Here is a 144,179-nt window from a genome sequence, read left to right on the forward strand (position 1 = left end):
TTTTTTAATGTTTGAGCATAGCATAGGAGATCTAAGATATATACCAAGGATAAACATTTATTCCAGCAGAAAAGAAAATGTCTGCTGTAAATGTTCAATACTTTGTCCCAGCTGTGCTGCCCCAAACTCCATTACAGATGAAGGCAGGAAGCAATTTTCACTGCATTCCTGTAGTCTCTAATTACTGATCTGAAGAGAAGAACAGCATCTGATCTGAGTTTCAAAATCTGGTGACAAGCATAAAGGCCATTTGGGGAATGAAGGGATTGCATCCTGGGAAGATAATAAAATTACTTTTCCCTCTGGTGATCATAACAACAAAACATGCTGAATGGACAAATTTGGACAAATAAAGGCACGGGTTATCCCCAGTGAAAAATGGGACATCTTTTCAAGTTGCAGATAGCCCTGGAGGAGGAATAATTATACGTCTTATATAACTAAAATATTTCCTATATTTACGTGCACTTGAATTTCAGAATTCATACACAATTATAAATTCAACCTCAGTGCCAGTAACTGCAGTAAAATATGTATTGATGGAGTAATACCAAGTAGTTAATTCTGAGTTCCTAAGCTGTGATGCATCTCCAAGTAAGATGATGAGAAAGAGTAAGTTTTTCAGAGAAAGCTGAAAAGTAGCTAGTGAACTTATTTATAATTTTTCTAAGTTTCACATGCAATTGGACAAAACAAAAAAAACAAACCACCAGCCACTGCAGAACTATTTCTTTTATTTGTAGTCAAAGGTCAACATGACCTGCAAAAAACAAAACTGAATTTGTGTTAAGAACAAAGATATTCAGATTTTGGGGTATGAAGAAGGATTTGTCATTTAATAGTCCCGTTCAAAAAGCATTTTCTATTATTAATATTTTCAAAGTTTTAGTGCTACTTTTAATTTTTAAACTAAATCCTGTTTCAAACTGATTTTTGCTTTGCATTAGTTTGTTTTATTGGCATTACTACTTACGAAGAGTGGAAAAAACATACATTTACACTCTCTGAAGTAGGTGAGATCCCACTCCCATCTTCTTTGAAACAGGACATGATGATTGATTCAGCTTGTGTCCTTTAATTTTTGTTTATTTTCTGTCCTCAGAGACTCTCTTGCTGCTTCTCTTAATTTTCTTTTCTGTGTCTGGTATTTATTTATCTACAGGAATTAACAGGATGCAGATAGCCTTCAACAGGGCATCTGTTACAGCTGCACTGGGACAGCAGACAGGGGAGCTTCCCAGTCTGTCCTTCCTGGACCTCCCTTGTATTCTCTTCCAGGGCTGTTCACTTCATCCCTTCCCAGTTTTAACTCTCTAGAAAGAAATATTTTGTGATTATTCAAAGCAACCAATACATTAAATGAGTAAAATATTACTGAAATGCCTTTCAAGACCCCATTATTCAGCTTGACATCTAAATATGTACTACCAAATCAATTTTAAAATAACCTGTTATTAAAAGAAAAAATCCTGCTGTTGGACAAGAGAGGCTAATACAGTGCATTTTATTTTCTATGTGAATTACTTGTTCACTTTTTAAATACAGCCTTTTTTCCATACTAGCACAAAACAAAGGATTCCTCCTCAATGTCTGCATTCTTCCTCTGATTATTCTCCTCTGGTTATTATGAAGAGTTAGAGGAGAAGATATAATCAAACTTTCAACAGCTCTTCCTCTACTCCCAAGATTTTTTTTTCTGTTGTGAAAGGATTGGGGTTTATTTATTGACCTTTTCACATCCAAGCAATTAAGGCTCTGAGGCAGAAGTTATTCTTTAAGTTCCTTTAAAAGACATGTTTTGAAGTCTCTCTTTTCCAGTTTTCTCTCCCAGTAGACTTTGGTTTCCATATTTACCAGGCAAATTTACTTCTTGAATATCTCAGATGTTACTATATTCTAAGCTTTTCCAAACAGTTTCTTCTATTTAACTTTGTTTCTCACGTAAAGATTGGGTCTGAAGGTCCCAATGTCAAAAGGATACCTACATGCATGAAACAGCTGCTGTAGTTCTGCTTTTCAGATGTGCCTCAAGTAGTCACATGACTTCTGCTCAGCTGTGAAGAAAAAGTAGGAGACAGTCAAAGAGTTCTTCATTTCTATGTCATCCAAGAAAATGTGCCAGTCTTTTTCAGATTGCTGGATGAGTGTAGGCTGTTCCCAGAGATACTCTGTGGGAAAGAGTCACTTCAGTCTGTTGCTTTAGATTACCCTTCTCTATAACCTCTCTAGGGACTATATCCTTGGGAAGATTTTAAAACAGATGTGTAAACAATATTTTTGTGAATCAAGTCAACAAATATAACAATAAAAATCTCATATCTTAAAAAAAAAACAAAAACAAAAAAACAACCCATCAAAATTTTGAAACATTTTTGTCCTGCTTGTCGAGGAATTCTTTCAGTGCAGGTACCTTGGTGAACAGCTGCAGTGGGAGCTGCAGGTTGAGCTCTGGCTTATGGAAGCCCCAGGCAAGAGGCCATGAAGTGCATTTCCAGAACATAAGGCACAGGGATCTGTGGCCTAGCCAGGTGAGTGGGCATTCAGAGACACAGCAGAACCACAGCATTTCTCCCACTTAGACTGAGAGGGTATGCCAAGAGGTTCCTTTGTTCAGGGTCCCTCCTTGGAGGCTTTAGCTTGAGCTGTTATTTAGATATTATTTAAAGATTAAATAATTTTAAGGATTTGGACACCTGAGATTCCTGTGGAAAACCTGGGGTTGAGTTGTTAAGGAAATCTTGTCTGTGATAGAAGAAGGTAAGTTCCTCCACATAAGTTCCTTGAAATTATGTGTTTGCTCTTATCACAACACTAAAATGTCTTGTAAAACTGGTAAGATATGGGTGGGAGAGGAGAGGAGAGGAGAGGAGAGGAGAGGAGAGGAGAGGAGAGGAGAGGAGAGGAGAGGAGAGGAGAGGAGAGGAGAGAAGAGAAGAGAAGAGAAGAGAAGAGAAGAGAAGAGAAGAGAAGAGAAGAGAAGAGAAGAGAAGAGAAGAGAAGAGAAGAGAAGAGAAGAGAAGAGAAGAGAAGAGAAGAGAAGAGAAGAGAAGAGAAGAGAAGAGAAGAGAAGAGAAGAGAATAAAGGTATAATTTCATTCCCTTACTTTTGACATGCAAATTTATTTCATGAAGCAGGTAAAGCATGGACACAGTCTGAATGAATTAGTAGGAAAGAATTTGAGACTTGAATTGTATTTTCATCGGCCAGGAATGTTTTTCTAATTCTGTTTTAGAATGACAAGGCATGTCTGCCTAATCTCAGGTAGCTAATCCCAACCTTAAATGGCCATGAAGGATCACTATTTTTTTCCTGCGTGGAAAAAACATGAGGATAAAAAAGATGAAAAGAAAGATTATACTGACCATGCAGATAGCAAGTGTTCTGTATATTAACATTCTGTATATTAACCTGCTGCACCATCAAGGTCTTTGCTTTTACCCTAGCACAGACAGTATTATTTGAAGCTTCACTGCTGTGCAGGGGTACAATAATATTTCCACACCAGGATCCATAGCCACTGGCCCTAAAGAATGACCTTCCTTGTGGTGAAGTGCCTCACACAACACAGCGAAGCAGCTCCTGATTCCTTTCCACAGGGAACAGTAATATGTTTTATTATAACAGTAATATGTATCACCAAGCTCACTCTGCTGCTGTTTCTGCAGCTCCCTTCATGCTTTCAAACACCTTTACCTGGGAATTCTCATAGCTTCTTGGATTTACAAATAATTTGGTTTTTCCAAAAGCAAATCTGCAATAAACCAGAAATGAAAGTCCAGATGTTCCAGCACTTCCCATGCTCTTTCCTAGTCTCTGGGCCAACTTCCATGATGCAGATATGAGCATGAGAAATAAGACTGAAGAGTAGGAGCAATGTTCCTAAGCAGTACTGGCAGCCTGCATGGAGTTACGTTTTTGCATCTTTCAGAGGCTTTGCAGTTCATCTCAGTTACCTGAAGGCATTGCCATTTACATTTACCTCTCATTATTATTGTCAGACAGAAAGACTCCATGAGGAGTAAACTGACAAATATATGGCTGTCAGTTCATACAGCCTCTAAAATCAGAAATTTAGAGGAAACAATTGTCTGAAGGCACTTATTTGTTTACACAGAAGTAGCAGATGGGCGTGAACCACAAACACATATGATGCCCTGCCTCTTTTCTTTCATTAATTGACTGTGAAATCTGCAGCCAGGTGATTCAATACTCATTGCTTGTTCTCTGTGGTGATTTTAGCGTGCTGACAGTTCAACACAGATTATCTGCATTGCCATATCTCTCCTCCTTTGCCAGAAGCAGACAACTCTGAAGGGTTAAAGTGTCTCCACCCCCAACTGGATTGGCCTCATTCAAATGGGTATAGGATTCAAGGCATTGCATAGATATCCTCCAAGTGGGACCCCAAAGTATGTATTTCTGAAACATGACAGTGGGAATTTGTTTAAACTTGAATTACATCAATTTTATGATTGCATGTTCCAGTTTTTCAGTACCAAGATATCCCTACACTTAAAAAGCTTTCCCTGTTTTCAGCTCTGCTGCGTTGTAATCCCACTGGTTCCTGTTGTATCCAGAGTAGATAAGAGAGAAAGTGCTTTTCTTGCCTTTTTCTAGTTACTTTTTATGTACTTGTCCTTTGCAGGTCATGCTGGCCCACTTAATGCCTTCAATGTTTCCCCTAAGTTCATGTATTTTGACCATAGGCACTGATTTCTAGACTTATTTTTCCTGCTGTCTCACACCTTATCTTGAAATGCAGGATCTGAAACTGGCACTGAATCTGGCCTAATGTGGTGGCATAGAAGGATTACTTTAGAAGTGTCTCATACAATGTATCACTTTTTCAGCACTGAGATCCTTATGATTCAAACTCTGTCTATGGTCCTCTGACAGCTATAAGAATGATGCAGGAGGCAGGAGAGGTCACCAAACAGGGAGCCAAGAATACCACAGTAAGAGCAATATGCTCTTTTGACAGTGGGAGCACAGACAGGGTGTGATAAATGGATACAGGCTATGATGACAGTCCAGCAGGTATTTAAAAGCATTTTGCTGCCATCTAGTACTTTGTGTTAGTAGAAGCACTACTCTTTGGAAAAACACCGGGAAAAGAAAAGAATAACGTACAAAACAAAAGGTACCGACCCTAAGTGTGTGGCATCCAGTATGGGCTTCACATGTCAGAATGGAAGAACATATTCTGTGAGCCAGTGCTTCTCTGTGGGATACCTCTGTCCATAGGGGAATTAAATCCATAATCTCTCAGTATTTCTCTGAATGGCAATATGGCTCTCCTAACTTGCTCTAATGCTGTAAGCATAAGGAACAAACTGACTTCTTACTGCAGGATCTTTGAGATGTGCTGTTCATAGTGCATGTATCTTCCTGGTCCATGCACTTTTCTCAAGTCACTGGTTTAGAGTGCTTTCTGACAGTCTATCAAGCTCTGTTTCACAATGTATCTGTGAAATGTGTCAGTCAAAACATTGTCCCTAACACAATCCAAGGACTTGTTGGATGACATTTTCCCTGTACTCCTCCTTCACTGGAAATATATGCAAAAAAACCTCTCATTAACACATTGTGCAGTTCTCTGGCTTGTTCTACCAGCTGTAAAGAAAAATCCTCAGTTTAATCATCTCCTTTCCTCATTTGGGTAGGCAGGAGATATCACTCTGAAAAAGCCTTACTCTATTGAACCTCTATACCCAGAAATACGCATTTCCTTGTAAACTACAAAGGATATCTGTTTCTATCCATGGCAGGTACTCATAAATAATCCTTAACCTTATGCTAGTATGGCAACCATTTTTTTATTTTATCTCACCAAATTTCCTTCACACTATTTAAGTACTATTCAGCAGACCCATGAATTAGGTCCTGTCATGGTATAATTACCTGGACTTCCTGAAATGGACTGTTTCTGTCAAAGTTACTGTCTCTCAAATAGCACTGTTGAAATATCTTTGACACTTACATGGAACGGACAAGCATAAAAATCACTTTTAAGATCCTAAAAATCAATTTATGCATTTCAGCATCTAAATCTTCAGTAGAGAGAATTTGTATTCTTTTCTACATCTGCTTCCAAATAACAGAGGAAAAAATCCTTCACACATAGCTGAGGGACATGATGAAAAACCTTAGCAGTGCTGTAAACTGCACAGATGTCTTCCTTAAAAATTAGCATTTATGATACACATATATTACTTTACCACAGCAACTGCATATACATGTGGGAAGGACCCTAATGTCTATTGCCCTTTCAAGAATGGGTAGTTCTCTCTGTTGTTGTACTGTAGCTGCAGATCCAAAAAGAAATTTCAGGCAGTCTGCCAAATAAAAAAGTCCTTCATCCTGACATTTTTTTACAAAGTCTGTCCTCTTGACCTTGGTTACCCATATACAGCCCCAAGATAGACTGAGATGTACATAAGCGGATGCACAAATAAAAATATGAGTAAGACATGGGGTTTTGCCACCTTCTCTCATGAGGACTAAGCTGCAGTGTTTTGCAGCTGTGAAGAGTGAGGTAAATTCAGGGATTAACACACAATATATTTATTATTAGATGATACAAGAATTTTTTTATGCACTGAGATATTTTGACCTTCCAGATAACTTGCCTTCAGCACAGTAATATCAAATAAGGATGTTCAATTTAGTTTCACAATGTGATTCTGTTTCTGAAATCAGTTGTGCTTGGAAAGTCTCTGTAACCTGTCTGCAACTACAGACAACAGAATATAAAGGGATTGTTTAGTCTGCACTACCATGAGCCTTGGATTTATATTTTATATATAACTTAAATCCTCCAAAGTGCTTTGATTGCCTTTATTTTTAGTCCTCATTTGAAAGTTTAAACACTTGCTGCAGGGTTTTAAAACATCTGTTGTTTTTTAGCACAACAAATGAGGGATATTGGATGCTTGGTGTGAGAGAGTTATTGGATAAAAAGAGACATTAAAATTGACTGGCCTACAGATTAGAAGTGGGTTTGGAATTCAAGTGGCTCCCTGTATTTCACATAAGCTTTTAAACAAAGGAAGTACAACATTAGAGACACTGGAAAAGTGTTATTCAATACAAGTTTTGACTTGACAGAGAATATTTATCAAATCCCTCACTATTCAAAAATATGTTTTGGAAATCGTACATGAAGAAAAAATGTGATTTTGAAAGAAACAACTGGCTTTCTAGTTCCCTTTTTTTTCTTAGTATCTTGATGGTTGTTGTGCTTACTGTGTTATGAAATTCACTTTTATCTAAATACAGTGTTACAAACTTATATAAGCTAAACCTTTGTGTAGTATATGATGACTCATTACACTCTGGCATAAGAATATTTTTAGTACCTTTATGTTGCTTATTTTTCAGTTTAACTTAGAGAAGAACATTAAAGATAGATAGTATTTAATATAGATTTAACTCTCTTGTCATCATTAAATCTTTCTCTATTTGTACTGTAAGTGAAAGAATGTGGCACTGAACAAAAGCATGGGACTGTTGTATCTTCCATTACATGAGATTCTGTGTTGGCAGTTGCTAAAAGCCTGTGGGCTTCACTATGTGCAAAAGGATGATGTTGTTGGGTCTGACAGAGGGCACAGGGACAACTGCTCCCATGGACAGCACTCAGTTTCCATTAAATAATCTGCAGGAGGTTGCTGTGGGTGATGAATTGTGTCAGATCTAGCAAGAAATATTTCACTAAATAAATGAAGATGTGCCAGAGAAACTTCTGGTAAATACAAGCAAGAAGAGAATACAGCTAGTGTTTAAAAGTCTTAACCCATTTAAAGCAAAGTAAAGCCAGATGTTGGTGAAATATGTGCTACTTTATGCATAAAAATATGAAATTTGTGTTTCAGCCTAAAAAAATATGATGCATACTAGTACATTCTCAAAACAAAGCTAACAAGAAAACAATTCTACCTGATCTCATTAGAAAACATGCAACCTTTTTGCTGGAATTAAACTCAATGTGCTACTTTATTGGAGAAAATTGGAGAGAACTCTTTTAGTGTAGTGTAAGACTAGTGATGGTCAAAAACATTAGGATGTGGCTTTTACCTCAGTTTATTCCATCTTGCCTTTTCTGGTCTGTTTTGGACAAATCTCTACAGTCTGTGGAGCCTGTATTATTTTATTTTCCTATTTCATCACTTATATGGAAAATCTTTTGAAATCTCTAGGTGTATTGGAGAGGAGCTGATTCTGAAGTGGCTATTTAATAACATAAGCCTCTAACCTTAGTCTGAAGGGGTGAGATCTACTTACCCAGCTGCTCTGAAATAAGAGGTGGAAATAAACCAGAACTAGTATTAATGGTGGCACCAATACTGTGTAATGCTAAAAGCTGCACATATTTATTGTCAAAATTAATCACTTAACTATAGATATGAATGTCACGTGAACTACTAAGTGTAATAGATGCTAATCACAAATTGCACAGTAGGGTCTAGTTGCAGCAATACATAATTTGTGTTATATTATTGACAATACTGGGCTCGAGCCAGGTACCTTGAGAGAAATCAGGAGCAAGTAAATTCATAATGTGGATAATCCATTGATGATTAATGTAGAATTACCAGCATTTCATGACATGTAAGCATGCAGCAGTTTAATATTTTAGGACTCGACCTTTAAATGACAATTTCCTGCTTCTAGCTATCTGCTTCTAATATTTGGGCACTAGTAAATTTAAAGTTGCTGCTCAGCTGCTTCTTAGCCATATAAATGACTAAATTGCAAACTGTTAACATTTCTAAAGATTTTTCAAATATCTTCCAAGCACAATAAATCTTAAACTGAGTGAGACCCCCTCAAAGTCCTTTTCACTGAGCTCATTAGTGGGATTTGATCTTCTGTGTGTGCTTGAGTGGATGAGCAGATAGAGAATTTCCAATCTCAGAAACGTTTTCCTTGATACTCCCTTGATTGTAGAAGAATGGAAAGAGTGATGGAGAACTGTAAAAAAATATTGTGCCTTATTCAAGTGGTCTGGGAAAGAAAAAGTACTTTTCCTGATAATTCCTTTTGTGTGTTTACTAACCCCTCTCAGCCATGGAAGTGATCCTTTACCACCTGCCTCCTATACACTCAAGGAACCCAATGTATGTTTTGCAGGGAACCTGAGTTCCAACTCCCAAAGATTCCCTTAGTGATGCTGAAGTGTGCCAATGCTCTGATTTGAAGCATATTCTCCTATGGAATCTCTGAGCACACATGGGAATTCCAGCTTGATGGCGTGTTGAGACAGCATTTTCCATGTATGGTGAACTCAAGCTTCCTAAAACGACAGTGAAATAGTACCCTAGTGGTGCTTACAAGATTTTACCCTCCAGGAGTGCCAATGGAAAGAAAGCACAGAGACTGGATTCAAAAAAGGAAACGGCTTTTCAAGGTATGGCTTTGTTCCCAGGTGTATAGTTTTATGAAGGTCTTAAATGGATGAGAAGGTGTACCAGATCCCAAACACAAGTCCAGGGATGAAGTGTTTATGCACTGCGTGTGTTTTTCTTCAAAATCACAGGTGCTTAGAATTGAACTATGTAAGAAAAGAGTATACTTTTTCATATGTCATTTGCAAAGACCATCAGAAAAATCAAAGCTCTTGCAAAGACAACATTTTTATGAGATTCACAAGTAATTCTGAGAGCAAAATATCCCAGCAGATTGGACACTTATATGTATTATATATCATAATATATCTTATATACTATATATTATATGCATTATCATATATATGTAATATATATCTATATAAGTGCTTCATCCTTTTGTAATTCCATTTTGCAGAAATGTCAAAACTAAGGTTAACAAGAAAACCGCTTGTCTTCCTAAAATCGAGCTTTTACTTACACACTACAAAGAAGAATATGCATGAAGTATTATAATGAGAAAACCTTCTTTTCACTTTTATTTTGTCAGTATGGCATTTGTCAGAGACATAAGAGGATCTAGAAATATATAAAAATTCAGATAGTGCTTGGAGAAGACCAGTATAGAATAGAATAAAGTTTTGGGATTATATGTCTGTTGGAAAATCCTTAGATGAGTAAGTGTTTTTGTTTGAATCCAGAGAAGTTAAAATTTCCATGGTATTTTTAAAAGCTCAAACCAACCAACCAACCAACCAAAGAATTTGTATTTAATTATTTTTTTTAATTGGAGCAATTTATAAGACTCTATATTGTGTATTTGTTTATAGAAAAGGCTGAAGTTTCAGTCTTCACCATTTTACACCCTATTTGAATGGTCATACTTGCCCCTTTTATATTTCCTAACTTTTAGGTTTTATGTAAAAGTAAAGATTACATCCTGAAAGATTTGATCTGATTGTTTCCACACTTGGAGATACATTCCAGATGACAAATTTTATGACTGCATACTGTTGGTATTACTAGAGAAGTCTTGCTCTGTATAAAAGGATTGCTATAAATCATAATATATTTCAATTTTTCTATTCCAGAGAGTCCAAGAGTCTCAGGCCTCTTGTAATGTAAAAATCTATGCACTTTATATCATCATTTGAATTTCTCACAGGAGAGCTTATTTTGCTCATATTTTTATAGCATTCTCATTATAGATACAATTTCTCTTTTATATTTGGACAGTAGAACCTGGAAAAGCCAATTGTGAAGATTTTTCTGATTTGTCCACAAGTATTAAGTTTTCATACTTTTATGTTCTCACACTGCTTAACTATTGTTTTTTTCTTTCTTTCTTATTGTCGGATTATATGTTCTTGGTTTCTATCTGCTCTTTCCAGACTCACAGTAGAAATGGGTTCAGTGTGCTTTTTATAGTCAGCATGAGTCCAGGTGAAAAAGATTTGCTGTCTGTTTTTAAATAATTATATTATTTTGTATTATTTTTCCTGGAATCATTCTTCCAAGTCACTGTTTTTTGTCTTCTGATATACTTGAAAAAATTTTCTTCATATACTTTTTTTCTCTCTCTACATTAAATTGTGTTAGAAATCAATTCCTTCATTTATCTCCAACCTACAAATATCAGTTTTAATTTATTTTCAACTTGCTTATTTATTTTATATTGATTTTAGTATTTATTTTTCAATAAAAACTTCCCCTTTGTGTTAAAAGCAATTGCTATAGCTTCATATGCCCCATTAAATTACTTCATACTAACAACGTATATGAAAACCTTAAAACTGTTGGTTTGACCCTCAAGAGGAAAAGGGGATAGCAGATATAAAGCAAACCTCTATCCTCCTTCATTCCTTTCAAGAGCACCAAGGCAAGAGATTTCAAATAATGACTGCATTTGGTAAAAAAAGCAAGCCTTAATGATGTTCATTGCCTGTTAATTCAGTAATATAAAAAGTTTGAAACCATCAGCCTTCCTTTAAAAAGACTATTTTGCAAACAATCTAAATTGAAATACTGTAAGAAAACAAGGTAAGCATTTTTACTCCTGGGCCAGTTATCTCAGGGGGATGACGGGACGACCGCATCTGCCAGCAATTTACATTTCCCCACTCTCTGGGGTAAGATGTTGTCTTGGTTTCAGTTCAAAACAGGAAGGAAACATCAATTTAGTGTCGTGGTTTAGATTTGCTAATTTGAATAAACTAATTTCCTGTTGTGAGCTAGGATTAGGAGTAAAAACAAGGCAGGTCTAAAACTTAAAGGGCGTAAAGAAAGCTTTTTAACAACATAAAGTAATCATAAATCCAGAATAAAACCTTCAGACCACCCCTCCTCCCCTCTCCCAAACCCTCTTCTCCTTCTTAACAACAGTTATTAACTTTAAAAATAGTCTTTTTCAGTTCACTGTTCACTTTAGGGAGAGCAGTCTCTTTTTGTCAGGCCACAGGGACTTCTCCACAAGAATAAATAAAACCAGTTCTCTTGTGGCTTCACTTTCCATGAACTGCAGCTGCCCGGGAATCGGCAATCGTGAACTCCTCCCATCTTCACAGCCTTCCCAGACACTGCGCTTATGGGCCATGTTAAACTCGTGGGGTATTTACTTTTAAGAATAAACTGTTCAAAAGCAAAGGTTCTCTTCATCTCTCTTTCTCTCTCTTCATGCTTTGTCCCCAGGAACAGACATCCCCTTCTCCCCTTGGGGCAAAGGTGCTATTGCTCAATGATCTATCAAGTTGAACACTCCAACTCCCCCATGTCTTTCTCCATGGTTTTTAGGTGTATTTAGTGTAGTACAGTCCACCCCTATAGCTTACAAAAAGATTTTCAGCCCAAATTCATGGCGTGTCCTCATTCTCCTTCCATCTAGAACCTGACTCCTTCTTCACTGACTTTGGGGTATCCTCTCTTGTAGTGGAGACGAATCCCTCTGCAGATACCCCTGTGAGGCCCCCTTGGAATTTTCTCTGGGATAAGAAAAACTACTTAACTAGAAATGACTCATGCTAGAAAAAAATGTAAGCTCTTCCTCCTATCTTTTTAGAATATTATTGGTTAGGTTTGATTCTTTATAATTGGTTGTCCCAAACAAAGATAATGTAGTTGGTTAAAATGTGTTAACCCTGTTTTTTATTGGTTTACTTGTGATCCCCCCAAACCCTATAGAAGTACATGTATTGGCTCCCCATGTTCAGAGTTTGCTGCCGGACACACTTCATGGAGAAATAAAGCCTGTGGGAAAGTCTGAGCTGCTCTCCTGGTCTTTTCACGCTGGCTGGAAGAAAGGTCCCTGTAACAAACTATAAAGCTAAGTGCCTGAAGGGCCACTCTTACATACCTTGTAGCTTTTCCCTGCCCGAGAACAGCAGGGGATGGGGAGCCAAGAAAAACTTACACTCTTTGTTCTTTGTTCTTCATTGATTCCACCGGCTGAAATGCCTAAAATTTACTTTTTTTGAGAGGCTTGAAAGTCTGAAACTTCGTATTTTTGCAAAGTTTTCTTTCACACAAAAGCTGTGCCCTGTATGGCTTGTGATAACACAGAGCGGAGGAAGAGCCTCTTCATGAGCACATAGGCACATCGGGGTGAGACATTCGTTCCCACATATTTTGAGCATCCTGTAATATTCCCAAAAAAAGGTTTTTGCTAATTGACTAGCATCCATAATTGCTAGACAGAAATATAAAACAGCAAGTTAAGAAACAAGAGTGTAATAGGTCCCAAAATAAAATCTTGTCTCTTTCTCTTAAAGCATTTCAAAAAGTCACTACAGAAAATTAATCTTGGTCAGTGTTCTACATAGTAATTTGCTCTGCATATAACTGTGATGGAAAACCTCTGTGTAAGATTGGCTTTTCAAGGAGTTTCTTGATAAGATCACAAAAATCAACCAAGCTCAGTTATCCAAGTGGGCATCTTCAAAGAGGGCATGACCAGAGCAACTCTCAGAGGCTCAGCACAAGCATGAACTGATAAATATTTGGGGTTTTTTTTCAATATTTTTTTTTAATTTTGTCTTCATTTTTCCATAACAAAAATGAGCTTAATATATTACTAGGCTAAGCACATACCACTATAAAGCAGAAAAAAAAGACTGCTCATTTTATTTTTATTGAATAGATAATTTTTCATAACTTATTTTTAAGATCATGATGGTAGAGAAAGTAATATATTTTATTCTTCAAATAACAAAGACATTTTCATTAACACTGAATGTGAATTTCTAATGGAAAATGCATTTTTTTCTGCTCTCACTATCACATATTTATGTAAAGAATTGATTTAACCAGAAAGAAAAATCTTTTTTAGAAAAAAATTAAGCTGAGCAAAAAAAAAAAAAAAATCTAATTAACTAAATTACTGCAACAACTAAATGAATAATTTTCCTTGACTTCCTGGTTCTTGAAAGTCTTGCTACAATGTTCTATTAATTTTCTCAATTATTAATATTTTTAGTTAAAAAGCAGTGACTTTTAAAAATTGGTTTATTGCCGCACACTTTTTTTTTTTTTTTTTGGTAGCCAGCTATAAACCATTCTGGGTACTTACTAAATAATAAAAAAACCACAGTTATCCTAGCTGTAGTGAGTTCTTCCTGCTCTGCTCCATTTGGCAGAATAGAGTATCTCAGTGATAATATGTATTTAGTTGTAATGCAACATGGAAAACCCCAAAGTAAATAGCTGCAGTAATATATTACAGGGCAAAAAACTTTGAACTCAGACAAAGCAAATTTAACAGTCTAGGTGATGAAGTTTGAGTGTTACATTAAAAAAAGCTGTGTTTTTATCACTCTGATTTTTAAGTGTTTTTATTCAGTAATTCCAGCTTGGAAATTCTACTTCAGATCTACATGACATTTGCTGTTGGAATTACTCCAGAGAAGGGCCACAAAGATGCTCAGAGGGCTGGAGCACCTGTTCTATGGAGACAGGCTGAGAGATCTGGGGTTGCTCATCCTGGAGAAGAGAAGGCTGTGGGGGGCCCCTTCCAGTACCTAAAGGGGGATACAGAAGCACTGGAGAAAGACTTTTTACAAAGGCGTGCAGTAATGGGACAAGAGGGAATGACTTTCACTGAAAATTAGTAGGTTTAGATTAGATGTTTGGAGGAAATTTGGAAGAAATTCTTGATTATGAGGGTGGTGAGGTACTGAAACAGGTTGCCCAGAGATTCTGCCAATCCCCCATCCCTGGAAGTGTTCAAGGCCAGGTTGGATACAGCTCTGAGTAACCTGGTCTAGAGTAAAGTGTCCCTGGGGCAGGGGGGGCATCTGGAACTGTAAAACTATAGTTTCAGATAACTCTGAGACTTTCTGTTTAAATTTAAGTGCTATGTCTTCTGAAATGTTTACTTACATACTATAGGTCAGAATGATCAGCAACTTCCACTGTCACACAAATAGAAATCTATTCTTATAGCAACTAGTCTGATACGGAAGTGGTCTCCAGGTCATCACTGCACTTCATCCCCTTCTGCTCTATTTTTCTCTTGTCTGGCTACTCTTTTTTTTTTTTTTTCTTCTTTTTTTTTTTTTTTTCTGTAAGGATCTGTTTATTTGTGTGAGACCTTTTGGGACACTCAGAAGAAAAGAAAGCAGCCACAGCATCAATACAGTACTGCTGTCTCTGCAAAGGCCTTTTGCAAGGTCAAGAACCAATTTCTGAGCTTGTTCCTGATCTGACATTCATAGAGAAGAGTATTACTCTTTGACCAAAATAATCTCTCAGAGATTAAGCTCTTAGAGAGTAGAAAATAGGGAAGAAATAAAATCACAGTAGTTCATCTGCTCCTTTGTTAAAGCAACAGGAAGTATGATAATTCTAGGACCAACTTTGAAATGCATATTTGAATGGTCTCAACAAAAATCTGATTTTTAATGGAACATGTGTTTTATATGCAAAGAGACAGCTGGTCCAAACAGACATATCTTGGCAGAACCTATTTCTATGGCAGTGAGACACAAAATCAATGTGAATGGGAGCTCATTTTAAAGTGACTCAGCAACTTACAAATTTCACTTCCATCTAGATATATTTAATCTGTTCCTGTTGCAAGATGGATTGTTGAAATTTATATTTGTGAATTATTGCAATTAATTAATTCAATAGAAATGGACCCTAATAGCACTTTTATTCAGAAAAGACTCTGTTACACCTTAGCGGTCCCATTGACTTCATACTTCACTCTCAAAAAGAGTAGGTGTATTGAAGCTGATGTTTACAAATGCCTAATAGGAAATAAATGTGTCAGACAAATTGCATCCTCCTTCCTAGTTTGGTTAAATATATAGGCTGTGCATCACACACCCACCTACAATATTGTACTTGAGTTTGATTCCTTTGGGGGAAGTAAAATGAATTAATATTCTTGGAAAATGGGAATTATTAAGAAATCAGATGTTCTGAGATATTATTGCATAAAATAAGAAACAGAAAAGCAGGAGTTATATTCCTGCTCATGGTCTTAAAGAGTATTCTCATTAACAAGCTGAAATGTATGTAATTTTACATGGGATTGGTTCAAGTTCAAAGCAGTGGAGCTTGCTATGAAGTGTTAAGAAGTATTATAGAAAGACAATGATAAATCATTAATTTCGATTAGAGAAACAGTGCTTGCAAGGTAAAGCAGCATCTTTCCTATTTTCAGGGAGGAATAAGATACTTATCTGACATACTTTCCTTTTTCTAGCTCCAATAGGTAACCCTTGTTGCTTTTTTCTGTAAGTCTGACTGGATCTGACAGCTGTTTGTGTGTTACAGAGATCAGAAAAACACTATGATTTACATTACAAGGCTGAATTGCCGAGTGGTCTGGTATTTCATAATATTTTCCTTTCCTTGAAACTTACTGAAAGCCATTAATAAATTCTTTTTCCTTCATGTATGTGTTGCTTTTGTTGTTTTTAATTTGCCTTTCATTTGTATTCTTTCTGAAGGAAATAAAATTAGGTTAAAGTTAAAAGTTTACCTGTTTTGAAGGAATTTATTAAAGATTTTCTTTTCCATCATTAAATTATTCTTGCAGGAGGTTGTCACCTCTCTCTCTCTCTCTCTCTCTCTCTGGACACTTATTTAAGACTTGACTTACAAGATTACACCAGTAGAAAAAGAGAGAGAAAATTGACACTACTTAGCTTCCTAGGAGATGCATGCAGAAGACAAGGTGGAGGCTGAATCAACCAAATTGAAACTTTTTTTCAGTCTAAAAACTGATTAGAATGCAAAACTTAATGTCTGTATAGGCTTGAGGTATCTCAAAGGTCAACCATTTTCCACTGGTTACTTATTCATGTTCTGTTTCATAGTTTGGAGTCATCTGTCAGTGTGAAAAGCAGAGGTTCATCGACCCATTAGTTGAGCCTTTGTTATTCTTCAGGCTGTGATGAATGATTGTCCATGTAACTGCTGCTCTGTGTTCACTTCCATTTGCATCACTGTTCCTGGACATCTTTCTAGTATGTAGAAAGAATTTTCAGTGTTTAAAAAATGGGCTGGAAAAACAGAGCAAATTTTCCTACTTGTCATTTTTAACTTTGCTTTAATACTCAAATCAGAAAGCATTCAGAAGAGGCTAACACTCCTATTTTTGTACTAGTAAGGATTAAATTATGATAAAAGAATGTAGCATAACATTATTTATCCTACATTTACTTGACTGCCCAACATAGTTTACTGTGGAGAGCTTTGAGCTAGCTAACACAGCAAACACCTAATAAATTAGCTACACAGCAATATGCAGTTTTGCATGCCAGGTAGCAAAAACATGACATTTAAAATGACATTTTTGGCTCTTCAGTGTGTTTAAATGCATTTCAAACCTGACAGAGACAAAATGCTCCCCCTTTTGATGAACACTTCAAATATGTGAACTTTTGTCTGAGAGTGCAACTCCTGGGACAAGATAGGCAGAGATCAATGGCAGTATTGATTCAGCTTCTCCTTGCCTGCTGTGTCATCTTCAGGACAGTGTGGCACAGGCAGTGCACTAAAATAACTGTCAGGTGAAGTATGAAGATACTCCTTCATGGTGTCAACACAACAGAAGACAAATACAGTACAAAGAATTGGCAGCAGAAGTTACTGCATGGCACAGCGTTCCAGCATTTCATATTCTGCCCTATGTCCTTCCAGTTCTGATATAACTTCTCGTATTTTATCTTTACAACACCCTGCCACTCTAACATCAGTGTAAATCATTCACTTGCTCTTTCCATTAGACCCTTCTTCCTCCAAGGCATACAGCAGCAAACTAGTCTGTAAGCTCCTGGTAATCCCAAGCAGTCTGGGTATCTGCTCTTCAGACTCAAGCCATGCTGTTTCTGCTTGGAATTTTCCTGTATTCCCATCATTCACTCCAGTCTTTCAATTTTTTCTAGAGTGATGATTGATGAGTTACCCGAGGCCTGATTTTTATTTCAATGGCAGTTTTCTGCTGAAGGTCTCTTTGATTTGCCTCATCCTCTACCATCCTGTCCCTGTGGATTTATTTCTCACTGCACTCAATCTCTACCTCCAGCACATGAATGTGACTGAAAGATGTCCCAGATTTTCAGCTTTCTTCTGAAGCAGGAAAAAAGCTTAATATATTTCTACCATTTCATCTGTTTATTAAATAATACCAACTTGGTTAACAATTGCAGTAAGTTAATATCAAGATAGTTCATATCAATGTATATTGGCAAGTTTTTTTGGGACTTGCATTATGGAAATTTTTTCTCCACTTCTTTCCTATTAGTCCACTGACATCACTGGTGAACTGACTGCAGAGTTTCCAGAGAAGAATAGAAAATATTTCTGACTGAAACAGCAGAAGATCTGATGATCACTTATAGAGGAGTAAGTATTAAATTCCTTTCAAGTTCTTACAGAAAAAAAAAGAAGAAAAACAAGCCCCCAAACCAGGCTCAACTATCCTAATATTGTCAGCTAATGGCACTTTTTCCAATTTTATTTTATTCTATTCAGTTATTCATTGTATATTGGTTCAGAGAGGAGGATTTGACTGTTTGCCAAGAGCACTTTTCAGAAACCTTAGGTTTTCAGGAAACCTGACCAGTAGCAGTTGCAGAAAGTTTAGAGTTTGGCTAGGACGTGTGGTGCGCCTTAATAAAAAGAGTTAGCAAGACTTCAAATGGCTTTAGTGATTTTAATTTATACAGGAGTCTTTGTAAACAACTTTGATTGAAGTGTGACAGTTCATTGAATCTGTGGGTATGATGCAAGCAGAGTGTGAACAATCTTTGTTATGACTGCAGTTAAAATTACAAATTCCATGGTATTCAGGAAATTAAGATGGTTGTAGGACAAAATTCTGGAAATAAAAAAAACACAGCTCAATAAAGTCTTCTCTTAGTTACATATCCCACTGAACAGAATACTGAAAGAAATGAAAAAAAACCCAACCCTGTTTTAATTCATAAATTGGAAAAGTCACAGAAAATTTCATGTGTATAACTGCATACAATTTTAAGACTCACTGATAAGGTTCAAGCTGTCTTAAGTACAATTAAACACGTTTGAAAAAGCCTTCTTGAAATTAAATTAGTGGAAGAAATTGTATCCTTCTCCAAGGATTACTTTTGTGGAAGACAAAAAACCCCTTAGCGTGATTAGAAACAGCATAAAACTCTATTAGAGATGCAAGGTTTTTACCAAAATTGGCATCAAAAGGATTTGCACAAATACTGAAAATCTCTCAAACTATTTTTTTAATTGAAAAAAACCTGTTGGAGAATAAAGACAGCTGATCTATTTATAAATTGAACACTAGGAATGATTTCTATATACATGGGACTGATAATAAGTCTGGATACATTGTATTAATTAAGGTAAATTGATAGCACTACCAAAATAAAGGACCTTGGGAATACTCTGATTAATTTCAGCAAGATGGTGGAAATGTTCTGTTTGGCTTTCACTCAGGAAAATGATAAAAAGTAAGGTGGATTTCTAGTCCTCCAAAAGATAACATTAAGTAATCTTATATCTCAGTGCAATATAATGAAACCTGTATACCTAAACTATATCTGGACTTCAAATCAGAATATTCAGTTTAAAATATTTTGATGTAATTGATCCTCAATGCTTTCCAGTCTGAAAGGAAGTTCAGTCTTGCTGTGGCTGGGACAACTTTCTACGGAATTTTTTCTTTACAAACATCAAAAAAAAAGAACCATAATGTTCATTAAAATTTCTGCATGCTTTAAGCAACTATTCTGGTGATTGGCTACTTTTAGAACCATAATATTTTTTGAGGAAAAACAAAGAAAGGCAAAACCAAACTCCATACTTCCTTCTTGAAACTGCTGGTGTCCTCAGCAAACCTTACAGAAACAACGAGAGAGAAGCTATCAGTATTTGTTGGCCAACAATCTCATCTTCTTAATGTGTTTGTAGGAAAAAACGTTTTGCAGCAGTCTCATAGCATTTGAAACTAATTAAAGAAAGGATGAATTTTGGGTTTGGATTCTTATCTGAATGTACTAGAGCTGTAGCCTGAAAGGTATTCTGTTTATTAGGTAAAACTTGCACTATGATTAATTTTCTGTTAATGGTTTCAGTTCAAGTATTCTCAACTGAAAGATATCTCAGACCAAAAAAAAAAAAGTCTGCTATATTTAGAAGAAAAACTGTAAGCCGATAAATGTATCCAGAATATTTTATGTATCCATCTCATTTCATCTCAGATTGCAGTATCAGGGACTAATTTATCTGTTCAGAAAAATGCTCACGTTTCTTGGGAATGTAAATTGCTGTTTATTGACTTTGTGAAGGGAATTTCAACACCACACTGTAGATTCACAGTGTCTTAAACCAAAGGGATAGCTGAAATGCAGGGTTTGTCACACAAAAAAGTGGAGAGAGATATGTGCTTTTCTTAGCTTCATCAGTTTCCTTTAATTTCAAAAACATACTGCTGGTTTAGTTATAACATCTAATTACTCAATACAATACTATCTGAACTGTGGAGCTAAGCTTCAGTGATGTCGTGTCCTTCATGTCACCTGGAGTATTTCAGGAAGGGAAAGTATGATTTTTAGCACGCTATTTTGGATGCTTGTAAGAGCAGCTGAGATGTACTGATGCCATAGAGGCCCCATGAGATCCAAACCAAGACTGAATACCTTGGAAACTGTAAAGAGAATTTCCATCTGGAAACTCTTCTACAGATTTGAAGGACTTGGTTGGTAGATTTGGAAATTTACTGATGTCAGCTTCAAAGTGGCCAAAGTACACTGCATAACAGTCTCAAAGGATTAATGAGGTTTCTTTCTTTAAGAAGTTCATGACATACAGAAGAGAATACTGATCTGTCAGCAGGTGCTTGTGGGCTGCAGTCAGGTTTCTCCAAGGCAACTACATAGGATTATTATACAAACAAAAGTAAAGACAACGCTTTAGAAACCTTGATTTTCTTCTGGAGATGTAGAAGTTCAGATTGTTCAAAGTGATTGCTACTTTAAGTAAAAGTTTTCTTTTACTAGTTGGAGCTTGGCATATGGCATTGAAATAACCCATGGAGAATGAACCAACTGACGCTTCAGCAGAAGGAAGAGGAAATTAAATAAAGATAATCTGATAACAGTCTTTAGGTGCATGAAAAGTGATTGTTTGGTTTTCTAAGGTATCTTAATCACACCAAAAAAAGGAAGTTCATCCGAGGTTTAGAACTAATTATCTGGTGCTAGTGACTAAAGCACAGCTACAGTTGATGTGAGGAGAGTGTAGCATATCTCGCACTGAGAGTCTTTAAGAAGAAGCTTAAAAAATGCTTCTCAATATCTCCATACTTGGGTAAACCTGCCTTGGGCAGAATGATTGATTTGGTTGGCCTTGCAGTGAGTGATTTGATGGCAAGAAAGTCTTAAGTTTTTCTTGTTCAAATCTTATTTTTCATTTTGGAACCTCTGATTTCATGATCTTTGAGCTCTGTAACAATGTCTTAAGGTCCTTACAGACTTCTTCACATAAATTCTGTAGCTAACAGATTGCCGTTAGCATCCTGAATCAAAATTTTAAAAATCAATATTGTTTCTCCAGCTGGGAATTCAGTTCAGAAAATGCACAAAGAATACAAGAATGAAAGGGAGTAATCAGTACCATGATTCTATAGACCAGTTGGCTTGTCACATGGATTATTGCATGCAAAAGACATCTGTTTTATATCCACTTTAATTTGATTTGATACCCTGGAGTAAAGAAGCTCAAGTATACAAATGGATTAGAAAATACATTCTTTCACTTTAATTTTTCAATGTAATGACCAAAATGTCTGATAAGAACCATTGATTGACTGCCAGCTGTGATAAAATACCACAAATGCGGTTGTGTAGGCCAGTAATGTTAAAACTACTTTGTGACAGTTCTGATTTATTGAATCCAGCAATGAAGTCTCATGAGGAGCATACAAAGCACAAATCCCAGTTCAGATGACTCAATTTCAAGTCAAAGAAAACAAGAAATACAAAAATAAACCCAGATCTCATTCTTGGCTGTGAGGCTGTGGAATTGCTCTGTTTTTTTTTTTTTCTTCAACAAAAGTTGCAAAGCCACATGTCTTCTTCTGAGTGTTGTAATATATTTTTTGGTTATCATTTTTCATTCTGGTTCACAGAACCTGAGCACTGCATTTACAGCTATTAAAGGAGAATGTGTAGAGGGAAGCATGTCTCCTTGGAGTACCGGCTTCTTGTGGATTCTTTGTCTTGCTACTCAGGTCTATTGGACAGAAGAAATTTGTCTAACATCTATACCTTTCCTAAACAAAAAAAATATGTGTAAAAAAGCCCCAACAACAACAACAGCAAAACCACACCAAGCTGTGTTTCTGAAACACCACAGTTATAAAAGGAGACAATTGAATTAAAATTGTGTTCAGAATAGTAGCAGACATCAGGTATTTTGATATTATCCTGGAATGGAGTGGTAATTGTGGAGAAATAATGCAGAACATAGCATTGTGTGCTGGCAGCTATCATGGTGAAAAAATGCTCCAGAAAAGCACAAAGGCTTCCATAAACATTATTTTTTTATTTAATTGACTGTCACTGTATTTTCTAATAGGGTTTTGGTTTTGGTTGTTTGGTTTTGGTTGTTTGGTTGGTTGTGGGTTTTTTTTTCTTTTTGGTTCCCAAAATATGATGTGAAAAATACTTTTCTCCAATCAAAGACAGCATTATAGTTAACAAGAGTGAGAAAGGAACAAAAAAGCCCTGTAATACTAGAAACAAATCTCTGATGCAGGAATAAAAGTGTGAGATTATTTGAGACTATTTCAGTAGGTTAGATATTTTTTAATAATTTGGGCTATGTCTCATGGGGGAGAACTGGTTGAACAAGCCTTCAGATTTGTGCCTTGTGGTTATTATTAAGAACTCACAGAGAACAAGAAGACTGAGAAAAGATATAAATAACCAGAAAGATTTTATTTCTAAATAAAATCTTAGAATAATTACAGTTAGTCTGATGTTTATGCCTCAGAGTACCTTGTCATAATTTATAGATCCACTAATGGGAAATACATTTCCATGTATTGAAATGAGAGATTTACTTAATGTGGTGTTTTTCCAATCTTATAATCCTACAACAATCCTTGCAAGAGTAGGAGTTGAATGATACCCTATGTAACTAGCTGGTACATTTAGCCTGTTTTTTTTTTTTTTGTACTTGGAGAAGACATTTTGAACCTTGTGACATGTACGTGGAACAGCAGCATTGCCCTGCATCACCAGATGATGTTAAGCAGGAATGAATCCTCTTGTTATATACAAATTTTATTTTTTTTTTTCTTGTTAAGATAATGAATACTGGAATGGACAATTTGCCCATTAACAACAGAGGCATCTGAAACAGACTGGGAATATTCAAATGAATCTGAGCCATCAGACAGTCCTAATGTCAATATCTGATTGGTTTCTGCATCTGTCAGTGGCCAAAACATGACATATTCTTGGTAAGGCTTTACAAGGATCTTGAATGCATTTCTGATGTCTCTGGGTTGTACTTCAGACAGAGGTGTTGGTGATACTTAATGTCTCATCTACTTGTGATTTGTGGCATCTTTTGTAAATGATGTTAAGAAGATGGTAAAGTTCTGTGAAAAGGCCTAGAAGCATCTGCTTGCTCTTAGCAAGCTACAAGAGGGAACCTCTAATTATCCTGGCCCTATCTCCTTTAACTCTGCCATGTGAACACAAAATGTGTGTGCGTGTAGCAGGTAACGGAGGCTTGCAGGGACTTTCTGTTACACCTCAAACATACAAAAACTCTTTCGGTCTTCTCTGTGCCTAAAAGCACCAGGTCCTGTTTTTCCATGTAAATTTGCAGATTCTCAACTTCTAAATGAGTGTTGGGAAAAAAATTATGTAAGCATGAGTCTGAACTTACATGCAAGACCCAGAAAAGGCAATATTTTATTTTATGTCTCATTTCACTTGAAGAGTTAGTCTAAATGCTGTGCTGGCTGTTTTCTTTTCAATAATTGAAATATTACATAGAACATAAATAGAAAAGAAGTGCACATTTCTGGCCTAAATTAAAGTGCTCCATTCTGTGTGGTTGCCCCTTTCTTTTGTCTGTGTGATCCTTCTTTCTAATGCCTAATAATTCTATATAGGCAATTAATTAAAAAGTAGTAAGTATATGGTCCTATTTTGTGATGAATTAGAACTTCGGCTTATAGTGTGATTGGCAAATATGTGCAACAAAGAAAGCTGAAGATAATTAAAATTATCTATGAGAAACACATATTTTCTATCAGCAGATTATTTTTATTTTCTATACCTCTACAATTTAATGGTATTTATTTTCATCTTAAATAAATGTTTTGGAATACAGATCACTATGATGGGAGCATCAAATAGTAATTGGTAAAATGCAAATATTTTGGAACATGAGAATAGGCTATCTGAATATGAAAAAAACCCCTCATCTTGTACAAATTGGAACTATTGTGGAGCACTTGAATAGCATGAGAGAGATATCTCAGTGTAGTCTGGGCCTATCATAGGAGCCAGAGATTTTTTTAGAAAATTAGACAAAGCTTACTTTCAGTCTATAATCTTCTAGTTTCTATAGTTCCTTCCTTCCTTCCTTCCTTCCTTCCTTCCTTCCTTCCTTCCTTCCTTCCTTCCTTCCTTCCTTCCTTCCTTCCTTCCTTCCTTCCTTCCTTCCTTCCTTCCTTCCTTCCTTCCTTCCTTCCTTCCTTCCTTCCTTCCTTCCTTCCTTCCTTCCTTCCTTCCTTCCTTCCTTCCTTCCTTCCTTCCTTCCTTCCTTCCTCTAGCCTCAGTGGATCTTGTTTATACATACCAAATCTAAATCCAGCTGTTACCCTTGGAAGACTATCCAAGGTCATGATGAAAAAGCTGTTGATTACACACAAGTCATAAGCACAGTTATCTTCTACTACTCTTCCAAGGAATCTTTGATAACATAATTTAAAAAAACACCTTTTTATTAACTACTGCAAATAATTTGGCCGGAATTTTCTTCAGTTCTCTATCTGCCATTTCCTTCAATGATTAGCTCCAAAATATATTTTTTGCACCATTAAGACTTCATTATACTTAATGTAATGCTCTGATGAGGCTATGGCTCCTCCTTAAGCTGTGAAGTAACAAGGGCTTAACAAAACAGTTTGATTTTTAAAAATCTCTTTGTCTGTGTGCATGCAAGACAAGCACTGTCAACAGGGGCACTAGCACACCAACTCAGTCCTTTAATTTTCTTTATATCAAGCCTTCTAAAATATTGTTGTTCTTGTTTTCCTTTGGGTGTTTGAACCTGACTGAATAAATTGACAAGAAATCTCTGACATTTCTACAGCTTTTTAATTTTATACCAATATTTACTATTATTAATTGTTCTAATTATGGATCACATACTCAGCATGTTAAAAACTTACTTCACTTTGTCTCCCCTCAAAAACGTGTGCCACTGGTAGATGCTTTTCTACCATATTTTTTTGCTAGGGAAACATCACTTGGAAAAATTATGGGAAGTATAGAAGCATGTAATGTGGTACCTCTGCATGAGCAGCTCAGTCAGTGTTTGTAGGGCACTCAACAGAATGTGGAAAGCACTGCAGTTCATTATTTGCTGTGGAGAGAAAAAACACCTCTTCCAGCTGGCACAGAGAGCACAGAGCAAAAAAAGAATGGTTTTTTGCAAAGCCTCAGTAAGTGCTTTTCACCTGCACTGAGCCAAGCTTCACCTAGAGAAGTTAAAATACTGCCTGGAAAACTGCTGTCAGAGTGTGGAAATTAATCCGAACCCTGAGTACTCTGGCCAGTGCTGTTGTTTCTCTTCTGGCAGCTCACACTCTCCAGCTCTTAGACCTGGCTCCAATGTAAAGGCACAAGAAATCTCCCTACCTGCACAGCCCCTTCAGGTGAAGTAATACTCTGGTGACTGTCAAACAAAGACACACTTGAATTCTGCAGTGGGGACATAAATGTAGAAGAATTAACTGGACCAGGCATCATCTAAATGTTAAAGAACATTTGTTAAAGAGTGCTTTTTAACATTTGCTGTTAAAGAGTGCTTTTAATAATGAGAATTTATAACAAAATATCAGTGGAGAAAGAGACCCTTCAAAATTGTCTCAGAAGCTAAAATAACATGATTTTACTGCATCTTTTCCAAATGTAACTTAACACTACTCTGTGAAATCAGACACAGGTTTTTTATACTACTTGTATTAATGCACAAATGTCAAATCCTACTCAGAGTATGACTAGAAGAGATTGACGTGGAAAGCATGTCCCAGTCTGCTTCCATTATATTCACAGAGCTACAAAGCCATTTCAGTGACTAGAGCTCAGTGTAAGAACTTGGGATGTTTATCTAAGAAATTAGACAAGCTCAAAAAAATTTATGAATAATTTAAAACAAATTTTGAGCAAAACAAAGTATTTTCCTCAGAGATGCCATAAACTAAAATGTTTTCTCATAGAAACAGTTTTTGTGGTTTAAGAATTCTGTTCATATAAAAGTGGTGATTGTTCTTCCTTACTTCCACTAATAAGGATTTATCTAGAACTAACTAAAATTCAGGGTGTTTGTTTGTTTGTTTGTTTGTTTTAGAGAGTTTGGAACAGTTTTTTCCTTGCTTTTTCTGCCTGTGGCTTTGCCTGCCCTATATGACACCTCAGTAGGTGTGGACATGAGGAGGCTCTAGCAGCTCCTAACAAGAATGTCAGGTAACCTTGACCCATTGTATGTGAGGTCTTTGCTGCAGTGTCCCCTGGTTAGGGAGGGTCAATAACTCTTCAGCTGGTGCTAGGGAGTGACAGTCATGGACATAGGGGTGCAGACTGGTCCCTCAGTCCTCTGGTGAGGGAAAAGAGGGAAGGCAGTGATACTGAAGATCAACAATTGCTCTGTTGCGGAGCAAGTGCTGGCAATAAAGTTTTGGTTTCCTTAGCCATGGGAGCCTGTTTGAGCATATATATAAATATCTGAAGAGAGAGTTTCAAGAAGAGGGACCTAGAATCTTTTCAATGGTGCCAAATGACAGGACCAGAGGCAATGAGAACTATAAGAAAAGCAAGAAGTTCCTTCTGAACACATGGGAACATGTTTTCACTGTAAGGATGAGCGAGCACTGTCACAAGGAACCAGGAAAGGCTCTGCAGTCTCCATCCTTGGAGGTTTTTCAGCTTTTGGTTTCACTCAAATTGACAGGTGTAAAACTTCAAGAAAAGATGACAAGCTTTATGTTAGGCTATATTATTAGGTCTTGAAAATAATCTGGGGGATGGTAGGAAACACTTTAGAAGCAAGTCTTTAGAAACAGCATTCTGTACACTAGAAAGAAACTTTTTAATGGATAAAACATCTGGAAAATCTTTTAGAATATATTAACAAAATCAAACAAACAAGAACTTCCTTAGCAGAATTCAATGGGGCTCTATACAGAGATTTTCTTGTCCAGAAAGTTTTAACATTGAAATTATCTAGTATGATGATTTTGGAAGTGATATCTTCACATCAAAAGTATTTTTCAGTTGCTGAGTTTTATATATAGCTGTTTACTCCAAGGCAGATAAGTAAGTACATATGTTCTTAAAAAAAATACAATAACTTTTAAAAACCCACAAACTGTATTTCAGATTGTTCTCAAGACAACAAAGTCTACTGTCATATTTTCTCTCATTATTCTGTTTTATTTTGCCACTTAGAGAAGCCAGTTATCCTTTAATAAGGAAATGTGAAATGTGTAGCTTTGCAGAGCTGCAGTAAAGCTGAAATTCTTACTTGTACTCTGGAACCTCTGGAACTCAGAGAGACACATAAAATTATCCCCTTCAGTCCTACAGCTGCCAGTCACTATTTCAAACAGCGGTGAGGGGTGGTGGAAATTGTGCAGATGGATGACAAGCACTCGGAACAGTATTTGGAGAAGGGAGTCACAATTTAGGCTCTTGTGGACAACTAGGAAAAAAAAAAGGTCTGGAATTAACTGGCCTTTACTACCAATACAGCCCAAATCTAAAAGTAAGTAGAGTTATTAAAAGAGTGTTAGAGTGTTAAGCAGAGCTGAATAATGGTGGTGCAGTATGGTGGGAAGATATTCTTTACGTGGCATTAGAAGGCCTAATAAATGTGTCCAGTGTATGGATAACCCATCATTTAACTTCAAAAATATCTGAAAACTACATCTGAATGGTTTCATGTCTTCAAATGAAAATAGAGAGGAATCACTGGGGTGTGAGGGATGGCTGTGCAATTTCACGTGTGTGATCAGCAGGTGTGTTCTGCCCTGTGGTGGGAAGAACATACCAAGTTATGGCACAGACAGGAGATGTACAAAAATGTGTAACTTTTAAAGAAGACATCTCTAAAGAGACACAGGAAAATGACTATAAGCTTTTGCTGCCGTAGGGTATTCAGTGGTTTTCTCTCAGCTACTGAAAAACCTCAATGAGGCCACACTCTAGAAGGGAGATGGTGCATCTTAGGCAATCTATTCACAGTTTTTTCTTCTACAGCTTCCCCTGTCACTATTCCATAAAATGAGCAAAAATGAGGAATCCAAATCTCTAGTATGTTATTATAAAATATTGCATATAAGTAGTTCGCTGATATGAGGTAGTTATCAAGAATGTTTTGAAAAATTCCTTGTTGAGACATTTCTCAAAGCAATATGAGAAATTGCAAAGCATTAAGAAAATGTTTGTTGATTGAAGTGTATATAAACACAACATTTTGCAGTATCCCCCATGATAAAGCAGACTTTCATGCCTTTGGGGTTTCTGGCTGCTTCTTGGAGAAGGTTATGCAGATGGGGAATATTGAATATGTTGGTGCTTTTTTTTCTTGCACAAGCAATTTTGTATTTTGTTTCCATTTTCTAGAAATTGACTATAAGTTGTAAAGTGAAATGTTAAGATACCTAAAATATAAAATAGACAAAATATAAAATATTTACTATAAAATAGTAAATAGAAAATCCAAAATTAATGTTAGCTTAATGCAGTTGTGCAACTACCTTCAGTAATCATCCAATATTTCAATGTCTTTCTTTCATCCAGGAATCCAAGCTCTGACAAGTGGAGCCCACTCTTTTGCAGACACCTAATAGTTCTACGTCTCTGGTATCTAAACAAAATAGTTTCAATTTTCAGTTCTTACCAAAATATTTTTAAGTTTTAGAAAATAGTTGAACAATAAAAAAACCCAAAAAACCCCAAAACCCCAACTTCCCATCCTTCACTATCACCCAAAGTTTTTTTTTTCTCTCCAAATCTAATGTTGTCACGGCGAGGCACAGGTTTTCCTGCACTTTGTTTCAGAATGTGCTCTAACTGCTTTAGAAATCACATCATCCAGAACACTGTGTGCTAAAGTCTCTTAAGGAAATAACTTTCTGAGCTCACTAGAATTTTGTCAATGCTTTGTTTTAGCTGGAGTGAAGCAGCCTTCTTAATGAGTACAGCCAACTAATACTAAAAATTAAATTATGTTGGGTCTGACCTATATTTTCCTGAAGAAAGACAATTAATTTGGCAAAGCTAGACAAGTTGGGAAGAATAATCATGAAGAGGGTGGAGTTCGATTTTTTATTACTAATTAATTTCTTGTAATTCTGTACACAGTCAGAAGAAATGCATTAATTCTGATGGCAGAGGAGATCTATCAACACTTGCTGTGTGAGCCAGAAAAAAACTTGGAAACAATAATTTATTTTTTTTTACACTTAGAAAATATTATTTTACTATCCTTTGCTTCTTTTACTATTGCTATTGTAGGGGAGAATGAATGATTCATGTAGGAACAAAGCCTTTAAACTACAAAAGAAGACCTCATTACTCTAGCTGAACTTAGTTATGGGCTTCAGTTACAGGAGCTCTGATGTTAAAGAGTTCTGTCTCTTTTTGCATTTTTCCAAGTCAGAAGTTACAGATAGCTCAAGGGTGAAAAGATCAAATAATCTCAGAAAAACAACCTAAATACTTTTTTGGTACAAGTTCTTTATATTCCCACCATGAAAATAGAATTACTACATCAACAACAAACATTTATCCTTTATAAATTTGTACTACTTCTCTGAAAGGTATGACAAGACTGAATTATTCTGTTATTTTTCTATCTCTAGGTAAGAGACAAGTAAGATGGATGTGTCTACTTTGACAACAACAGCCAGAAAGTCAATTCTGGAGCACATTAAGCATGTGTCTACTGGAAGTATAGTGCACAGTCACTGCAAAAACAAACAAATAAACAAACAAACAAACCAACCAACCAACCAACCAACCAACCAACCAACCAGTCAACCAACCCCCCAAAAAAAGGGGATTTGCCTGCTTTTAGAGGGAAAAAATATAAAGATCAGTAGGTCTAAGCACAGAGCAATGCATCTGTAAAAGCTAAAAGATTAAAGGTGATGAAAAGACAGTACTGGTAGAAAGACAAATAAGTGAGCATCTTTCTGAAAAGAAAAAACAAAAAGCTTTGGCTTTTATTTTGGAAAAAATCTGTGAGACTAGGAATATATTTTAGTAGAAATTGATTTAATTTTATGAAATGTCTACATGGAACAGCAGTAAGGCATGTTGTGTTTAATGCCAACAGGTTTACAATCAGAGATTACCTCAGAGATCCCTTTTATTGTTAATCCATTTTACATGGAGTTCTCAAGAAACAACATCCTTCATAACCTCGAGAACATGAATCCCATGGATCTAGCAGTGAAATTGTGCATGTATTTGTGGCAGTGCTGTTGGAAGACCAATAAGGAACTAAATAATCTTTTCTACTGAAGATGTCAGCATTATGTGAAAATTAGAATGGCGCAATTTTAACCCTAGAGAAGTTAAATGCAATTTAATTTTAAAATTGCATAGTTTAGTAACTCTTTAACAACTGTTTGAAACACAAATCTATACTGGGTGAATGGAATATAAAAAAACCCCCCAAAACTAAACTTTTTCTACATTATATTCACACTACCAAGAAAACAGATTATATAAGGACTATGTTTCATGTGTAGTTTCCTATTATTTTTAATTAAATAAGTCGTGCTTCTGTCTCTTTTAGGAAATCAGCCATGCCTTCCATTCTACAAGAGATTTATGAAGAGGAAGGACTTTTATTCCCTGTAAAATGTGCCGGAGTGATGAGGAGTATCTACTTAGGAAAATACAGATATGTCAATTGTGATTGAACATTCTCTAAGTGATTGTGGTTTTATCTACTCTGCATCACTTTTATATTTTCTTTGCTAAAATGAATTTTTATAAATAAGTTGATTAAGCCAGAAATCTTTCAATACATTATATAAAATAATTAAAGAATAATGTCAAATATTAAGGCAATCTCTCTTGAGTTCATAGCTAAGCAAGAGAAATATGAGAAATAACTGACCAGGAGTTGAGTTATATCAACCTGCAAATTTTGTAGGACCAGACAGAAACAAAATTTAGTTACTGCAACTTAGGACAGACTGAACAGAAACAAAATTTAGTTACTGCAACTTAGGACACATGACTCTCACCCCAAATGTGTCTTTAAAACAACCAAATGATTTTCCTCTTCCTCTTCATGAAGTTACAGGAAGTGATACACTGTGGAGCGTACACGATTTTCGTTTACGCAACTCTGCATTTTAAGCCATTGCTAATACCTACACTATCAAAAATTCAGAAGGGAGAGACATAACTGCATTTCATATACCTTTTTCATTTTTATTATTTTATTCACATTTTTCATTTTCATTATTCTGTATTTTAGTTTTGTAAATGGCAGCCTGCAATATCACTACTGGAGGTCCAACAGCACACGTTGGCCTGTGTGATGCAGGCTGTTTTCTGCTTAGTCCTAATACTTTCCTAAATTGGTTTTTTTGGACCTTGCTGTCATGAATGGACTAACATCAATTTCCTTTTTTTTTTTTCTTTTTTTTTTTTTTTTTTTTTTTGTGGCAGTACTAATTCTTCACTTCCATGTCTCTATTACTTTGCTAAATATCAGACCAATTTGTCAATTCAGACAAATGTGTATAGGAATGTTTGTGCATGTATTTTTCAGAGAAAGGTGAAAAGTTATTGATCTCAGTGCACTGCTTTTGAATTCTGGCACTAACTTCTGGTGACAATGCTGTGTTTTTTTCTTCAGCTACATGTAATAGAGGTATTTATTCTGTATTCAAATGATCTTTACATTTTCATTTTAACAATTTCACATCCAATGACAGCATAATCTGTTTATGGTGATAATTTCTTGTGCATTTGACTGTATAAACTGAACATTGAATCAAATTTATCTCTTACTCAACCCTATCTACTACGAATATTTTCTGTCTCTGTGTATTTAAGAATTTAAGAAAGAACTATATGATTGAATGAATTGTAGACAGTCCCAAGCACATGTGTATCATGCACATCTCTCAAGATTAAAGCTTCTTTACTCATAATTGCTTTGACACCTGCTCTTTAAGATTTATTTTCTTCATTTTTCTCTTTAGTGCTAGCTTGCCAAAGCCAAAACTATTAGTATTTAAGATGCCTGAAAACACAGCCTGTTGCTTTTTATAATTGTTTTTGGTTTATTTCTCTATTTAGCCAGTAGGTATTACTTCTGGGGAGTAATTAATGAATTAAAGATCTGAATGAAGACCAGGATACTATTTTGGTCTGTTCTTTATATTGATTACCTTTGCTGACACAGAAAGGTCTCTGTGAAACCTTTTATCTAGCTTTGCTCTTAAGCTAATCAGATGTAACAGTTCAAATCTACAGTAAAAGTGGAAAAGATATTAAAAGGTGCAAATGAATTCAGCAATAGCAACTGCATTTTAGCAGTGCAAGGTGAACACACAAAACTCATAATCCAATTTTCATTTCAAGAACTATCTGGAAAAATTTCTGCTAAGTTCAGAAAAAACCCCAATTTAGATCTGTCTGTCTTCTCAAAAATGTCAATTGTCTTCTCAAAAATGTCAATTGCCACTGCCTCATAGTTAGGAATAAGCAGTCAGTTTGATTGGCCACACAATGACATTGTATTTTTCTATAACCTAGATAGCTCTCAGACTCAAAGTTATTAATATTAATTTTCCTCTGCAGGAGATTCCAAAATTCTGCAGAAAATTTACACACATAGTTGAGCTTGAAGGGTTATGTTAGTCAATTAAGAATAATTATTTAGAAAAAAAAGACTGTGGAAAAAGAAATTTATTGCATAGAAACTGATCTGAAATATTCTGGTTTGGATTCCAGCTTCTGAACATTTTTGCTTAGCTCTATATTCTTCCTGTTCAGTCAATTAAGGAGTGCTGAAGCTGGGGGTATTCAGAAATTTCAGGCCTTTGACCCAGAAATAGGTTTTGTGCTTCACAAGACTGGAGAAAACTCCAGTTAGAGCTTTAAGTCCAAATTCCACACTAAGGAAACCACAAAAATTGGGAATCGTGCTTGGATTATAAATATTTTCCCAATTTCCTGTTTCTCCCAGTCCAATGTATGCTCAAAAATTTCTAGGCTCTATGATATGTAGTCCTCTCAAAGTCCCCGTTTTGAGCACAAACATTATCCTGTGCTGGAACATAGATAAAAATTACTTGTAACAAAAATTATGTAAGGTGAGGAATGTTCACCAAAACTTCTTGGCTTACATGAAGCATCTCAGCAAGTTCTGCTAGATCCAAAAGACCACCTTCTAAGGACCCTCACAGGTTTTACAGATATGTGGAAGATTCTGGAGGTGTTGAGAACCCAGAACTAACAGAGTCCAATATCTGAAAGTCAGTGATACAATGTTGGGTCATTGAAAGAAATCACTGATTTAATTGGTTTACCTAGTCTCATATCCTAATTATTATATGATGAAACTCTATATCCATCTTTGGAAGAATCTAGTCTTATTTATTGATAGCAACAGAATCATACACCTTACTGGTTTTGCATGATAACCTTCATCAAATATACAAATAGGATATAATCCTGTAATGAAAAGGAGATAAAGAAGATGAAATCTAGGATAATTTTTAGGCCTGTAAATGTTACAGTTGGGAACCATGGTATAGCAGTAACAAGCATAGAAAACATCTAGTGTCTATTATCAGAAAACCAAAAAAAACGTAGATGAGAATCATCTAGTTTCAGTGAAAACCAGACATAGGTAGAGGAAAAAAATTCAGCAAAAAATTGGAAATGGAATGTACCAGTCTTTCTGTAACTAGCAGGGACTTTGCTTACAGATGTCTAAAAGACAGAGACTGTTCTAATATTTTATGGACTAAAAAATCAAAAGGTAGAACTCTTGGTTTTGGTAGAGGAAACAATACCCATGATTCAAGCCAAGTTGGTTCAAATGGCAAGTTTTGGAGAAAATTGTTCTTGTTTCACATTCCTCCACTCCTACCTGTGGCTGAGAAATTGATGGAAAAACCATCTTGTTTTAGTTCTAGCTCTTGTATAACAAACGTATTAGTAATAAAGCTGTGAAGGTTAGATTGCCATAGCTATTTTGTAGTAAATACATGAAAAAAAAAAGCTTTTGCAAAATGTTGTTCTGTAGACATATAAAGCTTAACATATCTAAAAGATGTCTGAAAGATAAAATCCTTGGGTTAGTATAGACTATAATACAAATTTATTTTGCATACTTCCATAAGAAATATTTGGATTGTAATTTTTCATTCCTCCTCAGACTAAACTAATCAGAAGTATTTCAAAGAGAGCAATCCTGGGTAACAACTGTAAATAGCACTACATTTTTTATCCATTTCACAGAGTTGGTGCCACAATTCTGTCATTATCTGAAAAGACACAAAGCATCTAAATGAAGAATATGCTTTTTATTTGCATGTATGCAATAACTACAGTATCTGAAAAAACCTGATGATTATATCCCTTTGTGGAATGATGAAACTCACCATTTGAGAATATGACTATGTTATCTGCCCAGTTCATTATAAAAACATCTTCTTCCTTTGTCTTTTGTGGTGATACTTTAATGTGGGAATGAATGAGTGAAAAGCAAGAGATTTTGAGGGCAAATAGGTGTAGAGGTCTTAGCATTTCATTGTGATTCAGTTGATAACCTCAGCTAACAAAATACAGATAGTGGTTTTAGAATATCACATCTTGACAATAAACTCACTCTAAAGCACCTCTCACCATTGTTGCTATGAGCATGTCTAGATGTAAATGGCAGTCAATGCCGCTATTCAAATTCAGAATATTAAATTAATTATCTTAAGGGAGCATACGGTAAAGCAGCAGTGTATATTAATAGAATCAACTGTAGAATGTTCTTGTGAAAATTTCATCAAACTAGTATTCTCTTTATTCCTGTTATGTTGACTATTTCTGGAGCGTAGTAACATGGCTTGTGAGCATATATTTTGGGATTTTTAGTAGTATAATAGTTTTCTGTGCAGTAGGTGATTTGCAATGGCAATTTGATAACATTCAAACAATCATATGATCAAACAAGTAAAGTGACTACTTAAATGTAAAAATATAATACCATTTATTTTAGGAAACGAAGTATTGCTATTGCTTTACTCAGAAAAAGAAATAAATAAATATGCCAAGGTTTTATTTTCAGTTATTTTCAGCAGATTGTATAATGGTCTTTCTCACAGAATCAGTAAAGGATTCCCACAGAGCAAAAGCAGAGGTTCAAAGATGCCAGCCACATGCTTAGGAAAAGATATTTTAGTAAGTCTTGACAGCCATTATTTTCTATACCTCAGATTCTCTAAAACTCTACTGGAATTGCCATAATGAATTTTGAAGGATTGCAAAAGATTTAAATGCCTGGACCTCATTCTTCTGGGGATATGGGAGGCTTAAGAACCTGCTAGTAATTTAAAAAAATTAAAAACATTAACAAAAAATATAAGAATAATAACAGACTTTTATAATGAAGGAATTCTCAGAAATTCTACTTATCTGACATTTTAGCTTTGTTTTTGAAAAAACAGAAATAGATATTTCACCTGAAGCAAAACATAAACTCTCCTACCAAATAACAGTGATAGTCAAAAGAAGAGTAAACATCAACAATTATCATTGCCTTTGCAATGCCTATTTTAGAGGGAAGGAGCCACTGAACTACAGCTGTGACATAAAACACAGTCTGCTTCCTCTTCAGAGCCATACTCAGCTGAAGCCCTTACTCATTCTTAAGGTCAGTAATGTCATAAAATCATAAGAATATAGTGGGGAAGGAATCTTGGAGAAAGCAGCAGGATGACTGGGGAAATCAAAAGGCTGACTTCCAATTAAAGATTTGTAGAACTTAGTATACCTACATAAGAGATCAGAACTTTATTTGTGAAGAATGTCAGAGATTAAAATCCTGAGGAAAAACATAAAGACCTGGAGAAGGAACACAACCAGATATAGACTCTTTCTACTAGCCAGAGATCTACTTAATTTCACAAATACATCCCTGTTCAATGCTGTAGGTTTATGGACACTAGAATTATTTCTAGTTAATTTCCTGAAGGTTTTATCTTCTTAAGATTATTAGCAGCAATTTTCTAGTCTAAAGGAAATTAGCTCTACACTGATAGTGCTCTACAAATAAGAAATCAATAATAGTTGCTCTGCACATCAAAAGAATTCGATTGGCAACTGTTGAAACTTTTAATTTTCTAGGATGATATTGCAAAATGAATACAGTTATAGTCAAAGATATGATTGCAGCATTAAATATAGTAGATTAATTCTCAGTGGTTGAAAGTGAGAGGTTGTAATTTAAATATATTGTCATTTACCTGTTACTCTTGTTATTGGGGTGAAGTAAAATGTAAAGAAGAACAATTATGTTAAATCACTTCCAAAGTATGTTGAGAAAGTAGTTTGTTGCAAAAACTGGAGGAGAACCTCTGGCATACCTTTAACAGACTCATAATTTCAGTTATCTTTGTAATTGGCTTCAGAGAGAAGACCTGAAGAAGAGTCAACTTTCCTTTGAGGTGATGGAGTATATAATTTTGCAAATTGAATCCTTTGTTACATTAACAGAAGAAATTAATATGTTTAGCTACATTTCCCTCAAAGCAGGACTATTTTCTATTTTTTAGAAATAAAGTGATAACAATAAATAACATAACTCTATTATGGTTTTAAAAGGGGATTACAATTTCATAGAATGGAGACACTACAATCACCTCTTCAGAAGTAATACAAGGAAGTCAACTGTACAAAAAGCACCTAAATAAAAATAGAGGTCCTCTAGCAGCTTTAAACATAAAATAAATTCTGTGATCCTAAAAGCAAACAAAGTTTGGTGGTATAATTTAATCATATGTGAAATAACTTGTTTTCAAAATTAAAATGATACCTGTACATTGTAGATAATTGTAATAAAAAAGGAAGCTTTTATTATTTTTATATTTCTTGGATTTTTTTATTCCAGCAAAAGGCATTGTAAATATTACATGTGTTGAAGATCCATGTGAGGGCAGAGACAAACACCTATAGAGATCAGAAGGTATAAAATGTTACTGAGAAAAAGGTCTGCTCCTCCAACACTGAAATTTGTGAGCAGAAAGAAATAATTGGTAGGGTGATCTCCAGCAGCCAATTTCATTGTGTATTCTTCAAATATATCAATAACAAAAGGAAAACGAGTAGCAAAACCAAAAGAAAATGTAGACCCATTGCTAAATGCGAAGGGGACCCTGGTAACAGAGGGCATGGAGGAGGCAAATTTACTGAAAGTCTTCTTTACACTGGTCCTAACTGACAAGACCAGCCCTCAGGAATCTCCTACCAGAAAATTAAGGTAAAGGAATGTTGAATGGAGACTTTCCCTTGGTCAAGGAGGATTGTGTTAGAGAACACCCAGGCAAACTTGACATCTACAAGGCCCTAATGGGATGTATCCATGAGTCCTGAGAGAGTTGGCAGACACCATAGCTAGGCTACTCATGCTCATTTTTGAAAGGTTATAGTGATCGGGAGAGGTGTTTGAGGACTGGAATAAAGTAAATGTCATCTTAGATTTCAACAGAGCAAGAAGGAGCACATGGAACTACAAGCCAGTCAGCCTCACCTGATTCCCTGAAAACTGATGGAAAGCCTCATTGTGTGTGCAATCTCTATTCACATGCCTGACAAGAAGGTGAGCAGCAGTAGTCAGCATGGATTCAATAAAGGTAAATCATGCTTAACCAACCTGATGGCCTTCTATGATGAAACAAATACCTGGATGGATGAGGGGAGAGCAGTGGATATTGTCTACCTTGACTTCAGCAAGGCTTTCAATAGTGTCACAACATCCTCATAGGCAAACTCAAGAAGTGTGGACTGGATGAATGGACAGTGAAGTGGATTGAGAGCTGGACAAATGGCAGATCCCAGATGGTCATAATCAGTGGCACAGTGTCTGGTTGGAGTCCTGTCATTAGTGGTATCACCCAAGGCTCAATACTGGGCTCAGTATTATTTAAGTTCAATGACTTGGATGGAGGTACAGAGTGCTTTCTCTGCAAGTTTGACACAAAGCTGGAAGGAGTGGTTGACACCCCAGAGGGCTGTGCAGCCCTTCAGAAGGACTTTGGCAGGATGGAGAGAGGGACAGAGAGGAACATTGTGAAGTTCAAAACAGGCAAATGCAGGGTCCTGCCCCTGGGGAGGAATAATCTCAGTCTAGGGGCTGAGCTGCTGAGAAGCAGCTCTGCAGAGAAGGACCTGGGGGTCCTGGTGGACAACAAGCTGTCCATGAGCCAGCAGTGTGTCCTGGTGGCCAAGAAGGCCAATGGCATCCTGGGGTGCTTTAGGAAGAACATTGCCAGCAGATTGAGGGAGGTGATCCTGCCCCTCTGCTCAGCCCTGGTGATGCCTCATCTGGAGAGCTGTGTCCAGTTCTGGGCTCGTCAGGATGAAAGGGACATGTGGCCCTTGAAGCAGAGCCAATAGAAGGCTGCAGAGATGACGAAGGGACTGGAGCATTTCTCTTATGAGGAAAGGCTGAGGGAGCTGGGTCTGTTCAATCTTAAGAAGAGACAACTTAGAGTGTACCTTGTCAATGCCCAAAATATCTGAAGGAAGGGTGCCAAGAGGATGGATCCAGGTTTCTCTTGGTGGTGCCCAGCAATAGGACAACAGACAAAGGGCAGAAACTGATAAAGAGGAAGCTCCCCCTGAAAGAGGAAGAACTTCCTTACTGTGCCTGTGACCACACATTGGAACACATTGCCAAAGAGGTTGTGGAGTCTCCCTTTGTGGAGATACTCAAGAACTGTCTGGACACAATCCTATGTCGTGGGCTCTGAGATGATCCTGCATGAGCAGGGAGTTTGTACCAAATGATCTGCTGTGGTCTTTTGCCAACCGACTGATTCCGTTATTCTGTGGTTTTGCTTATCCTTGTATTTTCACATTTAAAAAAGGGTTTATGGAGCAGGTAGGGGTTTTGTTGCATGATAAAACTGTATTGGGAGCCTTGTGGAAGATGACTTCTGGGATTCGATGATCCTGAGAAGGCCATGTCTGTTCTACTAGTGCTCTCTATTTCTATATGTAAAATAAAAGATCCATAAGGGAAAAACACCCAACACTGAAGTGAATCTGGGTATTATCATGTTCTAATAATACTGCTAGAATATGATAATGTTATTTGTTTTGCTTTGTTTCCCTAATACTGCAAAGGAATACTTCTGATTTTGGCTTTTGAATATTTGAGGCATATGCTTGGTATGGAATAATGGAAGAAGAGGTGACAGGTAGATTAATATAATAAAATAAACATAATATAGTATAGCATAGTATAGTACAATATAATATAGTATAGCGTAGTATAATAATATAATATAATATAATATAATATAATATAATATAATATAATATATAATTTTAAAGTGGCCAAATTAATGTGATCATTTACTGTTAAAAAGCACAGTATGTATTTATATTCACAAAAAAAATAGTGTTGTAAGTTGTAACATATTTGCATCTCAGATACTGTGGAAGACGTGAATAAATATTTTAGCATCTATATTAATAGTGATCTTTTGTTTTTATGTCTTGAAATGAACTGAAATGCCAGTGGTTAAAATAAAAACAATCTCTTTAAGTGCATAATCTTTCCTCAGAAGTCATTCCAGTCCCCAGCCATAATTATGAATCATCAATCTCCAGCCTCTGTTATCTCTATTGTGCTCTGAATTAATATTTGATATTGATAAAGCATTTTAGAAATTAAAAAAAAGACAAGGCAACACAAACCAAAATGAATAAATCTTAAATATAATTAATATTATGTAGTCATCTTGAAGAATGTCCTTAGTCTTTCAGACAAAGCACATGACTATGTGAATAACTTACTTTACTGATATAAAGAGGCACTGATGGAGGAGATACAGCACTTTAATGCAATGCTGAGATAAAACTTACCATTACACACACTAAATGTTATATTTAGTGTGTAAAACAGTTGGAGAACTTTACAAGATAGATGATTATTGATTGGATTTTAATAAAATTCTCTTTAGATTTTTCCCATAATTTTTTTGCATCACCACTGTTATATTTATTTCAGTTTTTTCAGATATGCCTATATGATGTTCTTGGTATATCAATAAACAATTTATGAAGAAGTATATAGGCTGCATAGATTACTAACTTGGAGAATATCCCCTATTCAGCTCTCCAGTAGGAATTTCCTGTGCCTCCTCCTACTTCCTCAGAGTTCTTAAAAAAACAGAAACAAAACACAATCAAACAAATATAAAATAAAATAAAAGGCAAACAGGAAAAATACACCCTACCTAGTAAATTTAATAACCTGAATAAAATGCATTGGACATATATTTATTTCAACCCAGCAAGGACATTGCCAAATCAGGTAATGACTTGCAAGAGGAAGTGTTAGATGAAGGAGCCTTTGTTTGCTGTCTCCAGCATGTTTTATCAAAACAGAGAAGGCTACCACAGAAGTATAAGCTTAAAAAAATCTAACTGTATTTTGGGAGGAAACATCCTATTGGAAGTGAATGGAAATTGTCCTAGGAGATGAAACCAAAATTTTCAATTGGCCATTAAAACAAATTGAAACTACTGCAAACCACACAGTGGAGATGTAATAAAGTATGGTTGAGTGAATGAGCTATTACATTTTACATCCCACACTGATGAAATGTTCTTGCAGTGTTATGCCAGAATGACTTCATAGTAAACTATGATAATCTGTGGAGATAGCTGTTGCCTGGATAAATGTTCATAAAGGAGATTTGGTCAGTGTGGCTTATTAAATCATTGCATGGTGCAAGTATTTCTGGAGTTACTGGAGATATTAAATAGTAGACTAAGAAGAAAAGGAAAACTATTCCCTCTCATAAATCAGATTGGAGATCATAGACAATCAAGTTTTGGATATTAGAGTGCTACTTCACTACTGGGATGTCTACTTAACTAAAGGTTTGCAGACAGTTTGCCAAATCTTTCACTGAATCAAAGAATCACAGAAAGACTGAGGTTGGTAGCAACCTGAGGTCATCTGCTAAACCTCCCTAGTCTAGCAGGACCCCTGCTCAAGCACTGCCTGTTTTCTGGGACCATGTCTAGGTGATTTGCTCTCTTTAGGAATGGAGACTCTACAATCTCTCGGGGCAATCTCTGCCAGATCATGGTACCCTACAGAAAAACAGTGCTTCCTCATGTTCAGAAACCCATGTTCATGGGTTTACTTTTGAGTCTATAATCTCTGGTTGTCTCCCTGGGGATCATTGAAAAGAGCCTGGCTCTTCCTTCTTCATTCCCTCCCAGCCGGTTTTAATGCACATTAACAAGGTGTCCCTGAGCCTTCTCCTCTCCAGGCTGAACAGTCTCAGCTCATTGAGCCTTTCCTCATGTGTCAGATGCTTCAATCCCTTAATCATCTTTGTGGCCTTCCTCTGGACTTCATCCAACATATCCATTCCTCTCTTGACCTGAGAAGGTCAGAACTGGCAGCAGTGCTCCAGGTGTGGACTGGCAAGTGCGAAAAAAAGAGAAGGATCACCTCCCTTCAGCTGCTGTCAATACTTTGCCTAAAGCAGACCAGGATGGTCTTTACCTTCTTTGCAGCAAGAGTACCTTTCCTCTTATTTACCTCACTATTTACAGTACTATTTGTCTGACACATTTTCTACAGACAATTCAAGCCAGGTTCTGCATCTCTGTTAATAAACTCAGCATCAATTGACTGTTTGTCACATGGAGATTGATCCTACTGAATGTTGGATGCAATGATACACTAATTAGGAGTTTTTGCACTGGCCTTGTGTGCAGTTTTGTCCAAGATCCTGTCAGAAGGAGAATGGAAGGTGGTTTTCATGATATTGGAAGCATCTTCCAGGTATCAAAAAAACATTCAACTGACTACTCCTACAAATAGAAGTTGATGATCTGCTGAAAAGAGCATACATATATTTTTACCTTTTATATATCTCCAATGGTCTCAACAGATTACGCTCATTATTGAAATAACTTTTTTTTACACCCAACAAGGTTTTATTACCAGAAGATTAAGCAAAGTTCTGAGCAGTCTGCTTGATAATACCACACCAGCAATATTTAAATATGAATTATTATCAGATTTTTTCAAAGACAGCATAACTTTTATGGTGGTTGTCACAGTAAAAATAGGAGTAAAATTATGCAAAAGACCTAAAATCCTTTGTCATCCTTTCATGTTTCTGTATTAAAAATCAGGATGCAGTGGTTCAGATTACTGGAAAGAGTGGACAGACACTGTGAAGTGAACTACTGCAGTATAAGGGAACAGAATTAACTGTTTAACAAGGAATTCTTTGACATGACTAAATATAAATCTAGTTTCCCTTAAAGTTGTGTTGGTTTTGCTAAACTAATTCAATTTCATATTTTTAGGTGCTTCCACACAAAACAAAAACTGTAAAAAGTTTCTAGGTAAGGAAAATTTAATTATTCCTTTTATGTCAAGCCAATATGTTATGCTATTTCAAACTTGATACAGAAACCCTCCCTTGCAGTCAAGAAGGGACAAATGCTTCTTCAAGAGATGTAAATTATCAATTCTTGTAATTCATTACATTTCTTCTAGATGCTATTTCTCATTTTCTTTTAGAAGAATCAAGCCCAAGTATGCTCCCATTCCTTGCTCTAAGGTCTATCTAGCAAGAAATAGACAAGAATAAGCACATATTGATACTATTTTATACAGAGTTTATTATTTCAAGCGATAGGAAACTGCAGGTTATGCTTTAAGGATTATAAGCCATATAGTTCTATTTTCAAATTTGGGGATTCTTAGAATTCATTAACTGAAAATAGCTGAAAAAGTGCTTTTTTACTAGGTACTTAAGCAGAATTTAAATATTTGATAATGACTTTATTTAAAAGGTTTTTAATTAATTTTTAATCTGGTTTTTAGTTTTAGTAAATTTTTGATTATGACTTCTTACCGCTGTATACAAAATTACAAACACAAAAATTACTACACAGACTGTTCAGAACTTCTGTAATTTTTTTTTTATTCACTTCATATGAAATTTTGAACCTCTTCTTTTCTAGTCCTCAAGATCAAATAATGTCATGCGCACCTAATTTCCCATATAAAGGCAGTCCTGATATTCAGTGAATCCTGTGGAAACTAAAGATTGAACAGGTAGGGAACACAGGTCTGAACTGAGATAATATGTAGTGCCAAGTTAGGCCTGACAAAAGAGAGAGGTTATAGGAGATAAGAGAGACAAAGTCATATTGCTGGAGGGTTTTCTATTTTGGCTGATGGCTGTAACAAAATTTTGCCTAACATGTAGCAACCATTTTATTTATTTTTAGAAAATACTATGATTAAAGTAATTATTCTTTTCAGAAGTTAGACATATCTTAATTTATTCCCTTGAATTATTCAAGGACAGTTTGGTTGGGGTTTTAAGCAACTTGGTCTAGTGTGAAGTGTCCCTGCCCATGGCAGGGGGTTGGAACTGGATGATTTTTAAGGTTCCCTCCAAACCAGACCAATCTACAATTCTGTGATTTGTTAATCTTATTTGGCAGGCAGCCAAATATAAAATATTATATTATGTATATATGTAATATATAAAATTCTGCTTGTGCCCAAGCAGAAATCTTTTCTGTAACAGTGGCTCAAGCATTTACTGTCCCCCTTTCAGGACACTCAGCTGCCATGTGCGCACAGAGTGTTTGAGCTCAGGCTTTTCTTTCATTCCAGCTGATGCTATCAGCATAGCCATCCCCAGAGAGCATCTGAACAACAGGTTTTGAGTCTTTTGCCATATCAGGTCTCATTAGCTCTTCTAAGGGTCCAGGAATCAACAATAGGGTCCCTTGTCCACTGTCTTGTTGCTTAATGGCTTGTGTATAATTTAGAAACTACTCTACCAATTAAAATGTTTCTTGGTGTTACAATGATATAATTCACTGTTGCTAGTTATATAGTTGCCATGGTAACAAAGAAATTGATTTTTTTATTTCTGTGTTTATCAGCCAAAATGATATTTCCCAATTCCAAACACTCAGAGCTAAATGCCTGAAGTCATAAATATCCTAACTCTCAAAAGTCTGAAACATCTTAGCCCTCACTGTCCTCTGAAAAGATATTTTTATTCTGATTTCTTAAAGATGGATTTGAAATCCATGAAATTATTTCAGTCGTAGACAGAAACTTTGATTTGAATTGATATAAATGTCTTTGGCTGACAAAGATTGTATAGAAGACAAAGAATATATAGAAAAATAACTCTTAGAGTTTTGCATACCTTCAGATTTTGAATATCTCGGAATTTTTTGTAATTACACCAATTGCAATTAATGGTCTAATCTGAAGTACTTCAGTCCTTACATAATTGTCACGTCAGTGGGTAAATCTAAGCAAGGATTATAGTCATTGTAAGGAAACTGTTTCTCCTCATATTATGTACAGTTCTTTAGCAAAAAGATTTTCCCTAGGCAGCTTGGAGGTTGGAGAAATAATGGCTGAATATTAAATTACTTAGATATCATGCACTATGCAATAAAAATGTGCCAAGGAGTATCTAAAGTTTCTGTGCTGCTTATTAATAAACAAATACATATATAAATAAACCTAATTAGTGTCAGAGGAACCTTACACTATTTGTTTGATCTTTGAAGTAACAGACACAGAATCATTAGTGTAGATCTAAAAAGTTATTGTTGGTATTTCATAAAGCAAAATGGAACATACTCATTAGCTAGTCTCAGTCAAAGGCATACACACATTTTCAAAGGCCATAAACCATTTTAAAAAATCCCTATTCACTGTGTCTGATTTTTTTCTTGTGCTTAAATACAATTTTCTGATAACAAATTAGTTATTACTGATATTTTATGGAATAATTAACATTATAACAGCACTCTGCATTTTAGAAGGAATTCCTTTCACTGTTTGTACTGTAGTTCAAGTTTCAGACAGGTTCTAGGAAATCTCATAAAATGTTACAATGCAATTGTTTTCCAGACACAGTGGAGGTTTTTAATAACCTCCTCCTTAAAGAACCTCAAAAGTTGTTTAAGGATTCACTGAAAGAAATATTATTTCCATTTCATAGAACAGCAATATCACTGTTTATTTCTCCAGGAAATATTTTCATAATGAGAAATGCTTTCTAATTTGTATTTGTAGAGAAAGTTATGTTTTCATAGAAAAAAAGGACTTGGTTGCAAAATCTGGACATAGAGTTCTACCATGAAATTAGTGCCTTCTGTGAATAAAACCACACAAAAAAAATAATGGAGTAGTTGCACAATGACCTAGCATAAGTCCTTAATCTCTGGTTGGAAAGATGAAATTTTGTATTTTGCTTTTCATGCTGAAATAGCAAAATACTGGAATAGGTGCCCAGCGAACTTGTGGAAAATGCATCCTTGGACATTTCAGAGCTTGAGGCCCCGATGCTGCAGTTGAATCATCATGGTTGGCCTTGCAGCAAACTGGGACCTTAGAACATGTACCCTGGTACATGGCTGGACCAGATAACTTCTGAAATTCCCATTCATTCTAAATTATTGTAGGACTTGGTAGCAAATTTTGATTAGATTCCCAGCCTTGCTCTGGGTGTGTTTCAATTTTAAAGATAATGCAGTTCTGCCAATTTTTTTGTTAATTGTATTTCTTCTTTTATGCTGCTTCTAAGGTCTGTGCTTGATGATCAGCAGACTCCTGTGGTTGCCTTCCATAAGTTTTGTCTCTGTCCGGACACTTAACTGGAAGCAGCTCTGATTCAGTCTTGACAAAGTGTTTGAGTTAGTGTCTTGTATCTTGAATCAACTTTCTGGCATGTATCATAGAGTCATGGAACTGTAGAGCAGATTGGGTTGGAGGGCACCTGTAAAAGTCATCTGACTTTAAACATGTACTCATCAAGAGCTATCAAGTCCTAACAGCCACCTACTCAACAAAAAACTCACTCTTCGGGGATATTTTATACATAACTTTTTAACACACAAAACTTGCTGTATTAAGCTTTATGTGAGAAAGTAAACTCACAGAACTGTCATAGAGCATATGTGCCCTGTGAGAATCCACGAAAATAATTGACTTTGCACTGTGGGTAAAGGCATGCAAGTGCTTAGCATCAGCTCAGGATTATATTACCAGCTGAAAGATGTCAACAGGGACGCAATGGGAAGTCGCAAATGCCTAGTGAATGCAGCATGAGAGAAATGGAATCCTTCTGGGTTCAATATCTATAAAATCAAAAGACAACAAGCACCCACACTCATTAGGGCTTTTGTCTTTAGCTGTGGAGTTTCCATGATGTCAAATGGATAGCAAAAATCTTTTAAAGGCAGTTGGAACAGTTCCAAGGCTTGATTACTCTGTGTTTTAGGAAAGTGTAAATCAATGTAAGAGAGCAGAGTGTATAGGAATCTTTCTTAAAACAATTGGAAAGATTTTTTCTCAGACCAGAAGTGCCTCCCAGAATCACCTTTCCTAAACTAAACAAGAGTGTTTTGCTTAATGATTCTGACCTTTTACACTTCCAGTGTGTAACTCATGTTGTACTTCATGGACTTTTCAACACGTGATACAGTCAAGACCTACCTCACACATTTTTTGTCCCTTGTATACAACTAAGATTAACAGATGTGTGCTATCACAAAAGTCTGGGTTTCATCAGTGGGAAGAAAATGAGTATTACATGTAGATCCTTGCTATAGATTTTACTGTGTATTTTGATTAACAAAATGGTTCTAAAGTTGTGACATGACATATTGTTATTTGTCTGGGTTATCTTGAATAAGGTTTGCTGGAATTGTTACTGCTAGATAGAGAGAAACATCCTATTTAGAGATTTTTTAAACATTCTGAGCTATTTTTAGAATAATTTTAAAAATTCCCCTATTTAGATTGAAGAGGAAATGTTTTGTCACCAGTGGAGTCACCAGGCTATTATTTAATGGATATGTTTGAAGGGAAAACCCTTTGCGAATCTATTACTATGAAAACCAAATAACATTTTTCTCTCACTAATAACCACAGCAATGCTTAGCAGGTATCTTTCTCTAATTCAAAATGAACTCTAAAGAAAACTTTAGAAAAGAATTTAAGTAATTCTGCTGGTATTTTTGCATTGTTATGATCTACTTCTCAGAAGTCTTACATAAACAGTTGAGTCACATGTTCAGAGGCCTAAAGGGAATTTTGCTGCGAAAGATTTTTCATCTTTTCAAGTGTTAACTACATATTAAACACCCATAATTACTTCAGCTGAAGAAATTGTAACTCTCCCAGATCACTGAGTCACTTTTGGATCAGAAAAAGCCTCATTTCTTTCAGATATGTATCTAGTGTGCCCCATTTCCCCAAGATTCTCTTTTGCACAGATCCTCTAAAATGCCCTTACTGTACCACATGGAGCTCAATTTTGCCTTCTTAGAGCTCTGTCACCAGCATGTCAACAGTGGTTCTCTGGTCAGCTGCTTTTAGGTGGAACATATCATGACAGCTCTTAAATTACCTCAGATAATTTATCATCCTTCCTTCACCTAACTGCTAATACTTGAAAGAATAATTTGGCTGAATTTGACCAAAATTACTTGAACTTTTATGACTGACTTTTTGATGGACAATATGATAGCAAAAACATATTTCCCTTATGAAACCAGGCCAAAACCAGATTAAAAATCTATTTCCTTTGACAGGGATTTTTATCTTATTCTGCTATTATTGGTATCAGCACTGTGTCATTTCAATCATCGTGATTCAATAACTTTGAATTATGGACCATCAACCGAGGGTATATCTCATAACAGACACACCATCTTTGTACATTTATCTGCAGATGACTTCTGGGAAAAAGAATGACCCACTCAACTAGTAATTTTTCAGTCTGAAAATCCTTTGGCATATAAAGAGCTTTTAAAAAAATATTGATGTTGGAATGTCTCCTTGTAAGCAGGTACTCAACATTAAATGCAAACCTCATCACCGCAATGGAAACTGGTAAGGACTGGCTTTTTACATATACACATTGCTTATTTCTGAATTTGGTTGTCTGTTGTCTGCATATAATTAATTGGTTGTGTGAACAAGAAACACCTGATTTATGCTCCAATGGGATTATGCAAAGTAGCTTGGATTACAATAACATTTAAATGGGATGAGCTATTCAGAATTAAAAAGTGCTGGAGACAGCTTGTTACTTAAAGTGCATAGAGTAACTTTCTCTTGTCTGACAGCTTCTGAGACAAAATTTATACAGGGTCATTAAAAAATGTCTGGACATTCTTTAGTTTTGCCAATGTATAGGAGAGAAGATGGGGAAAGCATGGACATAAGGTAGTAGAGAGTGTTTGTATGGGTAGCACTGTCCAACAAAAGCATATTTTTCTTTTCCAAGCAATGCAAAAAAGAAAAGCATTCTAGGTTCAAGGAACATCTGCTCTCAGGTTGAAACTTTCCAAATAGGAGTGGATTTTGTCACCCTCTCACGCAGAAAGTTAGTTTTGCCAATTTGTACTACACTGCATTATTTTGGCACTAAACCTCAGGGTTTTTTTTAGAGATCTTATGTATAGTCATAGACACTCCCATGGAGTTCAAGAGAATATTAGACTGTCAGAAGAGACTCACAGGAAAAACCAGGAGTTGAGGGGATTTGCACATTATTATCTATAGTTTTAGTTACAGAGGCATATTTAAACTGGTATGAAATATGAGAGTAGCATGCTTACGTACCTTAAGTGGATTGTGATTATAAAACTAGGAAATTAAAGCCCAAATTCTGTATCCATGACTGAGGCAGAAGGGGATTTTCTCTTCCTCATGTGGAATCAAGTTTTTGATATTGAAGAGGAGGACAGTAAAATAGAAATATGATGCTACTATTGTGTCTGGTGTTACAGTTAGGTCTAGTGACCATTTTATTTTGAAATTATATTACTTTTTAATTTCTGGTACTTCAGCAGAAAAAGCATAAATCTATGATAAAGTCTGATTCTGGAAACAGCATTCTGAATTTGGATATATGGCAGCCTGCATTTCAGCTAAAAATGAATTACAGAGAATGCAAACTGAACAAATCCGTGAAGTTAATTCTGTTTTGGGACATTGTTTACAGCATTTGGTGACAAAATCGCTGGGGAAGACTGTGGGGCTATTGCACTTCAATCATCATATTTCTTTAAATAACAATATTAAGGAAGGAAAAAATGCTTGAAAAATGTTTTCTCCTAGTCTTATATACTGTACACAGCAGACTGAATGGGAAAAGGAGCAATAGCAGGATTTATTAGCAGATCTGGAGGAAAAGACCACGTATTTTTCTGGAGGAAAATTCAGAATGATATATCCACTTTGCCCTCCTACAAGACTAAACACCTCATTTTGCTTGAGGGCTGGCTGGTGAGAAGAAACCCTAAAATTTTTTCACTGGCTACGTATATGTCTTATTAGCTCACTTTAGTTAACAAGAAAAATGTTTTGGATTGAATCCCAGGTTAAGAAAACTATATGTAATCTGTTACTGAAGATAAAATGATGGTGCGCTCCTCACTACTATCTTTCTTCTAAATATTTCAAAGAACTGACATAGAATAAATCTATACCAAAGTTATTGAAGCATTTTTTATTCATTCCTGCTATATAAATACAGTTTGACTGAAGAAATATGGGAGTATTTTTTCTTTAAGTTTTAAAGTTGATTATACTGCTCTTCAGATATACCAGATTTATGGCCACGAAGCCTAAAATCCTCATTTTATTCACTTTACATCTAAAGTTGTCTCCACATTATCTTTCCTAGAAGTCACCTAGAGGAACATGTTTAATGAAAGAAAACAGAATCAATCAATCTCTGTGATCATACAATCTCTTGTGTTAGTGCTGGAGCTTTAAATGTATCAGTTACTGCTTCGTTTTCAAGACACCACTCCTGTAGAAAAACAATTGGCATTCCCTTCACGCAGTCAGACATGTTTGGAGGGGATGCATATTTGAAGTAACATATTTCTAGCTAGGGAAAAATAAAATATTTAGTATAGGTAATCCTGAGTTGCTTTCAATCTCTAGACATGGGTAGCACTGCAATTACCAGCTAGGTCATCCTAACAAAGGTTTCGTTCAGGACATGCAATATCATGTAAACTGTCCCAAAAATGGCTATTTAGGATTCAGCATTTCAGAGTTTAAAATGTCTTCCTGCTAACTCAAAAATATAATCTATTTGAATCTGAGAGAGGGTTTTTTTCTGGTTTTGGGTTTGGTTTGATTCTCTGATTCAACAGTGGGAAGAAGAAGGTATTGCTGCAACAGGGAAATGATGGGTAAGGAGGTTACTTCACTTTAACTGCTGAGCTCATCTCTTAAAATTTTAAGCAATTATCCTTCATCTGTGTGTGTCTGGCTGATATTCAAAATATTCCAAGTAATACCACTTGTATCCAATGACATCCAGCTGATACGATGGATCAGGAAATAAAAATTATTCACCTACCTGGTCTGGATAGTAAAGGCTGAACATCTTTGCTCCCTGGAGAATTGTGGTGTCTCAGAGTAAATGACTTAAGTGTTTTAGGTGGACCTCTTTTCTTTGTCATATACTGTTATGAACATGTTTGAAGAAAAAAAAGCGTGTTCAATGTTGAGATAGAATGGGAATAAAGACTGTATGAGAAAATAGCTTCACATATTACTGTAATGTGGCGCCAAAAATGTGACTTAGGGAGAAAAAGTTGCTATGTACCAGCTTTCAGCTGTTGTAAAGCTAAACCAAAGAGTAGCTTTAGAAAGCTATCGTTGGAAAACAAACAAACCTATATGATTAGCTGTGAGTTTTCCAGCTAATTTCCTAAAATGTGAGCAGGGTAGAAAATTGGTATTTTAATAAGATCTTGAAAATCCATGCTCAGCCATTGTTCAATCCAGAACACATCTTAGCTCTTCATCTTTGCCTATATCGTTTCCTATAATGTATATCTAGCTATTTCAGAATGAACAGAAATGCTGACTTTACAAGGCCTAATGATTTCACATTTTGCATTATTCTTGTGGGAAATTGGATTCTTCTTTTAGCTACCTGTTATGAGATGTTTGAACATGAATGTTTGCTCTGAAAAGGTCTAACAGGTTAGTCTCTACAAAAAAGATATGTATTTCTCCCTCTCTTAGGAAAAAAAAAAATCTTTTGAAGAAGTGAGTGAAGTGGGAAGTGAAATGAGGATCATAAGCAGTATCAGAGAGCCCCAAAACCAGCATATTTGAGTTTCAGACACAGAATAGGGAGCAGAGGCTTTCAGGATTTCAGAGGATTTCAGGGACATGAAAATTTCATACACCATCAGGGTTAAAATAAATCCCAAAAGATGTAAGTTAATTTCTGGAAAATGATATAAAATAATTCAACTAAATCGAACATTGCATTTATTAAGACTGACTATATAATCTTGCCAATTTGAAAGGCTTCCATTTATTCCATTTAAGTTCCTTGACCCAACCTTTCATTTTAATGCTGTCAGTAGCTGAATAGGATATTTGTGGTTTCTGGTTGTTTCTATATTTGTTTTCCCATATTTGTATTACCATTTTTTTGCCATATTTAAGGTAAATTTTGGGCAGGCATGAGGCAGCAATCCTCATTCTGTGTACCAGGATCACCTTCTGCATTTCTCCATTCACACTAATTCTCTGCTGCACTTGGACTTCCCTCTTTCAAAACCAGAATGAACCAATTGTGGTCCTTAGTGGGCTGTCATTACATTTGGGTGTCCGCTCTAACTAAGCAATCATTCATACTATTCTGAAGTTGGCTGTTGTTCCCTTCATGGTGCTGTATATTTATTTTACCAGGTATGACCTCACTGGGTGCCAGACTAGAAGGCATTTTGCATGGATTTTCTGCACTGATTTAAGCTCCTGTGCTAGGTTGTGTTCCACATGCAGATTAGGAAATGTGTTCAAGAATAGCCCTTTCTAATATATCAGTTTTAATTAGATCAACAATCTGTACAGAGAAAAAAGGTTTATTAAAAGTTCTTCAATCCCAGAATTAATTTTCACTAAAAATTCTGCTTCCCAAGAGTCTTTAAAAGAGAATTTTCTCTCCTCTTCTGAATACATTGGACATTAAACCATTTAATAAATGAAATGGTGGCGAATATCAAACACTCATCTTCTTCAGGACTTATGTATGTTGAAGCAACATTCAGTTAGGTATCTTAGGAATCATCAGTTTACAGTACAAATTATTTTGTTTCCCTGTTGTTTGCTTTGTATTGATACCAGTTTCTGAATATTTCCTCTATTCAAGGATTTAAAAAAATTGATCAGAGGTCATCCAAGTTGCTTTCTGAAAGCAAGAAGGTAAAAAAAAGTTTCTGTGGCATAAGGTGTAGGTGGAAAAATCCAACATGTGCGCAACAGATATGATAGAAATATGACACATTTTACATTATTTATTTGCTATCTTTGTAAATGGTTGGCCAATTCCAAGGTGAGAACACCACATATTCATCACCATGAAGCTCAGTTGGTGCATACCCCCCACAATTTTCTGAGTCTTATGCTTTAAAAAAATTATATCTGAATACTGATCTGACTCAGCCAAGCAGATGCATTTCCTCACAGCTGGAGCTGGCAGAGCTTCAGGCAATTTTCTGCTCCTGCTGTGCAAATACTTATTCCATTTCACTGTCACTTATTCTGCCTCTCCAGAATAGAAATAATTCAAGTAGTAAAAGACCCTATCAAACTATCATAGCAATTAGACTATGTGTGTGAAAGCACAGAGGAAACTCCAAAAATCACTTCTATTCTAAAGGAAAAAAGAAAAAAGAAACATTGCTGATCTCCCCATCAATACCACAGAACTTCTATAATCTCAACACTTCCCTTATCTTTATTATCTTTTAATGAGTTCACTAGTCATTTCCATCACTCAATACTTATCTAATTTTGGTCTACAGCTATTTGATCACAATGGATTTTTTGAAACATGAGGGATTCAGAAAATTTAGTAATAGTAAGAAATTGATAACAATTATTTAGATTAAATGTATTTTTGTTCAACAAGCAGGTACAGCAAATCTTATAATTAAAAAATTCTTACCCAGTTCAGGAATATCTGATTTTTTTCCTGAGGAAATAATTTCTTTTGATAAATCACAAACAAACTGAAAGGAAAGGCGAAGGAAAACACAAAAATGAATAAACACTAATTTTGCTGCTGTTGAATTTTACAGTGTTTCCCATTGGCTCTTCAGGAAACAGAATTGGTCATATGAGGACAATAGGATATTGAAGAAATTAATTAGTCTTTCTACTAAAATTTAGGACTGTTTCCTTTTATCCACCACTTAATTTTTTCAGTTATTTTGGGGCAAAAAAAAATCTTAACTAAATTATGAAAGGAAATATTTTACTCTAAATTTCACTCATTGCTGCTATTTATTTGAGTCCTGTTATCCATGCTGACTTCTATGTAATCAGTATAGATATGCTAAATAAAAGTTTAACGTGTAGGAAACAGTTGTGATATCAATGTTCGATAGAAAAAAAATAAAGAAAAAATAGAGAACTCTATGAATTCTCTTTTTGTCAAAGAAATAACTTCATGTAAATAGAATAGTAACCAGAAAATGATTATATATATTTTAAAGAAAATGAAACTTTTCCAATATTTCTCACTTCACTATACTTTTATTAAAGCAGTATTTTTCTATATTAATATTCAAGTTAAGAAGAGTATTCTTTTCTTCTTAAGGAAAACCTGGAACAGGGGATGAATTATTTTAAAAACTTTAAGGGACTTTCCATGCTCTCTGAAACCAATCTTTTATAAAACCAGATGAAAGGTGGCTATTTATTGCTGTCAAGTCTGTCTATTTAAAGTTTTTTCTCTGTATTCCTCCATTATTCAAAGAAATAGCTCAAAAAGCTGCAGTGAAAAAGCCATGAGATGTAATAAAATGAAGAAAATAGCCCTGTGAAGGAGGCAGTTACCACTTGGTTCATAGCTTTCTTTTCATCCTTGCGTTAGGAGTTTATTGTCAGCACTGAAGACTCTTTTGAAGAGGTGCAAAAGACAAAGTATGACAGATTTGATGGGGCCTCAGTGTGTTTATGGAGATAAAGTAGAGATACCCATACAAGAATATCTTGAACTTGCAGTGTCTGTCAAATTTTCAGCTTTTCTTTCTTTTCTGTTGCCTTCTTGCTCAGAGTGAACTCAAAAGTGAGCAGACATAAAGTAGTCTCAGGTGTTGTCTGCTCTGCCTGCCCCACTGACTGAACTGGTGCTTGCCTGAGTGACCAAAAATTAGTGCAGTACTTATCTCTATAATACACAACCAAACGTAAGTATTAGAAATTTAAAGGAAGAGTATTTTACATTTGCACAGAGCACCAAGTGCAAGAGGTCTCAGGATAATAGTTAAAAGTGTGTTTAACTGACATTTCAGTCTGTATAATATTAATTCCGTTTCAGTCTGAATAATATTCTTTCATTATGGACAGCAGAAACTCAACTGATATTATGCTAAAGCATATTTCAGGGATTGTTTCAGAGCTGATGACAGATGCTGTTAAAGAATATACCACTTCGACCAAAATGTGAAGACAGATTGCCTTGAGTAACCAGAAATTAAGAAGGACATGTTAAATAATGAGAAAACCGTAGCAACAGCAACAATTAAGTATTTCAGCTCCTACCAGAAGTGTCACGTGGCACAAGCTGGAAACAATGTCAAAAAAGTCTTCCTTAAAATGAGTAAATTCAGCTCTTAGCCACAGTGATTTTATGTGATTTCAGAGGCCCTAGAGGATTCAGGATATTTGCTGAACATCTTGTATGCAGACTGCAGATCTGTTTGTTCTCATGTCACCTTTCCCAACAGCCTGCAATTTTGTTTTGACATGTAATGGTTGAGTACAATACTGTTTTCTGAAAAAAGCCTCTCCTGTTTCCTACGGGAAGATTTTCTCAACAAAGAGAACAGACATACGTTTTATCTCTTTCTGAGAGAGTTGATTTCTCTGGTTTTCTGGAGTCAAAATAGCATAGCAGGAAATAAGGAAAATTAAAAGGGAAGAAATGCAGTACAAAAAAAAGTATTTGCAGGAATCAGTAGAAGCAACATGAGTGAATTTGGTCCGGCTTGGATGGTGTTAGTTTTCCCCATAGGAGCTCTCGGTGCTTTGTAGCTGTAGTTGGAAGGAAGCTGACAGCACGCCAGTGTTTTGGCCACTTCCGAGCAGTGCTGGCACACTCCTCCACAAAGGCCAGTAGGATTTGGGTGAGCAAGAGCTTGGGAGGGGACGTAGCCAGGACAGCTGGCCCAGACTGATGAAAGGGATGCTCCATACCATATGACATCCTGCTCAGCAATAAAAGCAAAGAGAAACAGGGAGAAGGGGTGGAGTACAGAGGGGATAAAGATTATTGTTGGTTTCAAGTTTTAACAGTAACTTTAATTTCTGCTCAATTCTAAATTTTTTTTTTCCCTCATGATCTCAAGGACCCAGAAACCTGACATTCACTCCCAGTCTATGATTTACCATTTTAATTTTATTTTAGCTTTCCGCTCTGAACTGTTATCAAGCACGGATTCTAGGAAAAACAAAGAATGCCAAAGTAGAATACTTGATATCAAAAATTCTTTTTTTCTCTGTGTATCAACAATGTATGATTCTAGAAGCTCTCCAGCTGATAAGAGAAATCTGCATTTTACAATTCAAAATTCATAAACAAGAACTTTCCAAGGCATGGGACATTTTTGCATTTTTCTACTGCTATGAACCTTTCATATCTGAAATTACCGTCTCAAGATAACAGGCTCTGCTGTTGAAAAACCTTGCTTGGCTGTATGCTTCTACTGCTCATATGATGCTTATTTTCTTTCTCCTGTTCGTGATAACATCAGCCTGGTTCATGACCCAGCTGATCAGCTGTTGGGTGGGAACTCAAGTACCTCCCAGGAAAATTTCCGGACCTGTGGCATGCAGAGAGCCAAAAATTAACTCTGGCTGATAGATCTTGTTAAAAGCCTGTTCTTAAGCTCATTTAGACACCAGCCAGGCTTTAGTCAAGCTAAAGCAATTAAGAATTCATGGATGAATTCTCCAAATTAATTTCATTTATTCCTCATGCTTTACAATATTTTAATGAGTTAGAGATTAGCTCATAGCCCTTGAAAATTGGTAACTGTGTTCAACTAAGCTGGAATATATATGATTCACTTCTAGCTGATAAAAATATTACAATTGAGAATATGTTAATCATGTTGCTGGTATCATGATAACAATTGTAATAGAAAATACAAAATTAGTTTCTGTGGAATCATAGAAAAGCTGTTGTTTACATCCTTTGGAATTCATTTAACTCTATGCTATACAAGTAAATTTTAACCAAACGATATACTCAGTACACCATGCATAATAGTTATGTTAACTCAGGAAAGAAGGAATGAAACTAAATAAGTGGAGTAACTGAAAGCAAAAAAGGAAAAAAACCAAGTCTGAAACTAAAAGAGAAAAACACCAATAGCTAAACATCTGTGAGGCATTAAATTTTCTATTTAAATGGGCTTCTGAACATTTACAATTACTAACCATTCAAACACTAAAAAATTGAGGGTGAATATGGTACAAAATAAACCCTGACAGTTATCAAATTTTTTATGACTAAGAAATTATAGCTCTCCTATAGAAAATAATCTTTTTCTCTTGAACTGACAGCTAGTTGAATTACAGAAGTCTTTTGATTACAAATCTGTAAATAACTTTGAATATATTTTCATTAAAAAAACAGCTGATAATTCTTTAGTTGTTAATACAATGACTTTTATATTCTTTTAAATTGTTTTATATTGGCTGAACTGTTCTCACTGACTTAATGAAAAATTTGAAAATTATCCTTCAAAACCTCCTAGACAAAACTGTCCAAAATGTAGTCCCACACTACAGGGAGAAGAAAATTAGCTGTATCCAAGCCCAAACCAGCACACTAGAGATCTTCTTTCAAATAGTGTACAAGCAAATTCTCAAAGAAGGATGGAAATATATGTCAGAATCAAAGTGCCAGAGAATCCTCTGTATCAGGAAGGACATTTTGATTATATCTAGTCTAATTCTCCCGCTCAGTCAGAGCCAGCTAGAGCAGAACACCCAACATCCCATCCAGTCAGGCAACATGATCCCATATCTGACCAATCTCATAATAAAACAGTATTTTTGTTCTGTTCAGACTTTCATTACTTTTAATTCATTCCAGTTGCCTTTTGTCCTGTCACAGGACACCATTCAGACGGCCATGACTCCTTCTTCTTCATTTCCTCCCACCAAATATTTATATCCATTGATCATATCCCCCAGATCTTTCTATTATTCAGGCTGAACAGTCCCTAGATTTGCAACCTCCATGAACAAAAACAAATACATAACACAAAAGAAGCAGGGAATTTAAAATTTTTGGATGTTTAAAGCTCTTAATACCTCAATAGCCTTGGATGCAATGACAATAATATTGTGGATTTTGGGATCCTGCTGAGCATTCTGCAGGCTAGTACTAAGAAAAAGGTTTTAGATTTTAAAAGAACAAACTTCAGCTCTGGGAGGATTCCGTGGGAAACTTCCATGGAGAATTAAAGAGCCAGCAAGCTGGGAGTTTTTCAAGAATAAGCTCCTGGAAGCACAGACACTGTTCATCCCCTTTAGATGTAAGGGAAGTAGCCAGGGCAAGTGACCATTTCTGACCTTCTGAGCCTGCTCAAAAACAAAAAAGAGGTGCAGCAGAGATGGAAATGTGGACAAATACCCTTTGAGAACTCCAAGGCCATTGCCAGGGCATGCAGAGATGGGGTTAGAAGAGAAAATGCTGAGCCTGAGCTTGAGGCATTGACCACTTCCTTAGGGAACCTATCCCAGCAATTGACCACCCTCTTGGAAAAAAAAAAAAAATGCTTCCCAATGTCCAGTCTAAAATTCCTCTGGTGAAGCTTTGAGCCATTCCCATGTGTCCTGTTATGGATACCAGGGAGAAGAGATGAGCGCCTCCACATCACCTCCTCAGGAAGCTGTAGAGAGCAATGAAGTTCTCCTCAGCCTTCTTCTCTCCAAATTAAGCTAACCAGAGTTTTCAGCAATTCCTTTTAGCTCTTGCACCAGCTTTGCTGCCTGTGTTGTTCTAGATGCATTCAAGGATGTAATGACCTATGAAATCCTGCTTCTCGGACATGAAATACAAAACATCTATGGGTTTTTTTGAGCAGAGCTCTATCAGTTGGACCCACGACACTAATCAACTAACCAAAATCATAGCTGTAACTATGCCAGAAATACTTTTTGGACTGCATTGGATTTTATTTTTTTTTCATCATCTTATTAAAAAAATTGTATTGATTTCTTCTTTTAGACAATGTAATTAAAATTACCCTTAGACTACGTTGTGATATTTTTCCTTTCTGCTTGGCTTATTCATTTATTTATTTAGTTAAAATGTTTATTTTCCTTTGTTAGAGACAATAATTTCCAGGTATAAACATGCATTTAAAAAAACAATGGATGAATGAAGCATAGATATCTTGAGTATTACATACAGATTACTCTAACAGTATCTGAAAGATGGGGGTTTGTGTTTTGAGGCATGGAAAGTGAGAACTTTTATATAATTGAAAGAAACAAGTCTTAAAATTTTCCATTAAACACTTAACCTGAACCTTTATTTCAGTAATTGTTATAGTTCAAAGTTGCAAACTATTTACAAGCATCCAGATTAGAAAATTATGATTATTTAAAGACCTTTAAAACCAGTTTGAAATATCAAATACCTTTATATAAGTATTTTCATATAAATTCAAATAATCTATATTATTACGCTATTAAGTTGTAATGTCTATAATTTAGAACAAGTTCCTCTCATTTTTTTCTGAATGTGTGACCTTTTTCAATTTCAAGAGATCACATCCTACCATATATACCTCATCTAATTAGATAAATCTGGCTTTTAAACATATTGTACCTCAGTCATGGCAGTTAAACACAGGCAGGTCAAAATGTACTGTTCTGTAGGATCTCACTAAAAATCAATATTCAAGTAATGACTGCAAGAAAATATATTTAAAATGGATTGATTTCACTTCTTTTTCATTGTCTTATTGGAGCGCGCAAGTTATTTTCACTTATCTAGAAAAGACAACATCCAAGCTCAATAAAATATGTATGGAGCCACCCTCTGATGACACAGGTAAGGAGGCTGGAAAATCATTGAGAAAATCTGTCTCCTGAATATCTCTGCTTCGTGTGGCAGGGCGGTGGTGCCCACGCGCCGCTCACTCAGGGCGCTGCTGTGAGTCATCACTGACGGAATACTCATGCAGCTTCTTGCCCTTGCACGTCTTCATTTCACCACTTTTCTTTATTATTGATGTGTGGATTCCTTAAAGGTGACAGACACTGGCCCCACTAAAAAGGGGGAAAGAATAAACCACATTAGGTTGTGCCTTGGCTCAGAGCAGCAGCTTGGTTTTTAAGCCCTGACAGTCTATATTTACTTGGGAACAGGGCTAAGTCCTCAGGGTGGTTTTAATGCAGGAGAGCTAAATTCTCTCCATGGGGAACTAAACTGGGAATTGTGCTCCAAAAGGCTCTGAGCCAGTGTGACTCAGGCTCCCCCAAGACCCTCTGAAGTGAGCAGCAGACGGCTCCTGATCAATCTCGAGAGCTAACAACAGCCTGGAATATTTCTAAAGCAATATAGAGGGACAGAATCTGTGAAAATCTTTCTGCTTGCCCTCTGCTGCCAGATTTCAGCTCATTCTTCTCACTCTGTTGCTCCTCTCTCATTCATCTCTCACCCTTTTTCAGGATCCTATTTTTGCTTTTGTCTGAACTCATTATTTTGCTATCTCTCCCCTGATCTCACTGAACACCTTGATGTTCAGATGAACTTTTAATAACATTTAAAATAATTATTTTTTTTCCATATGTTTCTGTCATGTTGATACTACTCACTTCATCATTCAGAAAATTCTAGGAAAAGGAGCCTTTTGGCCGCATCAGGGGTTGTTAACCTCTGTGTATGAAAGATGACTCTTTCTGGGTACACAGCACAGAGCTCAGTACAATGATGGCAGTGAAGTCATGCTTTGAAGGAATGTGCTTGTTCCTTGAGCGCTTGAGAGGTCTTTGGCTGGAGAAACAACTCTTATTCACACTCCTGAAGTGACTTGCCAGGGATGGAAAACATGAGAAACCTGTGGAATACGCAGCCCTGTCTCTGCAGAAAACACCTGCAAAGCTGTATCTCAAAACCATTCCTGCAAGGTTTGTGCCAGCAGTGCTCTTTCTGTGTCCTCTGTTATACAAAAGCATGATCAACCATTTAGAGATAAACATAGACAGGACTAGAGCTCTTGTACAGGCATCAAATATGCACAAATATGTATATACTCATGTAAGAATGAACAGGACAAATTCTTCTCTGTCTTGTGGCTGATGTGATTCAGAGCTCACCAGGAGATTTTTTTTTGAGCCTCTCTGACATCTGTCTGAAATGTATGGTCCCTTCAGTGTCCAGTCCCTAAAGCCCTAAGCCTAAAACTACAGCTAGACCAACCTGAAGTTTATTAGTGTCACACCCCACACCCACACCCACCCACCCACACATACCCACACACACATACACACAATCTCCAGTAGCTGGTCCACAAATCTTGTCCTGCCCTTCCAGCTAGTCTGTCTTGAAGCATCACAAATGTCAGATAGAGAGAGATGAGAACAATCACACTGGCAAATAGAGTTGATCAGGTGCAGGACCTGATCAGAAAATTGTTCTGCTCAGTGTCTGGTCAATGGCCCTGTAAACAAGTCCAACCAGAAAAGAAAGAGCCGAGTTGCCTGTGGAGGTGGTAGCAGACCACTGAGCACCTTGCAAGTTGACAGGAATTTCAGCATCTGGAAAGCAGACTGACTGAGGCACAGGATGCTGTGTAGAGGTGGTGGGAGCTGCTAAAATGCTTTCTAGAGACTTTGTGGCTCTTTAGTGCTGCAGAACTGTGCTCCCAGGCAACAGCTGGTGAGCCAAATGTTGGAGGAAAAAGTAACTCAGATGATGAAAGGGTGGATTTCTGTAACTCCAGGGTCTAATCAACCAGCTAGCTGTCTTTTGCCTCCTAGTTCGATAACCTTTATCGATTCTTCTCCCCCTTGAGCTGCAGCTGCTACTCACAAAGTTCCCATGAAGTTTCCTTCCTTTTCTTCTACTCCCTAGGAGCTCTTCAGTGAGCAAAAGCAGATACGCTCTTCTCACTTTCTTCTCTCCTTCCTCATGAGCTGAATGTAGAATCACATTCCCTGCCTTCTCCAAGGCTAACTACCCTCACCAAGGTGCAAGAGCAGTATTCACACTACAGGTGAAGGGTATTCCCCAAAGGGTGTGCAGGCAAAGCCATCAGCTAATATACAGGAAAAGTCAAAGAGAGCTTTGAAACTTGGAGGAGATAGGATGAAAATAATCACACCTGCCTTGAAAGGGCTGGTGTAAGAGTGAGGAAATAAGGCAAATCTTAAAGAGGGGAGGACAATATGATCTCACTTCTTCATTCCCACTCTTTTTCTTTAATCCTTGGGAAGTCATGCTTTTTCATTTTTTCATTGCAGTTACTACTTCACACTAGAAGAAAAGGCATCAGCGTCTAAGCATATAAATGACATACTGACGTACTCAGTTCATTCCCAGATATATATTCATAATCTTCAATAACTGAGGAGCAGAGATCATTCTTGCTTCAAGAACCACACTTTCATGTGAACCATGTTCTCACAGAGATTTTGGAGAAATGATTCAATGCGGATCAAGGGGCTCTCCGAAGTGCTTGCAGTGTTTTGCACAGGAACGATGGATTAATGTGAAGTCAGCATTGGGGCATGCTGTCTGGCAACATGCTTTCCATCATTTTGGGGGCAAAGGGCACAGCTGGAATAAGTATGGCCATGTGTGAATAATGTTAAGACTTAGCAATGTGGGATAGGCCAGCAGGAATATGAATCTCCCAGATTATACACAAACATCTCCCCACTGAATTTGTCTATTATTTTAGGAGAAAACACTGGTGCTCCCTATTGATCTTAATAGAGCACAGTGCAGGAGCTGATACTTCTGGATCTCTCAGTTTGAGAGAAATGAGCTGCTCCAAACAAGGTGTCTCTATTTCCATTGAGATGATTTGGCTTCAGTAACTAAAAAATGGGCAGAAACCTCTAGAGCATTATGCATGAGTTTGAAGAAATCCCTTTTAAACCAAATTGAGAGTTTCTAAGCATCTATTCTATAAGTGAAGAAATGAGAATTGTATTCTGTATTGGTATTAAGTGATTCTGCATGCAACTGCATCTGAAGTAAAATCATGGATAACTAACAAAGCAGTAGTAAAGAAAAAACAGAGGGGGATAAATTGTTTATGTCTTAATGTTGACAACTAAATGAGCAGATCTCTAGGTATTTAGCAATTTAGGTCACATTAATAAAAGTATAAGCCTGATTCATATAGAATAATTAAAAATATTTCAATGATGGTAACTAAGGACTTATCCAGTCTCTGCAACATGCAGCATTTTTTCAATGAAGTTTCATCTTTAAAAGTTTGGTTCCTTCCATAATTCCTGTTCAGTTTTTACTCAGATCAGAAAAAAACCTTACATTTTTAAACTTTATAGTGAAGGAAAATAACTCACGGTTGCTTTTTATGGCAACTGGATTAACAATACAGTGTTTTTGCATTTTAATAATGGAGTGAACTGGATGCATTGAATCCTAGCGTGTGGAGAGCCAAAATTATGTTCCGTTTTAAATGCAGAAATGGTGTGGTTTTGTGATGTAAAAAAGCTATATTTCTCTCTCCTATTGAGCCATCTTGTGGTTAATAATTGTAATGTAGTTTTGAATACACAACTAACATGATGGGAAATTTTATTCCAGTGCTATTCCAATATTATATTAATAAGAGTTACTTTCTTATATTCTTGAATGTTAAAACAGAAAGTTTCTTGGAGTGTAAAAGAGACATGTTATAGTATGATGCATATAAATATAAAATAATGTGTAAAATATGCAGAGGAAAACATTATTCTTTAATTTAAAATAGGTTACTATCAGTATCAATAAAGAAGCTAGTGTAGTACATGGCAAATGAGCCCACACATATTTTCCATAAAGAAAACATATGTCAATAAAACAGTATATTTCTAGGCCTGAAACCCAAAGATGGAACAACCTGAAGTTATATTGCCTCTTATAAACAGAGTTTGGGAAGCAGATTTTAATATAAATATTGATAAATTTCTCATGCACTTCAGTTATTAAGACCACAATGATGTTTAATTCTACTATTTTCTTGGTAGACCTTTCTGCTATGTACAGTGAGAAAATTATCAGTTGTGTGATGTGGAGCCAATAAGACATAAATCATAGAATATTTTGGGCTGGAAGGAGCCTTAAAACTCATTTAGTTTACTCCCCCTGCCATGGGCAAGGACACCTCCCACCAGTCCAGGTAAACAACAAAAGATATTCCTTTCTTGCTCTACGTGTATGCTGTATAATAGAGATCACACAAAAGAGAAAGTGACAAGTGAATGCAGCTGTATTACATTGCTAATAGGGATTCAGTGAAAGAACATTATGGGGAACAGTAAAACCATGGAAAAATTTCCATTAAAAAAGAGGCAGGTCATGCTGTGGAGAATCTTAGAGCAAAAGTGAGTAATTCAGTTATTAGTCAGAACTGAATGAGTCTCATTCCTTGTACTAGTGACTGTTTAATGGTTAAGCTCCGTGTAACTCCATGCATTGTGAAGCAGTTATTTTACAGATTTCCTAACCCTTTGACAACATTTGAAACCCATGTGATATCTGGCATAAAATGGATCAGTGGCAATCCTCTGAGGGGAAGAACAGAGCAGTGAATAGATTCTCTAGGAGCTGTCTGGAGCAGGAGAAATGAGAGAGAGGTTTAAAACATTTCACCCTTTATTCTCAAGCAAGAGAGCTCGACTGAAAGACAGGTCACCATAGGTAATGGTGAAAAGTCAGGTAATTCTTATACTGACAGCATTTTTTTGGAGCCCTTGATGATTTTCGATTTCTTGCTTAATTTTGTCAAGGGATGCTGACTAGGCAGCTATTGAAGGCATTCAATATCCAAGATAAAAATTTAACATGTATGTATACTATTTGGAAAGAAAAAGAAAACAGCATCAAAAAAGAAAGATGTAAACCTTTGAAGAATTATGCCTTACATCAAATCTGGCTGGTTATGTGAGAGCCTGCTAAGGAACACATTTTCTGGGAGAAGTGACTTGAAGGAATATTACTGGTTCAGCTTGACAAATTAGCAAGACTTTATCGAATTCAAACTTAAGTTTCTGAAGGTTGAAAGCGTTCAGATTTTAAAATGCAGAAGGAAATCTGTAACACTACTAGTAAAGAAGCCTGATAAAATAATCAGAATTAAAGGCAAGCAAACCAACACAAACCAAGTCACTATGGTGTGTGTATGTGTGTGTTCATGGGTGTGTGAGGCTTCACAAGCACTATCAAAATATTGGTCTCACTGACCAAGAAGACAGCTAAATTTTCACAGTGGTGACAAGACTGAGTCAATCTGAAAAGGAGAAGGGTGATTTATTAATGGATGCTAATGTCTGTGAGAGAATATTAGTGATATTGCTAACCTTGTAAGGATCTAGGGGGGTTTAGTCTGGGGAAGAGGACACTGAGGGGGGGACCTCATTCTTCTCTACAACTGCCTGAAAGAAGGGTGTAGCCAGATGGGGATGGCCTCTTCTACCATATCTCAAGTGAAACCATAGGAAGAAATGACCTTAAAATGAACCAGGAGAGGTTCAGATTAGATATTAGGCTTCAGGGGAGCCAACAGCTTCATCTTTTGCAGTTATGTGTGTTCCTTTAGTGTGTCGTATAGGTATAGAAAGCAAGTGTAGTAATTAAATTTTTAAAGAATGGGATTACTTACAGCTTTCTTTTGTGATTACAAAAGGATTTAGAAAGCAGATTCTAAGAATATGTTCAAAAGTGACATTGAATGACTGGTTTTGATAGGTGTGTATTTGCATACAGCTGGAATACTCTATGCGCTAACAGGGAATTAATTGCATTCTCCTGCGTTAGGAAAATACCCAAATACTCTGCTATCATTTCACATTTATCTGTCCTTCAGAGATTAAAATAATGTGCCAAAGTGTGAGTGAAGGGCAGGAAGGCTCAGAAACAAGGTAAAATATAAAACCCCTCTTTTAACAAATGCGCAGTTCTCCAGATCATACATGACAGAAGGTATAAGAGGACACTTACGACTCCAGTGAAATAAACAGAGAGCACTTAAAAAGACACAAATTATGCAGGATGTATTTCCTTAAAATCATCTAATGGAACCTATTAAGAGAACCCTCACTGCCTGAAAATTTTTAGAAAACTTTAGTAATATTTTACTGCAGATATAAAACTGATTCAGTACAAATTATATCGACTAGGAATAAAAAGAACAGTGAAATCCAGCAAGTGTTTTTGTTTCGTTATTGCCTGTTATAAGGTTCAATAATCAATTTGGTAATGGATGGAACAATTTGGGTGCTCCGGGAGCGGGGCCGCTCCGGCGGCTGCGGGTGCGGGAGCGGGAGCGGCCCGCAGGGGGCGCGCGCATCCCGAAAAAAGATGCGGAGGAGCCGCGGCTGAACAGAGGAGCAGAAACCACTCAACCCCCTTGGCTGGCCCCACAAAAACCTCTATTTACCCCAAGCTCCAAGGACCTTTATGCAGTTTTCCATGCTTCTTCTTCTTTTTTTTAAATTATTTATTTATTTATTTATTTATTTATTTATTTATTTATTTATTTTTAATTATGACGTTTCGGGTGTCCCCCTCTGGACAGGCAAGTCCAAGATCCTGCAAGAAAAATTTAACACTGTATTCCAAGTAAGATCAAGAAATTTGCATCTTAACTCACAGCCTCGTGAAAACAAACAAACAAAAAATCCTAAGGTCTAGAACTAGCTTGCAATAGGTGTTCAGAAAATTATTTGGAATTTTTTACCTTGTAAATACATGGTGCAGTATCTATCTTTTGGTTCACTGGTACAACACGCACATTTTACAACCAAAAAGATAACAGATTGTGAAGTGCATTCAGTGGGATAACTGAAGAAAAACAATTTTAATTCTACAGCTTCTCATGATGTCTCAGCCTAACAGATACCGTATATTTTTAAATCCTCCTCAAGATTCAGTAAATCTGATGAATAAAAAGAACTGAAATGAAAATATTATTGTTTATATTAGTACTCCAGATTTGTCATTAAACAGTGTTTAATAAAACCTTTTAATGCCCACCAGTCATGCTGAATAACCAGAAATTTCTCTCTTAACAGAGTCCAAAATGACCGACCATTATTTTGTTACAGTATAATATCTTCATTGGAAGACTCTGCAGAAGTACAAAGTTGACTATCACAGGTTTTTTCTGTTTCAGAGAACACACATGGGATTTTATATTTACGCTGTACAAACCTGAATTTTGCAGAATTGGGTTAGGGCTCTCATGAGAATACACTCCCTTAAAAGATTTGTAGCACAGCAGGCTTTTCTAGTAAAAGCTCAATTAATATTTAAAACCAAACAAACAAATAAACAAACCCCAAACACAAAATTCAAGCATTTCCTGTGGGACTTCACCAGAGCAAGAATTAGTCACAGTAAACTGAAAAGCTGCTAAAAGCTACCACCACATTTGTTTGCCCAAGAAAGTTTTTGATATAGGTCTAAGAGAGGGGTAACTATGAAAATAGAGCCTGAGACAAGCACAATCCCTTCCTCCAAGAAAGTTCATGGAGATTCATAGCACAGAGCCTGCCTTTTACTCACTGTTAGTCATCCTCTTAGTCACTCCTTTTCCTTTATTAACAAAGAAAATGATGTGTCCTGGAACTATTTGAGAGCTATAGGGAATTTCATCATTCTTTTGCTCTCAGCAACAAAATGTCTCACATCTCTTTTGGGTGAGAGGAAAGGGAACTGATGCCTCAGGAAAGGGAACACAGCTGCAGTGATTTCTAAAACTTCGAGTTTTAAGATCCTACATCATTTGACTGTGCTAGCAGAACTGAAGTCCTGATTAAACCACACACCTTATCACTGTGGGGAGACTGAGAGAAAAGCAGCACCACATTCCTTTCTGGAAGCATCAGCTGTGAATTCCCTTGGAGGACGACACCCCACAGGGGGAAAAAAAATTGAAAACAAGCCTTTCCAGTGCAAATGAAACAAGTAAGCATGTCATCAAGTGTGGAGATGTTGAAAAGTATACTCGGAAATGTCTCATGTATTAACTAGTCCAGTCTTTGGTTATCAAATCTTGCCCTACAAAGCCTGCTCACTTTATTCTACAACACAACTATAAGTCCAGAGAGCATTTAGGAAAAGTCATTCTTTTTAAAGGACCATTGTCAGATTATTCTTTCAAGATTCCTTCTCTTTTTTTTCTGTCTCTCTTTAAACTGTTTTAAGATTTTTAACTTTGTCATAAAGTAATAAAAATAATGGAAGGAAAACTTATTTTCTTATTTGAAGAAGAATGACCTTTTACTGTACAAGAACATTCAAACAACTTGGGAAGATTCATGCATTTCTATATTAACAACTATAGTATTTAAACACTATTTTTCATAATGTTAATTATACCGATTAAGATCTAATTATTTTAAATATAGATTTCCCCATACATACCCTACTTTGTCATATGTTTCTCTGTGAGGACATTAAGTCCAAGACCAAGTCAACACAGCAGTAAATTGAGAAAGCCAAAAAAACTTCAAAATTTTCAGCATTTCAAGGTTATAAAAGGACTCATTTTATTATTATCTGAACTTATTCTAGAAACCAAGTGTTCTGCTCAACACACACACATGTGGACTCAAAATTACCCAGTTTTCTTAGTAAATGAGCAAAGATATAAGAAGAAATTTCTTTCCTTCTTCAAAGAAGATTGACAATATGCAAAAAAAAGTATATATTTGCAAAATCTACTGCCATCTGGATTTGCAGATTCACTGGTTCAGGTGGAGATTTACCTTAAATTGAGCCTGAAGACATTAGGTAAAGAATTATTAATAGAACTTGTATGATTTTGTCCTTCTTATTTTTTTGAACCCAGTAAAAGGGGAACAAAAGTTGTATGACCATCTTCATCTAATACTTATGGAAGAGAATGTTTCTTCCAGAGACAGGAAATGTTCTCAAGCATACCTGTTTTGGAGTGAGAGGTGAAATTTTTTAGACAGTTTCCTGTATTTATAATGGAGTAAATAGTGCCAGCAAACATACCATGCAGGATTTCATTATCAGTCATTGCCATTCCATCCCACCTTGCCTACCCTATGTTCATCAGACAAAAAGGTCTCCAGAAACAACTGACTGGAGCACTTGGAAGTTTAGAAAATCTGTTTAAATCAAGCAGCAAGAGACTTCAAAGTAAATGCCATAAATTTCTTATATAAGTGATTTTTCCATGGGGCTCCTGTGTAAATCATGTTCATAAACCACCCAGCCTTGAAAAACCTTGCCTTGGCTGTATTTGCTGCAACATGAAATCCATCTGGTTTACCCTGATCACTCCTACTAGGTCAAACCTCACAAACAGCACCCAAGTTGAAACAGTGAGGGTGAAGTACCTGTTTGGGCTCAGGTGCCCACCAACCTAGCCTCAGAAGCTGTCTTTAGCAATTTTATCAGCAGAAACCCTGGCATCTTTAGTTTTAGGGGCAGATATAAGTATAGGTTTCAAAGATCAGTGTTTAAGCAGTAGTGATTGAGGTAATCCCATGCAGTGCTGATATTTGAAAGTGGTGGCTCTAGCTGCAACTGATCATCTGAGATTTGCAAATTTTGTCCTAAATCTGAACTTTTTTTCCCAAAAATGTACAATTCAGGTTGTTACAGTAACTAAGGAAGTTACTCCTTTTAATTGTGTTGGAATCCCACCTCATGGTAATAAAATGGAGTTGATTTCCCACATAACTGGTGTGCATTTCATTGCATAATGTGCAGACTGACACCCTGTACACCTCTTTTACCCAGACCTTTACTCTTTCCATTTTTTCCTAACTTCCCTGTCTACATCCAAAAAATCACAAAACCAATAACCCAGTGCCAGATCTTTCCCATATATGAACACTTTTCTCTTCCAAATAGTAATGCAAGATTCATGCTAGATCTAATGGGGGACAGGTTTGAGTTGCAGCCTCAAAGCTGAAAAAAGCTTACATTCAAAAGCTCAAATTCAGCATTTTCTTTTGCTTTGCCCCAGCTGGTTGTAAAAGATTTTCTTAGGATATTGCACTGCTTGGGACTCAGACTCTTTCCCTAAGACCAGGTTTATTAAATCAAACTACATTTACTCATTTGTAATTCCATCCCTTTAATCTTCAAAAAATATTTCTCCGAGGCTTTCCTTTGATATCTATCAAAAGGTGTGGTCTATTCCACTTAAAAAATGGAACAGTGAAATGGATGGTAAGAGCAGGAAGACATAACCATTGTCACTCTATTTTAAGATGAGGGCAGACCTTACTGGTTATTAAGTCAGAGAGAAAGAATAGCTGTTAGAGAGTTTAAATTAAAAAAAATCTACTTGAATGAATTCCAGGGAAGATAAGAGAAGTATAAATGATATATTCCATTATAAACCTTGTAATAACTTAAAATTGATTAGTGTTTGAAGACTGATGGATAACTACAAAGCATTACTATTATAAAGCAAAGTGCATTTTTTTGATATCATGCAACTACTTCAAGATATCTAATTTTTTCCTCTTTTACAATATTCATAACAGAAATAAAGAGATATCTGTCATTCATGAGAAATGAATCTAGTTCTTCAAACTATATTGTTAGTCATATCAAGTTTTAATAGAAAAAGTGAAATAATGATTTGGAAATAGGGGGAACCAGGATCAGAAGGAATGGTTCACAGGAGGTCTCTATCTGCTTGGAATCTCAATTACAGGCAAAGGGAGTTCAGCTGCAAATATGAAACCTATGATGAATATATTCAATGACATATGGGAGAAAAAGCCCATATAGGTAAACCACAATTTAGTAATGAATTCCTGACCAGACTATTTAGTCTCCTCCTCACTTTTTTCCCTACCTGGTGTATGAGAATTTATAGGGCAGTAGTTAGAAACTGGGCCATGGAAAATGGTTGTTTGCTTTAAAGAATAAGGCAGAGCTCCAGAAAACATGTCTGTTCTCAAGTTATCTTTTACCAAACAATGAATAAAATATTACATTACAATAATGCAATTTAAAATCCAATTTTGATCTCAAGGCAATTCCATTTAGAAGAACATTCTTTCTGTGATTACAATGTTTTAACAAAGCAAGCACAACTGAGTAGTTGAACTATTTCATTGGAATCCAATGTCACAAATATGGCCAGCTTCTTTCTACTTCGTATTTTTCCAAAGAAAAAAAATTCTAAATAATGAAGATACCTTTCCTGTGTTTAATTTTCAGATTGTGGTAAACCTTACCTTCTATTTAGGCTTCTATCCAGCCTGATAGGTACAAGGATGGCCAGATTGAGAGATAGATAGATATGGACAGGTCTCTGACAGACAGTGTGATTAAATCAAGCACGACAAGGACTCTTGAGAACCAAAATGTAACAGGCTAAGGCACTGTACCTGTTGAAATTGTGCAAGGATGCATGTTGGCAACACAGATGCTAAGGTCACTGCATGTTATAAAAACATCCTCCCCTACGCAGACTTCAGACAAAGTTTTCCTTTCTCTGACAACCTAGTTAAGAAAAAGTGCTGGGAAAATCATTGATTTCATTTAAATTTGAGTTTCCTGGCAGGAAATGAACAAATTCATTTAAGAAGAAAAGTGAATTACCAATGATTTCTGACTGGTATTTTTGTAGAGCTCTCAGTAACAAATGTGGACTTGACAGATTTCCGATGGAGATGCAGCAATATGGATAAGGACAGAAAACAATTTGGCTGATCCATGACTAGTTACCACTGATAACCACTGATACCATCTTAGGGGGTATGTGAAACAATCAGGAGTGTTTGCATGTTTCAGGTGAGGCAATGAAGGGTGCCTGTACTGCACTTTTGCGATTTGAAAAAGAGTTTTCAGCATATGAGGCTGGGTGGAGAGACCAAAAATATTCTTGAATATTCTTGTATATTGGATATTCTTGTTTTCTAGATCGCATTCGGGCAACATAGAAGAATAGTTTCAAAATCTAAACTTAAGGAAAATAAGCTACTAGCAGACAGATTGCAATATTTTCCCATCATGTGCAAGGGACTTGTTTATTTCAAAGGCAAAAGAACCAAATTCCTAATGAACTTCTTGACAAATGCCATCATGCACGCCCAGGAATTTCTAGTGACCTGTGGTATAGAAGGCAGTTTATCCCAATAATGACAGCATTTGTTCTATCATCTCATTGTATACATGAACTGAATATTTTACACATGAGCTCCAGTGCTACCATCAATTCCAAACATTACATTCAGAGTTAAAATAATTTTTGAAAACTTGATGGAATAAGTTTGTATTCTAACCAGTAAAATGGTCATGGGGTGGGAGAGTTGTGAATGTAGAAACTAGAAATATGTTACAGATGACTAATACTCAGCTATATGGTGGTTGGATAAAAATAACAAACTTCTCAGGATATGTTGCAGATGAAGAAGGAAATTATTTCTCAGCAGAAATTGATTTTGACAGATGCCATAATAAGCAGGTAACATTAAAAACTGGTGAATAATTTAAATGGCAATCTAGACAACATCTAAATAGATTTGAGAATAGAAAATTTATGTAGAAAATGTAGAGTTTATTTAATGTTTCATCCTACATCTTCAAAAATAACAATAATAGTCCTAACATGACCTTAGCAGAAATAAAAAATTGCTTATGGGAAAAATTGTAATTCACTCATTAATTCTGAAGCCTTGCCGTAATAAATTGAATTACATAACAGACATCAGAGCAGTCTTGCATGATTTATTTTCTTGAAGTGTGATGCAATCTATCTTTTTAAGTGTTTCTGAACATGAAAGAAGAAGTTCTTAGGAGTATAAGGATTTTATATTGGAACGGAACAAGAGTGTCTCTACTCTGGGAGTCTCCTTTGAACAGACGCCGCCCAGAAACTTCAGTGGGAACATTAACTTTTACACGATGCATAGAATTGTCTGAATCTGTATCATGAAAATAAATTATTTCTTGGTTCTAAATGGTGATCGCTTTATTTCCCAAGGTATTAGGGTTGATTGATGTTTTGTATTGTTTGGTCTTACTTGAGGCCTAATTGAAGGGAGAAGACACATATACACCTATGAATGCTGTTTATACTCTCATCTTAATTACTCCAATATAATTCCAAAGTAACTTCCTGAATATTAATGCATTGCTCTGCCTTGTAATTTATGTAAATGGATCTGAAGTTAAGATTTGAAACTTTTATTAAGATTTAATCCACCTCCAGAGTAAAGGCAAATATATACAGCAGTTAATACTAGCACCAGTGGACATTATATTTTATGTTTTATTTAGACCGCACCTTTGATCTAAAGCACAAGGAAATGATAAATGGGGAGAAAACAGAGAAAGAGAAGTGATAAACAAACAAGGAAGTAGGAACAAGTTATCAAGTGCTTACACAGAAAGGGATCAAAGTAGAGCCATCAGGTGGTCAATAAAGTCTGTGCTAAAGCAGTGCTAAAACAAATAAGAGAGAAAGAAAAAATAAAATGGCAGGATGAAGTTAGGAGAATCACCTGGAAAATATCCTCCTTGGAAAAAGATCTCTTTATGGAGAACAGCACTATTCAGAACATAAAAAAAATGTTTAATCTCTTCCCAAAATTAGTTAAATAATTACATTTATTCAGCACTGCTTTTGGTTAGTAAAAGGCAAATCTTACACTGCCAGAGAGAAATAATTCCCGTGTTTGGGAGTAATATTTGTAAACTGAATGTTTGTACCTTAAACACTGTGTTTGCATGAGGACATGAGCCTTAAATACTGACAAGACAAGAAAAATACAGAATTTCTTATTATATTAGAGTAAAAGAATCTGCCATTCTCCATTACTTTGCCTGCAAGTTATCAGCTGCAACTATCAGGGAGAAGTTGTCAATCAACTCTATTGCAAGGATGAAAGAGTAGATGGTGCAGTTTAATTTTATTATGGAAATTGATTTTCATCTTTTATATGTCTTGATTGAAAACTTTCCAGGTAATGGCATTGAAGAATACTCATAAAACTGCCATGACTGTGGTAATAACTATTATTATGATCGAATTTAATAATAAAAAACCTGCCTGCAAGATGGGCAATATGAATAATTCATGTACAGTGTTGTTTAAAATGTGATAGAGAGAAAAAGACTTGTAGGAAAATTCTTAATGTATCCAGACAGGGATGATAATTGGTTTTTGCAACTAAATGAGTACTTCATGTACAAGACAGCACTAACAAGGCAGGAGAAGAAATTTACACATTGGGGAGACAATTTCATTTATCTGGTTACAGCAGGGTAAGTGGAATAAATGTTTTTCCTTAAAGGAATTGACAGAAAATGCATATCCTGATAATAATTAGAGTTTTGTTTACAACTGGAGAACAACAGAACAGGAGACACAATAGTATCTTTTCAATATGCAATAACATATGTAACATATGCTCATGTAGGCCTTGCTTATGTCATTAATCAACTACCTGCAAGCACTGACCAGATCTCTTCCAGTGCTGCCTTTTAGTTGCAAGCATGAATAGCAGACCAGCATATGGAGAATTGTTTCACAGTTGCAGTTTATTTAATTTTCTTTGATTCCTTTTAAGTAGACAGTAACAGATAAGCTTCTGTTTCCTGCTTTTATTGCCTACCATCTGGTGGGAAAAGCATGGAATAGCAGAAAAAGTGACAGGTGACTAAGAATTTTTAGTGGAAGGGTTTGAAGTTACAGCAAGTAAGAGTTCATCAATGGTAACAACTTGAGGAACAGAAAGTCATGCAAAAACTCATCTCTTTACTCTTGTCCAAAGGCAATGATCAAGTTTGAGAGTTGTCTCCTCACTTGTTGATATAAGTTGTATTTCTTAGATACCACCTTCTCAAATGATTAAAAACAAAGGAAACCAAAGATTCCCCCTCAAAAATGCACAGGAAAAGCCATTTAAAATAACATACTAAAAGCAGTTAAATAAAACTGGCAAAAGACTTGGGGACGGGATAGAGTCAAATTTTCTGTAAATACATTGTGCTTTACCCATTTCTAATTCTCTCTTACCTGAACCTGAGATCAAGCCTCTCTGATCAATGTTGATAAAACAAAATGACCATAAAGGAAGCTTTGAAAGCCACTGTGAGAATGGTGGGAAAACAAAACAAAATGAAAAAAACCCTGTATTATTTTGTTATTACTATGGCCTGTGCCTCTGTGTGTTTGTTTGTGATGGATTACTTTCTATGGAGATTAGATCTAAAGGGAGTTATGCTTGAGAAGCTACGCAATAATTTAGCTAAGATGCATCTCAATCAGTACTAAAATACAGTTGCTTGTTTAATACATCTGTGCTTGCTTTGCCAAGACTGAGATCTTGAAATGATAAACCCCCCAGAACCGCTTTGTCAGCTAAAAATTCTGCCCCATGATGTGGTTTACAGGATGGATTGGAAAAAATGGTCCCCAAAACTGCTATAGTTTCAAACTGTAGTTTGAAGTCTGACTATTTTTGTTCTTCTTGACCACTTCTAAATGTAGCCGTGGGGATGAAAATCTTGTGTTTCTGAATGACAAATGGAATCTGGACATTTTGTTGATTTCACAGTAACATTCTTTTCACCTTTGTTAATTACACTGGAAAAATCAATATCAGAAGATGCCATAGTGGCATATCAAAATATTATAGGAAATCCTGTTTCACTTCTTTAACACAGTTTCTAGAATTGCTGTTTCTGCATGTTATTGAGTTGCAGTGATATACTGAAAATCTTAGAAATGAAGGCAACATACTCCTGTAACTTCAGAGAGAAAATACAACAAGGGAAAACAAGATTCTTGTCTTCTCATTGAGAAAAATAAACAAAAAGTCTTTCCACAACTGTAACTTTTAAACAGCTACTCATTAGCTTATTGAGGGGGGTGGGGGGGGAGGAAACAAAGAAAGAAAGAAAGAAAGAAAGAAAGAAAGAAAGTAGAAACCAAGAAAAACCCTCCCTCACATTACCTGATATGCATTCAAAATAGATCCAATACATTCAACAGAGAACAAAGAGAAATCTCATTTATATGAGCCTTAATATTTGGCATTATAGAGAGAAATCAGAAAAAGTGACTATTAAAATGTCGTAGAGGAAAAGAAGAAACATTTGCCTAATTTAATAATTATGGTGAACACCAAGAGAACGCTTCTTCTGTATTCTTCTGTCTGTTTTAAAAAAGAATAATAATTCTTGTAGTGAGAAGCTTTTATTCTGGCTTATATGTATTTATTTTTCATACCAAAGTATTGTGGAGGAAGCCAAAGTTTTGATGAAACTTGCAAATACAGAATATTCCCTCTGGTACCAGCAGGTGGGTGCTTGAGATCATGTGTAGGAAATGGTTGACATGAAGAGACACAGCTCGTAACATCATCAAGATAAGGAATTGCATATAACTGTGACAGAAAATGAAATTTCTGTAAATTATCCATGTCCGGAGGGTGCATAATATAAGAACCAAATTTGTACAGCTGATTTTGCAGATTTCATAAATATTTCAGAATGAGACTGGAGACAATTGAGGAAGATAGACACTCTTTGGTCTTTTTACTGACTTTACACAATTTTTTAAGAGAAAACACAGAAATATGATCCAGAAAAATTACTTGCATAATTTGAGAATCTACTATATATTTTGGATGAACTTTCCCTTGTTCCTACAAGTACATTCATGTTCCGCTTTGTGACCTAGACTAACCTCTCCTCTGTCTCCTGACATACATTTTATAGTAATTTTCCCTTATAGCTTAAATTTTGACTTTTGTGAATAATGGGAAAGATAATTCTTATTGGGAAGGCAAACTGGTTTATGAACACTATGAGAAAAAACTTCCAGGTCATCAGGTGTTATTGCCATACCAAGGGTTTGCAGGAAGGAAAAGTGATGGGCTGTCACCTTGTCTCTTTTCAAAGGTTTACAGATGAAATTCAGTTCATTGTTCAGTCCTTTGTTCTCAACTTTCAAACTTTTCTCTTAAGGGCAAGATGTTTTTTACAGAAGAAAGAGACATGGATGTCAGCTCAGATGATATGCTGTATGACAGTTGTTCTTTGGCAGCAGGTTAATGGTCTCATTTCATGCCTCTGGATTTTTCCTACAACTGAAGTTACTATGCACACAGCTTCAGGCTGGGGAAAATAAAAATTAAATTATTAAGTGAATCTTTTGTCATTCATAAATGCTACTTCTTTGCAACCAATATGTACTGCAGAGTATTACAGAACAGATGAAGGGAGCCAACACAGGAAGAGAGGCTACAGTTTAGTAATCTGCTAATTGAGCAAGATGGGAGTCAGAGCTGAGCGCTAGTCCTTGAGTTTAAAAAAGGAATTTTAACTCCTGGCTGTTTGGGGAAGGGTTGGAGAAGAAATAAAGGGCTCAGCAGGAGTGAAAGGATTGTTTGCTGTCTCTCAAAGAGTCCAGAAGATTTTGGTTTTATTCCAGCTGAGACAAAAGTAAAACGAACCATATAGAAATTTTCGACGTATCTCATAAAGTTGGTATTACATCAAATAAACTTCTAACTCTGTGATGATTGACAGTGGAAAAAAAAGGCAAAGCAAATGAGCATTGCAATACAATGCTCTTGGATGGGTCATTAAGTAAATAGGATAGACCCTGCGATCTCTATTTCAAAAGCACCAGTCTGTACTGTCCAATCTAAAAGCTCTTTCCTCTTTCTGACTCCTCAGCTGATGAACCCTTTCCTTAATGCCAATAAGAATGTGTTTAAGTTACTCATGGACACATAAAACACATGGGTGGTCTGCTTTGAAGTGCCAGTGTCTTAAATTTATTATGTTAATAATATGCTAATAATTTATGCATAAAACAGGTTGCATTGAAGGAAAAATCCAATATTGTCAGTTTCCATGACAACCAGCATGTTAGCAGATTACACTGTCTCACATCAGATGGTTGCCAAGGTTGTGACCTATTTCTTAGTTTTAATAATTTAATTTGCAGAATTTGGAAATGCTACCTAGAAAACAAATGATAAAATATTGCTTATGGTTAAGGATAGTCCTTCAATATAAAACAATCTTGCATGCTAAATTAAGCAAAAGGCTTAGAAACTGAAAAGGAAGCATAAAGTAATAATTCCAGGAGTGAAGGAAGGCATGGACAGTTGTATGAACAGGCAGTGGGCTGGTGTACAGTATTTTAGAGTGCAATCAGCAGTTATGTACCGCTTATGTCAGTAGCAGGGACATCTTTCATGATACCAGATTGCTCAGAGCCCACTCCAACCTGACCTTAAACAGTTGCAGGAGTGGGGCACCCACAACTTCTCTGAGCAGCCTTTTCCAGTGACTCACCACCCTCACAGTAAAGAATCTTTTCCTAACATCTACCCCAAACCCACTCTCTGTCAGTTTTAAGCCATTCCCCCTTGTCCTGTCACTACATGCCCTTGCAAATAATCTCTCTTGTAAGCTCACTTCAGGTATTCTGGGCTGTGAGCACATCCTTGGCAGGGCTGCTCTCCATCTGTTCATCCCCCAGCCTGTGTTAGTACTGTGGCTTGCCATGACCCAGGTGCAGCACCTTGTACTTGGCACTTGTGCACTTCATGGGATTCCCATGGGCCTATTTCTTTATATTTTTCAGGTCCCTATGGATGCCATCCCAACCTCCATGTGTGTCAGCTGCACCATTCAGCTTGGTGTCATCTGTAAATTTGATGAGGATGCACTCAATCCCTTAATCTGTGTGAAGATATTAATGAAGATATTAAATAACACTGGCCCCATACTGACCCCCAAGGGACATCACTTCTCGCTGATATCCATCAGAACTCTGGGTTGTGGACCACTACCCTCTGGATGTGACCATTCAACCAATACCTTATCCATCTAATAGCCCAGCCATCAAACTCATCTCTCTCTAATTTTCAGAGAAGGGTGCTGTGGAGGACCATGTCAAAGGCTTTACAAAAGTCCACATACACTTTACAGGTAACCCTTCAATTCTCCAATGACATAATCGTTCCATTGCAGAAGGCCACTAGGTTGATGACATTATCAAAATTTCCAAAGATATTTTTCGCAAAAATGAGTTTACAAGAAAGCAAGTATTTCATAGGTTGTGCGCCAGAGTATAAAATAAATTAAGTTCTATTGCAGTTAAATAAAAAGGAGTGTTTTCAAACACCAACACGTGCTAGCAGACTAGATGATGCCATGTGTTCCGGATTCTTCACTGACCAAAGTTCACTACAGTTCGAGTAACTCTGGTTAGTAATTTTGTTATTTTTTTCATGCTTAATGAAGGTATCAAGTTGCCATTCTTAAATAAACAAGTTGCAACAGTGCCTTTGGGGCAAGCAAATGGTCCTCCCACTCCTTACTCATTTTACATTGTGTCAGCTCAAAACAATCCAGGAATGTAACAGTTTTGTCACCAGGACTCTTAGCTGGCATTTTCTAGTAGACAGAAGAATTTGTCCTTTATTTTTCTCACCTATCAGGCTACAAGCTTAGAAGGCAATCACTGTCAATCCTGTTGGTGAGACCAATACCACAAACCCCAGTTCCTGCTACTGAAACCCTGCATTCTATGGCCCATTAGACAAATAATCCTGCTGCTTTAATCAGATTGGTCTGACCAAGTCAGTTGAGGTAAAATGGAAAACAGATCAAGCCATTCTTTTTATTTTTTTTCCAGGTTTGCTGAAATGTCTATCAAGCGATACAGTTATAATAACTGCAGCAGACCTGTATAACCTCAATAATCCACTGGAAATTGATTTCAGTTATCACAATATTGTTAGAGGAATGCATTAGTCATAACTTGAATAAATTATCTTTTACACCAGTATTTTTTGGGCCTGCTTTGTCATTATTTTTGGTTTTTTCTTCCTCCACTCCTTTCTTAGAAGTTGTCGTATTGTGGTAAAAGATTATCTTTGAATTTGAGGCTCTTCTTTTCAGGTTTGTCATACTAATAATTTTTTCCCTTTTTTGGGTAAGAGATGCAAATAATATGCAAGATCAAACATTGCAAGCTATTTCATTAATGACACACATATTTATAACTGGCCTTCTTTGGGAGGTGAATTAATTCTAAATAATAAATAAAATAATGAATGTTTCTACTTCCTTCTGCCCCAGGCTGGTCATCTAGTCCAAGAAAAAGGATTTACACGGAGCTGTTGGCATAGATTTAAGTTTTTTTCTAGCTGCCTGGAATACACATAAATATATTCTATGTAAATATTTACTGTTCAACCTCTTCAGAAAACACTTATTACTGTAGAACACTCTTTTGTTCATACCAGAGCATTCCTGTTCTTAGGATTTTTTGTAGAAAATAAATGAAGTCTCGTCTTTCTAAGGAATCAGGTAAAATCTCATCTGGAGTATAGCCTTCTTTCACTGATATTGAAACTACTTAGTATTCATTGACCCACTTGAGAGAAGTTCAAGTATGGCATTAAGGAATGAGAGAGGAAATAAAAAAGTGGGAGCAGAAGAGTACCACTAGCAATATACAAGTATCACAGCTATGTTATTGCAACCTAACACTTGCTATTTAGTAACATACTGGAAGAAATAAAGTGTTCCTAGAGAGGCATAGCTTGTCCTAGGAACTACTATCTATGACTTTCTGTCACTCTGTAGAATCATTTCAGCTGCTCACAGTGATTCAGCCCACATAACACTGGAAAAAGGGGCTCTCAGCAGGAGATACAAGGGAGCAGACAAGCATAAAAAAGACAAACATAATACCTAGATCTTTTAGCAGCCGAACACTTGGGATAGTACTTTGGTGACACATGAACACTTGGTATGTGGATCAGAAAAGCTTTTTTACCACTTCTCATGGGTAAACGGGAGCTGAAGGCAAGATGCTGCTATTTTTCCTCCTGCTGTCAGAAGTAGTGACACCTACTTGGCTCTACAAAAGAGAGTCACATTTCAGTGGCCTTTTGCTGAGAAGCAGTGCTTTGAAAACCCCTTTCTCAAGTGTCCTAGCTGGGATGCTAGGAGCCATCTGGGGCTGGCAGGGTACCCTGGATGTAAACTCTACACATTAATTCTTCTCCTTCTCCTAGAATTTCCTGAATGCTGGCAGAGAAACCCAAACTGAGGCCAGTCTTAATGAACACAGTTGCAAAACTCCCAATTCATTAAAACTGTACTCTTCAACATGCTTTGGTGGATCATTAGTATCCTGATGATTCTTTTTCCCATACATGTATATTTAACATGGTGAGCCTATTCTCAAAAATTTCTAGTGGTAAGCCTATATGTTACCTTTTTTATCAGTGTCTAACAACATTCTAATGAAAAACCCCAACAAAAAACAAAAAGGGAGCTCTTGAAATTTTACTTGCCCCCCACCCCCATCATCTATTTCCTTTATCCCATTGTTTGCTAGTAGTATCTGGGGGTAACAGTGAGGTGATACTTTAAACTCCTTGTGTTTATTCCTATTCAGCAAACCATGCCTTAAGCTACTAATTTGTGAAGAGGTGAAAAGCAAAGGCAGGCTGAGGAGGGAGAGACATATTGTGTGTACATGCTTCTTCTGCTCTACAATGTTTTATCCACATAGCTATGTCAGTGAAGAGTGTGAAAAAACTCACGTATTTTTTGCCAAAATTACTATGCCAGCCAAAAAACCCATGTGGACACAGCTATGCTGACAAAGAAGAGCTTTATGGGCTGACCTCTGGGTGTTTGGAGAAGTTGCACAACTGTGCAGGCAGAAAAACTCCTTCTGTCGACATACTCTGCCTCTAAAGAAAAGGATCCTGCTGCCACAGCTAAACCAGTATGGATATATTTGCATAGTTATACTTGCAATGTAAATCTTGCATCTTGGGCAGTGGTGAAGAAATTTAACCATGGTAGAAAAAACAATTGTGGCTATTTTAAATCTCTGTGAGTGATTTTTAGCACTAGTTAAAATTTGGCTATCACAATCACAACATCCTATTTCTAAAATATAAAATTAATTGTACTTTATATTTTATTGTGTTGGCTTTTTTTTCCCCCTGCTTCGTCTCCAGAGTACTACACCAACATCTATCATTAGGTGCTGTTTTTCTAGGTCAGTGGCTTAATTTCTTGATTATCATTTATAATATGTCACATTTGCTAATTGCATCTTAAAGTTCTAAATTTCTCTAACAGTTACTGGAATTAATGAAATATTTAGAAATATCTTCATCTATACCATTTCAGCAAAAAGGTATGACAATTTACAAATGTTTATGCACTTTTTGAATGTTTTTTAAAACTGCAACGAGTTTAAAAGGCAAGTGCTGGGGAAACTGACATTGTGCTGAATGTAAGTAATTTGCAAAATACTAACGGGAGTATATTAATAATTTTCTGTTGTTTTGAGGAAGCAGCTAAGTGAAAACCTGTCAATCAGCAGGGTTTGGAAAGAATAAGCAAGTGAGTCTTTTCACATAATTGTATGGGAATCACTTCGTGTTACTCAATCTTCTCCATACTTGTTTTGCTATTTATTTTTTTTCTTTTATTTTTTCAAAATGATTTTTTAAATAGTCCTGCAAAAACCTAGCAAATATAGATATTTTTCTAGCCAGGAAGAATTTCCAACATTTCTATCTTTATTGTCCTTTCTTAACAGGGTAGTAACAAAAATATTTACTTTAAACTCTCAAAGGAAGTCTTTTATTCCTACTAGTGATGGTGACATTGTAGAAAATCCATGTGCAACTCCCTTTCTCCCATGTTTACACACAAAATGAAAATGTGAAAAAAGATTCAGCATCTCTCCTAAAAATACTCATCTTGGGACTGTAATTAGGACCAAGTCCTTTCAAGACAGTGGTGGTTTATCTTCCTTGGATTTTGCATTACTTATATGCTTAGTCAGCGTGAAACAGTCAGAGATCCCTAGGTTATATACACAAATAAACACACACACACAGACACAAACTTATGTATATGCATGATATCTGGGTTTTAAGATTGCTGCCAAGATAATGTCAAAAGACAATATAAAAAGCCCCTCTCCTGAATTATTTTCTGGTCAGAACAACTAAACTGGGCAGAGTTTTCAGACAGAGCTGGGCACTTACACAGGAGATTACTGTCTTTGCATTAGGGGCTTCATTTTGTCTGTGAATGACTTTCTTATCAGGGAATGGAATAGCAGTGGCTAGTTGAAAATGGTCAATGAAGATTATAAAGCACTATTGTCACAAGGGAAGAATAAATTTGGAAGACAGATGAAAGGACAATAAAAGCTTTATTTCCCTGATATTAGTCAAAGAGAAGCCAAAGGTTAAAGAAGCAGGTAAAATTTTTTCCAAACATACACACACACTCACATTTTTTTTTTGTTAAATCTTTCCTCTCAGTTTTTGAGGTCTAACAAAATCCTGTACTCTTGTCTCTGTGCAGAGGAATTTGCAAGGAGGTCTGGCTGTGGAAGACTCTTGTACTTAAAGGTGGAGGGTTCTTGCCCTTAATGAAGATGACAAATCAGGTATAACAGGAGGTTTTGTACTGTTAGAACAAATTAAGCTCTTTTTATTAAAGCAAACAAGACGGTTGAGATCCTTTGATATATCCATAGTGCCAACATCCTGCAGATGTCTCACTTCAGTCAATTAATCAGCCATTTCTCAGAGCATGGCAATTGTTTATGCAATCCACTTTGATATGTTTTATGGCATTTCCTTTAATCCTCCCCAACTTTTCATCCCTGGCAAAAGCTTTATAGTAACATAAACCATAATTGTGCAGTAAAGAAAATCGCCTTATGTTGCAGTCTACAACTGCTTTATTACCCTCATCCTAACATACATAACCTACACTCAAACAGCTAAATATAGGCTAGGAAGCATGCTGCTTTAATAGCACGTAAACTCAATGACTTCTTGACAAAGAACTTAACCTCTGTCAGGGACAGAGTCAGAGCTATCCAGGGGAACTTTATACTTCCCAGTCAATGACATTTATTGCCATTATAGCTGGCAGACATTTTTCTGAATAGAAATTTTTTCATTTAGACAAAAAGGAAGACAAAAACCCTTTATCCTCCCTAAGAAAGCATTTTTTAAGCATTCTAAAAGAAGTCTCTTCTATTTAAAATAGCAGTATATTTTAATTAGATTTGTATCTTTTTAGTTAATGAAAACCAGAAGTTTAAAAAGCTGCAAGTGAAAACTTGTAAAAGTATGAACAGTGTGTTAGAAATAGATCCAAATATTTTGCAATTTTGCACTGAAAAAGTAAAGTCGAAAAAGTAAAGTCAAAAAAGTTAATCAGCTACTGACATTTCCTTTAATCCTTCTTTATATAAAAAATATATTGGGATCTACCTAACCACAACTATTTTCTAATCTGTTTTGAGTTACTGCCCTGTGATATCCCACAGTGATTCTGGTAAAGAAGATGTGTAGAGAGATGTTTTAGGGTTCCAGGCACCCTCTCTAGTGTCTACAAACTCCCTCTGCATTGTACCTTATAGAATAAACCTGAAGCATCATTTCATGTTTTAAGTGTTGAAAACCACTGTGCTGAACTACAACTGTCAAGAAATAAACTTTGCTTGTAAACCTCAATCTCTTCCTCCCTCCTTTTTCTACTTCAACACTTGCTGGCTACCATTAAGAAAATCTAAGCCTGTGGAGAGATTCTCTGGGATTTAGCATAGTATTTTTTATGCAAATTAATCTATGTCAGCAGGTTTGGATTTGTTTAGATTTCCCCCCCCCCTCCCAAAGGACAAGTGAAATTAACCTCCCCAGCACTTGGCCACAGAGCTTGATGATATATACCATCAGTAATTCTGTTCTTTACTCTAACACTACATAATTTTTTGCTATAGGTTTTTTTCTTCTTTTCACTTTCTCCTTCAGTTAAATAAGTGTTATGGATTAAATCTGGATCATTTCCAGTCTTACTTTTGTGTCCCGTGCTATACCACAACGATCCTTAATTGGCAGTAAATAGAGAAAATGCAGTCATCCTTGCAAAGCAGCTGTTCTATGGATACATGGTGAAACACTAGTGTGGAGGCTGTGGTAGCAACGTTCCAGGTCACAGATAGCTTTGATGGAGGACTTTGTCATACTGCAGTAAATTTGAGGGAAACAAGATGGGCAGGTGCATCAGGCAGACAGTCTCTCCCTTGGACAGAAATGAGACCTTTCTGCTCAATGAACTTGGTTTCCTTTTCAAGGGGCTTGGTTCCCTTTTCCCTTCATTGTGTTAATTGGATAAACCTTGGTGATTAGAATATGGACCATTATGCTGGCTTTGTAATATTTCATACTAGCTACTTTTGGTATTATTTTAGACAGCACCAACAAGAGTGGAACAATGAGATAAGGACTTACATACTGAAGTGTGTTTTGTAGTGTTAAGTGCAGGAAGAGTTTGGCCTGTTTTTCCATGGGGGATGCTCTCACTTCTTGGTTAACACAATCTGAGAACTCCACCATTTTTCAAGGACAGGAAATAAATTTAATTCACTTGAAAATTCATTTTTCTTATCACTAGACAGAACACAAGTTATCTCTGAATTCAATTTGTTTGACTAATACCATTAAAAGACACAGAGAAAAGGGCCATACACCTTTTGTATATGGCTGCAAATGGGCTGTGTGCTCCTTTAATTCTCAAATATAATAAACCTAGATAGCTTTTCAGAGTGAGCAATTGCAACCAGGTGGATACAAATTCATTGCCCAATAACAAATTAATCTGCACTGGTATGATACATCTTCTTCCCCTTCCCACTATGGTAATTGAATATTCATCACATAACAAGTGCAGTTAATTAACAGATTACTCATTTACTGGACAAATAATGAACATCTTATTCTGAACAAAGAAGAGGGACAGGAAAGCCAGAGGGAGAGAAAGAAAACATATATTTTTGTAAGGGTATTATTTAAATTAGTCTTCTTTTAAATAAGAAGAGAAAAGGAATCACTGTGGTCCCACAGAAACCAGCAGTAAGCCTCCCAGAATATCAGTGGGGCTGGATTTCAGTCCTTATATTTCAAAAAGAGCAGGATAATACCATCACTTTAAAACAAAAAATAAACTTTGTGAGGTGTCAAAATTTATTCATATTTTCTTTAATTTATTATGCTGTCGTTTCCTGAAGTTTTTTCTCCAATTGCCTGTCATCATCATTCTTTAGTCTGTTTTCTAATGTTTCGACTGTAAAGACCTTTCACAAAAGTAATATTTTTCCCTTCGCTATTTGTGCAGCCCTTGCCCATAATTCAGGCTCTTGCATAGTACATTCTTGTCATCACCAGCCAAAATGAAACGTTATTGGTGTAAATTGACATGTCTTCTTTAAGGGAAATGGAGCCAATCAAATTGCCTAGATAAGGAATAAGCCTTAATATTAAAATTTGTTTACTTAGACATCAATATTTTTTTTAATGGGTACTGTAAAATGGCTTCAGTTTCTTGCTGATACTTGTTTTCCAGAAATTTACAAAGTGTTCAATGCAGAAGAGGCAAAATGTATCTCTGATATAATTCTGCTAATTCCAGTGGTCTTGTGCCAGATTTTATTGCATCCAGCACCTTTAAGCTGTGCCAAGAATAAATTCTCATTCAAAGCTCAGTGGTGAGAGGAAAATATTTCAGTTCTAGATGAAGCTAGAGCTGTATTGTGTGCAGCTACATGACATGAACCCTTTGTGGAAGGTTTTCTCATGTTGTGGTAGTTTATCATTAAACTGCAACCTGTCAGCCTCTGTCAAGATGATTCCGACATTGGCTAATTTTCATGACTGTGTTAAAGTGAAGGTATTGGACCAAAAAAATTGCATACTTGGAAGAAATTTTTGAAAAAATTAAGGGTTGAAGCATAGAGCACAGAAGGAGGTTGGAACATGGTGGGGCGGGGAGGGTGAAAGGACAAAATAAAAGGGAAAAAAAAATAGGTTTCAGTTAAATGGATCCAGAAGTCTAGGGCAGGGAAAGTTGCTCCATTTCAATTACATTGACCTGAGAAGTTCCTGCTCTCCAACAAATGAGGCTGAATTATACTGAGTCTGGAAATAGCTGCAACAGCCTCTAAATTTACATTTAGCATAACTGACTAGTGGTAGATTAATACCTCATAATTTACTCAGTAAAAATTCAGAATGCTTTAGAGTTATACAAAAAATCATACTAAATTTATAGAAAGAGAATGGAGAGAAATGGCATCTTTAAATGTTTGAAGGCTTTTAGTGGCAGTGCAACCTGATACTGACAACTGGTCCGATATCACTGCTGCAGTTGAATACAATAACTTCTAGATTAAGTTACGGCATATATAATTTGCTGTGTCTTTTATTGATTTTTGTTATTTTCAACTTCCCCTGCCATAGCCTGGGCAGATTAGCCCACTATTCAGATTTCTTTCTGTCCTTGGCCTGAATTTATAGAAGCTCCTTGTTCTGGGCATTATGAAGAACTGAAGTTGCAGCTGAGAAATGGGACACATCACACCAAAATACCAAATGTACAGCTCAGCCTTATGCTAACTCCTGGGTCTGAGAGCTGTTTTCTCTTCCCTTCTCTTCATTCCCCACTCTACCAACCTGTATTAACTGGAGTAGCAGCAGTAGAAAGTGAAATTGCCCTTGCTATTTTTACGTATGAGATTATGCAAAAAAAGGTGGAAGTTTGTGCCTATTTATAAGGATAAGGAAAAAAAATCCTCAAACCATTAATTCAACATGGGTAGTGAGATCATTTTCTACACTTAATCTTCCACTAATTACTGATCTTTTCTTTTTCACCAACCATAGAGGAAGTCCAGATTTACTGGGTTGGATTGCTGCACCATTCTTCATATGGGAAGACAAATACAATTCCTGAAGGGAAGTCTTAGTCAGGTGAGAATTGGTCCCTGAGGCTATCACAGACAGGCAATATAAGTAAGTATAATTATTTTAGTCCCACTGAAATCCTAATACAGAAATAATTTTACAATTACAAAATTCACAGTGAATGTTTGTGCCAGACACAAAATTAGCTGAAATTCATACCAGAAATGGCTGGGAACTTAAAAATGAAGGTATGTCTCGATGAGCTAATCACTTCTCTTAAAATTAATATTTTTCAAAGGTAAATGTCAGTTTTGACATATAATCCCAAAGCTCTGTCAGAAAAGCAGTCTGTATGGCACTGCTCTTGGTTTATCAACCACGGAAACTTCCAGAGTCTTGGTACAAAGTTCCAATTTAAAAAAACCCAAAAAATCTAAACAAAATGTTTCTCTGTATCTGACCTCTCTAGTCTTCTGTTCCATTCTTCAAAAATGCTTAATAAGATAGCAGACAATTTCAGTGAATGAATTTTATTATGAAGTTATAGAAGGATTGATTTAGTCCTCTATAGACTTGAATATTTTTCTCCAGTAAAAAAAAATGATTCCATAAATCAGAAAATATTCAGTTATTTACCTGTTCCATATTTAGCTCATTTGGAAGGAATGGAAATTTACCTTGGCATGTCATAGCACACAGAAGGGAAAGTAAGCTTTGGAAAGTAACTATATCGCTAGAATTTTGTTCTATTAGAGGAAGATGAGATTAGTCTTACAACTTTATTTAAAACTGTATTCAAGGGCAAATGCTGGATGTGGTATGTCAGAGCATGCTTTACCTAAGGGTGATAGGTGGAAGAATAGGTTGAAAGATGTCTTCAGGGCATTCCTTTTTCAGATGCTGGTGGTGAGCTTCAATATGCTGTTTACCCTCTCTGTCCCTAGATGGTTTTGGCTGGATCAGGACATTGTCAGCTATGTCCTGGCATGCCACATGCTGGAGCTGGAATCAGCAAATTACAAATGGCTCATACAGGGGAACAGGCAGTCGTGGTGAATGGGTTCATTAGCCATGTAAACACTGTGTGTGCAGCTGACCTTCAGTGAAGAAGGCCCTGAACTGATGAGTGCTGCTTGCTGGAACAGCTCATCAGGGAATGACTTGCTTTGCATTGGCATTGTTTCCAAAAGAGCTGCTCTGAGGTCCAGCCAGAGACAGACTAGACAGGCATTTGCTTCTTCCTGACTAAATCAGCAGGACTTCACCACTAATGCTGTAATATAATATTAATTGAGTGAATCACTCAAAGGGGACTGATAACAACTTATTTCAAACCTGTAAATGGGTACCCACAAGGTGAAGCCTTCACTTGTTGTGCTGTTTCATCCCACCAAAGCAAACTCCACATATATCAAAGGAGAATAGAATATTTAAAGTAGCTTTTTGAGAAACATGACGTTGCATGTTGCAACCAGAAACTGAATGCCACTAATGACATGAGACAGAAATAGTTTTTGGAGGAACTCATTACTTCAGTTATAATCCACCACTCAGTCTGGTGAATTCCATGAGTTTCAGGATGTAGTTAATATCCTACATTAATCTGCATCCAGAAGATGTAGGCGGCTGTCCTAGAAGGATGCCAGTCATGCTGCACAATTTCATGTGCAGCTCTGTTAAAGAGAATGAAGCTCAAATGGTTGGATTCTGTCAGAAAATACAGTTTCATGGACTTTAATAAAGTATTTAATATTCATGGAGAATAAAGAAAACAAGGTAAGTAGAGAGGTTATTGCATTTTCCACACTAACAATTTTGTATTCAACAGCCTTGGCAAAAAGGGAGTCCTCCAGAAGCGAAAATACATGGTTTAAGTGGCAGCTGCAGAACAGGAACTTGAGCCCATCTCACAGATATTTGCTTTTCATGGGCCTGTGGGTATTTCTCAGGATCAGTCCAGAAATCCCACTCTGTAGTTAAGAAACTTCTCCAACAGAAAGTACATTTTGGAAGATGGAATATTTTCAGGAAGTGACATATGTAATTAAAATATACTGATGACTCCTTTAATTTAACTCATGCTTTAATTAATGATCATGAGTTGATCATGATCATTGTGGTCCTTTTTCTGCTCATTTCCCATGTGGGTTTTGCAAGCATTAAAGGGTTTAAGGACAGTTGCAGAAGGGAAAGGTGAGGTCAGTTCAGGTACAGAAGGATTAAAAATGTAGTGAATAATTTTCCCACAGTGGTAACAGCTACTGAGAGCAGGTGAATGGAAGAGCCCCTCTGAGGAGTGAAAAAACACCAGAGGCTGAGCTTGAGGCAGACATTTAATGATGAGGGGCTACAATGAAAATATGTGGTTCACGTCTCATCTGTTGAAACTCACACACGTGTTGGTTACAGTTCACACGAAACCCTGCTGCTTTCTCAAAGCCTCAGTTATTGCAGAGTCATTTCAGATGCTGCTACCCTTGTTAAATACTATCAGATGTGCCATGTGAAAATTTGGCCAGTTCAGCCTGGTGAAAATCTGGGAATGTAGCATATCCTTTAGATGAAAAGAAATTTCTGGCAGACAGTGTAATATGCGAGTGATACACCAGCTTGAGTATTTAGAGCAGAGTGCAATATGAGGAATCCAAACTAAGATATTCAGTAACTTAGGATCCAGTATAGAGACTGAATGATCAGCATTGAAGTCTTAGCTCTTGCTCAGTGATATTGCTCACGTATATCCAGGAAAAATAAAATGTTAGGCTAGGGATTCTGATCCAGGAGAGAGCCAGCAGAAAAATGTAAAGTAGGGGGAAGAACTGTAGATATCCTAAGAAAGCTGAAAAGTAAAGGGATCTGGGTTCAGAGACAGCACTATCTTCATTATCCAGGAAAAAAACAAAACAGTCCAACAAAATCCCTCTGGCCTTATATTTCATTTACTTTTCTGATTCATGTTACTATATGAAATAGTAATAGTAAAATGTGAAAAGTTACGGGGTATTTACTCTACCAGGTTTCTCATTTTTAAAAAGAAAAAGTTAATAAACAGTGACAATTTGCAAACAAGAGATTGTTTCAAATGCCTGCCACGTAGCAGAGATGATCATCCTGTACTCTATTAATCTTGCTATACTTCATATATCTGTATCTATTATTTGCATAACATTTATTCTCTAAAAAGGTAAAATTAAAATCTGTATCCCCAAGAGCTCAGGGAGGTCATCAGTGTGAATTAATTACTAACCAAGTAAAAGAGCTGTACTCCAAGGAAATTCTGATCAATTCTGATCTGCATATTAATTGATGGCTCATTCATGAAAGTGTTAAAAAGCAATTTTCAGTCAGAGAAGATGATTCAGAGGAATTGTTCTTAAGATAGCTACATAGCGATCCATGTTGTAAGAGAAAATATTAAAAGTCAAATCTACAAATATACTGCCACAGAAGGAAAAAAGGAAACCACATCTGCTCTGCAAAGGGAGACTGGTCTGAGCAAATGCACATGTGTTTCCATCATCATGTTAAAGAAGGGTACTACAAAGAAGGGAAGACTTGGAATAGGGATAATGTATCCTGCAGAATACTATCCTGTAGAATACTACCTAGAAGGCGTAAATATGCAGCAGAAACCCCACACAATTAAAATCTACTAGGTAACAGGAGGTGAAGTTTAACCAAGTTCTTATCTGCACAAAAGGACTTTATTTTGAATTGAATGGTTTAATTCTTTAGAGAAGCACTATTTTCTATTAACTAAGCAGACCCAGGAAACCCAAAGATTTTGTTCCCTAAACTGTATCAAACCTAACGTAATTCACGATTAAATCATCAGTACTTCTCAGTCTACTCTAGTTTACATGTCAATGACTCAACTCCTCCATCAGCCTTCCATCTTGGAAGCCTAGCACCCTCACTGCGTCTAAGGACTGGCAGAATCAGGTGGTTTCAGACCTAGAAAAGTGTCTGTGTGAACATTTGTGTGTGCTTATGTGTGTGTTTGTGCGTGTCTGCTAAGATCAAACCCCTCAAAATGAACACCTGGAGGATGCTGTGTTTTCTTCTCTGTTTTCTCTCTGTACTAAGCTAGTTTCAGCTAAAGATATTCAGGTGCAGCAGCTAGAGCTTAAAGAGTCCACAACATCTTCAAGGATATTTGTGTTCACTTTAACCACCAGCAGGCAGAAATGTGGTGTGTGCTACAGAGCACCAAGTTCTTCCATCTTAACAGTCTGCTTGCACAGTGGGATGCTGGGTGCTGCCACAGCATTTGCTTTGTGGATCTATTTGAAGGATACCTTCAAGGAAAATCTGTGGCCTTATATAAAAATTGGAATTAAAATGGCCACTTGGGGCCATATGCTGTATATCATTGTCAGTAGTCAGTAACAAATCCCAGGCAGAAGATGTAAGAGGTTTGAGTAGTCTTTTTCCTTCCAGCAATGCACACTTTCAGGACTTGAACTAAGAGGAATAAGGTACATCATTGTGTTTGATAGACTTTGATTGGTCATACCCCCAAATATTATAGTATTCTGAAATAATTCACAGTTTTTACCTCTTTTTACCTTTCCAGTACCATCTATCAACCAATTCCAGACTGAAAACTATGCTTTCAGTGAAAATTTGGGTTTTAAAACTTCTGCTGGATAATTTCAGTGGGTGAACATTATTTCCTCAATATTATTTTGCATTGGACCTTGGACCAGTTCTTATTGATTAATAATGTTTTATCTGATTTTCAAATTGCTTCTGACACTGGACCCATGAAATAGAAAAAGACCTATGATTACATCACAGTTCTCTTCCTCACATGGCTTTAGCTTAGATGTAGAGAACCACAGTGGACAGTATAAAGGAAAAAATATTTAAGACCTGAATCTCACGTTTAATTTTATTACTCAGTCATTAATGATGTCTGAGTTTTCAAAACCTGCTTTAGTTTTAACAATTTAAATTAACTATATATCGGCTTCACACTTTGTCATTCCACTTATTCATGTTTCTTTATGTGCTTGTTTCAAATATGATGGAATAGTGAAGGTTTTCACATAGATATTTTACAGACCTCCCTTAATTGTGAAATTTAGAGTGATTTTTGAATTTCTATAGCCTGTATGCTTTTACCCCTAGTAAAATCAACAAATAATGTGGAAAACTTTCAAAATATATTAAAATCTGTGCATACTAAAGTAACAATAACCCACAGGTTCATTGATGCCTCTAAAGAAATCTAATATTTTGGGGTTTTTTTGAGATTAAAAAAATCCTATTGTTTAGAGGGATGACTTATGTTTACATAAAACACTTTAACTCTTCACTGGTATATTATGCTTAACTATGAATGATTCGCAATATCAGTTTTACCACTTTTAACCAAATTAAATAATAGCTTGCATTTCCCAGGTAACTCTGGAATCCCTTTGTAAACATCAGTATTACACTTTCCCTCTTCCATTCCTGTACTGCTCTGATCTTGAAGTAATATTGCCACATACAATATGCTGAAAAGAACATTATTCAACAATTCAAATCATGCAACCCACAAGTCAGAGCCATAGGAACAGAGCAGAGTTTGAGACAATAGGGTGACAGAAATATCTTTAATAAGCAGGGCAGAAATAATTGCATACATATTTCCTCTGCAAAGCTGTGTGGGATGGCAACTTCTGAAGGAGACACCAGTGTGGGGTGCAAATGTCAAGGTGAAGCATTGGCTGTGAAAATACAGTTGCTAGTAGATATGTTTCTATGATTCTAGGATTCTGTGTTAGAAAGATCAAGTACTTGCCCCGACCCAAAGAAAAGATTGCAGTCACTTAAAAATATCAAAATGTTTTCTATGAGAGTACCAACAGTACTGCCAAAACATAGCCATGACATAGGCACCCTTTTATCTCCATGAAATATGAATTCTGTATTTTAAACAGCTAGCTCAGAGTAATTTCTCAGTTTCATCCAAGAATTACCAAATGAACAGATATCTCATGATGCCTGTTCTGGGAAGAAATTGATGTGTATAAGAAAAACTAAAGTCAAACCAACAAAAGCGATAGTAACCTCAGGCCTTTGAACAGAGGGGGAGACCACTGGTGCCTCAAGGAATTGCAGGAGCAACTAATAAAAGGATGCCAAACAGTTGCCTCACATTAATATTCTGAATGCTCAGCTTGAATGGAAAAGAGACATTCAAACTACTACCTTGAAACTTTCCCAAATTCGCAGGATTAGAAACATTTATTCCTTTTCCTTGGAAGAGGAAATGTAGTTTTTCAGATATTGAAGTAAATGAGGCTAACTACATTTCTGAGCAGTCTGCTTCCCAGATGAAACTTTGTTTTAGGTGACACCCTAGCATTTTATTTTAATTTCTTTAATATACACCACTGTAGGGTTTCATTAAAATTTATAGGTATTAATGTTTCTAGTGCCAGGAGGAGTTTATCTGTGAGTGCTGTAAAAGTGTCTATTACAGTGAAACTCTATCTTACACCAACAAAAGCACATTTCAGATCAACTCACTTTCATCTGCAAAGAAATCAGAACTAAATCTAGAATATAATAGGTTGCTCAGTCACTGAGACATGACAAGCTGTTTACCACTTATAAGAAATCCACCGATGAAAACTATGTAGAATCTTCAGATATAAAGACCCTGCTGTTAGCTTTCATTTTTGATATTTGTTAGTTCTGCTTATGCAGCTATAGCACAAAATAACCTGTTATCATTATCAGTGTATTTCCTCACTCCATAATGAAATAGCCCAGCGTACAGTACTGAGGCTGAGTAACTTCAAGTGCATCTGCTCAAACAACACTAATTAGGATGCAACAGATTTTAAATCTTTATTTAGGCTGAGGGAGGCTAGTGGGCACAGAGCAACAAATAAGGAGCACTAGGTTAAAAAATGTTTGGAGGGGTTGGGCATATGACAATAGTGTGAGTCAGATTTCGCAGCACCAGATTTTGTAAATGTGGTTTGGAAAAGAGAAGACATTTTGAACGCTGCCTATCCCACAAGACCACCATTTACATAAGGCCTCAGTTTTCTTGGACTGTATTTTTTCCCTTCTCTTCTCCCACAGTTATTCCTCTCATTATTCTGTAGAAGAGTTGAATATACAACTTGACAACTTAAGATTGAGGAGGCTCCAGAAATCATCTGTGATGCCTGCTGGAGATCAGCTACTGCTGTTTGATACTCAACAAATAGAATATTAATCTTTATGCAGCATAGCTGCATAAAGGATCCATCAAGTAGGCTGCTGGGGATTAGAGGAGAGAAATTACATCGTCGGATCCGAGTTGTTATCCATTTATTCTGGAAAGCTGTCACTGACCAGATGTTTCAGAGGGAGACAGACCCTATGGTACATGGACACTCTAAGGCAGTCAAAATCAGACCAAGGGAATTTGAAATGTTTCTGTGAAGCTGTTAGAAAATATCTCTATCCCCCTCTTAAACTGCCACCATAACTCAAGATTTCCCTTCCCTCTTGTTGCACAGGAAGCGAAACAGATTTATCTGCTGCAGCTTAACTTCTCTTCCAATTATCATCCCTTTCTGACAAATAAGAGTAATTACTTAAAACTGCTTATTTCAAATTATGTTTTAAAGTGCTCTGTTTCCCTTAAGCAATTGTAGATATTTGAAAAATATTGAGTATCATTGTAATGGTACAGAAAATGGTACTGATAACACCATATGATTTAGAGTTAAGAAGTTCAAACCCAGTGGGAAGTGTCTTTTAATTCAAAATGCCATTTCTCTCAATACAAAAAGAATGAATAAATGCTCAAAAGATAATTATATTTATCAGTCCAAAAAATATTGAAATACTGTTTTGTTCAAGAAGCAAAACAAAATATTCTATGAAAACAAATTTCTATGAAACTGCCTGTGCCGTGAATCTTAAATGCTGATAGAGAAATATTTTGTTTCCATTTCCTTATGCTTATGTTCAAATTTATAAGTATCGCCTTGAGATTTATTGTCTCACAAATCAAAATATAATTATTAAATTTAACAAGTAGAGGTAGTTTAATTCCTATTTGTATTTAGATTTTGTTACTAAGTGAGAATAAGTGGGTTATAATGAATTTAAAGTATTATTTTAATACACAATATGTTTTAGAAATGCATTTAGCTTACACTGTACACTTTAACAAATACTGTACACATTAATTAATATTCTTTATTAAAGGTGGAAAGAGAGCAGTGCTGTGACTTCCTTATTGTATGTCACTTGTAATTTCGTTTCTTTGCATGTAACAAAAGTCATAGTCATAAACTGCAATGGTCAGGAAGAGGATATGCCTGAGATCTGAAGCCATTCAGTCTCCACAGTCTCAGTTCCAGACTGTACAAATGTTGGCATTACCACTGGAAAATTTTGCAATTATATCAAATCTTTATTTCTTAAAGCTGTGTCTCCCATATCACCTGAGCACCTAATGTTGAAGGTGAAAAAAGGCACCTCTAAATGTTCATGCAGACAAGGAAATGCGAGGCCAGAAGAATTAATCAATAAAGATCAATATTGAAAACTCATGATTAACAATCACTGTCCTGGTCCTGCTGGCCACCCTATTGCTGATCCAGGCCAGGATGCCATTGCTCACCTGCTGTTGACCAGCACCCCCAGATCCTTCTTCCCTCGGCCACTTTCCAGCCACTCTTCCCCAGACCTGAAGCACTGTCTAGGGTTGTTGTGACCCAAGGGCAGGACTCGGCACCTGGACTTATTGAACCCCAAACCACTGGCCTTGTGCTACTGATCCAGCCTGTCCAGATCCCTCTGTAAAGCCTTCCTGTGTGTCATCCATGAATTTACTGAGGATGTACTCATTCCCCTTGTCCAGATCATCAACAAAAATGATCTGGAGTGGTCCCAGTACTGAGTCTTGGAGAACCCTACTAACTACCGGCTGCCAACCAGCACCATTCACTCCCACACTTTGGGCCCATTCATCCAGTCTGATTTTAGCTCAGAGAAGATTGCACTTGTTCAAGGCATGGGCTGCCAGCTTTTCCAGGAGAATACAATGGTAGTATCAAAGGCTTTACTGAAGTAAAATTTCATCTCAATTTCCCTAAACAAGTCTTACAAGAATGTTACTTGGCCCCATGGTGTTCATTTTTAAAGTGGTTTCAGACATTGCTACTTCACTGCAAAATGCCTTTTCTGCCTCATCTACATTATCTCTCAGAAAAAAAAAAAACCACAAAAAAAAACCCCGCAAAAAGAAAAACATACAAATAAAAAAACAACAAAAACAACAGTTCCCAAATGGGTGAACACAAGACCAACGTACTTCAAGTTTTCCACTGCAGCTCTATGCTAAGTGCTTCTGTACTTTGACATTGTTAACTCTATCTCAAGTTTCCTGCTCCTGAGGTGTTTCAGTGATATTAGAATCAGCCTTCTTGTTCTGCTATCACTGGATCTTATTTTTCTTTTTCTTGTATGGCCAGACCTTTGGTTTCTGAATAATACATTTTCAACTGAATAGAGTCCATTTCACCCTTCTTGTACAGCTGAAATTCTTTTAGCTTTCCTTGTCTTTTTGTTAAGACTTCATATATTTTATCTGAGATACCAAAACCTATCTATTTTAACCCTCTAAATGCTGCCAGTATAGATTTCATTCATTTGACTGTATCTTTTAATTATTCTTAATTTTTTTCACTTTCTCATTTTGTTTTTTCTTTCTAGCAAAAACTATTGCAGAACACATTTTGACTTTATTGCTTAATTAAGAATGTTAGATGTAAATACATTATATCACAGACACAATGATAACAAGATTTTGAACTGAGCTCTGCGCTTTACTCATTAATTTCTTACCTTGTAAATTTACCTGTGAGAATATAATACTATTCCATTTCAGGTGTCTTAAAATGTATTTTTCCTATTCTGTAGTAATGACTCCATGCTAATTTAACTATGTCACTCTCTGTGGAGCTGAATGCTCCTTTTATTACATTTTTTTCTGCCTTGATGGGATTTTGCTTAATATGTTTTTGCTACTTTTTTTCTCCTGGCTGGCTATTTTATTGTACTGATCTTGTACTGTTTTTATTTATTCTGCCTCTGGGCAGAATAGGCATTTTTTTGGTTTTCCAGTTAGGCAAAAGACATAATGTTCTGATTGGCTCTAGGATGCCACCTCTACCAAGAAAAAGGAGTGCCTTGGCTGAGACCTTCTTCTCCTTGTTCCATATCTGTAAAAACTTCTGACTTCCTGGGAATGGCTATCTCATTGGCAATTGGCAGCCAAGATGATGGAATATCTAAACAAAGGAAAGACTGTAAGTGTGTTTGTTCCCCAGACTCTCCACAGTTTTTGTGACTGGGAAATCAAGGGAAAGATTTGAAACTGAATGAAATCCTGAGATATTCTTAATATGAATGCCAGGCTTAAGAGAGACTGCTCTTTTTCTTTCTTCATTCTAGATAATTAAAAGAGTTTTTCCTTCAACATAGAAAGCATTCTTAAATAACTATTGTATTTTGTTTATTTTATAATAAAACATTTTAATATAAGAAAAGGGAATGTCTGCAACTGTATTAAATGGCAGCTTTGCCTCATGACTCAAAAAAATCTTAAGAAGTGTGAACACTTCTGTGTTATGTTTTGAAGCAATAATGTGTAACATGATGCAAGGTGAAAATGTTAGTATAAAATACAAATATAGAAAATAAAAAAGAAATTATATGCAAACCCTCTTAATTGACCAGCATTGCAATGTTATGATGCAAAAAAACCAAATATTTTTTTAATATAGTATATTTTCCTGACACCAACTTCCATGATAGTAAGTTATTTGTAATAATGTCTCTTGAGTAACTTTATCAATAATTCATTCAACAAAATTTATCCTGACCAAGTGATCTTAGTCCTGCTTTTGATGTCCTCTCAGGCTGCTGGAAGATTATGGCAATAAAATAGTTGGAAGATTTTTTTGTTCTCAGTAGAAATTATTTGATCACTCCAAAGCTTCCCTTCATGAGGATGCACATGACTTGGAGTCATTTAGACCAAGGTAAATTACAATGAAAATTTTTTTTCAGTTTTCAGAATAACAAAATGTGTTATATGGGGGGGACACAATAAAATTGTGACTCACAGGAAAGATGGAAGGGTCAACGAAGTGTATCATGCTTGGACAAGGAATGGTTTAGAGATCCCACTGTCCCTAGTGTAAGACATGGATCAATATAGCACCAACTCAGAAATTATACCCTTACAAGGATGTTCCAGAAAACTCAAACACACTGAACAGAAATATCAAAATGAGTTAAGATAATCCCACTGAAACACTGGAAAAAAGCACACATCATTCCCGTTATTCACAGTAATCTCAGCATTTTTTCGATGCTGTGAAGAAACCTTTCAAAATAGGAAGCATTTGAGAAGTATTAGAATAGTTGTGTAGTGAAGATCTTTCTGTATTTTTTTATCCTACATCTGCAAAAAAAGAAAAAAAAAGAAAAAAGAAGCATGTATTTATACAATGTAATTGTGGTATAATTTGAATGCCAGAAAGCTACTACCTTAGTGAGATGTTTGTTTCAGTTGTCCCAGCTGTATGTTGCCAATGTAGACTTTAGTTTAATTGCAGGCATTCTTTAAAATAAATCATTATCTCTCATTGTCATTCAAAAATGATAAAACATTTAAATAGATGCAACATTCAGCACTATTTAGACAGATCTGAAAACTTCCAAAAAGTATGTATTCTGTAGTCTTTAGACCACAGAATTTTATGCATTTTCTAGAAAGACTTTTCACATCAAAATATAAGCCAAATTACCCATAAAAATATCGTAAATTGGTTGAGGAAAAAAGAAGAAGCCTTCTCATTTCCACATTTTCCTGAAATTGGAAATGTTACAGAGATGCTTAATTGTCATTGTGTCAGGCTGTGTCTTCAGTCAATGAATTGCACAGAGATGGTGAGATATCAAATAGCATCTTTCCAAAAGGGGGAAATTCAGAAGTCCCCGAATGGATATGATTAAAGAAAAGTGGGTGTGGCATGTTACTTGGCATTTTAGGAGAGTCATATATATAACAAAAATATCAAATGATCAAGAATGACCAAACACAAAATTAAGGGCAGTATATTGTGGCACCCTATGAAAAATTTAAATTTCTTTGTGTAACATGTAAAACAACTATAACATACCAGAGAATTGTTTGAATCCAATTGTCTCTGGGCCAAATTTAAAATTAACAGATACCTCCCCAACTTCTTTTTTTTTTTCCTTCTGAGTCAGTAGCATAGTTTCTGCAACAGAAAATATATTCTGTCTAATATTGTCTAAATATTCTTTGCCACAACTTCTTTTCTACATATACATACACTTGGCACCTGTTGCAGGAGCAGCTAAAGGACAGTGTGGAGGGTCACAACTGAAGGCAGTAGAGTCACTCTGTAATTGAGAAAGGTGAAGAACAGCAGGTCACAGATGCTGTGAGCAGTAAGTGGATTCATTTGATGATCATGGGATTTACACCAAATCTGTGCATCATTCTGGCTTAGTGGTTCCAACATATTGCTCTGTACAGTACCTTATGGTTGATTTAAACAAGTTTCCTTTATTGCAGGAACTTTAGCTCAAACCATTTTCCCTCTCAAAGATCAGAACAAAAAAACCCTATCTCTTTCCCTTGGTCATTCTTTATCTAACCAATCTGCAGATTAAAATATAATGAAGATTTACATAACATTTTAGAGCCAAGATATCTGAAAACAAATTTTGCAACAAAGCAGAACATCTGCCACATCTAACATCAACCCTTTTTGTAAGACTGGAGCAGAGAAGGTGTGAGAAAGGTGTTGTTCTTTTCTATATAAACACAAACACTTTCTTATAGCCACAATATATTCATTATCACTTGGAAACATAATTAATTGCAACTATGCTCAGGTGGAAATACTTATGCTTTGCTCCAGAAATACATTGAATAGCTTCATCACAGATCATAGTTTTCAAATCATGCTATTTAAAAGATGTTTATGTGGTGGGGTTCTAAGGATGATGTAACTAAGACCTTCTAACTATCTGACATTTTTTTATTGAGATTGCTTTCCTTATGGCTGTTTCATCACAAGTGATTGGCCTGTTTGTACAGTACCAGTCATATCAGACCTGGTCTGATTGGAGACAAGAGGTACCCTCATATTATGAATAGTAATTTACTTTATAAGTTTCAGGGATAAGTGGTTTTAAAAATAGGAATGATTTCTCACAACTAAGATAGCCATCAGATCTGGTAGTTAGAGCAGAGAAATCCCATCTACCTAACTGCTCACTGTGTCGGGACAATTTCCTAAGAGTTTTCTGCAGAGCAGCCTGCAGGAAGAAATGCAACCCAGACTGTTCTCCCATGGAGCATTGTCCCAGTGTGCTCCTCCTGAACTCAACCCAACCTTGTGTTTACACTCATACTCCAAGTCCATCTGGTTTCACTAAGTTTCTTTTAGTTTTTACAAGGCTCCAGCCAAATTCTTTGGCTCCAGCTTGCAGAGAATGCACTTCCACGGCAGAGGATCTTTCTCTGATATCACTTTTTTGGAAATGGATCTCTAGCTATAAAAACTACTCTAAGTCCCCTAGAGGTCCCTCTGCATCCTTAAAAAGCTTAGCTTGGTTCTTTCTTGGATCCTGACACCTGGTATTGAGGTCAGAGTGGATAGTTTTAGCACTCTAGTATAACTTAAAACTCTATGAGAAGGACCACATGCTTTTTAGTCTCTGACAGTCTGGGACTCCAAACTGTGTGAGCGCATGTCATCTGAAGAAAGAAGATGCAAACTTTTCAAGACACTTCTAAACTGACATCTCTTCCATTTGGATAACAAAGAAAAGAGTAGGAGCAAAACCAGTAAGCATCTACTGACTTTTTCATTCATTCACTCAGTCACTGAGATAGAAGCAAACTTCTAAAAAATAGTAGTTAGTAGTGCGCACTCCTTTTTTGTTTGTTTTTGTTTTTTAAGGAGTAATTTGGTTGGGACTTTTGCTTTACCTATAGTCTCCTATCTGAGGGCAACATCCCTTTGCATATCTGGGCCAGCAATCAGCAGACCTCTTCCTACACAGGACACTCTCCAATGAATTCTCTTACAAATTATTCATTGTATATATTTATATATACTAGTTATATATATTTTTCCCTCTCAGCTGTTGTGTTCTCTGACACTTAGCAAGGCTACCTGCCTTTGTTTGTTTGTTTGTTTGTTTGTTTCTGTCTATGGACTTTTTTTACTCCCTAGAGTGAGTTCCATGCGGTGGACCTAGAGAAAGCTGCTTTTGCTGAGGATGCTGTCATTGTATTTCTGTGTTTTGGCAAGACATACTCATTTGCTGATGGTCACCATCAAGTGTTCTGAAAAACTTTACTGTGACTAATTTGTAAGCACTGGGGTATTTTATTGATTATACCTATGACACTTTTAGAATAAGGAAAATTACTTTTCCAGATAACTGATAGAAATATAATTTTGTACTAAGTGATAATCCCAACAGAACTCAGAAAACTATAAGTAATAGGGGAAGAAATCAGATATTTGAATTTTTGAGGCTCAAATTCCAGTTAAATTTGAATTTCTGTGACAGACAGGTTTTAATTTCCCTGTCAAATATTCATTTTATCCCATGACTTAAAATTTAATTTCATTTTGTTCCCTCCCTTTTTTAAAAGTTGAATATCAGATTGGGTTTGAAGCCTTTCCTGATTTTCGAAAATCATCTCTAAGTACTTGGAAAGTTATATGTATTTTTTCCACTAAAGCAATAATATCAAAACCAATAAGTTGGACAGGTAGTTGGTAGCTGTCTGAAATAGCAAGTTGGGTAAAATAATTTGTGCTGAGAATGTTCCAGCCTAGATCCATTTCAGGATTTGCACTGAACAGTCATGTAAAAGAAACCTGGAATAAACCCTTTCCAGGAACAGACTAAGAGCCATGGATGATTCTCAAATAATTTTGGAGTAACCTTCCCTTTGGCAGCCCTCATAATACAATAGAAAATATCACCCTTTCAACTTTTACTGTGCTACCTTTCCTTTCAGGACACTCAAAACCCAAAAAATGGAAACATTCTTGATCTAACTTCTGTGGGTGAGAGATGTTTTATTCATTATTTGATATATTTATAAAATGTCTGGCATCATAGACAGATCAGATGGTGCCTAACCCTGTCATATTGTATATGTATGTAACCAGATATCAAAAATATGTTCTAAAAAGAACTAAGATTTCAGAGAAATAAACAGGGTCAAAATGATGCGTATTAAGGCACTCGAAAATGTATCAAAGGAAGATTTCTAGGCTGCATTTTCAAATAATCTCTATCCATTGATTTCTATAGAAAGACAAAGAAGATTCAAATTCAACTGGACCTGTAAGATCATAACAGTGGTTATGGTACAACAAGCAACATAGGAGACAACCAGAAACATGTTTAAAGTCCTAGAATGTTAGTAAGGTCTGTAATTATGTTGGCCAGAAGTGAAATCATTTCTTCAGTTTTAATCATTTTGGGTAGGTTTTCTAAGGTGTGGATATTATATAGTGTAGAGATGTATTATTTACATTATATATTTCTGTAGTATGATAGTATTCCTGTTCCAGTCAAAGTACAGAATGCATGCATAATGCTCCCTTAGCCAACGTTTTTCAACATCTTTCTGTTCCTGTTCAGTGCATAGTCCTGCAAGTTATCTACTGCACACAATTTTGACCTCTTCTTCATGTTATTTTTTCTACAGTGCTTACCACTGATATGTATGAGGGCTTCATAAACAATTCCTTTATCATCACAACACCTCTGTTGAGAGCACTGCCTCTTTTTTTAGGCACAGAGAGCTGAGGAACAGAGAGGTAGATGTGAAAAGTGTACTTGAATGTGGAGTGGCTAATCTGAGATGTTTAAAATGTGATTATTTGCATCTTAAGGTGTGACAGAGTAGTCTATTTAAACGTGAAGCACAGATTTAGCTACAAACAAGAGTGCTCAGCATTTCTGCAAAGCAGAAAAGGCAAAAAGTGTGTCTGTGCCTGTGGGGACATGAGCCCTTGGGCTGTACTTTGGCTCTGTGGTAGGAGCCTTCTTTCCCTCCTTGCCTCAGCATCCTGGCACCTCTGGGGAGGCAGCAGGGGAATATGATCAGGAAGGAAACCATGTCACATTCAAACCAGGCACCTTTCTGGACTACCTGAGCATTCATGAGAGCAGAGTGAATGTTATTACTCCCCTGTTTAACATCAGTGGCTCACTGTGAAATCTTTGTGAAAGATATTGATAATACTCCTTTACAACGAGAAGGCAAATATGCAGAATACATTTCACATTTTTTAAAACACCCCTGGACATACTATCTTGGGTGCCCAAAAAAACCTGACTGGAAATGGCTGGAAATTGGGGAAGCAATTTTCAGAGTATTTTTTGATTGTTTAACGCTGCATCCTGAAACCTTATTTTTTATTCACTAGAATTTACATGAAAATAGAAGTAAACTATAAAAATTGGTTGTATCAGACCCCTTCACTAGAGCAAGTGAAAAAATAATGAAAGTTTTTATATAAGCAGAGTTTAAAATAGTAGCTGAATGTTTCCCCTGATCTGCACAAGTTGGGGAAAAATGTTCAAATTTGCTTACAGAAATCCTTAAGAGCTTGCATTCTCTCTCTTATTCATAGCAGGTGGTGTCAATGGTGTACATTTAATTTTGCATCAACATCCCAATTAAGAAAAATGACCTTCAGAGCAGTTCTGAAATAAAATATTGACAAGCTTTGAAAGAAAAATAATGCAATAAACCAGTCAAATTTTGTTCTGCTCTGTAATATTATTATGTCTCTAGCAATAGGAAAATATTTATTGTTTTCCCTTTTCATTCCCAGATAGTCATGCTGAAAATGCTTTTATAAATGAATAGGCTAATTGGAGCATGATCACCTGTCATTTTACAGGATTAAGATTAACAAAAATATAATTGCGGGAGAGGGAGAAGCAAAATCTTGTACAAGTGCTTAAGACCCAAATTATTTGTGCATTCAATTTCTGTCAGCCACGGTGGCACCCAGCTCTCTGTGCTCCCTTTGTAAACCCACCCTACTTCTGCGCATACAAAATATTTTCTGTTTTCAGACATGTATTAGCACCGTCTGAACATTCTGGGGTTTTTTGCTGTACTTTACATCATTCCAAGTGATTTTTTTTAAACCCCCACCTGCCTTACGGAGCGTTGCCAGCTGCAGTTCAGAATTCACCCGTGCAAGCTGTTTTGGAGAAGTAAAAGAGGAGAAGAGAGCAGTACGCAGATAAGCCCGGCATCCAGGCAGGCAGGCTGGAGAAGGTCATTTGCTGTCGAGTGCTAGGGACGGGAAAATGCCAATTCCACAAAGGGATTCTGCTGGGGACTGCGGGGGGACGGGAATCACTAGGTGGCAGAAGCGCTCCTTCTGCCGCTCCTCCTACCCCGCGTGGTGTGGGCTGTAATTAGGTCAGTGTACGGTGAAGTAGGACTGGGTGATAAATAAAGTAGGTTTTCTCTCCTAGTACACACTGCAGCTTAATTTCGCTTTTTTTTTGCCTTTTTTTTTTTTTTTTTTTTTGGGTGGCTTTACGAGGTGGATTAAAACTTTTAAAGGGAAAAAAACCCAAACAAACAACAACAACAAAAAAACCTCTCTCGCCAAAGTAAACCAAATTTAAACTCGGTGAGGAGGAACAGCAGAAAAGGAGAAATGAAAAATAGGGAAAGATGACTCCTCTCTGGTGACATTGATATTCTGTTCAGAAGAACACTGAGGAGGGGGAGGGCTGTGCAGAGATGTGTGTTAAATCTCAAATCCAAACAGGCAAAATATGCAGTTTTGCCAACTCTGGTGCAAAGCAATAATGTACACTTTTTCCTTGAGGTATTTTTGCAATTTTGCTAAGAAAAAGGGAGTTTTAGTCAGCAAAACCTGACTGATTTCCCCTTCCAGAGATCGGAGTAATGTATCTCACTCTGGAGGTGGTGCTGAAGGTCAAAGATGAGATAACATCTCCTGCATCGCTTAATCTCCATCTAACTGGGAGCCACATTACCCCAGAGCTCAGTGTCAGCTCATGGAAAGGAAGGTACAAGTTGTCAGAACAATTATTACAGAATGTGCTTAATCAGATTCAGAAAGCTGTTCTTTGTGGGTTAAATCATGTTAAGGACTCGATACTATTTCCAGAGAAGACAATGCAAACCTCCCTTTGATTTGACTAAGATCCAATTTTGCTCTCAGTGCAACATCTGACTTCCCAAAAGACATAACAGAGAAGGAGTTTTCAAGAAGAGGAAGACAGAGGACAGAAATTATCCTCTTCTTCACTTGGCTTTCCACCCCTTGACATATTCAGGGAGAATAACAGACTTACTTAAAACAGAAGATGACCTGGCCGAAAGGAACAGCATAAAAATATCAAGAAACCAAACAACATTATATGTGCTAAAATATGATTCAGGCAGAATCTGAAATTCTGCCTAGACCTAAAATGATGATGCTTAAACATGATACTGCAAATATATCTGCATATATATCATATACTGCAAATATAAGAACAGGAACCTTGAAAGCTCAGATCATTCTCTATTTCGTTCTCAAGGTGCTTACTTGTACTGTTTTGGCTTGAGGGCTAGGGTAAACAACTCTTGCTCAAAACCCAGTGGGAATTTAAGATGGGTAGAATGCTGCAGAAAGTCACAATTTTTACCATTTATTTAAGTGTGGACAACTTACTTTGACAGGATCTGGTTTTAACAATGCACTTTTATTTACTTCAGGCTTTAAATACACTAAGGTATGGTGCCTGTGGCCAGTTAATATAATATCCTAATGACCCAAAGTGAGAGGACAATTTTAGTGGCATCAGATTAAGTGTGGATGAGGATATTTGGTATATCTCAGTTCTGGCCAGTGGGAACTGCTAGAACCAGGTCTGATCAGCAGTGAGACAGTGTCTCCGCTGAAGAGCACTTGTCACTTTCTGTTTATAGCCACTCCTGGAGTGGCTTTCTCAGCTCTCTAAATTACTGAATGGCTTTTGACCAAATGAAGATTCTTGTTTTTACATGCAGCTAAGTAGGTTGGACATTGCTGGTTTAACTGAAGATTCACTTAGAAAAGAGGAGCTCTAAATCTCACGTTTAAGTGGGTGAGATATGAGATACCTCCTGTTATGAAGAGTTTTGCTTTTAACCCCCTTTCTACACAGAACTAGTTGGGATCAGCCCACAGCTTAGGGCACTTTAGTGTGGAAAACTTCAGCCCCCTTTCCACCTTTTGTTATCCAAGCCTGAGCAGGTCTCTGAGTTTCCAGGTGAACTAAATTGCTCTCTAAATGGTGGGCACAAGTCTTATAAATCATCTGGCTTCTAAAAGCAATGCAGTGAACTCTGCTCTTCCGAGGGTACGTGAAAGTAAACATTTAATGGACTCAGGTTTCCTTTGTTCAAATGAAGCATGGGAGCTGAGATTTCCTTTGCTGAGTGTTTTTCAGTCACACCTGGTAATTTTGGGAGACATCACGTTATACTGTATACTGCATAAATCCTCGTGGATACTAAATTGGATAGCAGTGCCTGAAAGACATTGCTGTTTTCCTCTTTTGAGATGCTGAAGTCATCTATTGGACCTAGGGCTATAACTCTGTTGTTTATTTCAGTTAATGAATTTAAGTAGGACACCAACTACATTAACAAATAGATGCTGCTGTGAATGTCAGAGTTTTGAATAAGTTTCAGACAAGAGGGAAAGGCACAACATAGTTCTGGTATCTATAACACCATTCTCTCTGAGATATGGGTGGATATTCTGGGGTGGGATTCTTAGTTATGACAGCGCAAAAATGTTGTGGGCCTGAAAGGGTGTGTTAATATTAGACACATAATTCAGACCCTCAGGTAGAGACAGCTTTGAAAGAGTTAAAAGAGTGTTAAAATAGTAATACCCCTCCATCCCACCATCTTTATTTCTCATGTACTTCTTACTACACAGGTATGAACTCTAAGTGCCTGTCTCAGGGAAAATCAAACTAAAGACCAGTGCATACCAACAGGCTTTCTCCTAGTGGTTACCAAATTGATTTCATTTCTGTGTGTTTCACCATCAAGCAGCTAGTAGCATCACTGCAAGAAACTTTATTGCCAGAAGATTTGGTTGGGCAGGGGAAAGATCACTTTCACCAGTGTCATTACAGTCTTCAATTACAGCTGGGACTTCATCTAAAAAATATTGTCCTTGAGTTTGATCTGGAAATCATAAAAAGGTAATTAACTCCTTGGACTAGTTTAACCAACCTCTATGCTTGCTTGAAAATGAACTATGTTGAGGACTAGATTCCTTCCAACAAATCTGGTGCTACCACCAGATCAACATGCATTGAAAGGAGAAAGGTGGGGGTAAAAATAGATGTGGATAGTTGACTCTTGCCTACATGTGCTCCCTCACGAATGATAACATCAGGTCAGGAGAGCCATCAAAATTTCTTTCTTAGAAATTCTCAGTATAAACAAGAGCTGGCTGTGGATTTAGAATGCTAAACTTATTATTTGACAACTTAGATCCCAAAAGGATTATTTTTATTACTACTAAGCTTGAATCTGATGTAGAATGAGGGTTGGATATTTTTTCCCTTGGTATTTTTAACTGCTCTTGAAAACATTTTGTTGAATAGTAGGAGTGGTTGGTACATTTCCAATTTGGAACTGCTTAGCTCATGAGTTCATAAAATAGCTGCTACAACTGAAAAGTACTGCAGCAGCACAGAAAAAAAATAAACCTAGAGAAAACTCTGCAGACTTATAAACACATTATTTTTTCTTCTTAATTGAGGTCCAGATGTTGAAAAGAAAACACATGGAAATAAAAGAAATTTGGTTATTTTTAAACAAAATTAATATATTTTAGTTCTTTTACTTGAAAGGTGTTATAGGATTTATAATTTCTGTTTTACAGTTGTGTTATGTGGTACACACTAAGAATTAGTGCTGCATTACAAAATCACTAGCACAAAATAAGATGCATTTAGCTTCATCTTCTCAATTATTTTCCCATAAGAATAAAATCTTTGTGGTAAGGGAAGAATTTGTGTATTGTGTATTCAGTGCTCTACTTCCTTATGAGAAACAACTCAAAACAGAGATGCCTAATCTTTCAGGCAGTGCTAGCCACAGAATCTATGATGGGACCATGCCAGTGTCTCATGCTGTAACTTCTCCCCAGTTTGTCACACATACCCTTGCCTCACGATCTGGTGTACACATGTGCATTGCAGAAATATCATGAGTTAGATATACAACACCTTCTCTCTTATGATATTTTCCAAATCCATAAATGCTTGAATTATCACATGACCAGCTGTGTGTATACTCACCACTCCAGAGTCATTGCCAGATGTGTAGGCTTATTGCAGAGCAGAACTCTGAAAACCACTTACAACAGCAACAAGCACCATCTTACAGACTGAAGCTGGGGTGCTCCTGCCTCAAGATGTCTATTTCTATTTGAGAAAAGCTGTTCAATGCTCAAATATTTTGGGATGGCATCATGTTCTGCCTGTCACGTCAGTTTAAGCAGGTGTATTAGTTTCCGTTTGTAGAACAAATGGACTTTGCTGATAAAAGATAGAGCTGCTTGATTTCAAGATCAATTTTATTGTGTGCTGAACAAGTGAATACTGTTCTACTCATTCATGGACTACTGCATGGGAATGAGATGGTTTGCTCAGCAAGGTATCAAACTGTGGTGAACAGGTTGCTGCAGTATTAGTGATGAACTTAATTGGCATCCAGTGACAATAAAGTAATGGAGGGCACTGCAGGTCAAACTTCAACTCTACCAGCAGAGCCCAGTGGGGAATCTTCCAGCGTATCGGCTGCACTACTGTTCTCTTTATTCAGTACAATCAGCACCTCCCTTTCTGATGAACACTAGGCATTTTCTTTTAAACAAAAAAAGTCACATGTGGTTCTATGTGCCAGAATGGTGTAATAAATGATTTGCATAAGAAAGAGTGATTAGTCTCAAAATACCCCCTTAAAAAGCAAGGAGTTGAATTTTTGTCTTTAATGATAAAGTCTTATGTCACACTCTGTATTTCATTGTGAGTCTCCTATAAAATAATTTGATTAGAGAAGCAGAGGATAATTGGCATGACAAAAACAAGGACACAAGAAGTGAGGCACTATGTGCTGTTTCCACAAATATTGCTGCTAATTGTGTCAATTAAATTATCTAATTAGTCTACAGTAAATCACTTGAACACACACTAGCATAAATTCAAAGCATATGTTTCTACAGAGAAACTAATAATTCCTAAAGGGTGAGAGTTTAGGAAAAGCCATTAGATATGGCATGAGCTAAAGCATATCTATGATTTTAATTTTGATAATTATCAAACGTATCTAAGTGTATTGCAGATGATCCTGCTACCAGGGAAGTGATCTGATAATAAGCTTTACATATGGCATGACAAAACCAGACCTGGACATATCCTGAACATTCTAGGAAACAACCCAAAGCCACCATGGCAGGGCTGAGCTCACATTACATACCTTTTGAGAGAGCTAGGTCATACATTCTGGCCGGTGCTCCCCAAGTTTGGAGCAGGGCATGCTGACCTGCAACAGCTGCATAGGCAGAGCAGTAGAAGAGTAACTTGTACTAGCCCATCAAACGTTCCCAGGACCACCATCTCATCCACTGGGACCAGATCTCAGGGGACAGCCCATGCCCAAACCACTGAGACCTCTTGCAGCCCCAAAGTCAGATGTCTGCTGGGAAGAGGTGCTAGCCCATGCTCGCACCCAAATGTGCTCAGGGGTAGTTTAGGTGAATGGTAGTTCACACAGGTCAAAACTAGCTTGGGCTGTTCTGTCACTTGGACTGGTCAGGCAGTCCTGGTGTTCTCCAGCACTTTCACTTTGCTTCTGCACAAGCAGTCAATGACATCTATTTTACTCTCTGCATGATGCACTCTTAGACAGTTGCCACCATTTTTATAGAGAGACCATAAGTAGATTGCAGGCACTGGAATCATAAGGTTGACTAAGAGATGAGTCCTTCTTCAATCTGAATCCTTCATCTATATAAGACCTTTATCTGTAGCTAAAAAAAATAAGCCTTTAGCTGTGGCCCCTCTCCTGCTGTTCTACACACACGTTACCCAAATTGGTGGGCCAATAATCACCTTTATTATCGAGATGTCGCCTTAATCTTTAATGTGTGGAGAATGAGAATGGTCTTTGAAGACTAAGGACAATGAAAACCTTGCATTCTGTTATTTGATACCTTCTGGAAGCAGCTGTTTACAATCAAAAGTACAACATATCATAAGTACTCCATAAACAAGAAGTGTCCAAAGAGAAGTTAGATACAAAATCTTTGGGGAAATCAGTTTGGAGAAAGCTTCTGGAGAAGGCTGTCATTTTTCATTTGTCACTATTTGTTCTTACTTCTCATTGATGTTTTGTTTGTCACATCTCATATGTTTAATGAGCAATTGCATTCTTATTTAGTTGTGGTGTGACAAAACTGCCTGAAAAACACAGGCACAGACATATATTTTAAAGTTGACCAAATAAACCCTTTTCTCTGTCAAGGTATGATACGCTCTACTGTTTTTAAATATAGCTGATTTTTAATATAAGCATGTCATAATACAAACTCAGAAGCTGAATCTCTAGAGAATATTATTTAGAGTATCGAATGATAATTGAGATGAATTTGTAAGTGAAAAAGTGGAATATTAGCACAAACATAATTTAGCTTCGTAAGAATAATTAAATTTTTTATCAAATTTTGAAGCTGCAGAAATGTCCTCAGTAGTTTTAAGACCAAGTGTGAAAGAAAATTGTTAAAACCTGTGAAATATTAGAGTTTTTTTCAGCACTGAAAAGAGTTTTGTATAAAAACTTTTGTCTTCTATTCAATAACTAGACACACCCAACCAAAAATGGTTACATACCAACAAGTCAGAGAATGTATTACTCTCTTCATAATTAAAATTATTTCCTCATTTATTGTCTGCAGTGGAGGTATTTTGGAATCAAGTTTAATCACTAGATAGGGATATTTAGAGATCAGCAGAAATTTTTTGAATTGTATCATTTTTCCAGAAAGCTATAATATCTGTGTGTGCCTCTGCCTATAAGTGCAGATATTCACAAAAATATCAGGGTCTAAACTAAGTGCTTATCTAACTTCTTGCTATATAAAGATCATACATTTACATAAACTTGCGAGTGTTCATGCTTTAGATAATGTTATTTTTACTTTTTAACTGAGGATATTATATAATGAAACAACTGTTCAGGAACAAAGGTTTATTTAAACAGTATTTGCAGATGTGCTTCCAAGGATTGGGTGGGCCTTGTAGAAAGAAAGAATAAATCTTGAGTAGCTGTATTATCAGGGAAACACCCTACACCTTCAGCATGGTCAGTTCTGTCTGTATAGTAGCAATGATGTTTTGTTTCCCTCTCAGTTATGTCATTATTATAAAGCTTAATTTTTCATTTGTTAGTTTTTACAGAATTGTTTTCAGAATCTGTACTTGTAGTAAAGCAAAAGTGAGATACTTGTTTGCCCAGAAAAATCATGGAAATAGATGTTTTAAGAGTGAAAGTACCAGTTTTAGTAAGTGAGTCAAAATTTTATTGACTTCATGTTAATCTTATCTACATGCTGACCAGTCAGAAATAGGCATAGCCTTGGCACAGTGCTTGCAACCACAGCCTGGCAATATTTTTGTTTTCTGCTGCATCCTGCTCTACTTAGCACCTGTTAAACTGCATCTGGAAGACTGGTTTTAGGTATCCTGGTAAAGACATTGGTAAACTAAAGCAAAATTTGCCAAGATGGTTGGGGATGAAGCACTTTAATTTAATAACTACTAGTTGGCTCTTCACTCCTAACAGTTTAGCAGTTTTGAACAATATTGGATCATAGCATCACTTATATTAGAAAGACCTCTAAGATCATGGAGTCCAACTCTTAGCACTGCCAATTCCACCACTGAACCATGTCCCTAACATACTCCAGTATGGACCACTTTTCATAAGAAATAACTATCTCTTGAAAAAAAAACCCAGAAGACAACACTGTACAATACTGTCTAATCACAAACAAAATTTTATGCTGTGATATCTTGTCAGAACCTATGTTACAAGTGAAACCGAGATATTTTTTATGCCTTGATGTAGCTAACTTTGATCCTACAATTAACTTGGGCAGGAACAGCTGCCTTATAATTAAAAATAAGTCTTTGCTTTGCCAGACCTCAGATTTTACATTATCGAAAACATTCTTCTTGTGCCAATGTTTTAGGTTAAGGTTAATTTTTTAGAGTTTTAGGTTAACTTTCCACTGAGGGATAGGAAGACATTTCCTTCTCTACTAGTTTCCCAAATGCATGGATTAATTGGCTTTCACTGTGCACTGAGCTATTTCAACAATAATTGTGTTTGCCTTGCACTGTGAGAAATTGGTGTCACGCCTCCAAAGCATGGGTGATCCAAGCTAAACAGTAAATGAGGTTACACTTGGGATTTGGGATCACTCTACCTGTCTCAATTCAACAGTGCTCCCTCCCTGCTTACAAGCAGCAGCTGACAAACACACTGGTTTCTGCACCTCCCACAGGAAGCTCTGGTGGGTGTAGAAGGTAATATTTTGTTGTTCCTGCAGTATCTGCTCTTCCAAAGGTTGTCTTTTGCCTCTTAAAGAAAAAGCAATGTGCTGTATTTGTGTTGCAGATGATTGGATCACACTGCTTTCCACTTTTGAAAAAATCCATTTGTACAAAAGTGTTGCAGTGTGGGTTTTTTTTTTAAATGGTATGTTCTGTTATTGACCAAGTTAATGGTTTAGTCCAAAATTTTTACCCTCACACCCACCTTGTCAATCTACCCTGAATAACCTGTCAACCCTACCTTGTGCCAGCCCCCTGCTTGAAATTCCCCTTTGGAAATCCTCTAAAACTCCAAGTCACATTAGTCCATGTGACCCAGTTCCCCCCCTACCTCTCTCATTGGACAATCCCTTTGTGAACCCTACCTTTTACCCTTCCCCAGGATTTCTCCAATTTTCTAATAAGATGTACCTTCCCCTTGAACCTCCCCCACATATAAGTTGTTGCAACTTTGCCATTTTGTCTTTTGCCCCCTGAATTCCCCAAAGTAAGAAATCCTTTTTATCCTATGCAAAAGATCTCCCCCTCCTCCCTGCCTCCTTCAAAGCCAATCTGTCAGCCAAAAGGCCATGCAGTCATAGTTTGAGCCACATCTAAGGCCTCCTGTTCCTGGGGTGGAACTCACTCCAGGCACAGGACCATAGTGGCCAAGTGAGTGCAGCTCTGGCCATGCATCACAAAAGAGCAAGTATTTGGACAGAAGTTATACACACTCATATTGCCTTCTCCTTTTCTTCTCAATACTTCTTCCTCATACTAACTTGGTTTATAGATTCCAACTCTTGTTTTGAGTGCAAAGCAAAGTTACTGAAAACAAATAAAACTCAGTATCACAAGCAAGTGCATGTTTGTCTTTTAGAGACAGAAAAATGGCATCTACAAATCTTGCATAGTTGTAATGCTGTACAAATACAGCAAACTACATGTAACATAACGAAAAATAACACCAAGGTCAGTAAAAGCAGTGAAAGGAAGCCGTGGTATAGAAGAAGAAACAGGTCTTGATTTTTCTTCTGAGACTGACTTTCTCCTCTTATTCCATGGTTTAAAAATATTGAACGTCCCTAGCACATGACCTTTATCTGGTACATCATGAATTCATTTTGCCATTCTATTTTTATTTAAAGATAGATGTCATTGATTTTATTGACTACTCTTTTTCACAGACAGTGCAGGTGTTCTAATGAAACTTAGCACAAGTGTTACAGTCTCTTAAAATCTGATTTCTTTTCTAACTACTAGCTTGCATAAGCCAAAAATAATTAGGCATTCATGTAAAGAAATTTTAGAAAGCAAGTTCAAATATAGCAATAAACATATGTAAAGGATTTTTTTCCCTTTTGGAAGGAAACAAATAGTCTTACAGTGACAGATTTAATTTATTCATACTAATTATCAGAAATTGGAATATGATGGCAAAATTTTCCAAATGTAACATGTTGCATTTGTCCTGTTTTTAAAATTAAGCTGAAATGTTTTTAAAGAAAATAACGTTTTTAATAACAGCTAAGAAGTGCTAACTAAAAAAAAAATATTGCTTTTCATGAAGACCAGGAAAGGACATTTGTACACTATAAACCTCAGAAATGTGTCCATTTTCTGAGACGAAGGGGATTTGTTTGTTGAGAACACTTGTTTAATATGGATCAAGGGATTATGTTGTCTTTATGTACAGATTAGCATAATGGTTGCAAATTCATATGAATGGACAAAGTTTCACTCTTTCATGTGCTGGAATTTCTCCTTTATATGTAGAAGATATCTTGATGATGAAGAAAACAAAGGTTTCAGAAATTGCTTGAAAATATACTGGAAAAGTTTGGAACTCGGTACTGAAAAAAATTATTCTGGACAAAAGTTGTCATCCTAAAAGGCATTTACTACTGGATTTCCTTAGGGAAGAGTCATCCAAAGGGCTCCTTTTTAAAGCAGTGATAAGTATCAATTGGTCACAAGAGGTGCAAAAGCAGCCGATTGCATCTGTGTGTGTTTTCTTGTGGGTGTAGGTGTGCTGCATTTCAGAGTTTGCTTGGCCATCATTCAGGGCTATCCCCATCTCTCACCAGATTCTGCAGAAGTGTCGGAAGGTCCTGGCAGCTTCTTCCTAGATGCATACTCCAATTAAGCTATGCTTATATGTGAGTGTCTTTTAGTGCTTCTGACCTCAGACGCCTATGTGTGTGACCTATGGTTTGGAAGACGACTGGAATGGTAGGAGTAAGACAGGAACTATTTGACATTGCTTATTAGAACCAGTATACATGTGCTAGATGTAACTGAAAGGAATAAAAATATAGTTCCTTCTCCAAAGAGTTTGTATTCAAAGTATAGGAGAGAAATAAGAAAGGAGGTAAGAAGGAAATAAAAGGGAGAAGGATATAATAGGAAGATGATTACTCTTAGATGGAATTCATATCATGGGGCTTTAAGTTCACTTTCTTCCTTAGTAATAGCTACATATTTAATAGGTAAACAGGAATTATAGTATCACTCAATTTGCCTGCTCAAGTCTAGGAAAAAAAGCAGTTGTTAAGATCTTTTCAATTCTGTAGTTCACAAAGTTTTCTTTGTAAAAGTGGATTATTATGAGGTTGGGCGACACATGAAGTAACATTAAGAAATGAGAGGGAAAACATTTAAGAAACAAGTACAGTGAATGTTAAATTTATTAAGAGGGAAAAGGGATTTGTGGGATAGGTAGGGATAGAACACATGTACAAATGAGCATGAATAAACCACCTCTTCTGCCTGAAATTCACTGAACTATGTCCTTCAATCTTATTAACTAAGAATTATTTCTGGAGCAGGATTTGCAATGTTTTCTAGTATGTGAGAATTCCAACTCTTAAACCTTGTATCTTCCTGTATCAGGCAGCTTGCAATAATGTAATGGTTACTTCAGGATCACTGTGACAAAATAGTATATTGAGCACCTATAATTATATCAATACTGAATACAATGAGGATATGTCATTTCTCCTGACCCTATAGCAGATTTGTGTACACACTTGTTTTCAAGGCCTATTGAATTCTACTCAGGTAACTTCTGCCTACAGCACATTTAGCCCACAGTGAAAAGCTGCATGTTGGAAAGCAAATACAATGTGTGTCATTGTTGGTAGAAGACACAGCTGTAGCTTCCCACTTATTAGGCTGAAAATGTATCCTGTACTGTATTGCTTTGGGCTTTGTCAGCACACACAGTAGCATTTTTGATACAACACAGGCTGATCTAACCAGACACAATGTGACTCATGTAACAAACGGCACAGGAAAGAGATTTGCTTTTTTAATGGATAAAAACAGGCAACTCCTTAACAACAACATTTGCAGCTGCCCTTTCATATTTGAGATTACTATGGTTATTAATAAGTACTTGACTCTACATCCATATTGAATGTCTGGTTTGTTTGTTCATTCAGAAACCAGACACATCACCAACATGATGTTTCAGAGGCATTTGCAAGCTTCACAGAGCACCACACGTAGATCATATTCTCCCTACTGGGACCCACTGAAACATCAGGGCATCTTTCAGACGTGCAGCTCTACCTTGTCCATTTTGTTCTCAGTAGCAGCAGCATAATGTAGACATGAGCAGCCATTAAATCAGGAATTGCTTTCTGCATAGTGGAAATAATGTTTATGTTGTTCTTTTTGTGCAAAGGAAAAGAATGTCCTGACCCAGTCAATACATTTCTCTGGCATCAACTGTTCTAGTTACAGACCTGGCATTATAAAATGCAGTGCTGAACTGTGCTTATTGGGCAACTGTTGCCAATCCAACCACTCATGCACGGAGTCAGCATTTCTCTTTTCTGCAGAGTAAGTATGATCACACTACTAGAAATGAGAAAGAATTGCTCTCCTAGATGTTCCAAATTGGGCTAGTTGGGAAAACATTCTGCAGCAGCTCAGAAACAAATTAATATCTTTGACAACACCTCATATAAAGAAAGTTACTTTTTTATTTGCTTAGTCACAGACAAAACTCTCAGTGCCTGCAAGAGTCAACAGAAACAGGGGGCTAAAGTCTCCATGAGCCATCTGTGAGACATGCAGCCACTGCTGTCAGGCAGAGCCAAGAGCTTAAGGAATGCTTATTGTGCAGAGAAGCACAATAGGAGACACCAAGCTTAAAAAAGGAGAAAAAAATTATGGCAGTTGACTCATGCACTGTTCCAGCTCCCAGGAGTTTGCTGCTGGCACAATGCACCCAGCTGAAGGTACGCCGAGTACAACTTGCATTTTGCAGTTAACATCCTGCCCAGCTCTCCCAGGAGACAGATGTTCTTCTGCTTTGCTTACTGGCTGCATTTCACAGATGTTGTCCAGGGCCTTACTACAAGGACAATTTTTTTAATCTCATAAATTACACTAGACATAGAAGATAGAAACAATTAACTGTTGTTCTTTTCCAGGAGAAACTGTTGCCTGTTTGCTTTTGGCCTTCTTTCTTGCAAATTAGGGAAACTTCTGAATTTTATCAGTCTTTGATGTCAAATTCTGAAAAGAGAGATTGCTCTACTGTGTGAAAAATTTGAAAAATTTAGAAACAGGTACAGTCATGAGTAACTTCTGTTTTCATTTTGTGTAAAATTATCATCCATATAAGTGGGCTCAATAAGTCAACACAGTTCTTACACAAAAGGTTTGTAGACACCTTTTTCTTAAACACTCATATTCAAAGACCACAACAGCCAAGCAGGTAGTGAAGTATAAACAACAATTCTCTTTAAGCTTCAGTGCATCTTTCTGCCTGTCTTGCTATTAGCTCTTGTGCCAAGCCGTAAGATTTATTCCAGTTGCTAAAATACTACAGATATATCCTGGTATTTAACATATATTGATTAATATATTCACTGTTATAATTAGTCGTATTATTTTTGATTGCTAATTACTGATATTAGAACAAGAAATATTAGCCATGGTAGTGGAAGTACAAAATGACAATGTACCTATAAACAGCTATTAAGAAGAAAATGCTGTGCTTGAGGACAAGCCTGAGATTTGGGTATTGAGTCCAGTGTGACTGTAAAGATTCTTGAAACAGTCCTAGTACCTTTAGTTACTGAACCACAGTTTAAAATCCCAGGTAAAGGAGGAGAAAAAAACAGTTTTGGGTAGCACATGGGCTACTTCCATACAGTTTTCCCTGAGGACCAAAATCCTCAAGGAATGTAAATGACCAGGACTAGAGAAAAAGGATTAAAACTGCAGATGTCTGTAAATAGCTTGGTAGAGCTGTGCAGGCATGAGGAAGAACTACATATTGAGACTTGGGTAAAGTACTTCTGAACTTGGCCAGCACTAAAGGAATTGAGTAAGTGATGGAGAACATATAAGCAAAGGAAACATTCATGCAGAGAAAATGGCTGTGTTCCCAAATGCTTTGTATAGCTTATGTTCTTCAAACCTCAGTACTTCCCATGAACCAGAACATTTCTTATCACAGAACTTCCAGTTGAGAAACACTCCAAGGCAATAACGTTTTGTTGCCCAGTTGAAAACCATATTACTGTGTCCACAAAGTTCTGAGTTGGGAAGTCAGTTACCATTTATCCGGTCCCTGCTATCTGGTAACAGAGCTTTTGAGGCCTTTAAAATGTTTTTGTTGTGTTCCCAGTTTAAAAGCTTCTGCTGTAGTTTATGATTCCCAGTTTTATACATTTCTTCATTAAGAGATCATGGGTTTGGTTGCATTCTCACCAAAGAGAGTATATATAAGCCTGTGTTTGGTGCAAAGTGAATGTCAAAAAGAGTACCTGTTTGGTAGTGCAGGAACAGTATGTTCTTATTCGCTTAAAATACTGCCTGAACCTATGTTCTGTAACAGATCCATCTATTCAAAATGTGCAGCCACAGGTTATGCTTCTGGTTCAAAGATGCATATGCACAAATTATAGAGCTATTTCAGACACAACAAAATCACTGAGCATAATAAACTGCAGAAGAGTGGCAATAACAGGAGAATGCAGTTACTTCATTGAAGTTTAGCATATGCTATCAGCCAACATTTGTGTTTACATTATGCTTTCTTGGTGAAGTTAGACCATATAGCTGTAGTCTACTTAACCTGCTTTTTAGAGGAAAGTAATTTGGTATTAGATCAGAAAAGACTGAACTGTGAAATGGTGTAAATGTAGCACTGATCAGGTTTTAAAAAGAAAAATTAAATTTTGTGAGAAACCACCACGACTTTAGACATTCATGCTTTGCACACGCACTTCTACAGAAGAATTAGTGTAGTGCTCAGGCTAGTTTTCCCTCTCTCAGATGTTTGTATCACAGCAATCACAGTATCTAGGTGCCAGTTTTGACAAAATTTCACTTGGAAAGAAACAGTTATTGTAGGTTTCATTGTGAAATAACTGGTTATGTGTCAGCAGCTGCTGTACAGAACTGCAAATACATCAGTGACTGTACAGAATGAGTTTTAGAGAGATTTAGATACACATCACTGAGTCCTGGAGAGACTGCAGGCACTGCAGAAGACTGTATTACATTCCTATTCTCCACAAGGTTTTCCCAAGGAAGCACCTTTAGAGACATCCCAAAAGGGCAAAGTTCAATCCAAAGAAAACAGTTTCATAAAAACCAGAATCCCAGTATATGTTTATGTTCTTCAGACTACATGTCAGTTAAATATACCTCACTCAATTACCTTGACAGATTTTAAGGATATTATAATTGACTCCCTAATTCTAAGAAAAAACTCAAATAGAAATGCTAATATTGTATTGGCAGAGGCAACTAGTTCAAGTAATAGCTTGATGAAGCAATTAGCATTTTAATAGATTTATATACAACACTAGTTGCATTATACTACTAATGTACTTGCCATTAGTGAAATCTTGGATACTTGTAGTCATTTGCTAAAGTAGGTAGTTATCTGATACTTGTTTTGGGTCTTATGAAAATGGATCATTAAATCAATTTCCAGGAAGTACATACCACAATACTTTCAAGTACAATCTATATGAGTGTGTATAGTTTTGTACTTTAATTCATCCCTGATAATTCAGGCTTCTATAATTTCACTACTTGCAAATATATTAGGAAAGTAAGATCTATATTTCTCCTCTGCGTGATATGCAAAGGATATTATCCACTGTCATTCCAAATTATGCAGCTATATGTATCTTTCACATCCAGGCCTCTTTCTACTGATTGACTAATTTAAAAAATAGTTTGTTTTTCCATATATTTCTTAAAAATGTAGGATCCAATTATTCTAATAAAAAATACACATGAGCTGACATGAAGTGTATAAAAAAGGAAAGGAAAAAGTGTGTATTCTTATTTGAGTCAGCACCCGCGTAGGCAGAATGCCACTGTCTCTGTGGCCATTATCCTCAGAGGTATTGTAAGTCACAATTTTCCGTTATGAGCTGGTTTTCTGAGTGAAAAAAAAAAAAAATCACAACCCAATAAAGTTTAAAGCAAAACTTTCTCAGATAACTTGAAAAATCTGAGGAATTCTGAGCAGCAGAAAAATCTGAGCAGCAAAGATGTCCATGGTCTAGATTGCCCTGACATGCAGAGCATGTATCAATATCTTGGTAATCAATATGTCTGACTGCTGAAACCCTGGCTTTATTCAACTGCTTCTGGGAAACTATGTTGACACAAATTTGCTTATATTCTGAGCACTTTGGGGTTGTAGTAGCACTTAGTTACTACCATGTGTATCTCTTTGCCTTGATTATTTAGAGCTCTTAAATGGAAATGGCTGGATTACAATAAGGAGTGACTTTGGGGTTTTGCTTTTGTAAGTGCTAGGTGTGATTCCGAATGAAATGTTTGTTCAAAAGAGTTAGACAACATTCTTTATCTACAATTAGTCTTTCTATGATTTTGTATACTTACACTTTTAATATTCATATTCACTGAAGGAGATTTAGAAAAGTTTGGGCTTTCTGGTTTGCAAATACCAAAAGAAAAAAAAAAGGAAAGAAGAGAGAAAGAAAGAGAAAAAAGTATAAAAACAGCAGAGAAGAAAAGTTAACTTTAGCTATAATTTTTCTCTTCTATTCACTTCATATGTAGTTTCATTTGAAGTTTTGGGCACATGTTGGGTCATTTCTTCTTTTATCAAAAGAGTTTTCCCATCTTAATTAAAATCAGTGGACTATGCAATTCTGTTAGATTGAAGAAAAAAGAGGTTTTTTAATTTACATTTAAATAAAACTGATTTTCTGAACTTCTGATATAGTTGCATTTTTAATATCTTGTGCTTCTTATTATAAGTGGTACCACTGGAATTATAGGGAGTCTTGGCTCACATTTCTTACTGCTATCCTTCAGTAGTAGCAGTGTGTTTGTACCTGTGGTAGTCTAAGAATGGAGTCAAGGCAAAGCATACAGGTGGAGATATTTTTTTTATTATTTATTAAATCTACTGGTGTTACTGGAAGACGCAATTCAAAGAAGTTTTCTCAGAACACTGTACATTTTTCCATCTATTCCTTTTAGTCTAATTGAAAGTATTATTCAATTCAGCTGAGAATACAATAATTTTGTTGTGGTATCTTGAGTGGTAACTTTCCTGCTTTGATATTTCATGATCAGAGCCTGGAGTTAACTTTCTGGTGAGTGACAGATTCCAAAGTTTTCAAAAAGTAAAGAGACCAGAGTGCTTTTTTTTTTTTTTTTTACCAATATTTTTAAGTCTTTCATTTGCCCTTCACCCCTTCTTTTCTTTTTCTTTTCTTTTTCTCTACTACTTGTTTCTAGTCTTACCTCTAGACTTCTAGTTTCCATTGAAGGCTTCAATGCTTCCTCTTAAGTAGACAGGGCATTCAAATGGATGTAGTCAGAGATTCTAGAGTACAAATGAAGCATTAAAGTACTTCAATTAACACTTGAACTATGTGTAATTAACAGGAATTCTCTGCAGTACAAGAAGTTGTAAGATTTACTTCCCACACTGGTACACTATGCATGAAGTATGTGAAGATGTACAAGAAAATTTTCTTATTTTAGTATTCAAGTAGGAATGCCTGGAAGAAGAAACTTCCTTAATGATTTTCTATTTAATGGTTATTTTTACATGGAAACCTGAAGATTCTTTCTCAGTTTCATTTTATGCTGTGATATGTCAAAAACATTTCATCCTTATCGTCCTCTTGGACTTAGCACAGTTGCATATTGAATAATGCTTATGTTAGATTGCAGCTGATAATATATATTCATGGTTTTACCATTAACAAGAAGTGCAAATGCTGATCTGAAGGTAATGTAACATTTTTTGAGAATGCTTTTAGTTTATATTTGGTTGCTATCACTTAATATATAATTGCAAGGACACAATTTTCCACCTAGGAAAAAGAGAAGGGTACTGGAACATTTTCTAACTGAGGTGTAACAGAAAGTAAAAAGATATATATCTCTTGTCAGAGTCTAAATAATTCTGAAACATTTTATTCCCCATCACCTATTATAAATGGTTATACTCGAGTTTCTAAGCTAAAATTGTTTCAAAAAATGGAAAATGAGAATTCCTTTTTAAAACTGTCAATTGAAACTTTTTGGCATTTCCAAAAATATTTGAATAGTAGAAATTGATTCAAAATTACTTATCTTTATGGCTATCAGCTACTTTATCTGATGTCCTGGAATATTTTTTCAACAAAAAGAATGTTAGCATTTTTAGGTTTTCACAGAAATCCACTTCAGCTGCAAACGTCAGTAATTTTGCTATGGAAAGAGCCTATCAAACTTGCTGTTGAATTTCTTGGGAATAATTCTCTGGATGAATACATGGGAATTTTTGCTTTTACAGTGAAAAAGTCTTCATTTTGTCAAACCACTACTTCCAGTTGGTGCCAACATGCATTATGTTTATTGGTGCTACTGGAAATGCCTTTACCTTTCCATTCACATCCTCCTTTGAAGGAATTAACCAATCTAGGGGAGTTGGTTGCTTGATTTTCTCATTGTTTGCAGTCAGTATAATTCTGAAGTCAGGTAGTTAAAAAAACAGACCATGAGTGCTTCATTTAACGCTATCAACATCAATTATAGATGAACTCCCGTGAGCTCCGTTTACCTGGGAAAGCTGAATGCTCAGACTTGATCTTAAACTCGGGTCCCAAGAGAAGAGGCAGTCATCCTGTGGAGGATAATGATTTTCTATATAAAGCAACAAAGTTTTATCTGCATTTTCCTAGTGCTATATTGTACATATTTAAATATCACTCAGGTTCAGGGAGGTTTTTCCACCATATGGAAACACTTGAAGCTGTGCTTAGATACATAGACTCTCAATATTATGCCTTAGATTTAATTGGCAATTCCCACTAGCTTAGTGGCAGTTCTGCATCTAAATCTTTTTGTATCATGCCCAAGAAATGTCTTGTGAAAGATTATATACATGAAAAAAGAAAATAAAAACAAAGACGAATTAAAAGACAGAAAAAACTGTAAAGGGAAAAAAAGGTCTTACAATTGAACCCTCTCTATGATGAAAATAAAAAATAAAAAAAAAAAGAAAATAAGAAGAAAAATGGAAACCTATTTATTTTGATGCAAAAATGGGAATGGCTTTGTTTTAAATATTTACAGTCAGAAATCTAAACCTTTGGGGTCTTTTTTGAAGGTAGCAAACCATTACAGATGCAGACATCCAAACCCAAGATAAACTTGGTGATAGCTTTTTAGGCTATGAGAGTTGTGTCCTGAAGAGAAGTTTTCTCTTTTTCTGCAAATAGCTTGTAGTCAATTTACATTTCCTCAGCTTGAAACTTACCAGAACATTGTGTCATGCCCATATACTAATTGATTTAATTATGCTCTGCAACAGAACTTGCCAATAAAACAAAGTGTGAGGTACTATTATTGCAGTAAACTTGGGAAATTCAGAGAGAAATGCAATGCATTTTAAGTTCCTAGTACCCACACACTCAGTGCCTATTAATATTGGATGTAATTCTAAACAAATATATTGTCTTGAGGAGTTTTTTTTCCATAGGAGTAATATTGGGCACTGTCTGATACAAAGGTAATGTTTATCTATCAGTGTGTACAATACAAATATTTTTGCTCCTTTAAGTGGGATACTCTAGAAATACTGTGATTTTTTTTGTTGTTAGACTTTTTTTCTTTATTCACAAAATGTTGAGTAATTTGGAGCTTAACGAAATATTTTCCATTTCTTACTGTGTAAGGGAATAAATTTTGGGCAGAGTTAGTAAATTCCAAAGGGTTCCTGAAAATATATTTCAAAAACTTCGGTGCAGAGCATGGTAGGGCAGCAATGTAGGAGAAGAGCAGGGTGAAGCAAAACAAAGAGAAACATTTGAAGTTTATTTATAATTGTAAATGGGAAATAAATGAAGAAGGTTGAAAATAGATAAACTATCTTCCCAGCTGCACAGCAAGGTATTGACAGTGCTGTATAGATGCTTTATGTCAAGTATACTTCATTTTCCTCTGTCAAATCTAATCAATCATTTGTCAGTATCTGTGATGGTGTATGTCAGAAATTCACACTGAATATAGATAAATTTACTATACACAAGAATACCACATATCAAAAATGCACTTACCTGACAAGTTCAGCAACATCATTGAAGAAGTGTCCTTCAACTGGAATGAAAGTGACAAATATTAAAAATGCACCAAGACAGAAATAAAAATACTTGAATTTGCAACTAACAAAACATTATCAAAAAAATGTCCTGTGTCATCAGGAGAAGAATTCCACTCATTTCCTGAAGGTGTGAGTCCTGATCTTGCAGAGCCTTAAGTAGACCCTCAGAGAAGTCCCACTGGGCAGTCAGGTAGGACTGATTGTAGCTGAATGAATACTTTTATTAGAAGTAAATAAGCGTGGCTGTCATAAGAACACTTTACCCATCACTGGTTTTCGCTATAGCCAGTCTGTACGACTGAGGTCTGCTCAAAGGCAAAGGTATCCAACTCAAGATACGACCCAAGACCCTTGTGAAGATTTATATAACCCTTTAAAAAGTACAAGAGAAATTATAAACCTAAAATCAGGAATGGCAAGATCAGGTTACCGAGCGGGAGTCAAGTCTGAGCTTTCCTAGATGAAACAGCTCTAAGAAGAAATGTCTGAAATTTTCATCCTTCAGTTTCTGGACGAACAGTTCCTTTCTGAGTTTAACCCACTTCTTTGGGTTAAAACTCATCAGAAACATAGGGGGAAATGAAATTTTTCAACTTTAGCATGAAAAAACCAAGGCAGGGGTGATTCTGCTACATAAATGAAGAGAAAAATAGACATGTCACACATCTTTCCCTTCCCACTGATTCTTGTTAATGCTGGCAATTGGCAGATTAAAACAATCAGCGATAATTCCCAGGGCAGAGACCACAGACTGACCCTTCTTAGGACAGTCTCTCTCTGTCCTATACCAGTCCTCTTCCACAGGGGCAGTCACTTTACCACACAGCCCTGTCCATCTGAGGGGCAGAAGCATGACCCAGTCTACTTTTCGTCTGGTGGAAGGCAAAGCACAAAGAGGAACTGTGATCTTTTGTTGCTGTAACAGTTGGTAATTAATTGGACAATGGCTTTTTACTGTACCTCTAGGACCCATCCAACTAGGATCCTCCACGCATCGTCTGAAGACAGGGCCTCTTATGTATGCTACATAAGAATGATTCTACCTCTAATTGAAACAAAAATGTATATTTTAGACTAGATATTTTTGTCTGTGATGGAAAATAAAACTTTTAACAATGCTTCAAGTATTCTACTACTGGGTGACAGAAAGGACATTTGATAGCAAAAAAACCATCACCTTTCACTACAAACTTGAGAAATGGTTAAAAATGAAGGAATTTTGGGCTTTCATATTCTGACCAAAGACTTAGTTTCAGGACATCTATAGATATTTTGGTGACTTCTTGTTAGAAAATTTAGCAATGAAAAGAATTAAGTAGATATGATGTGTTTTCTCTCCTTTCTTTTCTTTCTTAATATCTTTTTTTTTCCAAGCTTATGTGATTATTAAATTTAATTTAAATTACCTTTTTTTTTTTTGTTGACTACTACAACTATCACTGCTATAGATTATTTTTAATATGTGCTCCTTTCATAAAGATGAGACAACACAATGGAATTTTGAATGGTAATGTTAAAATCACATACTTTCTTTTTTACAGCTGGGTCTTTGTGCTTCCAAACACTTCCAAGTGCTTGGGAAAAGTGCACCGAGTTTCCTGAAATGTTTTTACAGTTCCTTGTAGTAGAAAATACTCATGAGTACCTACTGGCTCAGGAAAATAATTTAAAATGCATACTAATTGAAATTTAAAACTTGAACAATGTGGTGCAAAAATTCTTCCAAAACTGGGTAAAATGAATCATTGGGAAACACTTGTTTTTTCTCCAAAGGAAAGAAGTGACATCATAAGAGAAATATCTGTATAAAAATGTAGAACTTATTCACTAAAAGAAAATGAAAAATAACAAATTTTCGTGGTTACCTATCATATTGAAAGGAAATATGTTTTTCTTGACTAGCTTTTTAAATTTATTTATTCTTTTTAACTCACAAACATAAAAAAGCTCAGGAAAACTCTTCTACACCAGAAAATATTTAAATCCATTTTTAATGGATTTTAATGTAAGAGACACACCGTAATTCAAAATCAATCATAGATGTTTTTCTTCTATCTTTTACATTTTCTGCTTGAAATTGAATTTGTATCAATTTATCACAAATACTGAAATAACATAAAATTCTTTTTGTTGCAAGATTAATTCATTCTTACAAGAAAAATTATTTACTGAAAGTCTGAAATAGAAGTGATAGGTTGTTTTGTTGTTTTATTTTGTTGTTTTTTGTTTTTTTTTTCCCAAAAGCTTATTTTAAGCTGAATTACATAAATTCAATCAAGATGCACTGTTCTACGTGTTGGTCTGCAGTTCAGTATTTTAACTCGTGATGTTTTGTTTTGGATTTCATGGGGACTGTTATAATGTCCCTCAGCTCTGTTTCAGCTAAAATAAGATTTTTATTCCCAGTAAAGAAAACAGGAAGGTTAAAATAGACAAATAGATCAAGATTAATAGATTGTATAGCAAAGTGCCAAGAGAAAGGAAGGGATTGCAGTTTTTTGTGCTTTTGAAAGTTACTAGATTATAGGGACTGGAAAACAGAATGATCATTTGCATAGGTATCTGACATATGATTATGCCTCAGATGATTTATGTAAGGCCTTGACAGGCTACAGTGATGAGCATGCTAGAAATACGATAGATGGATGAATGGAAGGTACTCAGTGAGGGGAATGTGAATTGGAAAGTCAATATCAATTTGAAAATCAATCAGCAAGAATAAGACTGCTCAGTTTGAGTGCACAAAATATTTGGCTAAGGGCTGTCTGTAAAGGCTAAGTGGAATTCCTGAATACTGCAGAAAATATTTCTCCAGCAACATTCAAAGGTCTGCACTAAAACGTGTGAGACTCGATTGTTTAGAGCTCAGAAAATCACAATCTTTTAAATAGCAGAACGTTCTCTTCCACTGCCAGGAGCCTGCCCTGTCTATCTAGGATTTAGAGGAGACTCATTTCCCTTTCAGCAATATGATCAGGGCAGGGTGGCTGTAACACCCTGACCTCTGGCTGAGAACCCCACTGTAAGCCAATCCTTTAGAAAGCTCTTTTGGTGGAGACACTTGGCTGCCCTCATCTCTATGCCACTTTGGAAGTCTTAGCAAGAGAAAAGAAAAACAAACATTGTTCTTATTTTAAAAAAATCCTAAGTAAGTAAAGGACTGTCAAAAAACTGCACCTATTTATACAGAAAACATCTTTTCTGCATAAGGTCAGTCATTGTCTCAGTGTTTTTGTGCAGCTTGGTACAATAGGGCTACACTGACTAAAGCATTCAACATTACTTTTGCTAGAATGCCTCCAAAAATACGTTAGAGAACAATGGGGTTAAAAGCCAAGAAGTCTAAACTTAGGAAAAGTCAGAATTAATGCTGATAATACTTAATGCAGGATATACATAATTTGTTCATTAAACACTGTACTATTTCTGACTGTCTCCCAGATTTTTTTATTGCTTGGGAAAGCTCATGCTCAGCATATGAGAAACAGCTCAGGCTCTCATTCCACTCCCTTTGTTCAGGGTTCGGCACCATGCTTTGTTTACTGCATATGATTTAATCAAGTCTCTGAATACAAAATTATTAATATTCTCATGAGTTTTTCCATGACACTGCTATAGTGTTTGAATATATCAAAGGAATAATTTATTAATCTTCATATTTTTGTGACATGAAATATAATTATTCACTTCTAATAGACAAGGAGGTAAGATTCATGTTTTGGTTTTTTTGAAGATTGTTGTCATTTTGAATGCCCTACTGAAGATGGCCTGATTTGTTTCACAACTTATTGCATCACAGCATTATTTACCCAAAGCAAAAATTGTACTCAATTGAATAACAGATGTCGGGACAGGGTGTTTCTTAAAAACAGATATGAAATTTTTGTGGAGACTAAAAATAATACAATCATTTGGAAGCTCTAGGTGACTTATCTAACACTATGTAAGGACATTCTCATGTAGATGGGGATAAATTAATTTCTTGTAGGCAGTTCTAGCTGTCTAAACCATAAATCATACTTTCTTTTCCTAGAATTATTGCTTTCTATTTACACAATAAGCAGTGTAAAGGGGAAGAATTCCTGTGATAAAGTCCTTCTCTTAGCAAGTCTAAAATATCACAGGGAACAGAGAACTGTTAGGCTGAGAAGAAGAGGAGAAAATGAAAAAGAATACTCTATGTCTGAGAGGAGCTTCATGAACTCCAGGATGCAGAAAACAGAATGGTAAAAAGTAAAGTTACAAGCTTACAAGGTCCAGTATGTTTGTTGTCATAAATGATAAGCACACAGAACTGGAATGAGAAGCATGCAGAAAGGAGCTGCTTTCACACACATAAAAGCAGAACCTTCTTTCTCTTGCTGCAAAAACACAAGGAATGCATTCTTCACATTTTTGGTGTGGAAAACCTTCCTCTTACCACTCTGTATCTCCAGAACATCCATCTAGCAGTGTTTTTATGCAAAAAATGGAATCTCCTTCCCAGGAACTTTTTATTATTAGCATCTTTACTGTCACAATTCTCATTAATTTACTATCTACACCATATTGCTGACATTCTTTGCATGTTAAAGACCCAATATGCAGGTCTGTAGCAACTACTGATTGTGGTGTTGAAAATGTACACAGAGTTTAAGTGCACTGTGGATCACAAACTTATTTTACCTTCTGTTCAGAAAGCCCCAATCTTTTTTTGCCCCAATGTGAGCAAGAAAAAGTAAGCAGTTGACCACACAGCTCAGTTTATAACACTGACTATGAAGCTAACAGGTTAACAACAGGGATGCACTGTTCAGGGTTCCTTACCTCCTTGGTAGGAAGAAAGTCTCATCTGGTGTCCCAATTTGAAGATGCATTTGCCATCTTTAACTCATCTTCTGTTTGTATTTCAGATTTTTTCTTAAATCAAAATATTCCCAAAACATAAAGATTTCCAAGTGGAAATACCATACATCTCTAAATGTCATCTTATTTTCCTCCCAGACTCCAAGTTTTGGAGTATGATTTGATGTATATCAGTGTTATACAATTTGGAATGCATATGTGTGTAACTGTTTCACCAAAGACAGTGCAATTTCTCCTGAGGCATTACACTAAACAAGGTCACCAAAGTCACCTATATCTTATATAATTTTAGATCAAGTTGCCAAGGTTTAAAGCTTCCCAAGCTTCAATTTTTTTTACTGAAGGTGCTAAAACTGCAAAAGTGGTCCCTTAGTGAGTGCAAAGAGTCTCGATGCAGTTGGGTTATGCTAAACCTGCAAACACAAGTAACCAACCCATATGCCATAAGAGGATGTTGCTTGCATCTCACTTTCTCTTAAAAGTTCTAAAAGACATAATGCTACTACTATGCTGGATATTCTTCAAAGATGCCTGGGGGCACCAACCTTTATGAGAGTTGGTTTACAAAATCCTTTGATATTTTTGGAAAATCTAAACCATTTTTTTACCTCTATAGTGTTCAAATATTTATTATTGCAGTAAGGCATTAAGGTTCTGCTCTGCTAAATTTGTAAAGCATCTAACTCAAGCAGTCATACTCACTAGCTGATAGTACTAAAATTCCCATGTCAAATAATAGATACAACCCAGAATGTGGGCCAAATGTTAGCTTCCTGCCTCTGGGTTATATTTCCTAGACCATCAAAAGGCAGTCTTTATAATGCAGCCCCTGAAAGTCATTTTTACAGCTATAATGAAGAAGATGCTTTCTTTAATTAATACATGTGCATAATCTCAAAAATGGCTTAGTTGTTGCTTTCATTAGTCTAATTTTTTCTGGTCATAGTGAACACTGCCTATGTAATTTTCCAATTAAAATTACAATTCTGTGACTGTAATTGAAGCTTTATCTACTGATGCATCAATTCAGTACAGAAAATTATCTGAATGTAACAACTTGATTACATTTTCCTAAATAGCCATCAAGGTTATACATTCTATTCTAAATATATTTGTACAAACCTAAGTAAAATTGATTTCTTTTTTACTTAAACAAAATGTAAACCAATTACTCAACAGCACAACACTTCTCAAAAACTAAACTCAATTCCATCATTGGAATCAGCCCCTCAAAGAGAGGACAATCGATTTAATTTTTTTTTTTTAATTGGTAAAACTGCTTAGTTTTCCAAACCCATAAATTTTATTAATAAATCAAGCTAGGGCCACTTTTTACTATTTTCCATATTATTTTCTTCCTCCGATACGTTAAAACTTGCAAAAATTCAAGAATTTAGATTTTTTTTTTTGCAAAACTGGGAGCTCCTGAGTCCTTGCATTTATGCCTTTATCATTTGATGCACTATGTAACAGAGAAGCCAGAGTGCAAATAGCTCATCAGGCTTCATGTCATAAAGCTGAAATAAAGTTTTAGTTGCTTGGGGTTCCCAGTCCAAAATAACTGTGTCTATTTATTTATTTATTTATTTATTTATTTATTTATTTATATATTATCTTACACATAAATTTACAAAAGCAGGAAAACATCTTTCCCTCAAATTGTGTTGAGGGAGTTTACATCAGAAATAAGATCTAAAGTGATCTTGGGAACTGTACTCCAGAGGAAAGAAGAGTTTATATTATTCATAGTATTCATGTTTTGATATGATCACCTTTCAGCACTCAAGATCTTCTGTCAGACACTATAAACAGATTATTTTTAAAAGTGTGTAAGAAGTATGATAGGAATTGTCTTTAAGGAAGTAAAAGAAGACAGACTGTGAGAAAAATATGAATGAATGTAGTGAATTTTTGAAAAGGGTGTCGGTGCACAAAAAAGTATGGTTCCATAATCATGAAGAACAAAGTTTTGTAAAAGTTCATTAGGAAAATGAGGCATGACAGGAGACAGAAATAGAAATTCTATCTATCTATCTATCTATCTATCTATCTATCTATCTATCTATCTATCTATCCATCTACCTTTCATAAACCAAAGATATTAGATGTAACTAAATATGATTTTATCTATATATTCATATATTTATGATATGAATGAGAAACATAGATGAGAACAGAAAATAACCAGCAAAATAATAATTAGAAAGGATGAAATTTTGAAAACTGATAAGGAAATGTAAGAATACCAGAATAATTCTTTGACTGAGATAACCAACTTAAAGCAATACTCATTGCAAGTTAGGCATGACAAAGTCATTATTAGGAGTTATTCAATAAATGAAAAAGAGAATATATTCGAATAAGTACTCCTGCTTAGCATACCAACCAAGAAAATTAAAGCTGAAAAATGAAGGATAAACTAGCTGTGTAGTGACAGCAAAATGTTAGAGACTGTCTATCAATTCACAAAGAGCCAAGTGAGCAAAGGGGGTGAGGGTATTGCTCCAAACTCAGGCAAATGGTAATACTGAACAAGATACTGCTGAAAAACTGAGACTTCCTGTTGTTTACAGAGATCCTTTCAGAGTGACTTAAAACTGCTGTCCTACTCCAGTCAAGTTAAATTCTCATCTTTGTGGCAGCAACAGAGCCTGGCTCCTGCTGAGAGGACCTGATGCCTTTATCTTGTCTCCCTGTGAGATAGTGACTTCATTTCTCAGGAAAAAATATGAGAGCATATTTTACATTTTAGGATATAAAAATGATGGAAAATCACAGCACTTCATGCTGCTAAACTTCAAGCATCATCTACCATGAATAAATATATTCAATTAAGATAATATTCAAGAGTCCTTAAAAATTGGCTGAGGAAATGTCTGCTTCTCTTATGTTCATTTTAATAAATCTCCAAACAAGAAAATTCCAGCAGCTTGAAGAATTGTTAATCTGCCATAGTCAGTAGCTGGTAAGCCTTATATCTGTCCTAAGCAACAGTGGAAATGCTGGTATAAAATTCACTGATAAGAAATTCAGTGATAGGAATACAATTAATGCTAGCCAAAATAATTTTACATGACTTAGATCTAGTCAAATAAACCTGATTCCAGTGTTTGATGAATAAAAAATTTGTCTAGAAAAAGTAAAAGTCCAGATCTTTTATACTCTGACCATGGACAGAGAGTGCATAGGACACAGCGTGACCCAGAACTCTGATTAACACTACACATTATGAACAGAGCAGATCAGAAAATCAAACTCCAGCACTCCAGAAATACTAGTTTGTATGACTTCCAACCCTTATGCTGCATACCTAGCAATGGTTCAGGAAAAAAAACAGAAATCATGGATATAACTGATGGACGTTGAACAGATTGGAGCAATTAGTAATAAAGATGAAGATGCAGAAATAGGGTGGATGAATGATTTCTGAGTAAAATGGGACCATTTACGCACAGCCAGATTCAACAGAATCAAATAAGAAGTCAAATGTCTTGTAGCAAGTGGTGCAGGAAATTTATACAGAAGACAGAGCTATCTCGTAAAAATCAAGATTCCAGAGAGGAATAGGAGCCATAGTGGACAAACAACTTAATGTCTCTTGTCAGTGAGATGCTGTGGCAAAAAGACTAATAGGAAAAGCAGAAGAAATGCACTGAAATTTTTCTTGTAAGATTTAGAGAGGTTGTAATATTGGAATGCTGTTCACAATTCCTTTGTTCCACTTCTTGAAATAATGCTGCAAAATGGAACCATTTGCAAAGAATTCAGCAAAGTGCCACAAAAAGAACAACCCTGTGAATGGTGCAAATCTTCAAGCTTTTGCAAAGCAGGCTTCAGTACTTGTAAGAAGACGATGGAGATGCCAACTGATTACAGAGGAGCTGTATTTCTGTGGGGGAAAAAATAGCAGGGATTATCAGGTTCTTTAACAGGTGAAGGCATTTGCTTTTCTTATATCTGCAGTTAGTACCCAGAAGATGAATCCAGCCGTTCAAATAGGGAACAAGGCAAAATATCTAATAGCTGTTGCTGGAATCATAGTTATTCTAAGTAGGAATTGTCTTACTATAGATAATCTTTTTCTTGGTTCAGTTCCATCTATTTTATTTCCTTTTCTTCCTCATATTTCCCTTGAAATGTTCTGTCTGGGCAGATATTAATGTTGTTCTTCATTGAAGTAATATAAACCAAAGTTACCTAAAAAGACAAATACAAATAATCTTTTAGGCAAACTTCTGTAACTCATGTAAATGCTAGATTTGATGATGACAAACTTAAAATCAACAAGTAGTTTTAAACATATTAAGAGACATCAACATGTGAATACTCAACAGAATTAACTGAGCAGATGAATACTTGCTGGATGCTTTGGTACTGTAAGTAGGTGGAAATATCAGTTTTTTATTAATTTCTGTTGAAAAGGTAACAAAAACTGCATTTCTAAACTATTATGACTTGCTTTAAACTCCTTGAGGAAATTCCAAAAATTTCCTTTCTAAGAAGTAGCAATTACACAGATGGATCATCCTCATATCCTGCAAATATTTTATTTCAGGTTACAAATCTGTACTGAGATATTGACTGTGACTTCACACAGAGCAGTAGGTCACTAGAAATGACTCCTCAAAAAACACCATCATATGCTTTAGCACAGCAATTTTTTTCAATCAGACAGGCAGTCCTTATTCAAGTGCCTGCTAGTGAAAATACAGAAATCTGTCCCAGTTTTGGAGATGATATCATAGTTAAAGAGTATGCTGAGTTGGAAGGGTCTCACCAGGATCACTGAGTCCAACTCCTGTCCTTGCACAGGACATCCAACAGCCACACCATGTGCCCAAGAGCATTGTGCAAATGCTCCTTGAGCTCTCACAGGCTTGGGGCCATGAGCACTTCCCTGGGGAGCCTGTTCCAGTGCCAACCACCGTCTGGATGAAGAACCTTTTCTGATACTCAGCCTTAACCTCCCCTGACTCAGCTTCATGCTGTTGCCTCGAGTCCTGTTGCTGGTCACAAGAGTGAAGAGATCAGTGCCTGCCTCTCCTTTTTCCCTTACAAGGAAGCTGTAGACTGAAATGAGGTTTTCTCCTTGTGTTTCTTTCCTATGTTTTATTAAATGCTAGAAAGTATTCTCTGTTCCGGTATGCCTTATCTGAGATTTCTGAGAACTTCAGAATAGGTTGCACCTTGAAACCATCAGAATTAACACATCTTTCTGTGTTACTACATTTGAAAACCATTCTCAAAAATTTTCAGAACAAAAAATAATCACTGAAAGCCTATAACAAACTATTTGTCTGCAAGGATGGTATTTTGTGCTTTTTTTTTTTTTTTCCAATGTGCATGCTGCTGAATCCATTCTTCCTAAAAAATATATGCTGGCTCTTTCCCATTTAGTGTCTGTTATCGTACATTTTTTTTGGCATGTGTTTGACATGACAAGCAGCAACTGAATGAGGCATAATTATAAAGATTCTATGCCCGTTGTTTAAAATAAAAATACTTGCATGACAATGTATCCTGGAGAAAAAAAGAAAACAAGAACGAGGGCAAGCCTGAACTTAAACAGGCTGCTGCTTGGTGTCTGCTTTAGGATGACCTAAATCACTCTTCATGTTCTGACATACATAAAGATCAGAGGCACTATTCATATTTGATATGGGGATGAGAGGGATAACACAGGGTTTAAGAAAGTTTCAGAGCTCTGTGGTTGGGAAATGTGGATGCTTATTGGGATAACAGGGACTGCTTCTCTTGGCACTAAATGACAATGCCTGAGCAACTGAACTGAGGCCTCGAGTGCTGTTAATTCTATTAACTAAAGGTCAGCCACATAATGCACGTGTGTATCCTTACCAAAAGATGCTTATGTTTAGGATTTGTAATTTGGAAATTAATACTAACTCAAATCACTATTTCCCCGAACTAAAAGTCTGTTTAGATTAAGTGTGTAAATGTGAAATGTTTCTGGTACATACTAATCTCTTCATTGAGTCCTAAATTGTTTTCTGTATGGAGTCAAGTATTGGGAAATAGAAGATTGGCTGTCTGAGCTTTATCTGTAGGTAAAGTATTATCCAGGTCTTGCAGCCCTGAGACTGGGTTCCTGATGAAAAAGGAAACCTAGAGTAAGGCTGCCTACTTGTGTCAAGGCCCTAGTGACCATTCACATGTGAATATTCTGGAAAGAAAAGCCCTCTCTGATTAGACAGAGTCAGACCTGATGCAGAAGGTGCACCTTGGTTTTAGTATTCCCTCCAACCAAATAGTAAGTCTTTGCTTCTATATCTGTACTAGAATGTTCTAGTTAAATTCTTGCAGAAAAGAAACCAAAACAAAACCAAAAATACAGGAGTCCCTAAAACCTCACCCCCCAAATAATTCACTCTATTTTGTGCTGAGAAATAACATTCAGGTTTTTTTTCCCCCATATATATATATGGAAGAAATCAATGTAAGCCAAGTTTAATGGAAAACTTCTAAACTTCTCCTGGTCCAAAATTAATGCTTTTAGTTTAGCAAAACAGCAAGAGAAAACAGTTTTACAGTGCTAGGCTTTACAGAAAAATAACTATATTGTCCTCAGTACATATATGTACTTCACGCAAAGTGAAATAAATTAAAAGCTATTGGGAAACTGAACGGAAAAGGGAATTTCATTTTTACAAATCTGTTTCAGTTGAAAGATGGAAAGAGAAACAGAATCAGTTGTGTCACACAATTCTTTATTTCATGTTTCTTCTTGAAAAATCAACTCCTGGAGCTGTCAGTTTGTGAAAATGGCTGCTACCTTTAGCTCAGCATCACACCCATTACAAAAATAGAAGAGTGGTCAGAGCTGCCCACTAAGTAAGCTGCTATTTTTAAAGGGAATGGTTTGGAAAGCCTAGCAGTTGTAACATTGCAATTGCTAAAAAAAAAAAAAAAAAACAAAACACAAAAAAAAAAAAAAAACCAAAAAACAAAAGACTATAAAACATACTGTAATGCTCAAAACTCAGACCTAAAATAGGAGACACATGAGACACCCAAATATTGCAGAAATTGTGCTTGAGACTTTCAAGATTGTGCTTTTAATAGTGTCTTCTGTACACTTAATAATTCTAAATGAATTAATTAGGTGTATAACAGAGCAATTAGCAGAAATCTAGCTGAAAATAATGGGTATTTTTATAGCACTACACTGGGAAAATGTATACACTTTTTTAAAAGCAATTTTTAAATATATTGCAATTTTAAGGCAAATTTTATAATAATTAGACATTGTTGACAGACACTTTTATGAATACTTCATGTATTAAACACTTTAGAGGGTCTAAAGCCTCCTTTTTTGAAATTTTATCCTTCTAGAAGAAAACCAAGTGTCACAGTATAAAATGGATTTTAAAGTGAGATGTATGAATGTGATACAATAAGTTTAAATAATGGTGAAGACAGCACAACAATTTTAGATATTTCTGCTTTGCTTGATATTCATTGGATATAAATGTAAACTTTGCATTATTTGACTCTTTTTAAAGCAAGGTCATAATGAACAGAATCAAACATGTTTTACATCCTTAAAAACAGAAAAGGCAAAAGAGGCTTTGAGCTTTATGTTTAGAGTAGAGAGAAACAAAGATGCAACATATTCAATTTTCAGAAAACATATTTCTACTGTAACTACTTACCACAATGTACACACAAAATGACTTGGGATGTCAGTCAAATCTGTGGAAGTAGCACTTCTGAGGAACCATTAGTCAGGACAGCTGCATTTTTATTAAAATAATGGCTTGAATGCATCTGTGAAAACTATAAAATAAAGTTAATATTCTAGAAGCTCTAAAAAAAACCCCTACCTAATGTCTAGTTTCTAGTAATTTAAGAATACCAGCATAAGAAACAGATGTCAAAATAGCTCAATATCCTTTGGAAAATCTTCTGTTACCATTAAAAGCTACACCTGCTGAAATGTGTGATCTTACTTTAAATGTAGAAAAGCATTAATAGGAATATACAGCAGCGTGGTTATATCTCTTAATTGGTATACCCTAGTGGAAACAAACATGCTAATTAAGCGATCATCCTGATTATAAGAGCCTGATAGGAATACACAGTGCTGGGAGATACTAGTTTCTATTTCAGCAGTGGCTTTAAAAATAATCATAGTTAGATGATTGAAATATTTATATAAGTGTAAGTGACTCACTATAGGACTCAGAATGAGCATGAAGGGAAAAGAATTGAAGTAGATATTTGTGGCACAGAACAAAGTTACAACTTCGATATCTTCTATGGAGTATTGTGGACAATACCAAATAGTCACTTTGATTTGAATAAGTTTGTCATTTTTCTACTCATTAGAAATTGAAATTAATTGCATTCAATAATTACATTCTGAACTAATTTCATTTAAGGCTTTACTTTAATCCATGTGCCAATCTAGAAACTGATTTTAAAGGTCTAGTTCAAATCTCCTTCTACAACATTAATCTGGACTGCTTGATTCAAATTCTTCTAGTTCTCCTTTAGAGATTTGTAATGGCATTCAATTAAATTTGCCTCCTTGCCTAAATAGACTCCAGATCCACCTTCGCTTTAAGCTGGCTGATCCCATCAGACTCAAAGTAGCTGTTGGGCACAGCCAAACAAGAGAGACATCAGAGCTTCCAGACCCCTGGTCATTAAACACAGCAGATTCAGGTAACAAAATAGCTGTTTGGGTCCTTGGAACTTTCCGGTCTATTTTTTACTCCAAAGAAAGAGAGGTAAAAAGGAATAAAATTCAATTGGAAGTAGGCAATAGGGATAGAAACCAAAATACTCTGTTGTCTTCTGAAAGAAAGCCTTTTTTTTTATTTCTTCAAATTCAACAAGGACTAAAAAGAACAAATGTTTCCTTTGACTGAAATGCATGCTTTTATTTGAACCATATGGTTGAGGAGAAACAAGATCAGCATTTATTTGATCCTTACAATGGCATATATTGAATAGATGACAAAAGACTACAAGGAATTACAAGTGCTGTCAAAGTACCATATATCATATGGAATAAGGACTGGAATAGAGCATTACTTCACATATTGGGTTAGGAACTGCATCTGGAGGTACACTTGTTCCTAGAAGAAAAAAGAAAAAGAGCCAAACAAAGCATAAAGTTACTGATAAATTTTAAATCCAGTGTATTAAATCCAGTATTTTGAAGGAATTTGAACATATTACCACAAATTCACTCTTAAACTTACATGGAACTCAAGGAGGCAATTTCTGCAATATTGTTAACAATAGTAATCACCTGGTATTAAAAAGAAAATCCCAGCATCTAGCACAACATAACATTTCTGATAACAGTTTTATTCCTTATTGTATGTAGAAGAAAATAAGAGCACGGCTGCTTAGCCTTCCCTCTGTTATGGGTCAACCAATAAAAGATTAATTATATTTATATCCAAAATCTCAAAAAACACTTAGAACTTAGCATTGCGGTCATGAGCAATAGAATTGCTCATTAGCTAGCAAAAATACACTCACTCCTTTTTTTTCAAGTAGAATTAATAGAATAAAGCTCTAAGAGTCCTACAGCTTTTCTTTGGCAGGTTCTTTCTCGTCTCATTCCAGCTGATCCCTGGGCTTTAAAACTATGTGCCTCAGCCTTCACCCCAGTACATACCTGAACTGAAGGAAATCTGCTCAGTGCAGCCTGAGCTTTTGAGGATCTATTGGAAGCTGCTTGTTCAAGATTTCAGGAATAGTTTGCTATAAAATGAGGTCTGAGTCTTTATAATTCCAATTAGTTCACCAGGTATTTCTGTATAAGTTAAGAGTTGCGGAGGCAGATCAAAATAAAAATATAATTTTACTGTTTGCATATCAGGATTGGCATATAGAATATAAGATACAGTAGATATGAAACTGCAGAGATATGGTATTCCTCTCTACTTGAGTAAAAGGGTAAAAGAGCACAAAATAGTTGTTGAATTGCCAGAATTAAAGAGACACAAGTAAGGAAAATGCAGAACCAAACAATCCTCCTTGCTACCCTTATGTCATCGTATATCGTACCTGAAGAAGTCCATAGTAGCCCTTAGGTTCCTTTCCTGAACTTTAGGTGTGGCTCACCCTGCCAATTTCTTTGCATATTTTACCTAAAACGTATTCAGAACGCCAAGTGATTAGATTCCCTCAGTTCTTCTTAATGTGATTTGTGAATCCTTGATCTTACAGCATATAGAGGTATTAACGCATTTATTAATTTCTCTCTCTCTAAAGTATACACATACATATGTATGTGTGTGTATATTCATATGAATATATAGTAAGTTGCAGCTCTCAGAAGTTAATGAATGACACCTACAGTTTAGGAATAATGAACCAGACAGTGCAGGAAAGAAAAAGTCCTGCAAGTGCATCTGTGCTAATGGCCTGTGCATTTCACTGCAGTCTGTTGCAATGTAAAATGCCTGACTCATTCAGCATACCTAAAAAGCAGCACCACAAAGAGAGCACCCCAAACCTTTGATACACATGTGGGTAGAAGGACAAGAGGACACTTGCTGTAATGAGAAAACCAATTGAAGGGGACTCCTTGTACAACTGAATGACGGCACTGAAATTTTCAGTGTTAGAAGTAATTAGAAAACAGCTGTGAAGGAAAATCAATTGTTCCTGGTCATCAATGGCTTGTCTTCCAGAGCTAGAATAAAGAATGCAGTACCTTTGAAAAGAGCAAGTAATTGCTTCTCCGTTGTTTACTCTTTTAACATTTCTCAACTTATTTGTGCTAGGTACCTTTAGTTGCCTCAGGAGCGCTTTAAAAATTCTTTGATTCTCTCTGTCTAGTCATAAATATATATTTTACAGAGTTCCTTAAGGTGATGACTTGTGATTTATGAAGAGTCGAGCAAATGCTTATAAAATACTCTGATGGTTTCATAACAGATTTACTAAATGAAAAAAGCTGAAGCCCATCAATGAAATTGCAGATTTATTAAGTTTTTGACCCATGAGAGGCCTGAGGTCTTCAGATTCTTTGTCCAGATCTTTGAAGTGCTTTTGAGGTACACCTGTATTCTAATATAATAATTTTATTTTTGTTGGCATTAACATGAAAAGAGTAGGAGTTGAAAAGTATTGTGTCTGTCACAGAGTGCAACTAACAGACTCGAAAAGAACCTTTGCAATCCAAATCATGAGATCAAATTTTAATTCTGGCAGGAAAATATGAGTTTTAAGCTATTATAATTTGTATTATGCCAGCATTGTTAATATTGATTTAGCCTTACACAGTGACAGAAATTGAAATGCCAGGAGTGATAGCTGTGCTGAACTGTTCTGAGCATGTAAAATGGTGCAGTATTTGATTAAATCACCCTTGATTCATTTGTTTGTCTTGTGCTGCACTGTAAATTTAATCTCTTATTACATGATTTGGAGCCTAATTTACACAGGATTTGAAGCAGAAAAGCAAAGCACATGTATTTGCAGCAATATTCCCTGTGACCTCTTGTTGGTGTGAGGGAATGTCCCCTCAGAGTGAGAAAAGCTCTTGTGAGTGTGCGTAGCAGGAACCTATACAGCTATTCAGGGAAAAAAATCAACCCTGGTCTGACTGTGTGCTTGCACAGTGCTTAGCCCAGAGAGCCCCTGATCAATAATTTGAATCCTGAGGAATTACTGCCATGCAGCTGACTATTGAGACAACCACGCTCAGAGCTCTTGGGAGCTGTTCAGGAGCAATTCTGTGCCTGCTGCACTGCACTGCTGCCGGAGAGGCTCCTGCTCCGGCAGGGTTGGCAGCTTTCGATGCTGACATCCAGCTGCACGCTGCAAAACTGCTCTCGTCTCTGGAGGGTAAGCCAGGGCACAGGCTTTTGCAGCAAGAGTGTATGAAACACGCTCTTAACCCTTCTTCCTCAGTCCTCAGGGCTGGTGTGCCTTCAGCCCCTAAGCTAAATGCCAGGGTAGCAGACCCAGGCCGACGTTCTGCTGCCATTCTTAAATTAGCTTGTTCATTAAATGGTTGTAAAGAAAATTCTGCTGAACACAGACACTCTGAAGAAAATATTTAACCTCAAATGTGTTAAAACACCTCTCAGAATAATAAGGAGTTTCAGCTCCCATATTTCTTCTTCACAAAGACAGACTTAACAACTTCCAAATGAGCCTGCCAGAAAATTTTCTATTCACAGCTTTGGGTTTCATATAGGAAATATTGCAACAGCATTCATTTAAATGTAGTATATTCCTTCAGAATTTTGGGATAACAAAACCTAGAGTTTAGGATCCAGACAAAACCATAAAGTATTTTCATAGTATTAGTGAGGACAGATATATTGCCATCTCTAAGTTTCTACCTAGGAGTTTTAAGAGACTATCTTTCCTTGGCAGGATTCACAGAAATCAATGAAATAAATCTGGAGCAAAATCTATCAATTTATTCAGAATAGTGGTACCAACTTTAGAGAGTACATTAAATGCTGGCCGTGGAGTTACTTTTTGGATAAAACTCTAAATGTCAACTCTTCTACTTACAGCAATTTTACATTGCTGGCCATTCTGTAACTGCAATGAGGTTCCTCCTAATTTACACCAACATAGAAGAAATTAAAATAAAGGTCAAATGTTTTCACAGATTGAGTAAATTATTTCCCTGTGGCAGCTTCTTTGTATGGCCAAGGAGAGAGCAAAGGTTGCACCATCTGGCAGATCAGCAACACCTCTTTAAGATGCTGTTTCCCGTTCTTGTTTCATGAAAATAAGCAAGCAAATAAACAAAAATAATAAAGTAGTGCCATCACAACTGGCAGTCTTGATCAGGAATTCTCTATAAAGGGGTCAAACAGTAAGGCTGAAGGCTGAGACACAGAGAAAGCTATTTTACCTTCTAGGCAGCTTCTGAAATTGAGTATTGGTTTTGATGAAGCAGTGTGGCATGGAAGGTGATGGAGCTGCCCACAGTTCTGCCTGCATGACCAACAAACTTTTATAAACATTGACTTTTCAGGGATTTTTTTTCAAACTGGAAACTGAGCAGAAAAAATATATATATAAATTATTGAAAAGTTATTTGAAATGGTCATATTACATTAGCGAATTGTTTACCTGTTTGAAAAACTATGTGCTAGTGTGATGTTTATAAGCTCAGAAACAGCATAATTTGTGAGAATGGCGGTTTGGAAGTGTGAATAGGTGATGAGCAGTTACAGAAAGTGCATCTCATTGCAGAATTTGAAAGAGAATTCATTAAGACAGTGTTTTGCAAAGAAAAAAATCCTGTAGAATAAATTTGCAAGAGAAGGGAAGAAAAAATAAACACTGCCCTAGTGGCTTGTAGTGAGAGGTGCAAAGAAGGGAAAGAGATTAAGCTGGTATGATATGGGACCAAGCATTTAGAATTGAAAGAGCAGAAAAGGAAGGATCTAGAAAACAACAGAAAAAAATTACTTAGATACATGAAATTTTGCATGAGTTAAATACAAGGAAGGCTACTGAGCCAAACAAAGATTTTAAATTAAATACAGGGTTTTCCTTGAACTGTACATTCCACTGCTTTACTTCTAACATTAGCACAGCTAATGTATCTAACTAAAAAGTTGTGCTGCTGTTTGTTTGTCATACAAAACATTTGTTTGTCATACATACACATTTTTTTGTAGTGCAGGGGAAGGGATGTTAATGGCTGAGCAACAAAATTTGAAAAATAATGACGTTCCAGGACAGAGATCCATCCTCAGTCTTCTCCAGATTAACCCCTGCTAACTTTTCCTTCTTGCTGTGTGTTTTTGACCTCTGAGGCTTTTGCAGGTGACAGCATTAAGATTCCAGAAGGCACAGGGGGGGCATTGAAATTCCCTGCAAGCTTTGAATCTCTCTCCATTGATCGGTGTGTCAGTCCATGATGCAGTCATGCACAGATGTTACAAAACAGCAGCAGCAGGTTGCAGAGCTCTAAAAATATTTGGATTTAATTGAAAAGAAAAAAAAGGTAAATGTTTTAAGCCCTTTGTTTAATGCCCCAGCTTCCTCTCTGGCATAAAACGGTGGCTGTTGTAGCGAGAAGGTGGCTTATTCTTTTTGGAGACTACAATTGATTCACACAGAATTTGAAAGGGGTAAAAAAAGGAGCAGAAAACATGGCATCTGAAAAATAGTGTAGACAGAAGAAGAAAGAGGAAAGCAGACACTTGAGAAATTTTTCAAGCATGATTCTTTGTCTTCTTGAACTCTGATTTAAAGGTTGCTTAGCAACAGTGGCAGTAACAGCTGGGACACCCTTGATCTTGTTGTGTAAACTATTAAAAATAGGTGATGGAAAGTAGCACCATGGAAACAATGACAATTCTGAAGCAGGTGTCTGCAGTGCTGCTTTTCAGCTTAATGTCAGAGGTGTAAATTGCAAAATTTATTCCTCCCTTTAATCTGAATTTTTAGAAAGAAAGAAGTCCTTATATTCCCAAAATTAAGTAAGACTGAAGATTACATTATCCCATTTTGTGGCACTGACTCCTGATTATTGCTTTATGTGCTCTCTTGCCAGAACCTTTAAAGGATCTTCATTTCTAGA

Source organism: Cinclus cinclus, chromosome 3, assembly GCF_963662255.1.
Source record: "Cinclus cinclus chromosome 3, bCinCin1.1, whole genome shotgun sequence".
Taxonomy (NCBI): domain Eukaryota; kingdom Metazoa; phylum Chordata; class Aves; order Passeriformes; family Cinclidae; genus Cinclus; species Cinclus cinclus.